A 114,681-nucleotide genomic window follows, 5' to 3' on the forward strand; every position below is an offset into this window, starting at 1 on the left:
TGGAGACAAGGCCTGTCCCAAGAAAGATACCACTTCTAACTCCCATCCAGCTAAAACTGGAATGGCCAGTCTCCAAGTGGGATCAACAGTGTGCCCAGAGCAAATCAGGTGCCACACTGAAGCTACATTAGTCTCTGAGGGTGGGGTGGATTTAGCCACACTGGCTGCCTGGCCCCCTAACATGCAAAAATACAGGCAGCAGCTCTTAATTAATGGGACAAGTGTAGAGGGCCTGAGGGATACAGGTGCCAGTGTCACTATGGTGACAGAGAAACTGGTTTCCCCTGGCCAATACCTGACTGGACAAACCTATCCAGTCACCAATGCTGACAATCAAACTAAAGTGCATCCCATGGCAATGGTAACTTTAGAGTGGGGAGGGGTCAATGGCCTGAAACAGGTGGTGGTCTCCTCGAATATCCCAGTAGACTGTTTGCTTGGAAATGACCTGGAGTCCTCAGCATGGGCTGAGGTAGAACTGAAATCCCATGCAGCCATGCTGGGTATCCCTGAACTGGTGTGTGTCAAGACTAGGGCACAGTGCAAGGCACAGGGTGAAAAAGTAGAGCTGGAGTCTGGAAGAATGGCCCAGCCTACCAAGAGAAAAGGAAAGTCAGCTGGGAAACCAGCTGCAACACAACACCAAAAAGAGAACCTCTCTTCTCAGGAAGAAGTTCTGCCCTCTGAGGGAACTGAGTCTATGGAGCTGGAACCTAATCAGGTTGAGCTCTTGGGCCCAGGGGGACCCTCAAGGGAAGAGTTGTGTAAGGGACAAGAAACCTGTCCTTCTCTTGAAGGCCTTAGGCAGCAAGCTGCTGAAGAGTCCAAAGGCAAGAAAAATGGGACACATAGGGTCTATTGGGAAGATGGACTCCTGTACACTGAGGCCAGAGATCCCAAATCTGGTGCCACTAGAAGAGTGGTAGTGCCTCAGAGTTTCAGAGAGTTTATTCTGATCTTAGCCCATGATATTCCCCTTGCTGGGCATTTGGGACAAACCAAGACGTGGGAGAGGTTAGTCAACCACTTCTACTGGCCCAATATGTCCCAGAAGGTTAAGGAGTTTTGCCTCTCCTGCCCCACCTGTCAAGCCAGTGGTAAGACAGGTGGACACCCAAAGGCCCCCCTCATTCCACTTCCAGTGGTGGGGGTCCCCTTTGAAAGAGTGGGTGTGGACATAGTTGGTCCACTAGAACCTCCCACAGCCTCAGGAAACATGTACATCCTAGTAGTAGTGGATCATGCTACTATGTATCCTGAAGCTATTCCCCTTAGGTCGACTACTGCCCCTGCAGTAGCCAAGGCCCTCATTGGTATCTTTACCAGAGTGGGTTTCCCTAAGGAGGTGGTTTCTGACAGAGGTACCAACTTCATGTCAGCTTACCTAAAACACATGTGGAATGAGTGTGGAGTGACTTATAAATTCACTACACCATATCATCCACAAACTTATGGCCTTGTTGAGAGATTCAACAAAACATTAAAGGGCATGATCATGGGGCTCCCAGAAAAACTCAAAAGGAGATGGGATGTCCTCCTGCCATGTCTGCTTTTCGCCTACAGGGAGGTGCCTCAGAAGGGAGTAGGGTTCTCACCCTTTGAACTTCTGTTTGGTCACCCTGTAAGGGGACCACTTGCTCTTGTTAAAGAAGGCTGGGAGGGACCTCTTCATGAGCCTAAACAAGACATAGTGGACTATGTACTTGGCCTTCGCTCAAGGATGGCAGAGTACATGGAAAAGGCAAGTAAAAACCTTGAGGCCAGCCAACAACTCCAGAAGTTGTGGTATGACCAAAAGGCTGCACTGGTTGAATTCCAACCAGGGCAGAAAGTCTGGGTTCTGGAGCCTGTGGCTCCCAGGGCACTTCAGGACAAATGGAGTGGCCCTTACCCAGTACTGGAGAGGAAGAGTCAGGTCACCTACCTGGTGGACCTGGGCACAAGCAGGAGCCCCAAGAGGGTGATCCATGTGAACCGCCTTAAGCTCTTCCATGACAGGGCTGATGTAAATCTGTTGATGGTAACAGATGAGGACCAGGAAGCTGAGAGTGAACCTCTCCCTGATCTCCTCTCATCAGACCCTAAAGATGGCTCAGTGGATGGAGTGATCTACTCAGACACCCTCTCTAGCCAACAGCAAGCTGACTGTAGGAAAGTCCTGCAACAGTTTGCTGAACTCTTTTCCCTAACCCCTGGTCAGACACACCTGTGTACCCATGATGTGGACACAGGAGACAGCATGCCTGTCAAAAACAAAATATTTAGACAGTCTGATCAAGTTAAGGAGAGCATCAAGGTGGAAGTCCACAAGATGCTGGAATTGGGAGTAATAGAGCACTCTGACAGCCCCTGGGCTAGCCCAGTGGTCTTAGTCCCCAAACCTCACACCAAAGATGGAAAGAGAGAGATGAGGTTTTGTGTGGACTACAGAGGTCTCAACTCTGTCACCAAGACAGATGCCCATCCCATTCCTAGAGCTGATGAGCTCATAGACAAATTAGGGGCTGCCAAATTCTTAAGTACCTTTGACTTAACAGCAGGGTACTGGCAAATCAAAATGGCCCCTGGAGCAAAAGAAAAGACAGCATTCTCCACACCTGATGGGCATTATCAGTTCACTGTTATGCCCTTTGGTTTAAAGAATGCCCCTGCCACCTTCCAAAGGTTGGTGAATCAAGTACTTGCTGGGCTGGAATCCTTTAGTGCAGCTTATCTTGATGATATTGCTGTCTTCAGCTCCACCTGGCAGGATCACCTGGTCCACCTGAAGAAGGTTTTGAAGGCTCTGCAATCTGCAGGCCTCTCTATCAAGGCATCCAAATGCCAGATAGGGCAGGGAACTGTGGTTTACTTGGGACACCTTGTAGGTGGAGGCCAAGTTCAGCCACTTCAACCCAAGATCCAGACTATTCTGGACTGGGAAGCTCCAAAAACCCAGACTCAAGTCAGGGCATTCCTTGGCTTCACTGGGTACTATAGGAGGTTTGTGAAGGGATATGGATCAATAGTGACAGCCCTCACAGAATTGACCTCCAAGAAAATGCCCAAGAAAGTAAACTGGACCATAGAGTGCCAACAGGCCTTTGACACCCTGAAACAAGCTATGTGCACAGCACCAGTTCTAAAAGCTCCACATTACTCCAAGCAATTCATTGTGCAAACAGATGCCTCTGAACATGGGATAGGGGCAGTTTTGTCCCAAACAAATGATGATGGCCTTGACCAGCCTGTTGCTTTCATTAGCAGGAGGTTACTCCCCAGGGAGCAGCGTTGGAGTGCCATTGAGAGGGAGGCCTCTGCTGTGGTTTGGTCCCTGAAGAAGCTGAGACCATACCTATTTGGTACTCACTTCCTAGTTCAGACTGACCACAGACCTCTCAGATGGCTGATGCAAATGAAAGGAGAAAATCCAAAACTGTTGAGGTGGTCCATCTCCCTACAGGGAATGGACTTTGTAGTGGAACACAGACCTGGGACTGCCCATGCCAATGCAGATGGCCTTTCCAGGTTCTTCCACTTAGAAAATGAAGACTCTCTTGGGAAAGGTTAGTCTCATCCTCTTTCGTTTGGGGGGGGGGTTGTGTAAGGAAATGCCTCCTTGGCATGGTTACCCCCTGACTTTTTGCCTATGCTGATGCTATGTTTTGAATTGAAAGTGTGCTGAGACCTGCTAACCAGGCCCCAGCACCAGTGTTCTTTCCCTAACCTGTACTTTTGATTCCACCATTGGCACACCCTGGCATCCAGATAAGTCCCTTGTAACTGGTACCTCTGGTACCAAGGGCCCTGATGCCAGGGAAGGTCTCTAAGGGCTGCAGCATGTATTATGCCACCCTGGAGACCCCTCACTCAGCACAGACACACTGCTTACAAGCTTGTGTGTGCTAGTGAGAACAAAATGAGTAAGTCGACATGGCACTCCCCTCAGGGTGCCATGCCAGCCTCTCACTGCCTATGCAGTATAGGTAAGACACCCCTCTAGCAGGCCTTACAGCCCTAAGGCAGGGTGCACTATACCATAGGTGAGGGTACCAGTGCATGAGCACTATACCCCTACAGTGTCTAAGCAAAACCTTAGACATTGTAAGTGGAGGGTAGCCATAAGAGTATATGGTCTGGGAGTCTGTTTTACACGAACTCCACAGCACCATAATGGCTACACTGAAAACTGGGAAGTTTGGTATCAAACTTCTCAGCACAAAAAATGCACACTGATGCCAGTGTACATTTTATTGTAAAATACACCCCAGAGGGCACCTTAGAGGTGCCCCCTGAAACTTAACCGACTATCTGTGTAGGCTGACTGGTTCCAGCAGCCTGCCACACTAGAGACATGTTGCTGGCTCCATGGGGAGAGTGCCTTTGTCACTCTGAGGCCAGTAACAAAGCCTGCATTGGGTGGAGATGCTAACACCTCCCCCAGGCAGGAGCTGTAACACCTGGCGGTGAGCCTCAAAGGCTCACCCCTTTGTCACAGCCCAGCAGGACACTCCAGCTAGTGGAGTTGCCCGCCCCCTCCGGCCACGGCCCCCACTTTTGGCGGCAAGGCTGGAGGAAACAAAGAAAACAACAAGGAGGAGTCACTGGCCAGTCAGGACAGCCCCTAAGGTGTCCTGAGCTGAAGTGACTCTAACTTTTAGAAATCCTCCATCTTGCAGATGGAGGATTCCCCCAATAGGATTAGGGATGTGACCCCTCCCCTTGGGAGGGGGCACAAAGAGGGTGTACCCACCCTCAGGGCTAGTAGCCATTGGCTACTAACCCCCCAGACCTAAACACACCCTTAAATTGAGTATTTAAGGGCTTTCCCTGAACCTAGAAATCAGATTCCTGCAACTACAAGAAGAAGGACTGCAAAGCTGAAAACCCCTGCAGAGGAAGACCAGAAGACACCAACTGCCTTGGCCCCAGACTCACCGGCCTGTCTCCTGCCTTCCAAAGAACCCTGCTCCAGCAACGCTTTCCAAGGGACCAGCGACCTCTGAATCCTCTGAGGACTACCCCGCTTCGAAGAAGACAAGAAACTCCCGAGGACAGCGGCACTGCTCCAAAAGAACTGCAACTTTGTTACAAGGAGCAGATTTAAAGACCCCTGCAACTCCCCGCAAGAAGCGTGAGACTTGCAACACTGCACCCGGCGACCCCGACTCGACTGGTGGAGAACAAACAGCTCAGGGAGGACCCTCCGGCGACTCTACGACTGTGAGTAACCAAAGTTGTCCCCCCTGAGCCCCCACAGCGACGCCTGCAGAGGGAATCCCCAGGCTCCACCTGACCGCGACTGTCTTAACTCCATTTCCCGACGGCTGGAAAAGACCCTGCACCCGCAGCCCCCAGCGCCTAAAGGAACGGAACTTCTGTGCAGGAGTGACCCCCAGGAGGCACTCTCCCTTGCCCAGGTGGTGGCTACCCCGAGGAGCCCCCCCCTTGCCTGCCTGCATCGTTGAAGAGACCTCTTGGTCTCCCATTGAAAACTGAAGGAAACCCGACGCTTGTTCCCACACTGCACCCGGCCGCCCCCGCGCTGCTGAGGGTGTACTTTCTGTGCTAACTTGTGTCCCCCCCGGTGCCCTACAAAACCCCCCTGGTCTGCTCTCCGAAGACGCGGGTACTTACCTGCAGGCAGACCGGAACCGGGGCACCCCCTTCTCTCAATTGAAGCCTATGTGTTTTGGGCACCTCTTTGACCTTTGCACCTGACCGGCCCTGAGCTGCTGGTGTGATAACTTTGGGGTTGCTCTGAACCCCCAACGGTGGGCTACCTTGGACCAAAAACTGAAACCTGTAAGTGTCTTACTTACCTGTTAAAACTAACAATATCTTACCTCCCCCAGGAACTGTGAAAATTGCACTGTGTCCACTTTTAAAACAGCTTATTGTGTTTTATGTAAAAAGTATACATGCTAAAGTAATGATTCAAAGTTCCTAGAGTACTTACCTGCAATACCTTTCAAATGAGCTATTACATGTAAAATTTGAACCTGTGGTTCTTAAAATAAACTAAGAAAATATATTTTTCTATAACAAAACCTATTGGCTGGATTTGTCTCTGAGTGTGTGTACCTCATTTATTGTCTATGTGTATGTACAACAAATGCTTAACACTACTCCTTGGATAAGCCTACTGCTCGACCACACTACCACAAAATAGAGCATTAGTATTATCTCTTTTTACCACTATTTTACCTCTAAGGGGAACCCTTGGACTCTGTGCATGCTATTCCTTACTTTGAAATAGCACATACAGAGCCAACTTCCTACAATCGTGCACACACGGTGCCTGTTTCGCAGATAAGTTTTAATAAATACACAGAGAATAATATAGAGTCATTGGCCACGAGGAACACCTTCCCTGACCTTTTATTCTCTCCGGTTCCATGTCACCGCGCCTACCATCCAACTCCAAAACTCGGGGGAGACTAACACTCCCTACCTCCCTTGGTGTGCATAATAGGCGTGTCCATGACGAACACAACATTTCTCCTTAACCAATACAAAACAAACATAGCTGCTCAAAAAAAAATACTATACTAATCCAGTATACAAGAATAGTACACAACAAGAAATGCCACATTCAGTCAATCCACCCCGAATCCTTGCAGCCGCGTTGAGCATGGCGGTCGAGGACTCAAACTGTACCGTTCAAGTCCTTGTCTCAGAGGCACTGAGTTGATTGGTATGGAGCCAGGTACCTCCTGATCTGAATCTTGAACTGGCTCCAAATTCTGCATGTCCACACCCCTTGTAGTGGATGATTGAGAATTAGTAGCAGTCACCACCGGCCATTTGCACTGGCTCAAAATTCTGCATGTCCACACCCCATGTAGTCGATGATTGAGAATTAGTAGCAGTCACCACCGGATTCACTGTCAGGATGATCCATCCTCTCTCCTTCATCAGCTTCAGATCCCACTGTTTCCCTGAGCAGGAAGGTCTGGAATTGAAAATACAGAGGACATTAAACAACATTCACTCAGTACATGGCACTCATTTTGGTTTATACGCTCAAAATTGAGCCATGAGTAAGGTGTGACGAGTGTCAGGATGGCCGAGTGGTCTAAGGTGCTGCGTTCAGATCGCAGTCTCCCTTGGAGGCGTGGGTTCAAGTCCCACTTCTGACAAGTGTACTTTGCGAGGTGGATACATTTTTGGACTTTTTTCTCCCAAGCACCTGTATCAAAAACAATGTCAACAGTTTCTGTAAATTATCGATAAGATCTATTTTCCGTTGCTTGCACTAATTGCCTGAAGTTGGCTAAATCGCAGTAAATCGGTAAAGCAGGAAATCACAGCATCTTCAACAAATCGTGATAGAGGGGCCGAGATAAAGATTTCGACCCTACATATCAAAAGCGCAGCTGTCAATAGTTCAGCAGGTTCACAGTGCAGAAGGTTCAGTGGCACCAGGGTCCCCTGCGTCCCAATCACAGCTGGTTTTTAACTTCTGTATTCAGGGGATGGGAGGGGTGGGGGTGTTGCGTCGTGCACACACAGTGCCTGTTTTGCAGAGAAGTTTTAATAAATACACAAAGAATAATATGGAGTCTTTGGCCATGAGGGACACCTTCCCCTACCTTTTATTCTCTCAGATTCCACATCACCGCACCTACCATCCAACTCCAAAACTCGGGGGAGACTAACACTCCCTACTTCCCTTGGTGTGCATCATGGGCGTGCCCATGACGAACACAACTTTTCTCCTTAACCAATACAAAACAAACATAGCTGCTCAAAAAAAAGATACTATACTAATCCAGTATACAAGAATAGTACACAACAATAAATACCACATTCAGTCAATCCACCCCGAATCCTTGCAGCCGCGTTGAGCATGGCGGTCGAGGACTCAAACTGTACCGTTCAAGTCCTTGTCTCAGAGGCACTGAGTTGATTGGTATGGAGCCAGGCACCTCCTGATCTGAATCTTGAACTGGCTCCAAATTCTGCATGTCCACACCCCCTGTAGTAGATGATTGAGAATTAGTAGCAGTCACCACCTGCCATATGCACTGGCTCAAAATTCTGCAAGTCCACACCCCATGTAGTAGATGATTGAGAATTAGTAGCAGTCACCACAGGGTCCACTGTCAGGATGATCCATCCTCTCTCCTTCATCAGCTTCAGATCCCACTGTTTCCCTGAGCAGGAAGGTCTGGAATTGAAAATACAGAGGACATTAAATAACATTCACTCAGTACATGGCACTCATTTTGGTTTATAAGCTGGAAATTGAGCCATCAGTCTGGTGTCAAGAGTGTCAGGATGGCCGGGTGGTCTAAGGTGCTGCATTCAGGTTGCAGTCTCCCTTGGAGACGTGGGTTCAACCCCCACTTCTGTCAAGTGTCTTTTGCGAGGTGGATACATTTTTGGACTTTTTTTTTCCAAGCACCCTTATCAAAAACAATGTCAACAGTTTCTGTAAATTATCGATAAGATCTATTGTCCGTTGCTTGCACTAATTGCCTGAAGTTGGCTAAATCACAGTAAATTGGTAAAGCAGGAAATCACAGCATCTTCAACAAATCGTGATAGAGGGGCCGAGATAAAGGTTTCGACCCTACATATCAAAAGCACAGCTGTCAATAATTCAGCAGGTTCACAGTGCAGAAGGTTCAGTGGCACCAGGGTCCCCTGCGTCCAAATCACAGCTGGTTTTTAACTTCTGTATTCAGGGCATGGGAGGGGTGTGTTGCATCGTGCACACACAGTGCCTGTTTCGCAGATAGGTTTTAATAAATACACAGAGAATAATATAGAGTCATTGGCCATGAGGAACACCTTCCCTGACCTTTTATTCTCTCCGGTTCCACGTCACCGCGCCTACCATCCAACTCCAAAACTCAGGGGAGACTAACACTCCCTACCTCCCTTGGTGTGCATCATAGGGGTGCCCATGACGAACACAACATTTCTCCTTAACCAATACAAAACAAACATAGCTGCTCAAAAAAAAGATACTATACTAAACCAGTATACAAGAATAGTACACAACAAGAAATGCCACATTCAGTCAATCCACCCCAAATCCTTGCAGCCGCGTTGAGCATGGCAGTCGAGGACTCAAACTGTACCGTTGAAGTCCTTGTCTCAGAGGCACTGAGTTGATTGGTATGGAGCCAGGCACCTCCTGATCTGAATCTTGAACTGGCTCCAAATTCTGCATGTCCACACCCCCTGTAGTAGATGATTGAGAATTAGTAGCAGTCACCACCGGCCATGTGCACTGGCTCAAAATTCAGCATGTCCACACCCCATGTAGTAGATGATTGAGAATTAGTAGCAGTCACCACCGGATCCACTGTCAGGATGATCCATCCTCTCTCCTTCATCAGCTTCAGATCCCACTGTTTCCCTGAGCAGTAAGGTCTGGAATTGAAAATACAGAGGACATTAAACAACATTCACTCAGTACATGGCACTCATTTTGGTTTATAAGCTGGAAATTGAGCCATCATTGCAGTGCCAAGAGTGTCAGGATGGCCGAGTGGTGTAAGGCGCTGTGTTCAGTTCACAGTCTCCTTTGGAGGCGTGGGTTCGAATCCCACTTCTGACAAGTGTCTTTTGCGAGGTGGATACATTTTTGGACTTTTTTTTTCCAAGCACCCTTATCAAAAACAATGTCAACAGTTTCTGTAAATTATCGATAAGATCTATTGTCCGTTGCTTGCACTAATTTCCTGAAGTTGGCTAAATCGCAGTAAATCGGTAAAGCGGGAAATCACAGCATCTTCAACAAATCGTGATAGAGGGGCAGAGATAAAGGTTTTGACCCTACATATCAAGAGCGCAGCTGTCAATAGTTCAGCAGGTTCACAGTGCAGAAGGTTCAGTGGCACCAGGGTCCCCTGAGTCCCAATCACAGCTGGTTTTTAACTTCTGTATTCAGGGCATGGGAGGGGTGTGTTGCATCGTGCACACATGGTGCCTGTTTCGCAGATAAGTTTTAATAAATACACAGAGAATAATATAGAGTCATTGGCCATGAGGAACACCTTCCCTGACCTTTTATTCTCTCAGGTTCCACGTCACCGTGTCTACCATCCAACTCCAAAACTCGGGGGAGGCTAACACTCCCTACCAACCTTGGTGTGCATCATAGGCGTGCCCATGACGAACACAACATTTCTCCTTAACCAATACAAAACAAACATAGCTGCTAAAAAAAAAAGATACTATACTAATCCAGTATACAAGAATAGTACACAACAAGAAATGCCACATTCAGTCAATCCACCCCGAATCCTTGCAGCCGCGTTGAGCATGGCGGTCGAGGACTCAAACTGTACCGTTCAAGTCCTTGTCTCAGAGGCACTGAGTTGATTGGTATGGAGCCAGGCACCTCCTGATCTTAATCTTGAACTGGCTCCAAATTCTGCATGTCCACACCCCTTGTAGTAGATGATTGAGAATTAGTAGCAGTCACCACCGGCCATGTGCACTGGCTCAAACTTCTGCATGTCCACACCCCATGTAGTCGATGATTGAGAATTAGTAGCAGTCACCACCGGATTCACTATCAGGATGATCCATCCTCTCTCCTTCATCAGCTTCAGATCCCACTGTTTCCCTGAGCAGGAAGGTTTGAAATTGAAAATACAGAGGACATTAAACAACATTCACTCAGTACATGGCACTCATTTTGGTTTATACGCTCGAAATTGAGCCATGAGCAAGGTGTGAAGCGTGTCAGGATGGCCGAGTGGTCTAAGGCGCTGCGGTCAGATCGCAGTCTCCCTTGGAGGCGTGGGTTCAAATCACACTTCTGACAAGTGTATTTTGCGAGGTGGATACATTTTTGGACGTTTTTTTCCCAAGCACCGTATCAAAAACAATGTCAACAGTTTCTGTAAATTATCGATAAGATCTATTTTCCGTTGCTTGCACTAATTGCCTGAAGTTGGCTAAATCGCAGTAAATCGGTAAAGCAGGAAATCACAGCATCTTCAACAAATCGTGATAGAGGGGCCGAGATAAAGGTTTCGACCCTACATATCAAAAGCGCAGCTGTCAATACTTCATCAGGTTCACAGTGCAGAAGGTTCAGTGGCACCAGGGTCCCCTGCGTCCCAATCACAGCTGGTTTTTAACTTCTGTATTCAGGGGATGGGAGGGGTGGGGGTGTTGCGTCGTGTGCACACACAGTGCCTGTTTTGCAGAGAAGTTTTATTAAATACACAAAGAATAATATGGAGTCTTTGGCCACGAGGGACACCTTCCCCTACCTTTTTTTCTCTCAGATTCCACATCACCGCACCTACCATCCAACTCCAAAACTCGGTGGAGACTAACACTCCCTACTTCCCTTGGTGTGCATCATGGGCGTGCCCATGACGAACACAACATTTCTCCTTAACCAATACAAAACAAACATAGCTGCTCAAAAAAAAGATATTATACTAAACCAGTATACAAGAATAGTACACAACAAGAAATGCCACTTTCAGTCAATCCACCCCAAATCCTTGCAGCCGCGTTGAGCATGGCAGTCGAGGACTCAAACTGTACCGTTCAAGTCCTTGTCTCAGAGGCACTGAGTTGATTGGTATGGAGCCAGGCACCTCCTGATCTGAATCTTGAACTGGCTCCAAATTCTGCATGTCCACACCCCCTGTAGTAGATGATTGAGAATTAGTAGCAGTCACCACCGGCCATGTGCACTGGCTCAAAATTCAGCATGTCCACACCCCATGTAGTAGATGATTGAGAATTAGTAGCAGTCACCACCGGATCCACTGTCAGGATGATCCATCCTCTCTCCTTCATCAGCTTCAGATCCCACTGTTTCCCTGAGCAGTAAGGTATTGAATTGAAAATACAGAGGACATTAAACAACATTCACTCAGTACATGGCACTCATTTTGGTTTATAAGCTGGAAATTGAACCATCACTGCAGTGTCAAGAGTGTCAGGATGGCCGAGTGGTCTAAGGTGCTGCGCTGAGATCGCAGTCTCCTTTGGAGGTGTGGGTTCGAATCCCACTTCTGACAAGTGTCTTTTGCGAGGTGGATACATTTTTGGACTTTTTTTTTCCAAGCACCCGTATCAAAAACAATGTCAACAGTTTCTGTAAATTATCGATAAGATCTATTGTCCGTTGCTTGCACTAATTTCCTGAAGTTGGCTAAATCACAGTAAATCGGTAAAGCGGGAAATCACAGCATCTTCAACAAATCGTGATAGAGGGGCAGAGATAAAGGTTTCGACCCTACATATCAAGAGCGCAGCTGTCAATTGTTCATCAGGTTCACAGTGCAGAAGGTTCAGTGGCACCAGGGTCCCCTGCGTCCCAATCACAGCTGGTTTTTAACTTCTGTATTCAGGGCATGGGAGGGGTGTGTTGCGTCGTGCACACACAGTGCCTGTTTTGCAGATAAGTTTTAATAAATACACAAAGAATAATATGGAGTCTTTGGCCACGAGGAACACCTTCCCCTACCTTTTATTCTCTCCGGTTCCACATCACCGCGCCTACCATCCAACTCCAAAACTCGGGGGAGGCTAACACTCCCTACCTCCCTTGGTGTGCATCATAGGCGTGCCCATGACGAACACAACATTTCTCCTTAACCAATACAAAACAAACATAGCTGCTACAAAAAAAGATACATACTAATCCAGTATACAAGAATGGTACACAAAAAGAAATGCCACATTCAGTCAATCCACCCCGAATCCTTGCAGCCGCGTTGAGCATGGCGGTCGAGGACTCAAACTGTACCGTTCAAGTCCTTGTCTCAGAGGCACTGAGTTGATTAGTATGGAGCCAGGCACCTCCTGATCTGAATCTTGAACTGGCTCCAAATTCTGCATGTCCACACCCCTTGTAGTAGATGATTGAGAATTAGTAGCAGTCACCACCGGCCATGTGCACTGGCTCAAACTTCTGCATGTCCACACCCCATGTAGTCGATGATTGAGAATTAGTAGCAGTCACCATCGGATGCACTGTCAGGATGATCCATCCTCTCTCCTTCATCAGCTTCAGATCCCACTGTTTCCCTGAGCAGGAAGGTCTGGAATTGAAAATATAGAGGACATTAAACAACATTCACTCAGTACATGGCACTCATTTTGGTTTATACGCTCGAAATTGAGCCATGAGCGAGTTGTGAAGAGTGTCAGGATGGCCAAGTGGTCTAAGGCGCTGCGTTCAGGTCGCAGTCTCCCTTGGAGGCGTGGGTTCAAATCCCACTTCTGACAAGTGTATTTTGCGAGGTGGATACATTTTTGGAGTTTTTTTTCCCAAGCACCGTATCAAAAACAATGTCAACAGTTTCTGTAAATTATCGATAAGTTCTATTTTCCGTTGCTTGCACTAATTGCCTGAAGTTGGCTAAATCGCAGTAAATCGGTAAAGCAGGAAATCACAGCATCTTCAACAAATCGTGATAGAGGGGCCGAGATAAAGGTTTCGACCCTACATATCAAAAGCGCAGCTGTCAATAGTTCAGCAGGTTCACAGTGCAGAAGGTTCAGTGGCACCAGGGTCCCCTGCGTCCCAATCACAGCTGGATTTAACTTCTGTATTCAGGGGATGGGAGGGGTGGGGGTGTTGCGTCGTGCACCCACAGTGCCTGTTTTGCAGAGAAGTTTTAATAAATACACAAAGAATAATATGGAGTCTTTGGCCACGAGGAACACCTGCCCCTACCTTTTATTCTCTCCGATTCCACATCACCGCACCTACCATACAACTCCAAAACTCGGGGGAGACTAACACTCCCTACCTCCCTTGGTGTGCATCATAGGCGTGCCCATGACGAACACAACATTTCTCCTTAACCAATACAAAACAAACATAGCTGCTCAAAAAAAAGATACTATACTAAACCAGTATACAAGAATAGTACACAACAAGAAATGCCACATTCAGTCAATCCACCCCGAATCCTTGCAGCCGCGTTGAGCATGGCGGTCGAGGACTCAAACTGTACCGTTCAAGTCCTTGTCTCAGAGGCACTGAGTTGATTGGTATGGAGCCAGGCACCTCCTGATCTGAATCTTGAACTGGCTCCAAATTCTGCATGTCCACGCCCCCTGTAGTAGATGATTGAGAATTAGTAGCAGTCACCACCGGCCATGTGCACTGGCTCAAACTTCTGCATGTCCACACCCCATGTAGTCGATGATTGAGAATTAGTAGCAGTCACCATCGGATTCACTGTAAGGATGATTCATCCTCTCTCCTTCATCAGCTTCAGATCCCACTGTTTCCCTGAGCAGGAAGGTCTGGAATTGAAAATATAGAGGACATTAACCAACATTCACTCAGTACATGGCACTCATTTTGGTTTATAAGCTCGAAATTGAGCCATGCGCGAGTTGTGAAGAGTGTCAGGATGGCCGAGTGGTCTAAGGTGCTGAGTTCAGGTCGCAGTCTCCCTTGGAGGCGTGGGTTCAAATCCCACTTCTGACAAGTGTATTTTGCGAGGTGGATACATTTTTGGAGTTTTTTTTCCCAAGCACCGTATCAAAAACAATGTCAACAGTTTCTGTAAATTATCGATAAGATCTATTTTCCGTTGCTTGCACTAATTGCCTGAAGTTGGCTAAATCGCAGTAAATCGGTAAAGCAGGAAATCACAGCATCTTCAACAAATCGTGATAGAGGGGCCGAGATAAAGGTTTCGACCCTACATATCAAAAGCGCAGCTGTCAATAGTTCAGCAGGTTCACAGTGCAGAAGGTTCAGTGGCACCAGGGTCCCCTGCGTCCCAATCACAGCTGGATTTAACTTCTGTATTCAGGGGATGGGAGGGGTGGGGGTGTTGCGTCCTGCACCCACAGTGCCTGTTTTGCAGAGAAGTTTTAATAAATACACAAAGAATAATATGGAGTCTTTGGCCACGAGGAACACCTTCCCCTACCTTTTATTCTCTCCGATTCCACATCACCGCACCTACCATCCAAATCCAAAACTCGGGGGAGACTAACACTCTCTACCTCCCTTGGTGTGCATCATAGGCGTGCCCATGACGAACACAACATTTCTCCTTAACCAATACAAAACAAACATAGCTGCTCAAAAAAAAGATACTATACTAAACCAGTATACAAGAATAGTACACAACAAGAAATGCCACATTCAGTCAATCCACCCCGAATCCTTGAAGCCACGTTGAGCATGGCGGTCGAGGACTCAAACTGTACCGTTCAAGTCCTTGTCTCAGAGGCACTGAGTTGATTGGTATGGAGCCAGGCACCTCCTGATCTGAATCTTGAACTGGCTCCAAATTCTGGATGTCCACACCCCCTGTAGTAGATGATTGAGAATTAGTAGCAGTCACCACCGGCCATGTGCACTGGCTCAAACTTCTGCATGTCCACATCCCATGTAGTCGATGATTGAGAATTAGTAGCAGTCACCATCGGATTCACTGTAAGGATGATCCATCCTCTCTCCTTCATCAGCTTCAGATCCCACTGTTTCCCTGAGCAGGAAGGTCTGGAATTGAAAATATAGAGGACATTAAACAACATTCACTCAGTACATGGCACTCATTTTGGTTTATAAGCTCGAAATTGAGCCATGAGCGAGGTGTGAAGAGTGTCAGGATGGCCGAGTGGTCTAAGGCGCTGCGTTCAGGTCGCAGTCTCCCTTGGAGGCGTGGGTTCAAATCACACTTCTGACAAGTGTATTTTGCGAGGTGGATACATTTTTGGATTTTTTTTTCCCAAGCACCGTATCAAAAACAATGTCAACAGTTTCTGTAAATTATCGATAATATCTATTTTCCGTTGCTTGCACTAATTGCCTGAAGTTGGCTAAATCGCAGTAAATCGGTAAAGCAGGAAATCACAGCATCTTCAACAAATCGTGATAGAGGGGTCGAGATAAAGGTTTCGACCCTACATATCAAAAGCACAGCTGTCAATAGTTCAGCAGGTTCACAGTGCAGAAGGTTCAGTGGCACTAGTGTCCCCTGCGTCCCAATCACAGCTGGTTTTTAACTTCTGTATTCAGGGCATGGGAGGGGTGTGTTGCATCGTGCACACACAGTGCCTGTTTCGCAGATAAGTTTTAATAAATACACAGAGAATAATATAGAGTCATTGGCCACGAGGAACACCTTCCCTGACCTTTTATTCTCTCAGGTTCCACGTCACCGCGCCTACCATCCAACTCCAAAACTCGGGGGAGAATAACACTTCCTACCTCCCTTGGTGTGCATCATAGGCGTGCCCATGACGAACACAACATTTCTCCTTAACCAATACAAAACTAACATAGCTGCTCAAAAAAAAGATACTATACTAAACCAGTATACAAGAATAGTACACAACAAGAAATGCCACATTCAGTCAATCCACCCCGAATCCTTGCAGCCGCGTTGAGCATGGCGGTCGAGGACTCAAACTGTACCGTTCAAGTCCTTGTCTCAGAGGCACTGAGTTGATTGGTATGGAGCCAGGCATCTCCTGATCTGAATCTTGAACTGGCTCCAAATTCTGCATGTCCACACCCCTTGTAGTAGATGATTGAGAATTAGTAGCAGTCACCACCGGCCATGTGCACTGGCTCAAACTTCTGCATGTCCACACCCCATGTAGTCGATGATTGAGAATTAGTAGCAGTCACCACCGGATTCACTGTCAGGATGATCCATCCTCTCTCCTTCATCAGCTTCAGATCCCACTGTTTCCCTGAGCAGGAAGGTCTGGAATTGAAAATACAGAGGACATTAAATAACATTCACTCAGTACATGGCACTCATTTTGGTTTATAAGCTGGAAATTGAGCCATCCGTCTAGTGTCAAGAGTGTCACGATGGCCAGGGGGTCTAAGGTGCTGGGTTCAGATCGCAGTCTCCCTTGGAGATGTGGGTTCAAACCCCACTCCAGACAAGTGTCTTTTGCGAGGTGGATACATTTTTGGACTTTTTTTTTCCAAGCACCCTTATCAAAAACAATGTCAACAGTTTCTGTAAATTATCGATAAGATCTATTGTCCGTTGCTTGCACTAATTGCCTGAAGTTGGCTAAATCGCAGTAAATCGGTAAAGCAGGAAATCACAGCATCTTCAACAAATCGTGATAGAGGGGCCGAGATAAAGGTTTCGACCCTACATATCAAAAGCGCAGCTGTCAATAGTTCAGCAGGTTCACAGTGCAGAAGGTTCAGTGGCACCAGGGTCCCCTGCGTCACAATCACAGCTGGTTTTTAACTTCTGTATTAAGGGGATGGGAGGGGTGGGGGTGTTGCGTCGTGCACACACAGTGCCTGTTTTGCAGAGAAGTTTTAATAAATACACAAAGAATAATATGGAGTCTTTGGCCACGAGGAACACCTTCCCCTACCTTTTATTCTCTCCGATTCCACATCACCGCACCTACTATCCAACTCCAAAACTCGGGGGAGACTAACACTCCCTACCTCCCTTGGCGTGCATCATGGGCGTGCCCATGACAAACACAACATTTCTCCTTAACCAATACAAAACAAACATAGCTGCTCAAAAAAAAAGATACTATACTAATCCAGTATACAAGAATAGTACACAACAATAAATACCACATTCAGTCAATCCACCCCGAATCCTTGCAGCCGCGTTGAGCATGGCGGTCGAGGGCTCAAACTGTACCGTTCAAGTCCTTGTCTCAGAGGCACTGAGTTGATTGGTATGGAGCCAGGCACCTCCTGATCTGAATCTTGAACTGGCTCCAAATTCTGCATGTCCACACCCCCTGTACTAGATGATTGAGAATTAGTAGCAGTCACCACCGGCCATATACACTGGCTCAAAATTCTGCAAGTCCACACCCCATGTAGTAGATGATTGAGAATTAGTAGCAGTCACCACAGGGTCCACTGTCAGGATGATCAATCCTCTCTCCTTCATCAGCTTCAGATCCCACTGTTTCCCTGAGCAGGAAGGTCTGGAATTGAAAATACAGAGGACATTAAATAACATTCACTCAGTACATGGCACTCATTTTGGTTTATAAGCTGGAAATTGAGCCATCAGTCTGGTGTCAAGAGTGTCAGGATGGCCGGGTGGTCTAAGGTGCTGCATTCAAGTCGCAGTCTCCCTTCGAGACGTGGGTTCAACCCCACTTCTGACAAGTGTCTTTTGCGAGGTGGCATACATTTTTGGACTTTTTTTTCCAAGCACCCTTATCAAAAACAATGTCAATAGTTTCTGTAAATTATCGATAAGATCTATTGTACGTTGCTTGCACTAATTTCCTGAAGTTGGCTAAATCGCAGTAAATCGGTAAAGCGGGAAATCACAGCATCTTCAACAAATCGTGATAGAGGGGCTGAGATAAAGGTTTCGACCCTACATATCAAAAGCACAGCTGTCAATAGTTCAGCAGGTTCAGTGGCACCAGGGTCCCCTGCATCCCAATCACAGCTGGTTTTTAACTTCTGTATTCAGGGCATGGGAGGGGTGTGTTGCATCGTGCACACACAGTGCCTGTTTCGCAGATAAGTTTTAATAAATACACAGAGAATAATATAGAGTCATTGGCCACGAGGAACACCTTCCCTGACCTTTTATTCTCTCCGGTTCCACGTCACCGCGCCTACCATCCAACTCCAAAACTCGGGGGAGATTAACACTCCCTACCTCCCTTGGTGTGCATCATGGGCGTGCCCATGACGAACACAACATTTCTCCTTAACCAATACAAAACAAACATAGCTGCTCAAAAAAAAGATACTATACTAAACCAGTATACAAGAATAGTACACAACAAGAAATGCCACATTCAGTCAATCCACCCCGAATCCTTGCAGCCGCGTTGAGCATGGCGGTCGAGGACTCAAACTGTACAGTTCAAGTCCTTGTCTCAGAGGCACTGAGTTGATTGGTATGGAGCCAGGCACCTCCTGATATGAATCTTGAACTGGCTCCAAATTCTGCATGTCCACACCCCCTGTAGTAGATGATTGAGAATTAGTAGCAGTCACCACCGGCCATGTGCACTGGCTCAAAATTCAGCATGTCCACACCCCATGTAGTAGATGATTGAGAATTAGTAGCAGTCACCACCGGATCCACTGTCAGGATGATCCATCCTCTCTCCTTTATCAGCTTCAGATCCCACTGTTTCCCTGAGCAGTAAGGTCTGGAATTGAAAATACAGAGGACATTAAACGACATTCACTCAGTACATGGCACTCATTTTGGTTTATAAGCTGGAAATTGAGCCATCAGTGCAGTGTCAAGAGTGTCAGGATGGCGAATGGTCTAAGGCGCTACGTTCAGGTCGCAGCCTCCTTTGGAGGCGTGGGTTTGAATCCCACTTCTGACAAGTGTCTTTTGCGAGGTGGATACATTTTTGGAGTTTTTTTTCCCAAGCACCGTATCAAAAACAATGTCAACAGTTTCTGTAAATTATCGATAAGATCTATTTTCCGTTGCTTGCACTAATTGCCTGAAGTTGGCTAAATCGCCGTAAATCGGTAAAGCAGGAAATCACAGCATCTTCAACAAATCGTGATAGAGGGGCCGAGATAAAGGTTTCGACAATACATATCAAAAGCACAGCTGTCAATAGTTCAGGAGGTTCACAGTGCAGAAGGTTCAGTGGCACCAGGGTCCCCTGCATCCCATTCACAGCTGGTTTTTAACTTCTGTATTCAGGGCATGGGAGGGGTGTGTTGCATTGTGCACACACAGTGCCTGTTTCGCAGATAAGTTTTAATAAATACACAGAGAATAATATAGAGTCATTGGCCACGAGGAACACCTTCCCTGACCTTTTATTCTCTCCGGTTCCACGTCACCGCGCCTAACATCCAACTCCAAAACTCGGGGGAGAATAACACTCCCTACCTCCCTTGGTGTGCATCATAGGCGTGCCCATGACAAACACAACATTTCTCTTTAACCAATACAAAACAAACATAGCTGCTCAAAAAAAAGATACTATACTAAACCAGTATACTAGAATAGTACACAACAAGAAAAGCCACATTCAGTCAATCCACCCCGAATCCTTGCAGCAGCATTGAGCATGGCGGTCGAGGACTCAAACTGTACCGTTCAAGTCTTTGTCTCAGAGGCACTGAGTTGATTGGTATGGAGCCAGGCACCTCTTGATCTGAATCTTGAACTGGCTCCAAATTCTGCATGTCCACACCCCCTGTAGTAGATGATTGAGAATTAGTAGCAGTCACCACCGGCCATGTGCACTGGCTCAAATTTCAGCATGTCCACACCCCATGTAGTAGATGATTGAGAATTAGTAGCAGTCACCACCGGATCCACTGTCAGGATGATCCATCTTCTCTCCTTCATCAGCTTCAGATCCCACTGTTTCCCTGAGCAGTAAGGTCTGGAATTGAAAATACAGAGGACATTTAACAACATTCACTCAGTACATGGCACTCATTTTGGTTTATAAGCTGGAAATTGAGCCATCAGTGCAGTGTCAAGAGTGTCAGGATGGCCGAGTGGTCTAAGGTGCTGCGTTCAGGTTGCAGTCAACTTTGGAGGCGCGGGTTCGAATCCCACTTCTGACAAGTGTCTTTTGCGAGGTGGATACATTTTTGGACTTTCTTTTTCCAAGCACCCGTATCAAAAACAATGTCAACAGTTTCTGTAAATTATCAATAAGATCTATTGTCCGTTGCTTGCACTAATTTCCTGAAGTTGGCTAAATCGCAGTAAATCGGTAAAGCGGGAAATCACAGCATCTTTAACAAATCGTGATAGAGGGGCAGAGATAAAGGTTTCGACCCTACATATCAAGAGCGCAGCTGTCTATAGTTCAGCAGGTTCACAGTGCAGAAGGTTCAGTGGCACCAGGGTCCCCTGCGTCCCAATCACAGCTGGTTTTTAACTTCTGTAGTCAGGGCATGGGAGGGGTGTGTTGCATCGTGCAGACACAGTGCCTGTTTCGCAGATAAGTTTTAATAAATACACAGAGAATAATATAGAGTCATTGGCCACGAGGAAACCTTCCCTGACCTTTTATTCTCTCCGGTTCCACGTCACCGCGCCTACCATCCAACTCCAAAACTCGAGGGAGACTAACACTCCCTACCTCCCTTGGTGTGCATCATAGGCGTGCCCATGACGAACACAACATTTCTCCTTAACCAATACAAAACAAGCATAGCTGCTCCAAAAAATGATACTATACTAATCCAGTATACAAGAATAGTACACAACAAGAAATGCCACATTCAGTCAATCCACCCCGAATCCTTGCAGCCACGTTGAGCATGGCGGTCGAGGACTCAAACTGTACCGTTCAAGTCCTTGTCTCAGAGGCACTGAGTTGATTGGTATGGAGCCAGGCACCTCCTGATCTGAATCTTGAACTGGCTCCAAATTCTGCATGTCCACACCCCTTGTAGTAGATGATTGAGAATTAGTAGCAGTCACCAGCGGCCATGTGCACTGGCTCAAACTTCTGCATGTCCACACCCCATGTAGTCGATGATTGAGAATTGGTAGCAGTCACCACCGGATTCACTGTCAGGATGATCCATCCTCTCTCCTTCATCAGCTTCAGATCCCACTGTTTCCCTGAGCAGGAAGGTCTGGAATTGAAAATATAGAGGATATTAAACAACATTCACTCAGTACATGGCACTCATTTTGGTTTACACGCTCGAAATTGAGCCATGAGTGAGGTGTGAAGAGTGTCAGGATGGCTGAGTGGTCTAAGGCGCTGCTTTCAGGTCGCAGTCTCCCTTGGAGGCGTGGGTTCAAATCCCACTTCTGACAAGTGTATTTTTTGCGAGGTGGATACATTTTTGGAGTTTTTTTTCCCAAGCACCGTATCAAAAACAATGTCAACAGTTTCTGTAAATTATCGATAAGATCCATTTTCCGTTGCTTGCACTAATTGCCTGAAGTTGGCTAAATCGCAGTAAATCGGTAAAGCAGGAAATCACAGCATCTTCAACAAATCGTGATAGAGGGGCCGAGATAAGGGTTTCGACCCTACATATCAAAAGCACAGCTGTCAATAGTTCAGCAGGTTCACAGTGCAGAAGGTTCAGTGGCACCAGGGTCCCCTGCGTCCCAATCACAGCTGGTTTTTAACTTCTGTATTCAGGGCATGGGAGGGGTGTGTTGCATCGTGCACACACAGTGCCTGTTTCACAGATAAGTTTTAATAAATACACTGAGAATAATATAGAGTCATTGGCCACGAGGAACACCTTCCCTGACCTTTTATTCTCTCCGGTTCCACGTCACCGCGCCTACCATCCAACTCCAAAACTCGGGGGAGAATAACACTCCCTACCTCCCTTGGTGTGCATCATAGGCGTGCCCATGACGAACACAACATTTCTCTTTAACCAATACAAAACAAACATAGCTGCTCAAAAAAAAGATACTATACTAAACCAGTATACTAGAATAGTACACAACAAGAAATGCCACATTCAGTCAATCCATCCCGAATCCTTGCAGCCGCATTGAGCATGGCGGTCGAGGACTCAAACTGTACCGTTCAAGTCCTTGTCTCAGAGGCACTGAGTTGATTGGTATGGAGCCAGGCACCTCTTGATCTGAATCTTGAACTGGCTCCAAATTCTGCATGTCCACACCCCCTGTAGTAGATGATTGAGAATTAGTAGCAGTCACCACCGGCCATGTGCACTGGCTCAAATTTCAGCATGTCCACACCCCATGTAGTAGATGATTGAGAATTAGTAGCAGTCACCACCGGATCCACTGTCAGGATGATCCATCCTCTCTCCTTCATCAGCTTCAGATCCCACTGTTTCCCTGAGCAGTAAGGTCTGGAATTGAAAATACAGAGGACATTAAACAACATTCACTCAGTACATGGCACTCATTTTGGTTTATAAGCTGGAAATTGAGCCATCAGCGCAGTGTCAAGAGTGTCAGGATGGCCGAGTGGTCTAAGGTGCTGCGTTCAGGTTGCAGTCACCTTTGGAGGCGTGGGTTCGAATCCCACTTCTGACAAGTGTCGTTTGCGAGGTGGATACATTTTTGGACTTTTTTTTTCCAAGCACCCGTATCAAAAACAATGTCAACAGTTTCTGTAAATTATCGATAAGATCTATTGTCCGTTGCTTGCACTAATTTCCTGAAGTTGGCTAAATCGCAGTAAATCGGTAAAGCGGGAAATCACAGCATCTTTAACAAATCGTGATAGAGGGGCAGAGATAAAGGTTTCGACCCTACATATCAAAAGCACAGCTGTCAATAGTTCAGCAGGTTCACAGTGCAGAAGGTTCAGTGGCACCAGGGTCCCCTGCGTCCCAATCACAGCTGGTTTTTAACTTCTGTATTCAGGGCATGGGAGGGGTGTGTTGCATCGTGCACACACAGTGCCTGTTTCGCAGATAAGTTTTAATAAATACACAGAGAATAATATAGAGTCATTGGCCACGAGGAACACCTTCCCTGACCTTTTATTCTCTCCGGTTCCACGTCACCGCGCCTACCATCCAACTCCAAAACTCGGGGGAGACTAACACTCCCTACCTCCCTTGGTATGCATCATAGGCGTGCCCATGACGAACACAACATTTCTCCTTAACCAATACAAAACAAACATAGCTGCTCAAAAAAAAGATACTATACTAATCCAGTATACAAGAATGGTACACAACAAGAAATGCCACATTCAGTCAATCCACCCCGAATCCTTGCAGCCGCGTTGAGCATGGCGGTCGAGGACTCATACTGTACCGTTCAAGTCCTTGTCTCAGAGGCACTGAGTTGATTGGTATGGAGCCAGGCACCTCCTGATCTGAATCGTGAACTGGCTCCAAATTCTGCAAGTCCACACCCCTTGTAGTAGATGATTGAGAATTAGTAGCAGTCACCACCCGCCATGTGCACTGGCTCAAACTTCTGCATGTCCACACCCCATGTAGTCGATGATTGAGAATTAGTAGCAGTCACCACCGGATTCACTGTCAGGATGATCCATCCTCTCTCCTTCATCAGCTTCAGATCCCACTGTTTCCCTGAGCAGGAAGGTCTGGAATTTAAAATACAGAGGACATTAAACAACATTCACTCAGTACATGGCACTCATTTTGGTTTATACGCTCGAAATTGAGCCATGAGCGAGGTGTGAAGAGTGTCAGGATGGCCGAGTGGTCTAAGGTGCTGCGTTCAGGTCGCAGTCTCCCTTGGAGGGGTGGGTTCAAATCCTACTTCTGACAAGTGTATATTGCGAGGTGGATACTTTTTTGTACTTTTTTTTCCCAAGCACCGTATCAAAAACAATGTCAACAGTTTCTGTAAATTATCGATAAGATCTATTTTCCGTTGCTTGCACTAATTGCCTGAAGTTGGCTAAATCGCAGTAAATCGGTAAAGCGGGAAATCACAGCATCTTCAACAAATCGTGATAGAGGGGCCGAGATAAGGGTTTCGACCCTACATATCAAAAGCACAGCTGTCAATAGTTCAGCAGGGTCACAGTGCAGAACGTTCAGTGGCACCAGGGTCCCCTGCGTCCCAATCACAGCTGGTTTTTAACTTCTGTTTTCAGGGCATGGGAGGGGTGTGTTGCATCGTGCACACACAGTGCCTGTTTCGCAGATAAGTTTTAATAAATACACAGAGAATAATATAGAGTCATTGGCCACGAGGAACACCTTCCCTGACCTTTTATTCTCTCCGGTTCCACGTCACCGCGCCTACCATCCAACTCCAAAACTCGGGGGAGACTAACACTCCCTACCTCCCTTGGTGTGCATCATAGGCATGCCCATGACGAACACAACATTTCTCCTTAACCAATACAAAACAAACATACCTGCTCAAAAAAAAGATACTATACTAAACCAGTATACAAGAATAGTACACAACAAGAAATGCCACATTCAGTCAATCCACCCCGAATCCTTGCAGCCGCGTTGAGCATGGCGGTCGAGGACTCAAACTGTACCGTTCAAGTCCTTGTCTCAGAGGCACTGAGTTGATTGGTATGGAGCCAGGCACCTCCTGATATGAATCTTGAACTGGCTCCAAATTCTGCATGTCCACACCCCCTGTAGTAGATGATTGAGAATTAGTAGCAGTCACCACCGGCCATGTGCACTGGCTCAAAATTCAGCATGTCCACACCCCATGTAGTAGATGATTGAGAATTAGTAGCAGTCACCACCGGATCCACTGTCAGGATGATCCATCCTCTCTCCTTTATCAGCTTCAGATCCCACTGTTTCCCTGAGCAGTAAGGTCTGGAATTGAAAATACAGAGGACATTAAACGACATTCACTCAGTACATGGCACTCATTTTGGTTTATAACCTGGAAATTGAGCCATCAGTGCAGTGTCAAGAGTGTCAGGATGGGGAATGGTCTAAGGCGCTACGTTCAGGTCGCAGCCTCATTTGGAGGCGTGGGTTTGAATCCCACTTCTGACAAGTGTCTTTTGCGAGGTGGATACATTTTTTGACTTTTTTTTTCCAAGCACCCGTATCAAAAACAATGTCAACAGTTTCTGTAAATTATCGATAAGATCTATTGTCCGTTGCTTGCACTAATTTCCTGAAGTTGGCTAAATCGCAGTAAATCGGTAAAGCGGGAAATCACAGCATCTTCAACAAATCGTGATAGAGGGGCAGAGATAAAGGTTTCGACCCTACATATCAAGAGCGCAGCTGTCTATAGTTCAGCAGGTTCACAGTGCAGAAGGTTCAGTGGCACCAGGGTCCCCTGCGTCCCAATCACAGCTGGTTTTTAACTTCTGTAGTCAGGGCATGGGAGGGGTGTGTTGCATCGTGCACACACAGTGCCTGTTTCGCAGATAAGTTTTAATAAATACACAGAAAATAATATAGAGTCATTGGCCACGAGGAACACCTTCCCTGACCTTTTATTCTCTCCGATTCCACGTCACCGCGCCTACCATCCAACTCCAAAACTCGGGGGAGACTAACACTCCCTACCTCCCCTGGTGTGCATCATAGGCGTGCCCATGACGAACACAACATTTCTCCTTAACCAATACAAAACAAACATAGCTGCTCAAAAAAAAGATACTATACTAATCCAGTATACAAGAATAGTACACAACAAGAAATGCCACATTCAGTCAATCCACCCCGAATGCTTGCAGCCACGTTGAGCATGGCGGTCGAGGACTCAAACTGTACCGTTCAAGTCCTTGTCTCAGAGGCACTGAGTTGATTGGTATGGAGCCAGGCACCTCCTGATCTGAATCTTGAACTGGCTCCAAATTCTGCATGTCCACACCCCTTGTAGTAGATGATTGAGAATTAGTAGCAGTCACCAGCGGCCATGTGCACTGGCTCAAACTTCTGCATGTCCACACCCCATGTAGTCGATGATTGAGAATTGGTAGCAGTCACCACCGGATTCACTGTCAGGATGATCCATCCTCTCTCCTTCATCAGCTTCAGATCCCACTGTTTCCCTGAGCAGGAAGGTCTGGAATTGAAAATATAGAGGATATTAAACAACATTCACTCAGTACATGGCACTCATTTTGGTTTATACGCTCGAAATTGAGCCATGAGTGAGGTGTGAAGAGTGTCAGGATGGCTGAGTGGTCTAAGGCGCTGCGTTCAAGTCGCAGTCTCCCTTGGAGGCGTGGGTTCAAATCCCACTTCTGACAAGTGTATTTTGCGAGGTGGATACATTTTTGGAGTTTTTTTTCCCAAGCACCGTATCAAAAACAATGTCAACAGTTTCTGTAAATTATCGATAAGATCCATTTTCCGTTGCTTGCACTAATTGCCTGAAGTTGGCTAAATCGCAGTAAATCGGTAAAGCAGGAAATCACAGCATCTTCAACAAATCGTGATAGAGGGGCCGAGATAAGGGTTTCGACCCTACATATCAAAAGCACAGCTGTCAATAGTTCAGCAGGTTCACAGTGCAGAAGGTTCAGTGGCACCAGGGTCCCCTGCGTCCCAATCACAGCTGGTTTTTAACTTCTGTATTCAGGGCATGGGAGGGGTGTGTTGCATCGTGCACACACAGTGCCTGTTTCGCAGATAAGTTTTAATAAATACACTGAGAATAATATAGAGTCATTGGCCACGAGGAACACCTTCCCTGACCTTTTATTCTCTCCGGTTTCACGTCACCGCGCCTACCATCCAACTCCAAAACTCGGGGGAGAATAACACTCCCTACCTCCCTTGGTGTGCATCATAGGCGTGCCCATGACGAACACAACATTTCTCTTTAACCAATACAAAACAAACATAGCTGCTCCAAAAAAAGATACTATACTAAACCAGTATACTAGAATAGTACACAACAAGAAATGCCACATTCAGTCAATCCATCCCGAATCCTTGCAGCCGCATTGAGCATGGCGGTCGAGGACTCAAACTGTACCGTTCAAGTCCTTGTCTCAGAGGCACTGAGTTGATTGGTATGGAGCCAGGCACCTCTTGATCTGAATCTTGAACTGGCTCCAAATTCTGCATGTCCACACCCCCTGTAGTAGATGATTGAGAATTAGTAGCAGTCACCACCGGCCATGTGCACTGGCTCAAATTTCAGCATGTCCACACCCCATGTAGTAGATGATTGAGAATTAGTAGCAGTCACCACCGGATCCACTGTCAGGATGATCCATCCTCTCTCCTTCATCAGCTTCAGATCCCACTGTTTCCCTGAGCAGTAAGGTCTGGAATTGAAAATACAGAGGACATTAAACAACATTCACTCAGTACATGGCACTCATTTTGGTTTATAAGCTGGAAATTGAGCCATCAGTGCAATGTCAAGAGTGTCAGGATGGCCAAGTGGTCTAAGGTGCTGCGTTCAGGTTGCAGTCAACTTTGGAGACGTGGGTTCGAATCCCACTTCTGACAAGTGTCTTTTGCGAGGTGGATACATTTTTGGACTTTTTTTTTCCAAGCACCCGTATCAAAAACAATGTCAACAGTTTCTGTAAATTATCGATAAGATCTATTGTCCGTTGCTTGCACTAATTTCCTGAAGTTGGCTAAATCGCAGTAAATCGGTAAAGCGGGAAATCACAGCATCTTTAACAAATCGTGATAGAGGGGCAGAGATAAAGGTTTCGACCCTACATATCAAAAGCACAGCTGTCAATAGTTCAGCAGGTTCACAGTGCAGAAGGTTCAGTGGCACCAGGGTCCCCTGCGTCCCAATCACAGCTGGTTTTTAACTTCTGTATTCAGGGCATGGGAGGGGTGTGTTGCATCGTGCACACACAGTGCCTGTTTCGCAGATAAGTTTTAATAAATACACAGAGAATAATATAGAGTCATTGGCCACGAGGAACACCTTCCCTGACCTTTTATTCTCTCCGGTTCCACGTCACCGCGCCTACCATCCAACTCCAAAACTCGGGGGAGACTAACACTCCCTTCCTCCCTTGGTATGCATCATAGGCGTGCCCATGACGAACACAACATTTCTCCTTAACCAATACAAAACAAACATAGCTGCTCAAAAAAAAGATACTATACCAATCCAGTATACAAGAATGGTACACAACAAGAAATGCCACATTCAGTCAATCCACCCCGAATCCTTGCAGCCGCGTTGAGCATGGCGGTCGAGGACTCATACTGTACCGTTCAAGTCCTTGTCTCAGAGGCACTGAGTTGATTGGTATGGAGCCAGGCACCTCCTGATCTGAATCGTGAACTGGCTCCAAATTCTGCAAGTCCACACCCCTTGTAGTAGATGATTGAGAATTAGTAGCAGTCACCACCCGCCATGTGCACTGGCTCAAACTTCTGCATGTCCACACCCCATGTAGTCGATGATTGAGAATTAGTAGCAGTCACCACCGGATTCACTGTCAGGATGATCCATCCTCTCTCCTTCATCAGCTTCAGATCCCACTGTTTCCCTGAGCAGGAAGGTCTGGAATTTAAAATACAGAGGACATTAAACAACATTCACTCAGTACATGGCACTCATTTTGGTTTATACGCTCGAAATTGAGCCAGGAGCAAGGTGTGAAGAGTGTCAGGATGGCCGAGTGGTCTAAGGTGCTGCGTTCAGGTCGCAGTCTCCCTTGGAGGGGTGGGTTCAAATCCTACTTCTGACAAGTGTATATTGCGAGGTGGATACTTTTTTGTACTTTTTTTTCCCAAGCACCGTATCAAAAACAATGTCAACAGTTTCTGTAAATTATCGATAAGATCTATTTTCCGTTGCTTGCACTAATTGCCTGAAGTTGGCTAAATCGCAGTAAATCGGTAAAGCGGGAAATCACAGCATCTTCAACAAATCGTGATAGAGGGGCCGAGATAAGGGTTTCGACCCTACATATCAAAAGCACAGCTGTCAATAGTTCAGCAGGGTCACAGTGCAGAACGTTCAGTGGCACCAGGGTCCCCTGAGTCCCAATCACAGCTGGTTTTTAACTTCTGTATTCAGGGCATGGGAGGGGTGTGTTGCATCGTGCACACACAGTGCCTGTTTCGCAGATAAGTTTTAATAAATACACAGAGAATAATATAGAGTCATTGGCCACGAGGAACACCTTCCCTGACCTTTTATTCTCTCCGGTTCCACGTCACTGCGCCTACCATCCAACTCCAAAACTCGGGGGAGACTAACACTCCCTACCTCCCTTGGTGTGCATCATAGGCGTGCCCATGACGAACACAACATTTCTCCTTAACCAATACAAAACAAACATAGCTGCTCAAAAAAAAGATACTATACTAAACCAGTATACAAGAATAGTACACAACAAGAAATGCCACATTCAGTCAATCCACCCCGAATCCTTGCAGCCGCGTTGAGCATGGCGGTCGAGGACTCAAACTGTACCGTTCAAGTCCTTGTCTCAGAGGCACTGAGTTGATTGGTATGGAGCCAGGCACCTCCTGATATGAATCTTGAACTGGCTCCAAATTCTGCATGTCCACACCCCCTGTAGTAGATGATTGAGAATTAGTAGCAGTCACCACCGGCCATGTGCACTGGCTCAAAATTCAGCATGTCCACACCCCATGTAGTAGATGATTGAGAATTAGTAGCAGTCACCACCGGATCCACTGTCAGGATGATCCATCCTCTCTCCTTTTTCAGCTTCAGATCCCACTGTTTCCCTGAGCAGTAAGGTCTGGAATTGAAAATACAGAGGACATTAAACGACATTCACTCAGTACATGGCACTCATTTTGGTTTATAAGCTGGAAATTGAGCCATCAGTGCAGTGTCAAGAGTGTCAGGATGGGGAATGGTCTAAGGCGCTACGTTCAGGTCGCAGCCTCATTTGGAGGCGTGGGTTTGAATCCCACTTCTGACAAGTGTCTTTTGCGAGGTGGATACATTTTTTGACTTTTTTTTTCCAAGCACCCGTATCAAAAACAATGTCAACAGTTTCTGTAAATTATCGATAAGATCTATTGTCCGTTGCTTGCACTAATTTCCTGAAGTTGGCTAAATCGCAGTAAATCGGTAAAGCGGGAAATCACAGCATCGTCAACAAATCGTGATAGAGGGGCAGAGATAAAGGTTTCGACCCTACATATCAAGAGCGCAGCTGTCTATAGTTCAGCAGGTTCACAGTGCAGAAGGTTCAGTGGCACCAGGGTCCCCTGCGTCCCAATCACAGCTGGTTTTTAACTTCTGTAGTCAGGGCATGGGAGGGGTGTGTTGCATCGTGCACACACAGTGTCTGTTTCGCAGATAAGTTTTAATAAATACACTGAGAATAATATAGAGTCATTGGCCACGAGGAACACCTTCCCTGTCCTTTTATTCTCTCCGGTTTCACGTCACCGCGCCTACCATCCAACTCCAAAACTCGGGGGAGAATAACACTCCCTACCTCCCTTGGTGTGCATCATAGGCGTGCCCATGACGAACACAACATTTCTCTTTAACCAATACAAAACAAACATAGCTGCTCAAAAAAAAGATACTATACTAAACCAGTATACTAGAATAGTACACAACAAGAAATGCCACATTCAGTCAATCCATCCCGAATCCTTGCAGCCGCATTGAGCATGGCGGTCGAGGACTCAAACTGTACCGTTCAAGTCCTTGTCTCAGAGGCACTGAGTTGATTGGTATGGAGCCAGGCACCTCTTGATCTGAATCTTGAACTGGCTCCAAATTCTGCATGTCCACACCCCCTGTAGTAGATGATTGAGAATTAGTAGCAGTCACCACCGGCCATGTGCACTGGCTCAAATTTCAGCATGTCCACACCCCATGTAGTAGATGATTGAGAATTAGTAGCAGTCACCACCGGATCCACTGTCAGGATGATCCATCCTCTCTCCTTCATCAGCTTCAGATCCCACTGTTTCCCTGAGCAGTAAGGTCTGGAATTGAAAATACAGAGGACATTAAACAACATTCACTCAGTACATGGCACTCATTTTGGTTTATAAGCTGGAAATTGAGCCATCAGTGCAATGTCAAGAGTGTCAGGATGGCCGAGTGGTCTAAGGTGCTGCGTTCAGGTTGCAGTCACCTTTGGAGGCGTGGGTTCGAATCCCACTTCTGACAAGTGTCTTTTGCGAGGTGGATACATTTTTGGACTTTTTTTTTCCAAGCACCCGTATCAAAAACAATGTCAACAGTTTCTGTAAATTATCGATAAGATCTATTGTCCGTTGCTTGCACTAATTTCCTGAAGTTGGCTAAATCGCAGTAAATCGGTAAAGCGGGAAATCACAGCATCTTTAACAAATCGTGATAGAGGGGCAGAGATAAAGGTTTCGACCCTACATATCAAAAGCACAGCTGTCAATAGTTCAGCAGGTTCACAGTGCAGAAGGTTCAGTGGCACCAGGGTCCCCTGCGTCCCAATCACAGCTGGTTTTTAACTTCTGTATTCAGGGCATGGGAGGGGTGTGTTGCATCGTGCACACACAGTGCCTGTTTCGCAGATAAGTTTTAATAAATACACAGAGAATAATATAGAGTCATTGGCCACGAGGAACACCTTCCCTGACCTTTTATTCTCTCCGGTTCCACGTCACCGCGCCTACCATCCAACTCCAAAACTCGGGGGAGACTAACACTCCCTACCTCCCTTGGTATGCATCATAGGCGTGCCCATGACGAACACAACATTTCTCCTTAACCAATACAAAACAAACATAGCTGCTCAAAAAAAAGATACTATACCAATCCAGTATACAAGAATGGTACACAACAAGAAATGCCACATTCAGTCAATCCACCCCGAATCCTTGCAGCCGCGTTGAGCATGGCGGTCGAGGACTCATACTGTACCGTTCAAGTCCTTGTCTCAGAGGCACTGAGTTGATTGGTATGGAGCCAGGCACCTCCTGATCTGAATCGTGAACTGGCTCCAAATTCTGCAAGTCCACACCCCTTGTAGTAGATGATTGAGAATTAGTAGCAGTCACCACCCGCCATGTGCACTGGCTCAAACTTCTGCATGTCCACACCCCATGTAGTCGATGATTGAGAATTAGTAGCAGTCACCACCGGATTCACTGTCAGGATGATCCATCCTCTCTCCTTCATCAGCTTCAGATCCCACTGTTTCCCTGAGCAGGAAGGTCTGGAATTTAAAATACAGAGGACATTAAACAACATTCACTCAGTACATGGCACTCATTTTGGTTTATACGCTCAAAATTGAGCCAGGAGCAAGGTGTGAAGAGTGTCAGGATGGCCGAGTGGTCTAAGGTGGTGCGTTCAGGTCGCAGTCTCCCTTGGAGGGGTGGGTTCAAATCCTACTTCTGACAAGTGTATATTGCGAGGTGGATACTTTTTTGTACTTTTTTTTCCCAAGCACCGTATCAAAAACAATGTCAACAGTTTCTGTAAATTATCGATAAGATCTATTTTCCGTTGCTTGCACTAATTGCCTGAAGTTGGCTAAATCGCAGTAAATCGGTAAAGCGGGAAATCACAGCATCTTCAACAAATCGTGATAGAGGGGCCGAGATAAGGGTTTCGACCCTACATATCAAAAGCACAGCTATCAATAGTTCAGCAGGGTCACAGTGCAGAACGTTCAGTGGCACCAGGGTCCCCTGAGTCCCAATCACAGCTGGTTTTTAACTTCTGTATTCAGGGCATGGGAGGGGTGTGTTGCATCGTGCACACACAGTGCCTGTTTCGCAGATAAGTTTTAATAAATACACAGAGAATAATATAGAGTCATTGGCCACGAGGAACACCTTCCCTGACCTTTTATTCTCTCCGGTTCCACGTCACCGCGCCTACCATCCAACTCCAAAACTCGGGGGAGACTAACACTCCCTACCTCCCTTGGTGTGCATCATAGGCGTGCCCATGACGAACACAACATTTCTCCTTAACCAATACAAAACAAACATAGCTGCTCAAAAAAAAGATACTATACTAAACCAGTATACAAGAATAGTACACAACAAGAAATGCCACATTCAGTCAATCCACCCCGAATCCTTGCAGCCGCGTTGAGCATGGCGGTCGAGGACTCAAACTGTACCGTTCAAGTCCTTGTCTCAGAGGCACTGAGTTGATTGGTATGGAGCCAGGCACCTCCTGATATGAATCTTGAACTGGCTCCAAATTCTGCATGTCCACACCCCCTGTAGTAGATGATTGAGAATTAGTAGCAGTCACCACCGGCCATGTGCACTGGCTCAAAATTCAGCATGTCCACACCCCATGTAGTAGATGATTGAGAATTAGTAGCAGTCACCACCGGATCCACTGTCAGGATGATCCATCCTCTCTCCTTTTTCAGCTTCAGATCCCACTGTTTCCCTGAGCAGTAAGGTCTGGAATTGAAAATACAGAGGACATTAAACGACATTCACTCAGTACATGGCACTCATTTTGGTTTATAAGCTGGAAATTGAGCCATCAGTGCAGTGTCAAGAGTGTCAGGATGGGGAATGGTCTAAGGCGCTACGTTCAGGTTGCAGCCTCATTTGGAGGCGTGGGTTTGAATCCCACTTCTGACAAGTGTCTTTTGCGAGGTGGATACATTTTTTGACTTTTTTTTTCCAAGCACCCGTATCAAAAACAATGTCAACAGTTTCTGTAAATTATCGATAAGATCTATTGTCCGTTGCTTGCACTAATTTCCTGAAGTTGGCTAAATCGCAGTAAATCGGTAAAGCGGGAAATCACAGCATCGTCAACAAATCGTGATAGAGGGGCAGAGATAAAGCTTTCGACCCTACATATCAAGAGCGCAGCTGTCTATAGTTCAGCAGGTTCACAGTGCAGAAGGTTCAGTGGCACCAGGGTCCCCTGCGTCCCAATCACAGCTGGTTTTTAACTTCTGTAGTCAGGGCATGGGAGGGGTGTGTTGCATCGTGCACACACAGTGTCTGTTTCGCAGATAAGTTTTAATAAATACACAGAAAATAATATAGAGTCATTGGCCACGAGGAACACCTTCCCTGACCTTTTATTCTCTCCGATTCCACTTCACCGCGCCTACCATCCAACTCCAAAACTCGGGGGAGACTAACACTCCCTACCTCCCTTGGTGTGCATCATAGGCGTGCCCATGACGAACACAACATTTCTCCTTAACCAATACAAAACAAACATAGCTGCTCAAAAAAAAGATACTATACTAATCCAGTATACAAGAATAGTACACAACAAGAAATGCCACATTCAGTCAATCCACCCCGAATCCTTGCAGCCGCGTTGAGCATGGCGGTCGAGGACTCAAACTGTACCGTTCAAGTCCTTGTCTCAGAGGCACTGAGTTGATTGGTATGGAGCCAGGCACCTCCTGATCTGAATCTTGAACTGGCTCCAAATTCTGCATGTCCACACCCCTTGTAGTAGATGATTGAGAATTAGTAGCAGTCACCACCGGCCATGTGCACTGGCTCAAACTTCTGCATGTCCACACCCCTTGTAGTAGATGATTGAGAATTAGTAGCAGTCACCACCGGATCCACTGTCAGGATGATCCATCCTCTCTCCTTCATCAGCTTCAGATCCCACTGTTTCCCTGAGCAGTAAGGTCTGGAATTGAAAATACAGAGGACATTAAACGACATTCACTCAGTACATGGCACTCATTTTGGTTTATAAGCTGGAAATTGAGCCATCAGTGCAGTGTCAAGAGTGTCAGGATGGCGAGTGGTCTAAGGCGCTACGTTCAGGTCGCAGTCTCCTTTGGAGGCGTGGGTTTGAATCTCACTTCTGACAAGTGTCTTTTGCGAGGTGGATACATTTTTGGACTTTTTTTTTCCAAGCACCCGTATCAAAAACAATGTCAACAGTTTCTGTAAATTATCGATAAGATCTATTGTCCGTTGCTTGCACTAATTTCCTGAAGTTGGCTAAATCGCAGTAAATCGGTAAAGCAGGAAATCACAGCATCTTTAACAAATCGTGATAGAGGGGCAGAGATAAAGGTTTCGACCCTACATATCAAGAGCGCAGCTGTCTATAGTTCAGCAGGTTCACAGTGCAGAAGGTTCAGTGGCACCAGGGTCCCCTGTGTCCCAATCACAGCTGGTTTTTAACTTCTGTAGTCAGGGCATGGGAGGGGTGTGTTGCATCGTGCACACACAGTGCCTGTTTCGCAGATAAGTTTTAATAAATACACTGAGAATAATATAGAGTCATTGGCCACGAGGAACACCTTCCCTGACCTTTTATTCTCTCCGGTTCCACGTCACCGCGCCTACCATCCAACTCCAAAACTCGAGGGAGACTAACACTCCCTACCTCCCTTGGTGTGCATCATAGGCGTGCCCATGACGAACACAACATTTCTCCTTAACCAATACAAAACAAACATAGCTGCTCAAAAAAAAGATACTATACTAATCCAGTACACAAGAATAGTACACAACAAGAAATGCCACATTCAGTCAATCCACCCCGAATCCTTGCAGCCACGTTGAGCATGGCGGTCGAGGACTCAAACTGTACCGTTCAAGTCCTTGTCTCAGAGGCACTGAGTTGATTGGTATGGAGCCAGGCACCTCCTGATCTGAATCTTGAACTGGCTCCAAATTCTGCATGTCCACACCCCTTGTAGTAGATGATTGAGAATTAGTAGCAGTCACCACCGGCCATGTGCACTGGCTCAAACTTCTGCATGTCCACACCCCATGTAGTCGATGATTGAGAATTAGTAGCAGTCACCACCGGATTCACTGTCAGGATGATCCATCCTCTCTCCTTCATCAGCTTCAGATCCCACTGTTTCCCTGAGCAGGAAGGTCCGGAATTGAAAATATAGAGGATATTAAACAACATTCACTCAGTACATGGCACTCATTTTGGTTTATACGCTCGAAATTGAGCCATGAGCAAGGTGTGAAGAGTGTCAGGATGGCTGAGTGGTCTAAGGTGCTGCGTTCAGGTTGCGGTCTCCCTTGGAGGCGTGGGTTCAAATCCCACTTCTGACAAGTGTATTTTGCGAGGTGGATACATTTTTGGAGTTTTTTTTCCCAAGCACCGTATCAAAAACAATGTCAACAGTTTCTGTAAATTATCGATAAGATCTATTTTCCGTTGCTTGCACTAATTGCCTGCAGTTGGCTAAATCGCAGTAAATCGGTAAAGCAGGAAATCACAGCATCTTCAACAAATCGTGATAGAGGGGCCGAGATAAAGGTTTCGACAATACATATCAAAAGCACAGCTGTCAATAGTTCAGGAGGTTCACAGTGCAGAAGGTTCAGTGGCACCAGGGTCCCCTGCGTCCCAATCACAGCTGGTTTTTAACTTCTGTATTCAGGGCATGGGAGGGGTGTGTTGCATTGTGCACACACAGTGCCTGTTTCGCAGATAAGTTTTAATAAATACACAGAGAATAATATAGAGTCATTGGCCACGAGGAACACCTTCCCTGACCTTTTATTCTCTCCGGTTCCACGTCACCGCGCCTAACATCCAACTCCAAAACTCGGGGGAGAATAACACTCCCTACCTCCCTTGGTGTGCATCATAGGCGTGCCCATGACGAACACAACATTTCTCTTTAACCAATACAAAACAAACATAGCTGCTCCAAAAAATGATACTATACTAATCCAGTATACAAGAATAGTACACAACAAGAAATGCCACATTCAGTCAATCCACCCCGAATCCTTGCAGCCACGTTGAGCATGGCGGTCGAGGACTCAAACTGTACCGTTCAAGTCCTTGTCTCAGAGGCACTGAGTTGATTGGTATGGAGCCAGGCACCTCCTGATCTGAATCTTGAACTGGCTCCAAATTCTGCATGTCCACACCCCTTGTAGTAGATGATTGAGAATTAGTAGCAGTCACCAGCGGCCATGTGCACTGGCTCAAACTTCTGCATGTCCACACCCCATGTAGTCGATGATTGAGAATTGGTAGCAGTCACCACCGGATTCACTGTCAGGATGATCCATCCTCTCTCCTTCATCAGCTTCAGATCCCACTGTTTCCCTGAGCAGGAAGGTCTGGAATTGAAAATATAGAGGATATTAAACAACATTCACTCAGTACATGGCACTCATTTTGGTTTACACGCTCGAAATTGAGCCATGAGTGAGGTGTGAAGAGTGTCAGGATGGCTGAGTGGTCTAAGGCGCTGCTTTCAGGTCGCAGTCTCCCTTGGAGGCGTGGGTTCAAATCCCACTTCTGACAAGTGTATTTTGCGAGGTGGATACATTTTTGGACTTTTTTTTTCCAAGCACCCGTATCAAAAACAATGTCAACAGTTTCTGTAAATTATCGATAAGATCTATTGTCCGTTGCTTGCACTAATTTCCTGAAGTTGGCTAAATCGCAGTAAATCGGTAAAGCGGGAAATCACAGCATCTTTAACAAATCGTGATAGAGGGGCAGAGATAAAGGTTTCGACCCTACATATCAAAAGCACAGCTGTCAATAGTTCAGCAGGTTCACAGTGCAGAAGGTTCAGTGGCACCAGGGTCCCCTGCGTCCCAATCACAGCTGGTTTTTAACTTCTGTATTCAGGGCATGGGAGGGGTGTGTTGCATCGTGCACACACAGTGCCTGTTTCGCAGATAAGTTTTAATAAATACACAGAGAATAATATAGAGTCATTGGCCACGAGGAACACCTTCCCTGACCTTTTATTCTCTCCGGTTCCACGTCACCGCGCCTACCATCCAACTCCAAAACTCGGGGGAGACTAACACTCCCTACCTCCCTTGGTATGCATCATAGGCGTGCCCATGACGAACACAACATTTCTCCTTAACCAATACAAAACAAACATAGCTGCTCAAAAAAAAGATACTATACTAATCCAGTATACAAGAATGGTACACAACAAGAAATGCCACATTCAGTCAATCCACCCCGAATCCTTGCAGCCGCGTTGAGCATGGCGGTCGAGGACTCATACTGTACCGTTCAAGTCCTTGTCTCAGAGGCACTGAGTTGATTGGTATGGAGCCAGGCACCTCCTGATCTGAATCGTGAACTGGCTCCAAATTCTGCAAGTCCACACCCCTTGTAGTAGATGATTGAGAATTAGTAGCAGTCACCACCCGCCATGTGCACTGGCTCAAACTTCTGCATGTCCACACCCCATGTAGTCGATGATTGAGAATTAGTAGCAGTCACCACCGGATTCACTGTCAGGATGATCCATCCTCTCTCCTTCATCAGCTTCAGATCCCACTGTTTCCCTGAGCAGGAAGGTCTGGAATTTAAAATACAGAGGACATTAAACAACATTCACTCAGTACATGGCACTCATTTTGGTTTATACGCTCGAAATTGAGCCATGAGCGAGGTGTGAAGAGTGTCAGGATGGCCGAGTGGTCTAAGGTGCTGCGTTCAGGTCGCAGTCTCCCTTGGAGGGGTGGGTTCAAATCCTACTTCTGACAAGTGTATATTGCGAGGTGGATACTTTTTTGTACTTTTTTTTCCCAAGCACCGTATCAAAAACAATGTCAACAGTTTCTGTAAATTATCGATAAGATCTATTTTCCGTTGCTTGCACTAATTGCCTGAAGTTGGCTAAATCGCAGTAAATCGGTAAAGCGGGAAATCACAGCATCTTCAACAAATCGTGATAGAGGGGCCGAGATAAGGGTTTCGACCCTACATATCAAAAGCACAGCTGTCAATAGTTCAGCAGGGTCACAGTGCAGAACGTTCAGTGGCACCAGGGTCCCCTGCGTCCCAATCACAGCTGGTTTTTAACTTCTGTATTCAGGGCATGGGAGGGGTGTGTTGCATCGTGCACACACAGTGCCTGTTTCGCAGATAAGTTTTAATAAATACACAGAGAATAATATAGAGTCATTGGCCACGAGGAACACCTTCCCTGACCTTTTATTCTCTCCGGTTCCACGTCACCGCGCCTACCATCCAACTCCAAAACTCGGGGGAGACTAACACTCCCTACCTCCCTTGGTGTGCATCATAGGCGTGCCCATGACGAACACAACATTTCTCCTTAACCAATACAAAACAAACATAGCTGCTCAAAAAAAAGATACTATACTAAACCAGTATACAAGAATAGTACACAACAAGAAATGCCACATTCAGTCAATCCACCCCGAATCCTTGCAGCCGCGTTGAGCATGGCGGTCGAGGACTCAAACTGTACTGTTCAAGTCCTTGTCTCAGAGGCACTGAGTTGATTGGTATGGAGCCAGGCACCTCCTGATATGAATCTTGAACTGGCTCCAAATTCTGCATGTCCACACCCCCTGTAGTAGATGATTGAGAATTAGTAGCAGTCACCACCGGCCATGTGCACTGGCTCAAAATTCAGCATGTCCACACCCCATGTAGTAGATGATTGAGAATTAGTAGCAGTCACCACCGGATCCACTGTCAGGATGATCCATCCTCTCTCCTTTATCAGCTTCAGATCCCACTGTTTCCCTGAGCAGTAAGGTCTGGAATTGAAAATACAGAGGACATTAAACGACATTCACTCAGTACATGGCACTCATTTTGGTTTATAAGCTGGAAATTGAGCCATCAGTGCAGTGTCAAGAGTGTCAGGATGGCGAGTGGTCTAAGGCGCTACGTTCAGGTCGCAGTCTCCTTTGGAGGCGTGGGTTTGAATCTCACTTCTGACAAGTGTCTTTTGCGAGGTGGATACATTTTTTGACTTTTTTTTTCCAAGCACCCGTATCAAAAACAATGTCAACAGTTTCTGTAAATTATCGATAAGATCTATTGTCCGTTGCTTGCACTAATTTCCTGAAGTTGGCTAAATCGCAGTAAATCGGTAAAGCGGGAAATCACAGCATCTTCAACAAATCGTGATAGAGGGGCAGAGATAAAGGTTTCGACCCTACATATCAAGAGCGCAGCTGTCTATAGTTCAGCAGGTTCACAGTGCAGAAGGTTCAGTGGCACCAGGGTCCCCTGCGTCCCAATCACAGCTGGTTTTTAACTTCTGTAGTCAGGGCATGGGAGGGGTGTGTTGCATCGTGCACACACAGTGCCTGTTTCGCAGATAAGTTTTAATAAATACACTGAGAATAATATAGAGTCATTGGCCACGAGGAACACCTTCCCTGACCTTTTATATAGTACACAACAAGAAATGCCACATTCAGTCAATCCACCCCGAATCCTTGCAGCAGCATTGAGCATGGCGGTTGAGGACTCAAACTGTACCGTTCAAGTCTTTGTCTCAGAGGCACTGAGTTGATTGGTATGGAGCCAGGCACCTCTTGATCTGAATCTTGAACTGGCTCCAAATTCTGCATGTCCACACCCCCTGTAGTAGATGATTGAGAATTAGTAGCAGTCACCACCGGCCATGTGCACTGGCTCAAATTTCAGCATGTCCACAACCCATGTAGTAGATGATTGAGAATTAGTAGCAGTCACCACCGGATCCACTGTCAGGATGATCCATCCTCTCTCCTTCATCAGCTTCAGATCCCACTGTTTCCCTGAGCAGTAAGGTCTGGAATTGAAAATACAGAGGACATTTAACAACATTCACTCAGTACATGGCACTCATTTTGGTTTATAAGCTGGAAATTGAGCCATCAGTGCAGTGTCAAGAGTGTCAGGATGGCCGAGTGGTCTAAGGTGCTGCGTTCAGGTTGCAGTCACATTTGGAGGCGTGGGTTCGAATCCCACTTCTGACAAGTGTCTTTTGCGAGGTGGATACATTTTTGGACTTTTTTTTTCCAAGCACCCGTATCAAAAACAATGTCAACAGTTTCTGTAAATTATCGATAAGATCTATTGTCCGTTGCTTGCACTAATTTCCTGAAGTTGGCTAAATCGCAGTAAATCGGTAAAGCGGGAAATCACAGCATCTTTAACAAATCGTGATAGAGGGGCAGAGATAAAGGTTTCGACCCTACATATCAAGAGCGCAGCTGTCTATAGTTCAGCAGGTTCACAGTGCAGAAGGTTCAGTGGCACCAGGGTCCCCTGCGTCCCAATCACAGCTGGTTTTTAACTTCTGTAGTCAGGGCATGGGAGGGGTGTGTTGCATCGTGCACACACAGTGCCTGTTTCGCAGATAAGTTTTAATAAATACACAGAGAATAATATAGAGTCATTGGCCACGAGGAACACCTTCCCTGACCTTTTATTCTCTCCGGTTCCACGTCACCGCGCCTACCATCCAACTCCAAAACTCAAGGGAGACTAACACTCCCTACCTCCCTTGGTGTGCATCATAGGCGTGCCCATGACGAACACAACATTTCTCCTTAACCAATACAAAACAAACATAGCTGCTCCAAAAAAAGATACTATACTAATCCAGTATACAAGAATAGTACACAACAAGAAATGCCACATTCAGTCAATCTACCCCGAATCCTTGCAGCCACGTTGAGCATGGCGGTCGAGGACTCAAACTGTACCGTTCAAGTCCTTGTCTCAGTGGCACTGAGTTGATTGGTATGGAGCCAGGCACCTCCTGATCTGAATCTTGAACTGGCTCCAAATTCTGCATGTCCACACCCCTTGTAGTAGATGATTGAGAATTAGTAGCAGTCACCACCGGCCATGTGCACTGGCTCAAACTTCTGCATGTCCACACCCCATGTAGTCGATGATTGAGAATTGGTAGCAGTCACCACCGGATTCACTGTCAGGATGATCCATCCTCTCTCCTTCATCAGCTTCAGATCCCACTGTTTCCCTGAGCAGGAAGGTCTGGAATTGAAAATATAGAGGATATTAAACAACATTCACTCAGTACATGGCACTCATTTTGGTTTATACGCTCGAAATTGAGCCATGAGTGAGGTGTGAAGAGTGTCAGGATGGCTGAGTGGTCTAAGGCGCTGCGTTCAGGCCGCAGTCTCCCTTGGAGGCGTGGGTTCAAATCCCACTTCTGACAAGTCTATTTTGCGAGGTGGATACATTTTTGGAGTTTTTTTTCCCAAGCACCGTATCAAAAACAATGTCAACAGTTTCTGTAAATTATCGATAAGATCCATTTTCCGTTGCTTGCACTAATTGCCTGAAGTTGGCTAAATCGCAGTAAATCGGTAAAGCAGGAAATCACAGCATCTTCAACAAATCGTGATAGAGGGGCCGAGATAAGGGTTTCGACCCTACATATCAAAAGCACAGCTGTCAATAGTTCAGCAAGTTCACAGTGCAGAAGGTTCAGTGGCACCAGGGTCCCCTGCATCCCAATCACAGCTGGTTTTTAACTTCTGTATTCAGGGCATGGGAGGGGTGTGTTGCATCGTGCACACACAGTGCCTGTTTCGCAGATAAGTTTTAATAAATACACAGAGAATAATATAGAGTCATTGGCCACGAGGAACACCTTCCCTGACCTTTTATTCTCTCCGGTTCCACGTCACCGCGCCTACCATCCAACTCCAAAACTCGGGGGAGAATAACACTCCCTACCTCCCTTGGTGTGCATCATAGGCGTGCCCATGACGAACACAACATTTCTCTTTAACCAATACAAAACAAACATAGCTGCTCAAAAAAAAGAAACTATACTAAACCAGTATACTAGAATAGTACACAACAAGAAATGCCACATTCAGTCAATCCATCCCGAATCCTTGCAGCCGCATTGAGCATGGCGGTCGAGGACTCAAACTGTACCGTTCAAGTCCTTGTCTCAGAGGCACTGAGTTGATTGGTATGGAGCCAGGCACCTCTTGATCTGAATCTTGAACTGGCTCCAAATTCTGCATGTCCACACCCCCTGTAGTAGATGATTGAGAATTAGTAGCAGTCACCACCGGCCATGTGCACTGGCTCAAATTTCAGCATGTCCACACCCCATGTAGTAGATGATTGAGAATTAGTAGCAGTCACCACCGGATCCACTGTCAGGATGATCCATCCTCTCTCCTTCATCAGCTTCAGATCCCACTGTTTCCCTGAGCAGTAAGGTCTGGAATTGAAAATACAGAGGACATTAAACAACATTCACTCAGTACATGGCACTCATTTTGGTTTATAAGCTGGAAATTGAGCAATCAGTGCAGTGTCAAGTGTGTCAGGATGGCCGAGTGGTCTAAGGTGCTGCGTTCAGGTTGCAGTCACCTTTGGAGGCGTGGGTTCGAATCCCACTTCTGACAAGTGTCTTTTGCGAGGTGGATAAATTTTTGGACTTTTTTTTCCAAGCACCCGTATCAAAAACAATGTCAACAGTTTCTGTAAATTATCGATAAGATCTATTGTCCGTTGCTTGCACTAATTTCCTGAAGTTGGCTAAATCGCAGTAAATCGGTAAAGCGGGAAATCACAGCATCTTTAACAAATCTTGATAGAGGGGCAGAGATAAAGGTTTCGACCCTACATATCAAGAGCGCAGCTGTCTATAGTTCAGCAGGTTCACAGTGCAGAAGGTTCAGTGGCACCAGGGTCCCCTGCGTCCCAATCACAGCTGGTTTTTAACTTCTGTAGTCAGGGCATGGGAGGGGTGTGTTGCATCGTGCACACACAGTGCCTGTTTCGCAGATAAGTTTTAATAAATACACAGAAAATAATATAGAGTCATTGGCCACGAGGAACACCTTCCCTGACCTTTTATTCTCTCCGGTTCCACGTCACCGCGCCTACCATCCAACTCCAAAACTCGAGGGAGACTAACACTCCCTACCTCCCTTGCTGTGCATCATAGGCGTGCCCATGACGAACACAACATTTCTCCTTAACCAATACAAAACAAACATAGCTGCTCCAAAAAAAGATACTATACTAATCCAGTATACAAGAATAGTACACAACAAGAAATGCCACATTCAGTCAATCCACCCCGAATCCTTGCAGCCACGTTGAGCATGGCGGTCGAGGACTCAAACTGTACCGTTCAAGTCCTTGTCTCAGAGGCACTGAGTTGATTGGTATGGAGCCAGGCACCTCCTGATCTGAATCTTGAACTGGCTCCAAATTCTGCATGTCCACACCCCTTGTAGTAGATGATTGAGAATTAGTAGCAGTCACCACCGGCCATGTGCACTGGCTCAAACTTCTGCATGTCCACACCCCATGTAGTCGATGATTGAGAATTAGTAGCAGTCACCACCGGATTCACTGTCAGGATGATCCATCCTCTCTCCTTCATCAGCTTCAGATCCCACTGTTTCCCTGAGCAGGAAGGTCCGGAATTGAAAATATAGAGGATATTAAACAACATTCACTCAGTACATGGCACTCATTTTGGTTTATACGCTCGAAATTGAGCCATGAGCAAGGTGTGAAGAGTGTCAGGATGGCTGAGTGGTCTAAGGTGCTGAGTTCAGGTTGCAGTCTCCCTTGGAGGCGTGGGTTCAAATCCCACTTCTGACAAGTGTATTTTGCGAGGTGGATACATTTTTGGAGTTTTTTTTCCCAAGCACCGTATCAAAAACAATGTCAACAGTTTCTGTAAATTATCGATAAGATCTATTTTCCGTTGCTTGCACTAATTGCCTGAAGTTGGCTAAATCGCAGTAAATCGGTAAAGCAGGAAATCACAGCATCTTCAACAAATCGTGATAGAGGGGCCGAGATAAAGGTTTCGACAATACATATCAAAAGCACAGCTGTCAATAGTTCAGGAGGTTCACAGTGCAGAAGGCTCAGTGGCACCAGGGTCCCCTGCGTCCCAATCACAGCTGGTTTTTAACTTCTGTATTCAGGGCATGGGAGGGGTGTGTTGCATTGTGCACACACAGTGCCTGTTTCGCAGATAAGTTTTAATAAATACACAGAGAATAATATAGAGTCATTGGCCACGAGGAACACCTTCCCTGACCTTTTATTCTCTCCGGTTCCACGTCACCGCGCCTACCATCCAACTCCAAAACTCGGGGGAGAATAACACTCCCTACCTCCCTTGGTGTGCATCATAGGCGTGCCCATGACGAACACAACATTTCTCTTTAACCAATACAAAACAAACATAGCTGCTCAAAAAAAAGATACTATACTAAACCAGTATACTAGAATAGTACACAACAAGAAATGCCACATTCAGTCAATCCACCCCGAATCCTTGCAGGAGCATTGAGCATGGCGGTCGAGGACTCAAACTGTACCGTTCAAGTCTTTGTCTCAGAGGCACTGAGTTGATTGGTATGGAGCCAGGCACCTCTTGATCTGAATCTTGAACTGGCTCCAAATTCTGCATGTCCACACCCCCTGTAGTAGATGATTGAGAATTAGTAGCAGTCACCACCGGCCATGTGCACTGGCTCAAATTTCAGCATGTCCACACCCCATGTAGTAGATGATTGAGAATTAGTAGCAGTCACCACCGGATCCACTGTCAGGATGATCCATCCTCTCTCCTTCATCAGCTTCAGATCCCACTGTTTCCCTGAGCAGTAAGGTCTGGAATTGAAAATACAGAGGACATTTAACAACATTCACTCAGTACATGGCACTCATTTTGGTTTATAAGCTGGAAATTGAGCCATCAGTGCAGTGTCAAGAGTGTCAGGATGGCCGAGTGGTCTAAGGTGCTGCGTTCAGGTTGCAGTCACCTTTGGAGGCGTGGGTTCGAATCCCACTTCTGACAAGTGTCTTTTGCGAGGTGGATACATTTTTGGACTTTTTTTTTCCAAGCACCCGTATCAAAAACAATGTCAACAGTTTCTGTAAATTATCGATAAGATCTATTGTCCGTTGCTTGCACTAATTTCCTGAAGTTGGCTAAATCGCAGTAAATCGGTAAAGCGGGAAATCACAGCATCTTTAACAAATCGTGATAGAGGGGCAGAGATAAAGGTTTCGACCCTACATATCAAGAGCGCAGCTGTCTATAGTTCAGCAGGTTCACAGTGCAGAAGGTTCAGTGGCACCAGGGTCCCCTGCGTCCCAATCACAGCTGGTTTTTAACTTCTGTAGTCAGGGCATGGGAGGGGTGTGTTGCATCGTGCACACACAGTGCCTGTTTCGCAGATAAGTTTTAATAAATACACAGAGAATAATATAGAGTCATTGGCCACGAGGAACACCTTCCCTGACCTTTTATTCTCTCCGGTTCCACGTCACCGCGCCTACCATCCAACTCCAAAACTCGAGGGAGACTAACACTCCCTACCTCCCTTGGTGTGCATCATAGGCGTGCCCATGACGAACACAACATTTCTCCTTAACCAATACAAAACAAACATAGCTGCTCCAAAAAAAGATACTATACTAATCCAGTATACAAGAATAGTACACAACAAGAAATGCCACATTCAGTCAATCCACCCCGAATCCTTGCAGCCACGTTGAGCATGGCGGTCGAGGACTCAAACTGTACCGTTCAAGTCCTTGTCTCAGTGGCACTGAGTTGATTGGTATGGAGCCAGGCACCTCCTGATCTGAATCTTGAACTGGCTCCAAATTCTGCATGTCCACACCCCTTGTAGTAGATGATTGAGAATTAGTAGCAGTCACCACCGGCCATGTGCACTGGCTCAAACTTCTGCATGTCCACACCCCATGTAGTCGATGATTGAGAATTGGTAGCAGTCACCACCGGATTCACTGTCAGGATGATCCATCCTCTCTCCTTCATCAGCTTCAGATCCCACTGTTTCCCTGAGCAGGAAGGTCTGGAATTGAAAATATAGAGGATATTAAACAACATTCACTCAGTACATGGCACTCATTTTGGTTTATACGCTCGAAATTGAGCCATGAGTGAGGTGTGAAGCGTGTCAGGATGGCTGAGTGGTCTAAGGCGCTGCGTTCAGGTCGCAGTCTCCCTTGGAGGCGTGGGTTCAAATCCCACTTCTGACAAGTGTATTTTGCGAGGTGGATACATTTTTGGAGTTTTTTTTCCCAAGCACCGTATCAAAAACAATGTCAACAGTTTCTGTAAATTATCGATAAGATCCATTTTCCGTTGCTTGCACTAATTGCCTGAAGTTGGCTAAATCGCAGTAAATCGGTAAAGCAGGAAATCACAGCATCTTCAACAAATCGTGATAGAGGGGCCGAGATAAGGGTTTCGACCCTACATATCAAAAGCACAGCTGTCAACAGTTCAGCAGGTTCACAGTGCAGAAGGTTCAGTGGCACCAGGGTCCCCTGCGTCCCAATCACAGCTGGTTTTTAACTTCTGTATTCAGGGCATGGGAGGGGTGTGTTGCATCGTGCACACACAGTGCCTGTTTCGCAGATACGTTTTAATAAATACACAGAGAATAATATAGAGTCATTGGCCACGAGGAACACCTTCCCTGACCTTTTATTCTCTCCGTTTCCACGTCACCGCGCCTACCATCCAACTCCAAAACTCGGGGGAGAATAACACTCCCTACCTCCCTTGGTGTGCATCATAGGCGTGCCCATGACGAACACAACATTTCTCTTTAACCAATACAAAACAAACATAGCTGCTCAAAAAAAAGATACTATACTAAACCAGTATACTAGAATAGTACACAACAAGAAATGCCACATTCAGTCAATCCATCCCGAATCCTTGCAGCCGCATTGAGCATGGCGGTCGAGGACTCAAACTGTACCGTTCAAGTCCTTGTCTCAGAGGCACTGAGTTGATTGGTATGGAGCCAGGCACCTCTTGATCTGAATCTTGAACTGGCTCCAAATTCTGCATGTCCACACCCCCTGTAGTAGATGATTGAGAATTAGTAGCAGTCACCACCGGCCATGTGCACTGGCTCAAATTTCAGCATGTCCACACCCCATGTAGTAGATGATTGAGAATTAGTAGCAGTCACCACCGGATCCACTGTCAGGATGATCCATCCTCTCTCCTTCATCAGCTTCAGATCCCACTGTTTCCCTGAGCAGTAAGGTCTAGAATTGAAAATACAGAGGACATTAAACAACATTCACTCAGTACATGGCACTCATTTTGGTTTATAAGCTGGAAATTGAGCAATCAGTGCAGTGTCAAGAGTGTCAGGATGGCCGAGTGGTCTAAGGTGCTGCGTTCAGGTTGCAGTCACCTTTGGAGGCGTGGGTTCGAATCCCACTTCTGACAAGTGTCTTTTGCGAGGTGGATACATTTTTGGACTTTTTTTTTCCAAGCACCCGTATCAAAAACAATGTCAACAGTTTCTGTAAATTATCGATAAGATCTATTGTCCGTTGCTTGCACTAATTTCCTGAAGTTGGCTAAATCGCAGTAAATCGGTAAAGCGGGAAATCACAGCATCTTTAACAAATCGTGATAGAGGGGCAGAGATAAAGGTTTCGACCCTACATATCAAGAGCGCAGCTGTCTATAGTTCAGCAGGTTCACAGTGCAGAAGGTTCAGTGGCACCAGGGTCCCCTGCGTCCCAATCACAGCTGGTTTTTAACTTCTGTAGTCAGGGCATGGGAGGGGTGTGTTGCATCGTGCACACACAGTGCCTGTTTCGCAGATAAGTTTTAATAAATACACAGAAAATAATATAGAGTCATTGGCCACGAGGAACACCATCCCTGACCTTTTATTCTCTCCGGTTCCACGTCACCGCGCCTACCATCCAACTCCAAAACTCGAGGGAGACTAACACTCCCTACCTCCCTTGCTGTGCATCACAGGCGTGCCCATGACGAACACAACATTTCTCCTTAACCAATACAAAACAAACATAGCTGCTCCAAAAAAAGATACTATACTAATCCAGTATACAAGAATAGTACACAACAAGAAATGCCACATTCAGTCAATCCACCCCGAATCCTTGCAGCCACGTTGAGCATGGCGGTCGAGGACTCAAACTGTACCGTTCAAGTCCTTGTCTCAGAGGCACTGAGTTGATTGGTATGGAGCCAGGCACCTCCTGATCTGAATCTTGAACTGGCTCCAAATTCTGCATGTCCACACCCCTTGTAGTAGATGATTGAGAATTAGTAGCAGTCACCACCGGCCATGTGCACTGGCTCAAACTTCTGCATGTCCACACCCCATGTAGTCGATGATTGAGAATTAGTAGCAGTCACCACCGGATTCACTGTCAGGATGATCCATCCTCTCTCCTTCATCAGCTTCAGATCCCACTGTTTCCCTGAGCAGGAAGGTCCGGAATTGAAAATATAGAGGATATTAAACAACATTCACTCAGTACATGGCACTCATTTTGGTTTATACGCTCGAAATTGAGCCATGAGCAAGGTGTGAAGAGTGTCAGGATGGCTGAGTGGTCTAAGGTGCTGCGTTCAGCTTGCAGTCTCCCTTGGAGGCGTGGGTTCAAATCCCACTTCTGACAAGTGTATTTTGCGAGGTGGATACATTTTTGGAGTTTTTTTTCCCAAGCACCGTATCAAAAACAATGTCAACAGTTTCTGTAAATTATCGATAAGATCTATTTTCCGTTGCTTGCACTAATTGCCTGAAGTTGGCTAAATCGCAGTAAATCGGTAAAGCAGGAAATCACAGCATCTTCAACAAATCGTGATAGAGGGGCCGAGATAAAGGTTTCGACAATACATATCAAAAGCACAGCTGTCAATAGTTCAGGAGGTTCACAGTGCAGAAGGTTCAGTGGCACCAGGGTCCCCTGCGTCCCAATCACAGCTGGTTTTTAACTTCTGTATTCAGGGCATGGGAGGGGTGTGTTGCATTGTGCACACACAGTGCCTGTTTCGCAGATAAGTTTTAATAAATACACAGAGAATAATATAGAGTCATTGGCCACGAGGAACACCTTCCCTGACCTTTTATTCTCTACGGTTCCACGTCACCGCGCCTAACATCCAACTCCAAAACTCGGGGGAGAATAACACTCCCTACCTCCCTTGGTGTGCATCATAGGCGTGCCCATGACGAACACAACATTTCTCTTTAACCAATACAAAACAAACATAGCTGCTCAAAAAAAAGATACTATACTAAACCAGTATACTAGAATAGTACACAACAAGAAATGCCACATTCAGTCAATCCACCCCGAATCCTTGCAGCAGCATTGAGCATGGCGGTCGAGGACTCAAACTGTACCGTTCAAGTCTTTGTCTCAGAGGCACTGAGTTGATTGGTATGGAGCCAGGCACCTCCTGATCTGAATCTTGAACTGGCTCCAAATTCTGCATGTCCACACCCCTTGTAGTAGATGATTGAGAATTAGTAGCAGTCACCACCGGCCATGTGCATTGGCTCAAACTTCTGCATGTCCACACCCCATGTAGTCGATGATTGAGAATTGGTAGCAGTCACCACCGGATTCACTGTCAGGATGATCCATCCTCTCTCCTTCATCAGCTTCAGATCCCACTGTTTCCCTGAGCAGGAAGGTCTGGAATTGAAAATATAGAGGATATTAAACAACATTCACTCAGTACATGGCACTCATTTTGGTTTATATGCTCGAAATTGAGCCATGAGTGAGGTGTGAAGAGTGTCAGGATGGCTGAGTGGTCTAAGGCGCTGCGTTCAGGTCGCAGTCTCCCTTGGAGGCGTGGGTTCAAATCCCACTTCTGACAAGTGTATTTTGCGAGGTGGATACATTTTTGGAGTTTTTTTTCCCAAGCACCGTATCAAAAACAATGTCAACAGTTTCTGTAAATTATCGATAAGATCCATTTTCCGTTGCTTGCACTAATTGCCTGAAGTTGGCTAAATCGCAGTAAATCGGTAAAGCAGGAAATCACAGCATCTTCAACAAATCGTGATAGAGGGGCCGAGATAAGGGTTTCGACCCTACATATCAAAAGCACAGCTGTCAATAGTTCAGCAGGGTCACAGTGCAGAACGTTCAGTGGCACCAGGGTCCCCTGCGTCCCAATCACAGCTGGTTTTTAACTTCTGTATTCAGGGCATGGGAGGGGTGTGTTGCATCGTGCACACACAGTGCCTGTTTCGCAGATAAGTTTTAATAAATACACAGAGAATAATATAGAGTCATTGGCCACGAGGAACACCTTCCCTGACCTTTTATTCTCTCCGGTTCCACGTCACCGCGCCTACCATCCAACTCCAAAACTCGAGGGAGACTAACACTCCCTACCTCCCTTGGTGTGCATCATAGGCGTGCCCATGACAAACACAACATTTCTCCTTAACCAATACAAAACAAACATAGCTGCTCCAAAAAAAGATACTATACTAAACCAGTATACAAGAATAGTACACAACAAGAAATGCCACATTCAGTCAATCCACCCCGAATCCTTGCAGCCGCGTTGAGCATGGCGGTCGAGGACTCAAACTGTACAGTTCAAGTCCTTGTCTCAGAGGCACTGAGTTGATTGGTATGGAGCCAGGCACCTCCTGATCTGAATCTTGAACTGGCTCCAAATTCTGCATGTCCACACCCCTTGTAGTAGATGATTGAGAATTAGTAGCAGTCACCACCGGCCATGTGCACTGGCTCAAAATTCAGCATGTCCACACCCCATGTAGTCGATGATTGAGAATTGGTAGCAGTCACCACCGGATTCACTGTCAGGATGATCCATCCTCTCTCCTTCATCAGCTTCAGATCCCACTGTTTCCCTGAGCAGGAAGGTCTGGAATTGAAAATATAGAGGATATTAAACAACATTCACTCAGTACATGGCACTCATTTTGGTTTATACGCTCGAAATTGAGCCATGAGTGAGGTGTGAAGAGTGTCAGGATGGCTGAGTGGTCTAAGGCGCTGCGTTCAGGTCGCAGTCTCCCTTGGAGGCGTGGGTTCAAATCCCACTTCTGACAAGTGTATTTTGCGAGGTGGATACATTTTTGGAGTTTTTTTTCCCAAGCACCGTATCAAAAACAATGTCAACAGTTTCTGTAAATTATCGATAAGATCCATTTTCCGTTGCTTGCACTAATTGCCTGAAGTTGGCTAAATCGCAGTAAATCGGTAAAGCAGGAAATCACAGCATCTTCAACAAATCGTGATAGAGGGGCCGAGATAAGGGTTTCGACCTTACATATCAAAAGCACAGCTGTCAATAGTTCAGCAGGTTCACAGTGCAGAAGGTTCAGTGGCACCAGGGTCCCCTGCGTCCCAATCACAGCTGTTTTTTAACTTCTGTATTCAGGGCATGGGAGGGGTGTGCTGCATCGTGCACACACAGTGCCTGTTTCGCAGATAAGTTTTAATAAATACACAGAGAATAATATAGAGTCATTGGCCACGAGGAACACCTTCCCTGACCTTTTATTCTCTCCGGTTCCACGTCACCGCGCCTACCATCCAACTCCAAAACTCGGGGGAGAATAACACTCCCTACCTCCCTCGGTGTGCATCATAGGCGTGCCCATGACGAACACAACATTTCTCTTTAACCAATACAAAACAAACATAGCTGCTCAAAAAAAAGATACTATACTAAACCAGTATACTAGAATAGTACACAACAAGAAATGCCACATTCAGTCAATCCATCCCGAATCCTTGCAGCCGCATTGAGCATGGCGGTCGAGGACTCAAACTGTACCGTTCAAGTCCTTGTCTCAGAGGCACTGAGTTGATTGGTATGGAGCCAGGCACCTCTTGATCTGAATCTTGAACTGGCTCCAAATTCTGCATGTCCACACCCCCTGTAGTAGATGATTGAGAATTAGTAGCAGTCACCACCGGCCATGTGCACTGGCTCAAATTTCAGCATGTCCACACCCCATGTAGTAGATGATTGAGAATTAGTAGCAGTCACCACCGGATCCACTGTCAGGATGATCCATCCTCTCTCCTTCATCAGCTTCAGATCCCACTGTTTCCCTGAGCAGTAAGGTCTGGAATTGAAAATACAGAGGACATTAAACAACATTCACTCAGTACATGGCACTCATTTTGGTTTATAAGCTGGAAATTGAGCCATCAGTGCAGTGTCAAGAGTGTCAGGATGGCCGAGTGGTCTAAGGTGCTGCGATCAGATTGCAGTCACCTTTGGAGGCGTGGGTTCGAATCCCACTTCTGACAAGTGTCTTTTGCGAGGTGGATACATTTTTGGACTTTTTTTTTCCAAGCACCCGTATCAAAAACAATGTCAACAGTTTCTGTACATTATCGATAAGATCTATTGTCCGTTGCTTGCACTAATATCCTGAAGTTGGCTAAATCGCAGTAAATCGGTAAAGTGGGAAATCACAGCATCTTTAACAAATCGTGATAGAGGGGCAGAGATAAAGGTTTCGACCCTACATATCAAGAGCGCAGCTGTCTATAGTTCAGCAGGTTCACAGTGCAGAAGGTTCAGTGGCACCAGGGTCCCCTGCGTCCCAATCACAGCTGGTTTTTAACTTCTGTAGTCAGGGCATGGGAGGGGTGTGTTGCATCGTGCACACACAGTGCCTGTTTCACAGATAAGTTTTTATAAATACACAGAAAATAATATAGAGTCATTGGCCACGAGGAACACCTTCCCTGACCTTTTATTCTCTCCGGTTCCACGTCACCGCGCCTACCATCCAACTCCAAAACTCGAGGGAGACTAACACTCCCTACCTCCCTTGGTGTGCATCATAGGCGTGCCCATGACGAACACAACATTTCTCCTTAACCAATACAAAACAAACATAGCTGCTCAAAAAAAAGATACTATACTAATCCAGTATACAAGAATAGTACACAACAAGAAATGCCACATTCAGTCAATCCACCCCGAATCCTTGCAGCCATGTTGAGCATGGCGGTCGAGGACTTAAACTGTACCGTTCAAGTCCTTGTCTCAGAGGCACTGAGTTGATTGGTATGGAGCCAGGCACCTCCTGATCTGAATCTTGAACTGGCTCCAAATTCTGCATGTCCACACCCCTTGTAGTAGATGATTGAGAATTAGTAGCAGTCACCACCGGCCATGTGCACTGGCTCAAAATTCAGCATGTCCACACCCCATGTAGTAGATGATTGAGAATTAGTAGCAGTTACCACCGGATCCACTGTCAGGATGATCCATCCTCTCTCCTTCATCAGCTTCAGATCCCACTGTTTCCCTGAGCAGGAAGGTCTGGAATTGAAAATACAGAGGACATTAAACAACATTCACTCAGTACATGGCACTCATTTTGGTTTATAAGCTGGAAATTGAGCCATCAGTGCAGTGTTAAGAGTGTCAGGATGGCCGAGTGGTCTAAGGCGCTGCGTTCAGGTCACAGTCTCCTTTGGAGGCGTGGGTTCAAATCCCACTTTTGACAAGTGTATTTTGCGAGGTGGATAAATTTTTGGAGTTTTTTTTCCCAAGCACCGTATCAAAAACAATGTCAACAGTTTCTGTAAATTATCGATAAGATCTATTTTCCGTTGCTTGCACTAATTGCCTGAAGTTGGCTGAATCGCAGTAAATCGGTAAAGCAGGAAATCACAGCATCTTCAACAAATCGTGATAGAGGGGCCGAGATAAAGGTTTCGACCCTACATATCAAAAGCACAGCTGTCAACAGTTCAGCAGGTTCACAGTGCAGAAGGTTCAGTGGCACCAGGGTCCCCTGCGTCCCAATCACATCTGGTTTTTAACTTCTGTATTCAGGGCATGGAAGGGGTGTGTTGCATCGTGCACACACAGTGCCTGTTTCGCAGATAAGTTTTAATAAATACACAGAGAATAATATAGAGTCATTGGCCACGAGGAACACCTTCCCTGACCTTTTATTCTCTCCGGTTCCACGTCACCGCGCCTACCATCCAACTCCAAAACTCGGGGGAGACTAACACTCCCTACCTCCCTTGGTGTGCATCATAGCCGTGCCCATGACGAACACAACATTTCTCCTTAACCAACACAAAACAAACATAGCTGCTCAAAAAAAAGATACTATACTAAACCATTATACTAGAATAGTACACAACAAGAAATGCCACATTCAGTCAATCCACCCCGAATCCTTGCAGCCGCGTTGAACATGGCGGTCGAGGACTCAAACTGTACCGTTCAAGTCCTTGTCCCAGAGGCACTGAGTTGATTGGTATGGAGCCAGGCACCTCCTGATCTGAATCTTGAACTGGCTCCAAATTCTGCATGTCCACACCCCCTGTAGTAGATGATTGAGAATTAGTAGCAGTCACCACCGGCCATGTACACTGGCTCAAAATTCAGCATGTCCACACCCCATGTAGTAGATGATTGAGAATTAGTAGCAGTCACCACCGGATCCACTGTCAGGATGATCCATCCTCTCTCCTTCATCAGCTTCAGATCCCACTGTTTCCCTGAGCAGTAAGGTCTGGAATTGAAAATACAGAGGACATTAAACAACATTCACTCAGTACATGGCACTCATTTTGGTTTATACGCTCGAAATTGAGTCATGAGCGAGGTGTGAAGAGTGTCAGGATGGCCGAGTGGTCTAAAGTGCTGTGTTCAGATCACAGTCTCTCTTGGAGGCATGGGTTCCAATCCCACTTCTGACAAGTGTATTTTGCGAGGTGGATACATTTTTGGACTTTTTTTTCCCAAGCACCGTATCAAAAACAATGTCAACAGTTTCTGTAAATTATCGATAAAATATATTTTCCGTTGCTTGCACTAATTGCCTGAAGTATCGGTAAAGCAGGAAATCACAGCATCTTCAACAAATCGTGATAGAGGGGCCGAGATAAAGGTTTCGACCCTGCATATCAAAAGCGCAGCTGTCAATAGGTCAGCAGGTTCACAGTGCAGAAGGTTCAGTGGCACCAGGGTCTCCTGCGTCCCAATCACAGCTGGTTTTTAACTTCTGTATTCAGGGGATGGGAGGGGTGGGGGTGTTGCGTCGGGCACACACAGTGCCTGTTTTGCAGATAAGTTTTAATAAATACACAAAGAATAATATGGAGTCTTTGGCCACGAGGAACACCTTCCCCTACCTTTTATTCTCTCCGATTCCACATCACCGCACCTACCATCCAACTCCAAAACTCGGGGAGACTAACACTCCCTACCTCCCTTGGTGTGCATCATGGGCGTGTCCATGACGAACACACATTTCTCCTTAACCAATACAAAACAAACATAGCTGCTCAAAAAAAAGATACTATACTAATCCAGTATACAAGAATAGTACACAAAAATAAATACCACATTCAGTCAATCCACCCTGAATCCTTGCAGCCGCGTTGAGCATGGCGGTCGAGGACTCAAACTGTACCGTTCAAGTCCTTGTCTCAGAGGCACTGAGTTGATTGGTATGGAGCCAGGCACCTCCTGATCTGAATCTTGAACTGGCTCCAAATTCTGCATGTCCACACCCCCTGTAGTAGATGAGAGAGAATTAGTAGCAGTCACCACCGGCCATATGCACTGGCTCAAAATTCTGCATGTCCACACCCCATGTAGTAGATGATTGAGAATTAGTAGCAGTCACCACCGGATCCACTGTCAGGATGATCCATCCTCTCTCCTTCATCAGCTTCAGATCCCACTGTTTCCCTGAGCAGGAAGGTCTGGAATTGAAAATACAGAGGACATTAAACAACATTCACTCAGTACATGGCACTCATTTTGGTTTATACGCTCGAAATTGAGCCATGAGCAAGGTGTGAAGAGTGTCAGGATGGCCGAGTGGTCTAAGGCGCTGTGTTCAGGTCACAGTCTCCCTTGGAGGCGTGGGTTCAAATCCCACTTCTGACAAGTGTATTTTGCGAGGTGGATACATTTTTGGAGTTTTTTTTCCCAAGCACCGTATCAAAAACAATGTCAACAGTTTCTGTAAATTATCGATAAGATCTATTTTCCGTTGCTTGCACTAATTGCCTGAAGTTGGCTAAATCGCAGTAAATCGGTAAAGCAGGAAATCACAGCATCTTCAACAAATCGTGATAGAGGGGCCGAGATAAAGGTTTCGACCCTACATATCAAAAGCACAGCTGTCAATACTTCAGCAGGTTCACAGTGCAGAAGGTTCAGTGGCACCAGGGTCCCCTGCGTCCCAATCACAGCTGGTTTTTAACTTCTGTATTCAGGGCATGGGAGGGGTGTGTTGCATTGTGCACACACAGTGCCTGTTTCGCAGATAAATTTTAATAAATACACAGAGAATAATATAGAGTCATTGGCCACGAGGAACACCTTCCCTGACCTTTTATTCTCTCCGGTTCCATGTCACCGCGCCTACCATCCAACTCCAAAACTCGGGAGAGACTAACACTCCCTACCTCCCTTGGTGTGCATCATAGGCGTGCCCATGACGAAAACAACATTTCTCCTTAACCAATACAAAACAAACATAGCTGCTCAAAAAAAAGATACTATACTAATCTAGTATACAAGAATAGTACACAACAAGAAATGCCACATTCAGTCAATCCACCCCGAATCCTTGCACCGGCGTTGAGCATGGCGGTCGAGGACTCAAACTGTACCGTTCAAGTCCTTGTCTCAGAGTCACTGAGTTGATTGGTATGGAGCCAGGCACCTCCTGATCTGAATCTTGAACTGGCTCCAAATTCTGCATGTCCACACCCCTTGTAGTAGATGATTGAGAATTAGTAGCAGTCACCACCGGCCATGTTCACTGGCTCAAACTTCTGCATGTCCACACCCCATGTAGTCGATGATTGAGAATTAGTACCAGTCACCACCGGATTCACTGTCAGGATGATCCATCCTCTCTCCTTCATCAGCTTCAGATCCCACTGTTTCCCTGAGCAGGAAGGTCTGGAATTGAAAATACAGAGGACATTAAACAACATTCACTCAGTACATGGCACTCATTTTGGTTTATATGCTCGAAATTGAGCCATGAGCTAGGTGTGAAGAGTGTCAGGATGGCCGAGTGGTCTAAGGCGCTGCGTTCAGGTCGCAGTCTCCCTTGGAGGTGTGGGTTCAAATTCCACTTCTGACAACTGTATTTTGCGAGGTGGATACATTTTTGGAGTTTTTTTTCCCAAGAACCGTATCAAAAACAATGTCAACAATTTCTGTAAATTATCGATAAGATCTATTTTCCATTGCTTGCACTAATTGCCTGAAGTTGGCTAAATCGCAGTAAATCGGTAAAGCAGGAAATGACAACATCTTCAACAAATCGTGATAGAGGGGCCGAGATAAAGGTTTCGACCCTACATATCAAAAGCACAGCTGTCAATAGTTCAGCAGGTTCACAGTGCAGAAGGTTCAGTGGCACCAGGGTCCCCTGCGTGCCAATCACAGCTGGTTTTTAACTTCTGTATTCAGGGCATGGGAGGGGTGTGTTGCATCGTGCACACACAGTGCCTGTTTCGCAGATAAGTTTTAATAAATACACAGAGAATAATATAGAGTCATTGGCCACGAGGAACACCTTCCCTGATCTTTTATTCTCTCCGGTTCCACGTCACCGCGCCTACCATCCAACTCCAAAACTCGGGGGAGACTAACACTCCCTACCTCCCTTGGTGTGCATCATAGGCGTGCCCATGACGAACACAACATTTCTCCTTAACCAATACAAACAAAACATGGCTGCTCAAAAAAAAGATACTATACTAAACCAGTATATTAGAATAGTACACAACAAGAAATGCCACATTCAGTCAATCCACCCCGAATCCTTGCAGCCGCGTTGAGCATGGCGGTCGAGGACTCAAACTGTACCGTTCAAGTCCTTGTCTCAGAGGCACTGAGTTGATTGGTATGGAGCCAGGCACCTCCTGATCTGAATCTTGAACTGGCTCCAAATTCTGCATGTCCACACCCCCTGTAGTAGATGATTGAGAATTAGTAGCAGTCACCACCGGCCATGTGCACTTGCTCAAAATTCAGCATGTCCACACCCCATGTAGTAGATGATTGAGAATTAGTAGCAGTCACCACCGGATCCACTGTCAGGATGATCCATCCTCTCTCCTTCATCAGCTTCAGATCCCACTGTTTCCCTGAGCAGTAAGGTCTGGAATTGAAAATACAGAGGACATTAAACAACATTCACTCAGTACATGGCACTCATTTTGGTTTATAAGCTGGAAATTGAGCCATCAGTGCAGTGTCAAGAGTGTCAGGATGGTGAGTGGTCTAAGGTGCTACGTTCAGGTCGCAGTCTCCTTTGGAGGAGTGGGTTCGAATCCCACTTCTGACAAGTTTCTTTTGCGAGGTGGATACATTTTTGGACTTTTTTTTTCCAAGCACCCGTATCAAAAATAATGTCAACAGTTTCTGTAAATTATCGATAAGATCTATTGTCCGTTGCTTGCACTAATTTCCTGAAGTTGGCTAAATCGCAGTAAATCGGTAAAGTGTGAAATCACAGCATCTACAACAAATCGTGATAGAGGGGCAGAGATAAAGGTTTCGACCCTACATATCAAAAGCACATCTGTCAATAGTTCAGCAGGTTCACAGTGCAGAAGGTTCAGTGGCACCAGGGTCCCCTGCGTCCCAATCACAACTGGTTTTTAACTTCTGTATTGAGGGCATGGAAGGGGTGTGTTGCATCGTGCACACACAGTGCCTGTTTCGCAGATAAGTTTTAATAAATACACAGAGAATAATATAGAGTCATTGGCCACGAGGAACACCTTCCCTGACCTTTTATTCTCTCCGGTTCCACGTCACCGCGCCTACCATCCAACTCCAAATCTCGGGGGAGACTAACACTCCCTATCTCCCGTGGTGTGCATCATAGGCGTGCCCATGACGAACACAACATTTCTCCTTAACCAATACAAAACAAACATAGCTGCTCAAAAAAAAGATACTATACTAAACCATTATACTAGAATAGTACACAACAAGAAATGCCACATTCAGTCAATCCACCCCGAATCCTTGCAGCCGCGTTGAGCATGGCGGTCGAGGACTCAAACTGTACCGTTCAAGTCCTTGTCTCAGAGGCACTGAGTTGATTGGTATGGAGCCAGGCACCTCCTGATCTGAATCTTGAACTGGCTCCAAATTCTGCATGTCCACACCCCCTGTAGTAGATGATTGAGAATTAGTAGCAGTCACCACCGGCCATGTGCACTGGCTCAAAATTCAGCATGTCCACACCCCATGTAGAAGATGATTGAGAATTAGTAGCAGTCACCACCGGATCCACTGTCAGGATGATCCATCCTCTCTCCTTCATCAGCTTCAGATCCCACTGTTTCCCTGAGCAGTAAGGTCTGGAATTGAAAATACAGAGGACATTAAACAACATTCACTCAGTACATGGCACTCATTTTGGTTTATAAGCTGGAAATTGAGCCATCAGTGCAGTGTCAAGAGTGTCAGGATGGCCGAGTGGTCTAAGGCGCTGCGTTCAGGTTGCAGTTTCCTTTGGAGGCGTGGGTTCAAATCCCCCTTCTGACAAGTGTCTTTAGCGAGATGGATACATTTTTGGACTTTTTTTTTCCAAGCACCCGCATCAAAAACAATGTCAACAGTTTCTGTAAATTATCGATAAGATCTATTGTCCGTTGCTTGCACTAATTTCCTGAAGTTGGCTAAATCGCAGTAAATCGGTAAAGCGGGAAATCACAGCATCTTCAACAAATCGTGATAGAGGGGCAGAGATAAAGGTTTCGACCCTACATATCAAGAGCGCAGTTGTCAATAGTTCAGCAGGTTCACAGTGCAGAAGGTTCAGTGGCACCATGGTCCCCTGCGTCCCAATCACAGCTGGTTTTTAACTTCTGTATTCATGGCATGGGAGGGGTGTGTTGCATCGTGCACACACGGTGCCTGTTTCGCAGATAAGTTTTAATAAATACACAGAGAATAATATAGAGTCATTGGCAACGAGGAACACCTTCCCTGACCTTTTATTCTCTCCGGTTCCACGTCACCGCGCCTACCATCCAACTCCAAAACTCGGGGCAGACTAACATTCCCTACCTCCCTTCGTGTGCATCATAGGCGTGCCCATGACGAACACAACATTTCTCCTTAACCAATACAAAACAAACATAGCTGCTCAAAAAAAAGATACTATACTAAACCATTATACTAGAATAGTACACAACAAGAAATGCCACATTCAGTCAATCCACCCCGAATCCTTGCAGCCGCGTTGAGCATGGCGGTCGAGGACTCAAACTGTACCGTTCAAGTCCTTGTCTCAGAGGCACTGAGTTGATTGGTATGGAGCCAGGCACCTCCTCATCTGAATCTTGAACTGGCTCCAAATTCTGCATGTCCACACCCCCTGTAGTAGATGATTGAGAATTAGTAGCAGTCACCACCGGCCATGTGCACTGGCTCAAAATTCAGCATGTCCACACCCCATGTAGTAGATGATTGAGAATTAGTAGCAGTCACCACCGGATCCACTGTCAGGATGATCCATCCTCTCTCCTTCATCAGCTTCAGATCCCACTGTTTCCCTGAGCAGTAAGGTCTGGAATTGAAAATACAGAGGACATTAAACAACATTCACTCAGTACATGGCACTCATTTTGGTTTATAAGCTGGAAATTGAGCCATCAGTGCAGTGTCAAGAGTGTCAGGATGGCCGAGTGGTCTAAGGTGCTGCGTTCAGGTCGCAGTTTCCCTTGGAGGCGTGGGTTCAAATCCCACTTCTGACAAGTGTATTTTGCGAGGTGGATACATTTTTGGAGTTTTTTTTCCCAAGCACCGTATCAAAAACAATGTCAACAGTTTCTGTAAATTATCGATAAGATCTATTTTCCGGTGCTTGCACTAATTGCCTGAAGTTGGCTAAATCGCAGTAAATCGGTAAAGCAGGAAATCACAGCATCTTCAACAAATCGTGATAGAGGGGCCGAGATAAAGATTTCGACCCTACATATCAAAAGCACAGCTGTCAATAGTTCAGCAGGTTCACAGTGCAGAAGGTTCAGTGGCACCAGGGTCCCCTGCGTCCCAATCACAGCTGGTTTTTAACTTCTGTATTCAGGGCATGGAAGGGGTGTGTTGCATCGTGCACACACAGTGCCTGTTTCGCAGATAAGTTTTAATAAATACACAGAGAATAATATAGAGTCATTGGCCACGAGGAACACCTTCCCTGACCTTTTATTCTCTCCGGTTCCACGTCACCGCGCCTACCATCCAACTCCAAATCTCGGGGGAGACTAACACTCCCTATTTCCCGTGGTGTGCATCATAGGCGTGCCCATGACGAACACAACATTTCTCCTTAACCAATACAAAACAAACATAGCTGCTCAAAAAAAAGATACTATACTAAACCATTATACTAGAATAGTACACAACAAGAAATGCCACATTCAGTCAATCCACCCCGAATCCTTGCAGCCGCGTTGAGCATGGCGGTCGAGGACTCAAACTGTACCGTTCAAGTCCTTGTCTCAGAGGCACTGAGTTGATTGGTATGGAGCCAGGCACCTCCTGATCTGAATCTTGAACTGGCTCCAAATTCTGCATGTCCACACCCCCTGTAGTAGATGATTGAGAATTAGTAGCAGTCACCACCGGCCATGTGCACTGGCTCAAAATTCAGCATGTCCACACCCCATGTAGTAGATGATTGAGAATTAGTAGCAGTCACCACCGGATCCACTGTCAGGATGATCCATCCTCTCTCCTTCATGAGCTTCAGATCCCACTGTTTCCCTGAGCAGTAAGGTCTGGAATTGAAAATACAGAGGACATTAAACAACATTCACTCAGTACATGGCACTCATTTTGGTTTATAAGCTGGAAATTGAGCCATCAGTGCAGTGTCAAGAGTGTCAGGATGGCCGAGTGGTCTAAGGCGCTGCTTTCAGGTTGCAGTTTCCTTTGGAGGCGTGGGTTCAAATCCCACTTCTGACAAGTGTCTTTAGCGAGATGGATACATTTTTGGACTTTTTTTTTCCAAGCACCCTCATCAAAAACAATGTCAACAGTTTCTGTAAATTATCGATAAGATCTATTGTCCGTTGCTTGCACTAATTTCCTGAAGTTGGCTAAATCGCAGTAAATCGGTAAAGGGGGAAATCACAGCATCTTCAACAAATCGTGATAGAGGGGCAGAGATAAAGGTTTCGACCCTACATATCAAGAGCGCAGTTGTCAATAGTTCAGCAGGTTCACAGTGCAGAAGGTTCAGTGGCACCAGGGTCCCCTGCGTCCCAATCACAGCTGGTTTTTAACTTCTGTATTCATGGCATGGGAGGGGTGTGTTGCATCGTGCACACACGGTGCCTGTTTCGCAGATAAGTTTTAATAAATACACAGAGAATAATATAGAGTCATTGGCCACGAGGAACACCTTCCCTGACCTTTTATTCTCTCCGGTTCCACGTCACCGCACCTACCATCCAACTCCAAAACTCGGGGCAGACTAACATTCCCTACCTCCCTTGGTGTGCATCATAGGCGTGCCCATGACGAACACAACATTTCTCCTTAACCAATACAAAACAAACATAGCTGCTCAAAAAAAAGATACTATACTAATCCAGTATACAAGAATAGTACACAACAAGAAATGCCACATTCAGTCAATCCACCCCGAATCCTTGCAGCCGCGTTGAGCATGGCGGTCGAGGACTCAAACTGTACCGTTCAAGTCCTTGTCTCAGAGGCACTGAGTTGATTGGTATGGAGCCAGGCACCTCCTGATCTGAATCTTGAACTGCCTCCAAATTCCGCCTGTCCACACCCCTTGTAGTAGATGATTGAGAATTAGTAGCAGTCACCACCGGCCATGTGCACTGGCTCAAACTTCTGCATGTCCACACCCCATGTAGTCGATGATTGAGAATTAGTAGCAGTCACCACCGGATTCACTGTCAGGATGATCCATCCTCTCTCCTTCATCAGCTTCAGATCCCACTGTTTCCCTGAGCAGGAAGGTCTGGAATTGAAAATACAGAGGACATTAAACAACATTCACTCAGTACATGGCACTCATTTTGGTTTATACGCTCGAAATTGAGCCATGAGCGAGGTGTGAAGAGTGTCAGGATGGCCGAGTGGTCTAAGGCGCTGCGTTCAGGTCGCAGTCTCCCTTGGAGGCGTGGGTTCAAATCCCACTTCTGACAAGTGTATTTTGCGAGGTGGATACATTTTTGAAGTTTTTTTTCCCAAGCACCGTATCAAAAACAATGTCAACAGTTTCTGTAAATTATCGATAAGATCTATTTTCCGTTGCTTGCACTAATTGCCTGAAGTTGGCTAAATCGCAGTAAATCGGTAAAGCAGGAAATCACAGCATCTTCAACAAATCGTGATAGAGGGGCCGAGATAAAGGTTTCGACCCTACATATCAAAAGCACAGCTCTCAATAGTTCAGCAGGTTCACAGTGCAGAAGGTTCAGTGGCACCAGGGTCCCCTGCGTCCCAATCACAGCTGGTTTTTAACTTCTGTATTCAGGGCATGGAAGGGGTGTGTTGCATCGTGCACACACAGTGCCTGTTTCGCAGATAAGTTTTAATAAATACACAGAGAATAATATAGAGTCATTGGCCACGAGGAACACCTTCCCTGACCTTTTATTCTCTCCGGTTCGACGTCACCGCGCCTACCATCCAACTCCAAAACTCGGGGGAGACTAACACTCCCTACCTCCCTTGGTGTGCATCATAGGCGTGCCCATGACGAACACAACATTTCTCCTTAACCAATACAAAACAAACGTAGCTGCTCAAAAAAAAGATACTATACTAAACCATTATACTAGAATAGTACACAACAAGAAATGCCACATTCAGTCAATCCACCCCGAATCCTTGCAGCCGCGTTGAGCATGGCGGTCGAGGACTCAAACTGTACCGTTCAAGTCCTTGTCTCAGAGGCACTGAGTTGATTGGTATGGAGCCAGGCACCTCCTGATCTGAATCTTGAACTGGCTCCAAATTCTGCATGTCCACCCCCCCTGTAGTAGATGATTGAGAATTAGTAGCAGTCACCACCGGCCATGTGCACTGGCTCAAAATTCAGCATGTCCACACCCCATGTAGTAGATGATTGAGAATTAGTAGCAGTTACCACCGGATCCACTGTCAGGATGATCCATCCTCTCTCCTTCATCAGCTTCAGATCCCACTGTTTCCCTGAGCAGTAAGGTCTGGAATTGAAAATACAGAGGACATTAAACAACATTCACTCAGTACATGGCACTCATTTTGGTTTATAAGCTGGAAATTGAGCCATCAGTGCAGTGTTAAGAGGGTCAGGATGGCCGAGTGGTCTAAGGCGCTGCGTTCAGGTCACAGTCTCCTTTGGAGGCGTGGGTTCAAATCCCACTTCTGACAAGTGTATTTTGCGAGGTGGATACATTTTTGGAGTTTTTTTTCCCAAGCACCGTATCAAAAACAATGTCAACAGTTTCTGTAAATTATCGATAAGATCTATTTTCCGTTGCTTGCACTAATTGCCTGAAGTTGGCTAAATCGCAGTAAATCGGTAAAGCAGGAAATCACAGCATCTTCAACAAATCGTGATAGAGGGGCCGAGATAAAGGTTTCGACCCTACATATCAAAAGCACAGCTGTCAACAGTTCAGCAGGTTCACAGTGCAGAAGGTTCAGTGGCACCAGGGTCCCCTGCGTCCCAATCACAGCTGGTTTTTAACTTCTGTATTCAGGGCATGGAAGGGGTGTGATGCATCGTGCACACACAGTGCCTGTTTCGCAGATAAGTTTTAATAAATACACAGAGAATAATATAGAGTCATTGGCCATGAGGAACACCTTCCCTGACCTTTTATTCTCTCCGGTTCCACGTCACCGCGCCTACCATCCAACTCCAAAACTCGGGGGAGACTAACACTCCCTACCTCCCTTGGTGTGCATCATAGCCGTGCCGATGACGAACACAACATTTCTCCTTAACCAACACAAAACAAACATAGCTGCTCAAAAAAAAGATACTATACTAAACCATTATACTAGAATAGTACACAACAAGAAATGCCACATTCAGTCAATCCACCCCGAATCCTTGCAGCCGCGTTGAACATGGCGGTCGAGGACTCAAACTGTACCGTTCAAGTCCTTGTCCCAGAGGCACTGAGTTGATTGGTATGGAGCCAGGCACCTCCTGATCTGAATCTTGAACTGGCTCCAAATTCTGCATGTCCACACCCCCTGTAGTAGATGATTGAGAATTAGTAGCAGTCACCACCGGCCATGTGCACTGGCTCAAAATTCAGCATGTCCACACCCCATGTAGTAGATGATTGAGAATTAGTAGCAGTCACCACCGGATCCACTGTCAGGATGATCCATCCTCTCTCCTTCATCAGCTTCAGATCCCACTGTTTCCCTGAGCAGTAAGGTCTGGAATTGAAAATACAGAGGACATTAAACAACATTCACTAAGTACATGGCACTCATTTTGGTTTATAAGCTGGAAATTGAGCCATCAGTGCAGTGTCAAGAGTGTTAGGATGGGGAGTGGTCTAAGGTGCTACGTTCAGGTCGCAGTCTCCTTTGGAGATGTGAGTTCGAATCCCTCTTCTGACAAGTTTCTTTTGCGAGGTGGATACATTTTTGGACTTTTTTTTTCCAAGCACCCGTATCAAAAATAATGTCAACAGTTTCTGTAAATTATCAATAAGATCTATTGTCCGTTGCTTGCACTAATTTCCTGAAGTTGGCTAAATCGCAGTAAATCGGTAAAGTGGGAAATCACAGCATCTTCAACAAATCGTGATAGAGGGGCAGAGATAAAGGTTTCGACCCTACATATCAAGAGCGCAGCTGTCTATAGTTCAGCAGGTTCACAGTGCAGAAGGTTCAGTGGCACCAGGGTCCCCTGCGTCCCAATCACAGCTGGTTTTTAACTTCTGTATTCAGGGCATGGGAGGGGTGTGTTGCATCGTGCACACACGGTGCTTGTTTCGCAGATAAGTTTTAATAAATACACCGAGAATAATATAGAGTCATTGGCCATGAGGAACACCTTCCCTGACCTTTTATTCTCTCCGGTTCCACGTCACCGCGCCTACCATCCAACTCCAAAACTCGGGAGAGACTAACACTCCCTACCTCCCTTGGTTTGCATCATAGGCGTGCCCATGACGAAAACAACGTTTCTCCTTAACCAATACAAAACAAACATAGCTGCTCAAAAAAAAGATACTATACTAATCCAGTATACAAGAATAGTACACAACAAGAAATGCCACATTCAGTCAATCCACCCCGAATCCTTGCACCGGCGTTGAGCATGGCGGTCGAGGACTCAAACTGTACCGTTCAAGTCCTTGTCTCAGAGGCACTGAGTTGATTGGTATGGAGCCAGTCACCTCCTGATCTGAATCTTGAACTGGCTCCAAATTCTGCATGTCCACACCCCTTGTAGTAGATGATTGAGAATTAGTAGCAGTCACCACCGGCCATGTGCACTGTCTCAAACTTCTGCATGTCCACACCCCATGTAGTCGATGATTGGGAATTAGTAGCAGTCACCACCGGATTCACTGTCAGGATGATCCATCCTCTCTCCTTCATCAGCTTCAGATCCCACTGTTTCCCTGAGCAGGAAGGTCTGGAATTGAAAATACAGAGGACATTAAACAACATTCACTCAGTACATGGCACTCATTTTGGTTTATACGCTCGAAATTGAGCCATGAGCGAGGTGTGAAGAGTGTCAGGATGGCCGAGTGGTCTAAGGCACTGTGTTCAGGTCGCAGTCTCCCTTGGAGGCGTGGGTTCAAATCCCACTTCTGACAAGTGTATTTTGCGAGGTGGATACATTTTTGAAGTTTTTTTTCCCAAGCACCGTATCAAAAACAATGTCAACAGTTTCTGTAAATTATCGATAAGATCTATTTTCCGTTGCTTGCACTAATTGCCTGAAGTTGGCTAAATCGCAGTAAATCGGTAAAGCAGGAAATCACAGCATCTTCAACAAATCGTGATAGAGGGGCCGAGATAAAGGTTTCGACCCTACATATCAAAAGCACAGCTGTCAATAGTTCAGCAGGTTCACAGTGCAGAAGGTTCAGTGGCACCAGGGTCCCCTGCGTCCCAATCACAGCTGGTTTTTAACTTCTGTATTCAGGGCATGGAAGGGGTGTGTTGCATCGTGCACACACAGTGCCTGTTTCACAGATAAGTTTTAATAAATACACAGAGAATAATATAGAGTCATTGGCCACGAGGAACACCTTCCCTGACCTTTTATTCTCTCCGGTTCGACGTCACCGCGCCTACCATCCAACTCCAAAACTCGGGGGAGACTAACACTCCCTACCTCCCTTGGTGTGCATCATAGGCGTGCCCATGACGAACACAACATTTCTCCTTAACCAATACAAAACAAACGTAGCTGCTCAAAAAAAAGATACTATACTAAACCATTATACTAGAATAGTACACAACAAGAAATGCCACATTCAGTCAATCCACCCCGAATCCTTGCAGCCGCGTTGAGCATGGCGGTCGAGGACTCAAACTGTACCGTTCAAGTCCTTGTCTCAGAGGCACTGAGTTGATTGGTATGGAGCCAGGCACCTCCTGATCTGAATCTTGAACTGGCTCCAAATTCTGCATGTCCACCCCCCCTGTAGTAGATGATTGAGAATTAGTAGCAGTCACCACCGGCCATGTGCACTGGCTCAAAATTCAGCATGTCCACACCCCATGTAGTAGATGATTGAGAATTAGTAGCAGTTACCACCGGATCCACTGTCAGGATGATCCATCCTCTCTCCTTCATCAGCTTCAGATCCCACTGTTTCCCTGAGCAGTAAGGTCTGGAATTGAAAATACAGAGGACATTAAACAACATTCACTCAGTACATGGCACTCATTTTGGTTTATAAGCTGGAAATTGAGCCATCAGTGCAGTGTTAAGAGGGTCAGGATGGCCGAGTGGTCTAAGGCGCTGCGTTCAGGTCACAGTCTCCTTTGGAGGCGTGGGTTCAAATCCCACTTCTGACAAGTGTATTTTGCGAGGTGGATACATTTTTGGAGTTTTTTTTCCCAAGCACCGTATCAAAAACAATGTCAACAGTTTCTGTAAATTATCGATAAGATCTATTTTCCGTTGCTTGCACTAATTGCCTGAAGTTGGCTAAATCGCAGTAAATCGGTAAAGCAGGAAATCACAGCATCTTCAACAAATCGTGATAGAGGGGCCGAGATAAAGGTTTCGACCCTACATATCAAAAGCACAGCTGTCAACAGTTCAGCAGGTTCACAGTGCAGAAGGTTCAGTGGCACCAGGGTCCCCTGCGTCCCAATCACAGCTGGTTTTTAACTTCTGTATTCAGGGCATGGAAGGGGTGTGTTGCATCGTGCACACACAGTGCCTGTTTCGCAGATAAGTTTTAATAAATACACAGAGAATAATATAGAGTCATTGGCCATGAGGAACACCTTCCCTGACCTTTTATTCTCTCCGGTTCCACGTCACCGCGCCTACCATCCAACTCCAAAACTCGGGGGAGACTAACACTCCCTACCTCCCTTGGTGTGCATCATAGCCGTGCCCATGACGAACACAACATTTCTCCTTAACCAACACAAAACAAACATAGCTGCTCAAAAAAAAGATACTATACTAAACCATTATACTAGAATAGTACACAACAAGAAATGCCACATTCAGTCAATCCACCCCGAATCCTTGCAGCCGCGTTGAACATGGCGGTCGAGGACTCAAACTGTACCGTTCAAGTCCTTGTCCCAGAGGCACTGAGTTGATTGGTATGGAGCCAGGCACCTCCTGATCTGAATCTTGAACTGGCTCCAAATTCTGCATGTCCACACCCCCTGTAGTAGATGATTGAGAATTAGTAGCAGTCACCACCGGCCATGTGCACTGGCTCAAAATTCAGCATGTCCACACCCCATGTAGTAGATGATTGAGAATTAGTAGCAGTCACCACCGGATCCACTGTCAGGATGATCCATCCTCTCTCCTTCATCAGCTTCAGATCCCACTGTTTCCCTGAGCAGTAAGGTCTGGAATTGAAAATACAGAGGACATTAAACAACATTCACTAAGTACATGGCACTCATTTTGGTTTATAAGCTGGAAATTGAGCCATCAGTGCAGTGTCAAGAGTGTTAGGATGGGGAGTGGTCTAAGGTGCTACGTTCAGGTCGCAGTCTCCTTTGGAGATGTGAGTTCGAATCCCTCTTCTGACAAGTTTCTTTTGCGAGGTGGATACATTTTTGGACTTTTTTTTTCCAAGCACCCGTATCAAAAATAATGTCAACAGTTTCTGTAAATTATCAATAAGATCTATTGTCCGTTGCTTGCACTAATTTCCTGAAGTTGGCTAAATCGCAGTAAATCGGTAAAGTGGGAAATCACAGCATCTTCAACAAATCGTGATAGAGGGGCAGAGATAAAGGTTTCGACCCTACATATCAAGAGCGCAGCTGTCTATAGTTCAGCAGGTTCACAGTGCAGAAGGTTCAGTGGCACCAGGGTCCCCTGCGTCCCAATCACAGCTGGTTTTTAACTTCTGTATTCAGGGCATGGGAGGGGTGTGTTGCATCGTGCACACACGGTGCTTGTTTCGCAGATAAGTTTTAATAAATACACCGAGAATAATATAGAGTCATTGGCCATGAGGAACACCTTCCCTGACCTTTTATTCTCTCCGGTTCCACGTCACCGCGCCTACCATCCAACTCCAAAACTCGGGAGAGACTAACACTCCCTACCTCCCTTGGTTTGCATCATAGGCGTGCCCATGACGAAAACAACGTTTCTCCTTAACCAATACAAAACAAACATAGCTGCTCAAAAAAAAGATACTATACTAATCCAGTATACAAGAATAGTACACAACAAGAAATGCCACATTCAGTCAATCCACCCCGAATCCTTGCACCGGCGTTGAGCATGGCGGTCGAGGACTCAAACTGTACCGTTCAAGTCCTTGTCTCAGAGGCACTGAGTTGATTGGTATGGAGCCAGTCACCTCCTGATCTGAATCTTGAACTGGCTCCAAATTCTGCATGTCCACACCCCTTGTAGTAGATGATTGAGAATTAGTAGCAGTCACCACCGGCCATGTGCACTGTCTCAAACTTCTGCATGTCCACACCCCATGTAGTCGATGATTGGGAATTAGTAGCAGTCACCACCGGATTCACTGTCAGGATGATCCATCCTCTCTCCTTCATCAGCTTCAGATCCCACTGTTTCCCTGAGCAGGAAGGTCTGGAATTGAAAATACAGAGGACATTAAACAACATTCACTCAGTACATGGCACTCATTTTGGTTTATACGCTCGAAATTGAGCCATGAGCGAGGTGTGAAGAGTGTCAGGATGGCCGAGTGGTCTAAGGCACTGTGTTCAGGTCGCAGTCTCCCTTGGAGGCGTGGGTTCAAATCCCACTTCTGACAAGTGTATTTTGCGAGGTGGATACATTTTTGAAGTTTTTTTTCCCAAGCACCGTATCAAAAACAATGTCAACAGTTTCTGTAAATTATCGATAAGATCTATTTTCCGTTGCTTGCACTAATTGCCTGAAGTTGGCTAAATCGCAGTAAATCGGTAAAGCAGGAAATCACAGCATCTTCAACAAATCGTGATAGAGGGGCCGAGATAAAGGTTTCGACCCTACATATCAAAAGCACAGCTGTCAATAGTTCAGCAGGTTCACAGTGCAGAAGGTTCAGTGGCACCAGGGTCCCCTGCGTCCCAATCACAGCTGGTTTTTAACTTCTGTATTCAGGGCATGGAAGGGGTGTGTTGCATCGTGCACACACAGTGCCTGTTTCGCAGATAAGTTTTAATAAATACACAGAGAATAATATAGAGTCATTGGCCACGAGGAACACCTTCCCTGACCTTTTATTCTCTCCGTTTCCACGTCACCGCGCCTACCATCCAACTCCAAAACTCAGGGGAGACTAACACTCCCTACCTCCCTTGGTGTGCATCATAGGCGTGCCCATGACGAACACAACATTTCTCCTTAACCAATACAAAACAAACGTAGCTGCTCAAAAAAAAGATACTATACTAAACCATTATACTAGAATAGTACACAACAAGAAATGCCACATTCAGTCAATCCACCCCGAATCCTTGCAGCCGCGTTGAGCATGGCGGTCGAGGACTCAAACTGTACCGTTCAAGTCCTTGTCTCAGAGGCACTGAGTTGATTGGTATGGAGCCAGGCACCTCCTGATCTGAATCTTGAACTGGCTCCAAATTCTGCATGTCCACACCCCCTGTAGTAGATGATTGAGAATTAGTAGCAGTCACCACCGGCCATGTGCACTGGCTCAAAATTCAGCATGTCCACACCCCATGTAGTAGATGATTGAGAATTAGTAGCAGTTACCACCGGATCCACTGTCAGGATGATCCATCCTCTCTCCTTCATCAGCTTCAGATCCCACTGTTTCCCTGAGCAGTAAGGTCTGGAATTGAAAATACAGAGGACATTAAACAACATTCACTCAGTACATGGGACTCATTTTGGTTTATAAGCTGGAAATTGAGCCATCAGTGCAGTGTCAAGAGTGTCAGGATGGCCGAGTGGTCTTAGGCCCTGTGTTCAGGTCACAGTCTCCTTTGGAGGCGTGGGTTCAAATCCCACTTCTGACAAGTGTATTTTGCGAGGTGGATACATTTTTGGAGTTTTTTTTCCCAAGCACCGTATCAAAAACAATGTCAACAGTTTCTGTAAATTATCGATAAGATCTATTTTCCGTTGCTTGCACTAATTGCCTGAAGTTGGCTAAATCGCAGTAAATCGGTAAAGTGGGAAATCACAGCATCTTCAACAAATCGTGATAGAGGGGAGGAGATAAAGGTTTCGACCCTACATATCAAGAGCGCAGCTGTCTACAATTCAGCAGGTTCACAGTGAAGAAGGTTCAGTGGCACCAGGGTCCCCTGCGTCCCAATCACAGCTGGTTTTTAACTTCTGTATTCAGGGCATGGGAGGGGTGTGTTGCATCGTGCACACACGGTGTCTGTTTCGCAGATAAGTTTTATTAAATACACAGAGAATAATATAGAGTCATTGGCCACGAGGAACACCTTCCCTGACCTTTTATTCTCTCCGGTTCCACGTCACCGCGCCTACCATCCAACTCCAAAACTCGGGAGAGACTAACACTCCCTACCTCCCTTGGTGTGCATCATAGGCGTGCCCATGACGAAAACAACATTTCTCCTTAACCAATACAAAACAAACATAGCTGCTAAAAAAAAAGATACTATACTAATCCAGTATACAAGAATAGTACACAACAAGAAATGCCACATTCAGTCAATCCACCCCGAATCCTTGCAGCCGCTTTGAGCATGGCGGTCGAGGACTCAAACTGTACCGTTCAAGTCCTTGTCTCAGAGGCACTGAGTTGATTGGTATGGAGCCAGGCACCTCCTGATCTGAATCTTGAACTGGCTCCAAATTCTGCATGTCCACACCCCTTGTAGTAGATGATTGAGAATTAGTAGCAGTCACCACCGGCCATGTGCACTGGCTCAAACTTCTGCATGTCCACACCCCATGTAGTCGATGATTGAGAATTAGTAGCAGTCACCACCGGATTCACTGTCAGGATGATCCATCCTCTCTCCTTCATCAGCTTCAGATCCCACTGTTTCCCTGAGCAGGAAGGTCTGGAATTGAAAATACAGAGGACATTAAACAACATTCACTCAGTACATGGCACTCATTTTGGTTTATACGCTCGAAATTGAGCCATGAGAGAGGTGTGAAGAGTGTCAGGATGCCCGAGTGGTCTAAGGCACTGCGTTCAGGTCGCAGTTTCCCTTGGAGGCGTGGGTTCAAATCCCACTTCTGACAAGTGTATTCTGCGAGGTGGATACATTTTTGAAGTTTTTTTTCCCAAGCACCGTATCAAAAACAATGTCAACAGTTTCAGTAAATTATCGATAAGATCTATTTTCCGTTGCTTGGACTAATTGCCTGAAGTTGGCTAAATCGCAGTAAATCGGTAAAGCAGGAAATCACAGCATCTTCAACAAATCGTGATAGAGGGGCCGAGATAAAGGTTTCGAGCGTACATATCAAAAGCACAGCTGTCAATAGTTCAGCAGGTTCACAGTGCAGAAGGTTCAGTGGCACCAGGGTCCCCTGCGTCCCAATCACAGCTAGTTTTTAACTTCTGTATTCAGGGCATGGGAGTTGTGTGTTGCATCGTGCACACACAGTGCCTGTTTCGCAGATAAGTTTTAATAAATACACAGAGAATAATATAGAGTCATTGGCCACGAGGAACACCTTCCCTGACCTTTTATTCTCTCCGGTTCCACGTCACCGCGCCTACCATCCAACTCCAAAACTCGGGGGAGACTAACACTCCCTACCTCCCTTGGTGTGCATCATAGGCGTGCCCATGACGAACACAACATTTCTCCTTAACCAATACAAAACAAACATAGCTGCTCAAAAAAAAGATACTATACTAAACCAGTATACTAGAATAGTACACAACAAGAAATGCCACATTCAGTCAATCCACCCCGAATCCTTGCAGCCGCGTTGAGCATGGCGGTCGAGGACTCAAACTGTACCGTTCAAGTCCTTGTCTCAGAGGCACTGAGTTGATTAGTATGGAGCCAGGCACCTCCTGATCTGAATCTTGAACTGGCTCCAAATTCTGCATGTCCACACCCCCTGTAGTAGATGATTGAGAATTAGTAGCAGTCACCAACGGCCATGTGCACTGGCTCAAAATTCAGCATGTCCACACCCCATGTAGTAGATGATTGAGAATTAGTAGCAGTCACCACTGGATCCACTGTCAGGATGATCCATCCTCTCTCCTTCATCAGCTTCAGATCCAACTGTTTCCCTGAGCAGTAAGGTCTGGAATTGAAAATACAGAGGACATTAAACAACATTCACTCAGTACATGGCACTCATTTTGGTTTATAAGCTGGAAATTGAGCCATCAGTGCAGTGTCAAAAGTGTCAGGATGGCCGAGTGGTCTAAGGCGCTGCGTTCAGGTCACAGTCTCCATTGGAGGCGTGGGTTCAAATCCCACTTCTGACAAGTGTATTTTGAGAGGTGGATACATTTTTGGAGTTTTTTTTCCCAAGCACCGTATCAAAAACAATGTCAACAGTTTCTGTAAATTATCGATAAGATCTATTTTCCGTTGCTTGCACTAATTGCCTGAAGTTGGCTAAATCGCAGTAAATCGGTAAAGCAGGAAATCACAGCATCTTCAACAAATCGTGATAGAGGGGCCGAGATAAAGGTTTCGACCCTACATATCAAAAGCACAGCTGTCAACAGTTCAGCAGGTTCACAGTGCAGAAGGTTCAGTGGCACCAGGGTCCCCTGCGTCCCAATCACAGCTGGTTTTTAACTTCTGTATTCAGGGCATGGAAGGTGTGTGTTGCATCGTGCACACACAGTGCCTGTTTCGCAGATCAGTTTTAATAAATACACAGAGAATAATATAGAGTCATTGGCCACGAGGAACACCTTCCCTGACCTTTTATTCTCTCCGGTTCCACGTCACCGCGCCTACCATCCAACTCCAAAACTCTGGGGAGACTAACACTCCCTACCTCCCTTGGTGTGCATCATAGCCGTGCCCATGACGAACACAACATTTCTCCTTAACCAACACAAAACAAACATAGCTGCTCAAAAAAAAGATACTATACTAAACCATTATACTAGAATAGTACACAACAAGAAATGCCACATTCAGTCAATCCACCCCGAATCCTTGCAGCCGCGTTGAACATGGCGGTCGAGGACTCAAACTGTACCGTTCAAGTCCTTGTCTCAGAGGCACTGAGTTGATTGGTATGGAGCCAGGCACCTCCTGATCTGAATCTTGAACTGGCTCCAAATTCTGCATGTCCACACCCCCTGTAGTAGATGATTGAGAATTAGTAGCAGTCACCACCGGCCATGTGCACTGGCTCAAAATTCAGCATGTCCACACCCCATGTAGTAGATGATTGAGAATTAGTAGCAGTCACCACCGGATCCACTGTCAGGATGATCCATCCTCTCTCCTTCATCAGCTTCAGATCCCACTGTTTCCCTGAGCAGTAAGGTCTGGAATTGAAAATACAGAGGACATTAAACAACATTCACTCAGTACATGGCACTCATTTTGGTTTATACGCTCGAAATTGAGCCATGAGCGAGGTGTGAAGAGTGTCAGGATGGCCTAGTGGTCTAAAGTTCTGTGTTCAGATCACAGTCTCTCTTGGAGGGATGGGTTCCAATCACACTTCTGACAAGTGTATTTTGCGAGGTGGTACATTTTTGGACTTTTTTTTCCCAAGCACCGTATCAAAAACAATGTCAACAGTTTCTGTAAATTATCGATAAAATCTATTTTCCGTTGCTTGCACTAATTGCCTGAAGTTGGCTAAATCGCAGTAAATCGGTAAAGCAGGAAATCACAGCATCTTCAACAAATCGTGATAGAGGGGCCGAGATAAAGGTTTCGACCCTGCATATCAAAAGCGCAGCTGTCAATAGGTCAGCAGGTTCACAGTGCAGAAGGTTCAGTGGCACCAGGGTCTCCTGCGTCCCAATCACAGCTGGTTTTTAACTTCTGTATTCAGGGGATGGGAGGGGTGGGGGTGTTGCGTCGTGCACATACAGTGCCTGTTTTGCAGATAAGTTTTAATAAATACACAAAGAATAATATGGAGTCTTTGGCCACGAGGAACACCTTCCCCTACCTTTTATTCTCTCCGATTCCACATCACCGCACCTACCATCCAACTCCAAAACTCGGGGGAGACTAACACTCCCTACCTCCCTTGGTGTGCATCATGGGCGTGTCCATGACGAACACACATTTCTCCTTAACCAATACAAAACAAACATAGCTGCTCAAAAAAAAGATACTATACTAATCCAGTATACAAGAATAGTACACAACAATAAATACCACATTCAGTCAATCCACCCTGAATCCTTGCAGCCGCGTTGAGCATGGCGGTCAAGGACTCAAACTGTACCGTTCAAGTCCTTGTCTCAGAGGCACTGAGTTGATTGGTATGGAGCCAGGCACCTCCTGATCTGAATCTTGAACTGGCTCCAAATTCTGCATGTCCACACCCCCTGTAGTAGATGAGTGAGAATTAGTAGCAGTCACCACCGGCCATATGCACTGGCTCAAAATTCTGCATGTCCACACCCCATGTAGTAGATGATTGAGAATTAGTAGCAGTCAGCACAGGGTCCACTGTCAGGATGATCCATCCTCTCTCCTTCATCAGCTTCAGATCCCACTGTTTCCCTGAGCAGGAAGGTCTTGAATTGAAAATACAGAGGACATTAAATAACATTCACTCAGTACATGGCACTCATTTTGGTTTATAAGCTGGAAATTGAGCCATCAGTCTGGTGTCAAGAGTGTCAGGATGGCCAGGTGGTCGAAGGTGCTGCGTTCAGGCCACAGTCTCCCTTGGAGATGTGGGTTCAAACCCCACTTCTGACAAGTGTCTTTTGCGAGGTGGATACATTTTTTGACTTTTTTTTTCCAAGCACCCTTATCAAAAACAATGTCAACAGTTTCTGTAAATTATCGATAAGATCTATTGTCCGTTGCTTGCACTAATTGCCTGAAGTTGGCTAAATCACATTAAATCGGTAAAGCAGGAAATCACAGCATCTTCAACAAATCGTGATAGAGGGGCCGAGATAAAGGTTTCGACCCTACATATCAAAAGCACAGCTCTCAATAGTTCAGCAGGTTCACAGTGCAGAAGGTTCAGTGGCACCAGGGTCCCCTGCGTCCCAATCACAGCTGGTTTTTAACTTCTGTATTCAGGGCATGGAAGGGGTGTTGCATCGTGCACACACAGTGCCTGTTTCGCAGATAAGTTTTAATAAATACACAGAGAATAATATAGAGTCATTGGCCACGAGGAACACCTTCCCTGACCTTTTATTCTCTCCGGTTCGACGTCACCGCGCCTACCATCCAACTCCAAAACTCGGGGGAGACTAACACTCCCTACCTCCCTTGGTGTGCATCATAGGCGTGCCCATGACGAACACAACATTTCTCCTTAACCAATACAAAACAAACGTAGCTGCTCAAAAAAAAGATACTATACTAAACCATTATACTAGAATAGTACACAACAAGAAATGCCACATTCAGTCAATCCACCCCGAATCCTTGCAGCCGCGTTGAGCATGGCGGTCGAGGACTCAAACTGTACCGTTCAAGTCCTTGTCTCAGAGGCACTGAGTTGATTGGTATGGAGCCAGGCACCTCCTGATCTGAATCTTGAACTGGCTCCAAATTCTGCATGTCCACCCCCCCTGTAGTAGATGATTGAGAATTAGTAGCAGTCACCACCGGCCATGTGCACTGGCTCAAAATTCAGCATGTCCACACCCCATGTAGTAGATGATTGAGAATTAGTAGCAGTTACCACCGGATCCACTGTCAGGATGATCCATCCTCTCTCCTTCATCAGCTTCAGATCCCACTGTTTCCCTGAGCAGTAAGGTCTGGAATTGAAAATACAGAGGACATTAAACAACATTCACTCAGTACATGGCACTCATTTTGGTTTATAAGCTGGAAATTGAGCCATCAGTGCAGTGTTAAGAGGGTCAGGATGGCCGAGTGGTCTAAGGCGCTGCGTTCAGGTCACAGTCTCCTTTGGAGGCGTGGGTTCAAATCCCACTTCTGACAAGTGTATTTTGCGAGGTGGATACATTTTTGGAGTTTTTTTTCCCAAGCACCGTATCAAAAACAATGTCAACAGTTTCTGTAAATTATCGATAAGATCTATTTTCCGTTGCTTGCACTAATTGCCTGAAGTTGGCTAAATCGCAGTAAATCGGTAAAGCAGGAAATCACAGCATCTTCAACAAATCGTGATAGAGGGGCCGAGATAAAGGTTTCGACCCTACATATCAAAAGCACAGCTGTCAACAGTTCAGCAGGTTCACAGTGCAGAAGGTTCAGTGGCACCAGGGTCCCCTGCGTCCCAATCACAGCTGGTTTTTAACTTCTGTATTCAGGGCATGGAAGGGGTGTGTTGCATCGTGCACACACAGTGCCTGTTTCGCAGATAAGTTTTAATAAATACACAGAGAATAATATAGAGTCATTGGCCATGAGGAACACCTTCCCTGACCTTTTATTCTCTCCGGTTCCACGTCACCGCGCCTACCATCCAACTCCAAAACTCGGGGGAGACTAACACTCCCTACCTCCCTTGGTGTGCATCATAGCCGTGCCCATGACGAACACAACATTTCTCCTTAACCAACACAAAACAAACATAGCTGCTCAAAAAAAAGATACTATACTAAACCATTATACTAGAATAGTACACAACAAGAAATGCCACATTCAGTCAATCCACCCCGAATCCTTGCAGCCGCGTTGAACATGGCGGTCGAGGACTCAAACTGTACCGTTCAAGTCCTTGTCCCAGAGGCACTGAGTTGATTGGTATGGAGCCAGGCACCTCCTGATCTGAATCTTGAACTGGCTCCAAATTCTGCATGTCCACACCCCCTGTAGTAGATGATTGAGAATTAGTAGCAGTCACCACCGGCCATGTGCACTGGCTCAAAATTCAGCATGTCCACACCCCATGTAGTAGATGATTGAGAATTAGTAGCAGTCACCACCGGATCCACTGTCAGGATGATCCATCCTCTCTCCTTCATCAGCTTCAGATCCCACTGTTTCCCTGAGCAGTAAGGTCTGGAATTGAAAATACAGAGGACATTAAACAACATTCACTCAGTACATGGCACTCATTTTGGTTTATACTCTCGAAATTGAGCCATGAGCGAGGTGTGAAGAGTGTCAGGATGGCCGAGTGGTCTAAAGTGCTATGTTCAGATCACAGTCTCTCTTGGAGGCATGGGTTCCAATCCCACTTCTGACAAGTGTATTTTGCGAGGTGGATACATTTTTGGACTTTTTTTTCCCAAGCACCGTATCAAAAACAATGTCAACAGTTTCTGTAAATTATCGATAAAATATATTTGCCGTTGCTTGCACTAATTGCCTGAAGTTGGCTAAATCGCAGTAAATCGGTAAAGCAGGAAATCACAGCATCTTCAACAAATCGTGATAGAGGGGCCGAGATAAAGGTTTCGACCCTGAATATCAAAAGCGCAGCTGTCAATAGGTCAGCAGGTTCACAGTGCAGAAGGTTCAGTGGCACCAGGGTCTCCTGCGTCCCAATCACAGCTGGTTTTTAACTTCTGTATTCAGGGGATGGGAGGGGTGGGGGTGTTGCGTTGTGCACACACAGTGCCTGTTTTGCAGATAAGTTTTAATAAATACACAAAGAATAATATGGAGTCTTTGGCCACGAGGAACACCTTCCCCTACCTTTTATTCTCTCCGATTCCACATCACCGCACCTACCATCCAACTCCAAAACTCAGGGGAGACTAACACTCCCTACCTCCCTTGGTGTGCATCATGGGCGTGTCCATGACGAACACACATTTCTCCTTAACCAATACAAAACAAACATAGCTGCTCAAAAAAAAGATACTATACTAATCCAGTATACAAGAATAGTACACAAAAATAAATACCACATTCAGTCAATCCACCCTGAATCCTTGCAGCCGCGTTGAGCATGGCGGTCGAGGACTCAAACTGTACCGTTCAAGTCCTTGTCTCAGAGGCACTGAGTTGATTGGTATGGAGCCAGGCACCTCCTGATCTGAATCTTGAACTGGCTCCAAATTCTGCATGTCCACACCCCTTGTAGTAGATGATTGAGAATTAGTAGCAGTCACCACCGCCCATGTGCACTGGCCCAAACTTCTGCATGTCCACACCCCATGTAGTCGATGATTGGGAATTAGTAGCAGTCACCACCGGATTCACTGTCAGGATGATCCATCCTCTCTCCTTCATCAGCTTCAGATCCCACTGTTTCCCTGAGCAGGAAGGTCTGGAATTGAAAATACAGAGGACATTAAACAACATTCACTCAGTACATGGCACTCATTTTGGTTTATACGCTCGAAATTGAGCCATGAGCGAGGTGTGAAGAGTGTCAGGATGGCCGAGTGGTCTAAGGAACTGTGTTCAAGTCGCAGTCTCCCCTGGAGGCGTGGGTTCAAATCCCACTTCTGACAAGTGTATTTTGCGAGGTGGATACATTTTTGAAGTTTTTTTTCCCAAGCACCGTATCAAAAACAATGTCAACAGTTTCTGTAAATTATCGATAAGATCTATTTTCCGTTGCTTGCACTAATTGCCTGAAGTTGGCTAAATCGCAGTAAATCGGTAAAGCAGGAAATCACAGCATCTTCAACAAATCGTGATAGAGGGGCCGAGATAAAGGTTTCGACCCTACATATCAAAAGCACAGCTGTCAATAGTTCAGCAGGTTCACAGTGCAGAAGGTTCAGTGGCACCAGGGTCCCCTGCGTCCCAATCACAGCTGGTTTTTAACTTCTGTATTCAGGGCATGGAAGGGGTGTGTTGCATCGTGCACACACAGTGCCTGTTTCGCAGATAAGTTTTAATAAATACACAGAGAATAATATAGAGTCATTGGCCACGAGGAACACCTTCCCTGACCTTTTATTCTCTCCGTTTCCACGTCACCGCGCCTACCATCCAACTCCAAAACTCAGGGGAGACTAACACTCCCTACCTCCCTTGGTGTGCATCATAGGCGTGCCCATGACGAACACAACATTTCTCCTTAACCAATACAAAACAAACGTAGCTGCTCAAAAAAAAGATACTATACTAAACCATTATACTAGAATAGTACACAACAAGAAATGCCACATTCAGTCAATCCACCCCGAATCCTTGCAGCCGCGTTGAGCATGGCGGTCGAGGACTCAAACTGTACCGTTCAAGTCCTTGTCTCAGAGGCACTGAGTTGATTGGTATGGAGCCAGGCACCTCCTGATCTGAATCTTGAACTGGCTCCAAATTCTGCATGTCCACACCCCCTGTAGTAGATGATTGAGAATTAGTAGCAGTCACCACCGGCCATGTGCACTGGCTCAAAATTCAGCATGTCCACACCCCATGTAGTAGATGATTGAGAATTAGTAGCAGTTACCACCGGATCCACTGTCAGGATGATCCATCCTCTCTCCTTCATCAGCTTCAGATCCCACTGTTTCCCTGAGCAGTAAGGTCTGGAATTGAAAATACAGAGGACATTAAACAACATTCACTCAGTACATGGGACTCATTTTGGTTTATAAGCTGGAAATTGAGCCATCAGTGCAGTGTCAAGAGTGTCAGGATGGCCGAGTGGTCTTAGGCCCTGTGTTCAGGTCACAGTCTCCTTTGGAGGCGTGGGTTCAAATCCCACTTCTGACAAGTGTATTTTGCGAGGTGGATACATTTTTGGAGTTTTTTTTCCCAAGCACCGTATCAAAAACAATGTCAACAGTTTCTGTAAATTATCGATAAGATCTATTTTCCGTTGCTTGCACTAATTGCCTGAAGTTGGCTAAATCGCAGTAAATCGGTAAAGTGGGAAATCACAGCATCTTCAACAAATCGTGATAGAGGGGAGGAGATAAAGGTTTCGACCCTACATATCAAGAGCGCAGCTGTCTACAATTCAGCAGGTTCACAGTGAAGAAGGTTCAGTGGCACCAGGGTCCCCTGCGTCCCAATCACAGCTGGTTTTTAACTTCTGTATTCAGGGCATGGGAGGGGTGTGTTGCATCGTGCACACACGGTGTCTGTTTCGCAGATAAGTTTTATTAAATACACAGAGAATAATATAGAGGCATTGGCCACGAGGAACACCTTCCCTGACCTTTTATTCTCTCCGGTTCCACGTCACCGCGCCTACCATCCAACTCCAAAACTCGGGAGAGACTAACACTCCCTACCTCCCTTGGTGTGCATCATAGGCGTGCCCATGACGAAAACAACATTTCTCCTTAACCAATACAAAACAAACATAGCTGCTAAAAAAAAAGATACTATACTAATCCAGTATACAAGAATAGTACACAACAAGAAATGCCACATTCAGTCAATCCACCCCGAATCCTTGCAGCCGCTTTGAGCATGGCGGTCGAGGACTCAAACTGTACCGTTCAAGTCCTTGTCTCAGAGGCACTGAGTTGATTGGTATGGAGCCAGGCACCTCCTGATCTGAATCTTGAACTGGCTCCAAATTCTGCATGTCCACACCCCTTGTAGTAGATGATTGAGAATTAGTAGCAGTCACCACCGGCCATGTGCACTGGCTCAAACTTCTGCATGTCCACACCCCATGTAGTCGATGATTGAGAATTAGTAGCAGTCACCACCGGATTCACTGTCAGGATGATCCATCCTCTCTCCTTCATCAGCTTCAGATCCCACTGTTTCCCTGAGCAGGAAGGTCTGGAATTGAAAATACAGAGGACATTAAACAACATTCACTCAGTACATGGCACTCATTTTGGTTTATACGCTCGAAATTGAGCCATGAGCGAACTGTCAAGAGTGTCAGGATGGCCGAGTGGTCTAAGGTGCTGCGTTCAGGTCGCAGTCTCCCTTGGAGGTGTGGGTTCAAATCCCACTTCTGACAAGTGTATTTTGCGAGGTCGATACATTTTTGGAGGTTTTTTTCCCAAGCACTGTATCAAAAACAATGTCAACAGTTTCTGTAAATTATCGATAAGATCTTTTTTCCGTTGCTTGCACTAATTGCCTGAAGTTGGCTAAATCGCAGTAAATCGGTAAAGCAGGAAATCACAGCATCTTCAACAAATCGTGATAGAGGGGCCGAGATAAAGGTTTCGAGCGTACATATCAAAAGCACAGCTGTCAATAGTTCAGCAGGTTCACAGTGCAGAAGGTTCAGTGGCACCAGGGTCCCCTGCGTCCCAATCACAGCTAGTTTTTAACTTCTGTATTCAGGGCATGGGAGTTGTGTGTTGCATCGTGCACACACAGTGCCTGTTTCGCAGATAAGTTTTAATAAATACACAGAGAATAATATAGAGTCATTGGCCACGAGGAACACCTTCCCTGACCTTTTATTCTCTCTGGTTCCACGTCACCGCGCCTACCATCCAACTCCAAAACTCGGGGGAGACTAACACTCCCTACCTCCCTTGGTGTGCATCATAGGCGTGCCCATGACGAACACAACATTTCTCCTTAACCAATACAAAACAAACATAGCTGCTCAAAAAAAAGATACTATACTAAACCAGTATACTAGAATAGTACACAACAAGAAATGCCACATTCAGTCAATCCACCCCGAATCCTTGCAGCCGCGTTGAGCATGGCGGTCGAGGACTCAAACTGTACCGTTCAAGTCCTTGTCTCAGAGGCACTGAGTTGATTAGTATGGAGCCAGGCACCTCCTGATCTGAATCTTGAACTGGCTCCAAATTCTGCATGTCCACACCCCCTGTAGTAGATGATTGAGAATTAGTAGCAGTCACCAACGGCCATGTGCACTGGCTCAAAATTCAGCATGTCCACACCCCATGTAGTAGATGATTGAGAATTAGTAGCAGTCACCACTGGATCCACTGTCAGGATGATCCATCCTCTCTCCTTCATCAGCTTCAGATCCAACTGTTTCCCTGAGCAGTAAGGTCTGGAATTGAAAATACAGAGGACATTAAACAACATTCACTCAGTACATGGCACTCATTTTGGTTTAAAAGCTGGAAATTGAGCCATCAGTGCAGTGTCAAGAGTGTCAGAATGGCGAGTGGTCTAAGGTGCTACGTTCAGGTCGCAGTCTCCTTTGGAGCTGTGGGTTCGAATCCCACTTCTGACAAGTTTCTTTTGCGAGGTGGATACATTTTTGGACTTTTTTTTTCCAAGCACCCGTATCAAAAATAATGTCAACAGTTTCTGTAAATTATCGATAAGATCTATTGTCCGTTGCTTGCACTAATTTCCTGAAGTTGGGTAAATCGCAGTAAATCGGTAAAGTGGGAAATCACAGCATCTTCAACAAATCGTGATAGAGGGGTAGAGATAAAGGTTTCGACCCTACATATCAAGAGCGCAGCTGTCTATAGTTCAGCAGGTTCACAGTGCGGAAGGTTCAGTGGCACCAGGGTCCCCTGCATCCCAATCACAGCTGGTTTTTAACTTCTGTATTCAGGGCATGGGAGGGGTGTGTTGCATCGTGCACACACGGTGCCTGTTTCGCAGATACGTTTTAATAAATACACAGAGAATAATATAGAGTCATTGGCCACGAGGAACACCTTCCCTGACCTTTTATTCTCTCCGGTTCCACGTCACCGCACCTACCATCCAACTCCAAAACTCGGGAGAGACTAACACTCCCTACCTCCCTTGGTGTGCATCATAGGCGTGCCCATGACGAAAACAACATTTCTCCTTAACCAATACAAAACAAACATAGCTGCTCAAAAAAAAGATACTATACTAATCCAGTATACAAGAATAGTACACAACAAGAAATGCCACATTCAGTCAATCCACCCCGAATCCTTGCAGCCGCTTTGAGCATGGCGGTCGAGGACTCAAACTGTACCGTTCAAGTCCTTGTCTCAGAGGCACTGAGTTGATTGGTATGGAGCCAGGCACCTCCTGATCTGAATCTTGAACTGGCTCCAAATTCTGCATGTCCACACCCCTTGTAGTAGATGATTGAGAATTAGTAGCAGTCACCACCGGCCATGTGCACTGGCTCAAACTTCTGCATGTCCACACCCCATGTAGTCGATGATTGAGAATTAGTAGCAGTCACCACCGGATTCACTGTCAGGATGATCCATCCTCTCTCCTTCATCAGCTTCAGATCCCACTGTTTCCCTGAGCAGGAAGGTCTGGAATTGAAAATACAGAGGACATTAAACAACATTCACTCAGTACATGGCACTCATTTTGGTTTATACGCTCGAAATTGAGCCATGAGCAAAGTGTCAAGAGTGTCAGGATGGCCGAGTGGTCTAAGGTGCTGCGTTCAGGTCGCAGTCTCCCTTGGAGGTGTGGGTTCAAATCCCACTTCTGACAAGTGTATTTTGCGAGGTGGATACATTTTTGGAGTTTTTTTTCCCAAGCACCGTATCAAAAACAATGTCAACAATTTCTGTAAATTGTCGATAAGATCTATTTTCCATTGCTTGCACTAATTGCCTGAAGTTGGCTAAATCGCAGTAAATCGGTAAAGCAGGAAATCACAGCATCTTCAACAAATCGTGATAGAGGGGCCGAGATAAAGGTTTCGACCCTACATATCAAAAGCACATCTGTCAATAGTTCAGCAGGTTCACAGTGCAGAAGGTTCAGTGGCACCAGGGTCCCCTGCTTCCCAATCACAGCTGGTTTTTAACTTCTGTATTCAGGGCATGGGAGGGGTGTGTTGCATCGTGCACACACAGTGCCTGTTTCGCAGATAAGTTTTAATAAATACACAGAGAATAATATAGAGTCATTGGCCACGAGGAACACCTTCCCTGACCTTTTATTCTCTCCGGTTCCACGTCACCGCGCCTACCATCCAACTCCAAAACTCGGGGGAGACTAACACTCCCTACCTCCCTTGGTGTGCATCATAGGCGTGCCCATGACGAACACAACATTTCTCCTTAACCAATACAAAACAAACGTAGCTGCTCAAAAAAAAGATACTATACTAAACCATTATACTAGAATAGTACACAACAAGAAATGCCACATTCAGTCAATCCACCCCGAATCCTTGCAGCCGCGTTGAGCATGGCGGTCGAGGACTCAAACTGTACCGTTCAAGTCCTTGTCTCAGAGGCACTGAGTTGATTGGTATGGAGCCAGGCACCTCCTGATCTGAATCTTGAACTGGCTCCAAATTCACAGTCTCCTTTGGAGGCGTGGGTTCAAATCCCACTTCTGACAAGTGTATTTTGCGAGGTGGATACATTTTTGGAGTTTTTTTTCCCAAGCACCGTATCAAAAACAATGTCAACAGTTTCTGTAAATTATCGATAAGATCTATTTTCCGTTGCTTGCACTAATTGCCTGAAGTTGGCTAAATCGCAGTAAATCGGTAAAGCAGGAAATCACAGCATCTTCAACAAATCGTGATAGAGGGGCCGAGATAAAGGTTTCGACCCTACATATCAAAAGCACAGCTGTCAACAGTTCAGCAGGTTCACAGTGCAGAAGGTTCAGTGGCACCAGGGTCCCCTGCGTCCCAATCACAGCTGGTTTTTAACTTCTGTATTCAGGGCATGGAAGGGGTGTGTTGCATCGTGCACACACAGTGCCTGTTTCGCAGATAAGTTTTAATAAATACACCGAGAATAATATAGAGTCATTGGCCATGAGGAACACCTTCCCTGACCTTTTATTCTCTCCGGTTCCACGTCACCGCGCCTACCATCCAACTCCAAAACTCGGGAGAGACTAACACTCCCTACCTCCCTTGGTTTGCATCATAGGCGTGCCCATGACGAAAACAACGTTTCTCCTTAACCAATACAAAACAAACATAGCTGCTCAAAAAAAAGATACTATACTAATCCAGTATACAAGAATAGTACACAACAAGAAATGCCACATTCAGTCAATCCACCCCGAATCCTTGCACCGGCGTTGAGCATGGCGGTCGAGGACTCAAACTGTACCGTTCAAGTCCTTGTCTCAGAGGCACTGAGTTGATTGGTATGGAGCCAGTCACCTCCTGATCTGAATCTTGAACTGGCTCCAAATTCTGCATGTCCACACCCCTTGTAGTAGATGATTGAGAATTAGTAGCAGTCACCACCGGCCATGTGCACTGTCTCAAACTTCTGCATGTCCACACCCCATGTAGTCGATGATTGAGAATTAGTAGCAGTCACCACCGGATTCACTGTCAGGATGATCCATCCTCTCTCCTTCATCAGCTTCAGATCCCACTGTTTCCCTGAGCAGGAAGGTCTGGAATTGAAAATACAGAGGACATTAAACAACATTCACTCAGTACATGGCACTCATTTTGGTTTATACGCTCGAAATTGAGCCATGAGAGAGGTGTGAAGAGTGTCAGGATGCCCGAGTGGTCTAAGGCGCTGCGTTCAGGTCGCAGTTTCCCTTGGAGGCGTGGGTTCAAATCCCACTTCTGACAAGTGTATTTTGCGAGGTGGATACATTTTTGAAGTTTTTTTTCCCAAGCACCGTATCAAAAACAATGTCAACAGTTTCAGTAAATTATCGATAAGATCTATTTTCCGTTGCTTGGACTAATTGCCTGAAGTTGGCTAAATCGCAGTAAATCGGTAAAGCAGGAAATCACAGCATCTTCAACAAATCGTGATAGAGGGGCCGAGATAAAGGTTTCGACCCTACATATCAAAAGCACAGCTGTCAATAGTTCAGCAGGTTCACAGTGCAGAAGGTTCAGTGGCACCAGGGTCCCCTGCGTCCCAATCACAGCTGGTTTTTAACTTCTGTATTGAGGGCATGGAAGGGGTGTGTTGCATCGTGCACACACAGTGCCTGTTTCGCAGATAAGTTTTAATAAATACACAGAGAATAATATAGAGTCATTGGCCACGAGGAACACCTTCCCTGACCTTTTATTCTCTCCGGTTCCACGTCACCGCGCCTACCATCCAACTCCAAAACTCGGGGGAGACTAACACTCCCTACCTCCCTTGGTGTGCATCATAGGCGTGCCCATGACGAACACAACATTTCTCCTTAACCAATACAAAACAAACATAGCTGCTCAAAAAAAAGATACTATACTAAACCATTATACTAGAATAGTACACAACAAGAAATGCCACATTCAGTCAATCCACCCCGAATCCTTGCAGCTGCGTTGAGCATGGCAGTCGAGGACTCAAACTGTACCGTTCAAGTCCTTGTCTCAGAGGCACTGAGTTGATTGGTATGGAGCCAGGCACCTCCTGATCTGAATCTTGAACTGGCTCCAAATTCTGCATGTCCACACCCCCTGTAGTAGATGATTGAGAATTAGTAGCAGTCACCACCGGCCATGTGCACTGGCTCAAAATTCAGCATGTCCACACCCCATTTAGTAGATGATTGAGAATTAGTAGCAGTCACCACCGGTTCCACTGTCAGGATGATCCATCCTCTCTCCTTCATCAGCTTCAGATCCCACTGTTTCCCTGAGCAGTAAGGTCTGGAATTGAAAATACAGAGGACATTAAACAACATTCACTCAGTACATGGCACTCATTTTGGTTTATAAGCTGGAAATTGAGCCATCAGTGCAGTGTCAAGAGTGTCAGGATGGCCGAGTGGTCTAAGGCGCTGCGTTCAGGTTGCAGTCTCCTTTGGAGGCGTGGGTTCGAATCCCACTTCTGACAAGTGTCTTTTGCGAGGTGGATACATTTTTGGACTTTTTTTCCCAAGCACCGTATCAAAAACAATGTCAACAGTTTCTGTAAATTATCGATAAGATCTATTTTCCGTTGCTTGCACTAATTGCCTGAAGTTGGCTAAATCGCAGTAAATCGGTAAAGCAGGAAATCACAGCATCTTCAACAAATCGTGATAGAGGGGCAGAGATAAAGGTTTCGACCCTACATATCAAGAGCGCAGCTGTCAATAGTTCAGCAGGTTCACAGTGCAGAAGGTTCAGTGGCACCAGGGTCCCCTGCGTCCCAATCACAGCTGGTTTTTAACTTCTGTATTCATGGCATGGGAGGGGTGTGTTGCATCGTCCACACACGTTGCCTGTTTCGCAGATAAGTTTTAATAAATACACATAGAATAATATAGAGTCATTGGCCACGAGGAACACCTTCCCTGACCTTTTATTCTCTCCAGTTCCACGTCACCTCGCCTACCATCCAACTCCAAAACTCGGGGCAGACTAACATTCCTTACCTCCCTTGGTGTGCATCATAGGCGTGCCCATGACGAACACAACATTTCTCCTTAACCAATACAAAACAAACATAGCTGCTCAAAAAAAAGATACTATACTAATCCAGTATACAAGAATAGTACACAACAAGAAATGCCACATTCAGTCAATCCACCCCGAATCCTTGCAGCCGCGTTGAGCATGGCGGTCGAGGACTCAAACTGTACCGTTCAAGTCCTTGTCTCAGAGGCACTGAGTTGATTGGTATGGAGCCAGGCACCTCCTGATCTGAATCTTGAACTGGCTCCAAATTCTGCATGTCCACACCCCTTGTAGTAGATGATTGAGAATTAGTAGCAGTCACCACCGGCCATGTGCACTGTCTCAAACTTCTGCATGTCCACACCCCATGTAGTCGATGATTGAGAATTAGTAGCAGTCACCACCGGATTCACTGTCAGGATGATCCATCCTCTCTCCTTCATCAGCTTCAGATCCCACTGTTTCCCTGAGCAGGAAGGTCTGGAATTGAAAATACAGAGGACATTAAACAACATTCACTCAGTACATGGCACTCATTTTGGTTTATACGCTCGAAATTGAGCCATGAGAGAGGTGTGAAGAGTGTCAGGATGCCCGAGTGGTCTAAGGCACTGCGTTCAGGTCGCAGTTTCCCTTGGAGGCGTGGGTTCAAATCCCACTTCTGACAAGTGTATTCTGCGAGGTGGATACATTTTTGAAGTTTTTTTTCCCAAGCACCGTATCAAAAACAATGTCAACAGTTTCAGTAAATTATCGATAAGATCTATTTTCCGTTGCTTGGACTAATTGCCTGAAGTTGGCTAAATCGCAGTAAATCGGTAAAGCAGGAAATCACAGCATCTTCAACAAATCGTGATAGAGGGGCCGAGATAAAGGTTTCGACCCTACATATCAAAAGCACAGCTGTCAATAGTTCAGCAGGTTCACAGTGCAGAAGGTTCAGTGGCACCAGGGTCCCCTGCGTCCCAATCACAGCTGGTTTTTAACTTCTGTATTCAGGGCATGGAAGGGGTGTGTTGCATCGTGCACACACAGTGCCTGTTTCGCAGATAAGTTTTAATAAATACACAGAGAATAATATAGAGTCATTGGCCACGAGGAACACCTTCCCTGACCTTTTATTCTCTCCGGTTCCACGTCACCGCGCCTACCATTCAACTCCAAAACCCAGGGGAGACTAACACTCCCTACCTCCCTTGGTGTGCATCATAGGCGTGCCCATGACGAACACAACATTTCTCCTTAACCAATACAAAACAAACGTAGCTGCTCAAAAAAAAGATACTATACTAAACCATTATACTAGAATAGTACACAACAAGAAATGCCACATTCAGTCAATCCACCCCGAATCCTTGCAGCCGCGTTGAACATGGCGGTCGAGGACTCAAACTGTACCGTTCAAGTCCTTGTCTCAGAGGCACTGAGTTGATTGGTATGGAGCCAGGCACCTCCTGATCTGAATCTTGAACTGGCTCCAAATTCTGCATGTCCACACCCCCTGTAGTAGATGATTGAGAACTAGTAGCAGTCACCACCGGCCATGTGCACTGGCTCAAAATTCAGCATGTCCACACCCCATGTAGTAGATGATTGAGAATTAGTAGCAGTTACCACCGGATCCAATGTCAGGATGATCCATCCTCTCTCCTTCATCAGCTTCAGATCCCACTGTTTCCCTGAGCAGTAAGGTCTGGAATTGAAAATACAGAGGACATTAAACAACATTCACTCAGTACATGGCACTCATTTTGGTTTATAAGCTGGAAATTGAGCCATCAGTGCAGTGTCAAAAGTGTCAGGATGGCCGAGTGGTCTAAGGCGCTGCGTTCAGGTCACAGTCTCCTTTGGAGGCGTGGGTTCAAATCCCACTTCTGACAAGTGTATTTTGAGAGGTGGATAAATTTTTGGAGTTTTTTTCCCCAAGCACCGTATCAAAAACAATGTCAACAGTTTCTGTAAATTATCGATAAGATCTATTTTCCGTTGCTTGCACTAATTGCCTGAAGTTGGCTAAATCGCAGTAAATCGGTAAAGCAGGAAATCACAGCATCTTCAACAAATCGTGATAGAGGGGCCGAGATAAAGGTTTCGACCCTACATATCAAAAGCACAGCTGTCAACAGTTCAGCAGGTTCACAGTGCAGAAGGTTCAGTGGCACCAGGGTCCCCTGCGTCCCAATCACAGCTGGTTTTTAACTTCTGTATTCAGGGCATGGAAGGTGTGTGTTGCATCGTGCACACACAGTGCCTGTTTCGCAGATCAGTTTTAATAAATACACAGAGAATAATATAGAGTCATTGGCCACGAGGAACACCTTCCCTGACCTTTTATTCTCTCCGGTTCCACGTCACCGCGCCTACCATCCAACTCCAAAACTCTGGGGAGACTAACACTCCCTACCTCCCTTGGTGTGCATCATAGCCGTGCCCATGACGAACACAACATTTCTCCTTAACCAACACAAAACAAACATAGCTGCTCAAAAAAAAGATACTATACTAAACCATTATACTAGAATAGTACACAACAAGAAATGCCACATTCAGTCAATCCACCCCGAATCCTTGCAGCCGCGTTGAACATGGCGGTCGAGGACTCAAACTGTACCGTTCAAGTCCTTGTCTCAGAGGCACTGAGTTGATTGGTATGGAGCCAGGCACCTCCTGATCTGAATCTTGAACTGGCTCCAAATTCTGCATGTCCACACCCCCTGTAGTAGATGATTGAGAATTAGTAGCAGTCACCACCGGCCATGTGCACTGGCTCAAAATTCAGCATGTCCACACCCCATGTAGTAGATGATTGAGAATTAGTAGCAGTCACCACCGGATCCACTGTCAGGATGATCCATCCTCTCTCCTTCATCAGCTTCAGATCCCACTGTTTCCCTGAGCAGTAAGGTCTGGAATTGAAAATACAGAGGACATTAAACAACATTCACTCAGTACATGGCACTCATTTTGGTTTATACGCTCGAAATTGAGCCATGAGCGAGGTGTGAAGAGTGTCAGGATGGCCTAGTGGTCTAAAGTTCTGTGTTCAGATCACAGTCTCTCTTGGAGGGATGGGTTCCAATCACACTTCTGACAAGTGTATTTTGCGAGGTGGTACATTTTTGGACTTTTTTTTCCCAAGCACCGTATCAAAAACAATGTCAACAGTTTCTGTAAATTATCGATAAAATCTATTTTCCGTTGCTTGCACTAATTGCCTGAAGTTGGCTAAATCGCAGTAAATCGGTAAAGCAGGAAATCACAGCATCTTCAACAAATCGTGATAGAGGGGCCGAGATAAAGGTTTCGACCCTCCATATCAAAAGCGCAGCTGTCAATAGGTCAGCAGGTTCACAGTGCAGAAGGTTCAGTGGCACCAGGGTCTCCTGCGTCCCAATCACAGCTGGTTTTTAACTTCTGTATTCAGGGGATGGGAGGGGTGGGGGTGTTGCGTCGTGCACATACAGTGCCTGTTTTGCAGATAAGTTTTAATAAATACACAAAGAATAATATGGAGTCTTTGGCCACGAGGAACACCTTCCCCTACCTTTTATTCTCTCCGATTCCACATCACCGCACCTACCATCCAACTCCAAAACTCGGGGGAGACTAACACTCCCTACCTCCCTTGGTGTGCATCATGGGCGTGTCCATGACGAACACACATTTCTCCTTAACCAATACAAAACAAACATAGCTGCTCAAAAAAAAGATACTATACTAATCCAGTATACAAGAATAGTACACAACAATAAATACCACATTCAGTCAATCCACCCTGAATCCTTGCAGCCGCGTTGAGCATGGCGGTCAAGGACTCAAACTGTACCGTTCAAGTCCTTGTCTCAGAGGCACTGAGTTGATTGGTATGGAGCCAGGCACCTCCTGATCTGAATCTTGAACTGGCTCCAAATTCTGCATGTCCACACCCCCTGTAGTAGATGAGTGAGAATTAGTAGCAGTCACCACCGGCCATATGCACTGGCTCAAAATTCTGCATGTCCACACCCCATGTAGTAGATGATTGAGAATTAGTAGCAGTCAGCACAGGGTCCACTGTCAGGATGATCCATCCTCTCTCCTTCATCAGCTTCAGATCCCACTGTTTCACTGAGCAGGAAGGTCTTGAATTGAAAATACAGAGGACATTAAATAACATTCACTCAGTACATGGCACTCATTTTGGTTTATAAGCTGGAAATTGAGCCATCAGTCTGGTGTCAAGAGTGTCAGGATGGCCAGGTGGTCGAAGGTGCTGCATTCAGGCCACAGTCTCCCTTGGAGATGTGGGTTCAAACCCCACTTCTGACAAGTGTCTTTTGCGAGGTGGATACATTTTTTGACTTTTTTTTTCCAAGCACCCTTATCAAAAACAATGTCAACAGTTTCTGTAAATTATCGATAAGATCTATTGTCCGTTGCTTGCACTAATTGCCTGAAGTTGGCTAAATCACATTAAATCGGTAAAGCAGGAAATCACAGCATCTTCAACAAATCGTGATAGAGGGGCCGAGATAAAGGTTTCGACCCTACATATCAAAAGCACAGCTGTCAATAGTTCAGCAGGATCACAGTGCAGAAGGTTCAGTGGCACCAGGGTCCCCTGCGTCCCAATCACAGCTGGTTTTTAACTTCTGTATTCAGGGGAAGGGAGGGGTGGGGGTGTTGCGTCGTGCACACACAGTGCCTGTTTTGCAGATAAGTTTTAATAAATACACAAAGAATAATATGGAGTCTTTGGCCACGAGGAACACCTTCCCCTACCTTTTATTCTCTCCGATTCCACATCACCGCACCTACCATCCAACTCCAAAACTCGGGGGAGACTAACACTCCCTACCTCCCTTGGTGTACATCATGGGCGTGCCCATGACGAACACAACATTTCTCCTTAACCAATACAAAACAAACATAGCTGCTCAAAAAAAAGATACTATACTAATCCAGTATACAAGAATAGTACACAACAATAAATACCACATTCAGTCAATCCACTCTGAATCCTTGCAGCCGCGTTGAGCATGGCGGTCGAGGACTCAAACTGTACCGTTCAAGTCCTTGTCTCAGAGGCACTGAGTTGATTGGTATGGAGCCAGGCACCTCCTGATCTGAATCTTGAACTGGCTCCAAATTCTACATGTCCACACCCCCTGTAGTAGATGAGTGAGAATTAGTAGCAGTCACCACCGGCCATATGCACTGGCTCAAAATTCTGCATGTCCACACCCCATGTAGTAGATGATTGAGAATTAGTAGCAGTCACCACAGGGTCCACTGTCAGGATGATCCATCCTCTCTCCTTCATCAGCTTCAGATCCCACTGTTTCCCTGAGCAGGAAGGTCTTGAATTGAAAATACAGAGGACATTAAATAACATTCACTCAGTACATGGCACTCATTTTGGTTTATAAGCTGGAAATTGAGCCATGAGTCGGGTGTCAAGAGTGTCAGGATGGCCAGGTGGTCTAAGGTGCTGCGTTCAGGCCACAGTCTCCCTTGGAGATGTGGGTTCAAACCCCACTTCTGACAAGTGTCTTTTGCGAGGTGGATACATTTTTTGACTTTTTTTTTCCAAGCACCCTTATCAAAAACAATGTCAACAGTTTCTGTAAATTATCGATAAGATCTATTGTCCGTTGCTTGCACTAATTGCCTGAAGTTGGCTAAATCGCATTAAATCGGTAAAGCAGGAAATCACAGCATCTTCAACAAATCGTGATAGAGGGGCCGAGATAAAGGTTTCGACCCTACATATCAAAAGCACAGCTGTCAATAGTTTAGCAGGATCACAGTGCAGAAGGTTCAGTGGCACCAGGGTCCCCTGCGTCCCAATCACAGCTGGTTTTTAACTTCTGTATTCAGGGGAAGGGAGGGGTGGGGGTGTTGCGTCGTGCACACACAGTGCCTGTTTTGCAGATAAGTTTTAATAAATACACAAAGAATAATATGGAGTCTTTGGCCACGAGGAACACCTTCCCCTACCTTTTATTCTCTCCGATTCCACATCACCGCACCTACCATCCAACTCCAAAACTCGGGGGAGACTAACACTCCCTACCTCCCTTGGTGTGCATCATGGGCGTGCCCATGACGAACACAACATTTCTCCTTAACCAATACAAAACAAACATAGCTGCTCAAAAAAAAGATACTATACTAATCCAGTATACAAGAATAGTACACAACAATAAATACCACATTCAGTCAATCCACTCCGAATCCTTGCAGCCGCGTTGAGCATGGCGGTCGAGGACTCAAACTGTACCGTTCAAGTCCTTGTCTCAGAGGCACTGAGTTGATTGGTATGGAGCCAGGCACCTCCTGATCTGAATCTTGAACTGGCTCCAAATTCTGCATGTCCACACCCCCTGTAGTAGATGATTGAGAATTAGTAGCAGTCACCACCGGCCATGTGCACTGGCTCAAAATTCAGCATGTCCACACCCCATGTAGTAGATGATTGAGAATTAGTAGCAGTCACCACCGGATCCACTGTCAGGATGATCCATCCTCTCTCCTTCATCAGCTTCAGATCCCACTGTTTCCCTGAGCAGGAAGGTCTGGAATTGAAAATACAGAGGACATTAAACAACATTCACTCAGTACATGGCACTCATTTTGGTTTATAAGCTGGAAATTGAGCCATCAGGGAAGTGTCAAGAGTGTCAGGATGGCTGAGTGGTCTAAGACGCTGCGTTCAGATTGCAGTCTCCTTTGGAGGCGTGGGTTCGAATCCCACTACTGACAAGTGTCTTTTGCGAGGTGGATACATTTTTGGACTTTTTTTTTCCAAGCACCCGTATCAAAAACAATGTCAACAGTTTTTGTAAATTATCGATAAGATCTATTGTCCGTTGCTTGACCTATTGCCTGAAGTTGGCTAAATCGCAGTAAATCGGTAAAGCGGGAAATCACAGCATCTTCAACAAATCGTGATAGAGGGGCAGAGATAAAGGTTTCGACCCTACATATCAAGAGCGCAGCTGTCAATAGTTCAGCAGGTTCACAGTGCAGAAGGTTCAGTGGCACCAGGGTCCCCTGCGTCCCAATCACAGCTGGTTTTTAACTTCTGTATTCAGGGCATGGGAGGGGTGTGTTGCATCGTGCACACACGGTGCCTGTTTCGCAGATAAGTTTTAATAAATACATAGAGAATAATATAGAGTCATTGGCCACGAGGAACACCTTCCCTGACCTTTTATTCTCTCCGGTTCCACGTCACCGCGCCTACCATCCAACTCCAAAACTCGGGGGAGACTAACACTCCCTACCTCCCTTGGTGTGCATCAGAGGCGTGCCCATGACAAACACAATATTTCTCCTTAACCAATACAAAACAAACATAGCTGCTAAAAAAAAAGATACTATACTAATCCAGTATACAAGAATAGTACACAACAAGAAATGCCACATTCAGTCAATCCACCCCGAATCCTTGCAGCCGCGTTGAGCATGGCGGTCGAGGACTCAAACTGTACCGTTCAAGTCCTTGTCTCAGAGGCACTGAGTTGATTGGTATGCAGCCAGGCACCTCCTGATCTGAATCTTGAACTGGCTCCAAATTCTGCATGTCCACACCCCTTGTAGTAGATGATTGAGAATTAGTAGCAGTCACCACCGGCCATGTGCACTGGCTCAAACTTCTGCATGTCCACACCCCATGTAGTCGATGATTGAGAATTAGTAGCAGTCACCACCTGATTCACTGTCAGGATGATCCATCCTCTCTCCTTCATCAGCTTCAGATCCCACTGTTTCCCTGAGCAGGAAGGTCTGGAATTGAAAATACAGAGGACATTAAACAACATTCACTCAGTACATGGCACTCATTTTGGTTTATACGCTCGAAATTGAGCCATGAGCGAGGTGTGACGAGTATCAGGATGGCCGAGTGGTTTAAGGTGCTGCGTTCAGTTTGCAGTCTCCCTTGGAAGCGTGGGTTCAAATCCCCCTTCTGACAAGTGTATTTTGCGAGGTGGATACATTTTTGGACTTTTTTTTCCCAAGCACCGTATCAAAAACAATGTCATCAGTTTCTGTAAATTATCGATAAGATCTATTTTCCGTTGCTTGCACTAATTGCCTGAAGTTGGCTAAATCACATTAAATCGGTAAAGCAGGAAATCACAGCATCTTCAACAAATCGTGATAGAGGGGCCGAGATAAAGGTTTCGACCCTACATATCAAAAGCACAGCTGTCAATAGTTCAGCAGGATCACAGTGCAGAAGGTTCAGTGGCACCAGGGTCCCCTGCGTCCCAATCACAGCTGGTTTTTAACTTCTGTATTCAGGGGAAGGGAGGGGTGGGGGTGTTGCGTCGTGCACACACAGTGCCTGTTTTGCAGATAAGTTTTAATAAATACACAAAGAATAATATGGAGTCTTTGGCCACGAGGAACACCTTCCCCTACCTTTTATTCTCTCCGATTCCACATCACCGCACCTACCATCCAACTCCAAAACTCGGGGGAGACTAACACTCCCTACCTCCCTTGGTGTACATCATGGGCGTGCCCATGACGAACACAACATTTCTCCTTAACCAATACAAAACAAACATAGCTGCTCAAAAAAAAGATACTATACTAATCCAGTATACAAGAATAGTACACAACAATAAATACCACATTCAGTCAATCCACTCTGAATCCTTGCAGCCGCGTTGAGCATGGCGGTCGAGGACTCAAACTGTACCGTTCAAGTCCTTGTCTCAGAGGCACTGAGTTGATTGGTATGGAGCCAGGCACCTCCTGATCTGAATCTTGAACTGGCTCCAAATTCTACATGTCCACACCCCCTGTAGTAGATGAGTGAGAATTAGTAGCAGTCACCACCGGCCATATGCACTGGCTCAAAATTCTGCATGTCCACACCCCATGTAGTAGATGATTGAGAATTAGTAGCAGTCACCACAGGGTCCACTGTCAGGATGATCCATCCTCTCTCCTTCATCAGCTTCAGATCCCACTGTTTCCCTGAGCAGGAAGGTCTTGAATTGAAAATACAGAGGACATTAAATAACATTCACTCAGTACATGGCACTCATTTTGGTTTATAAGCTGGAAATTGAGCCATGAGTCGGGTGTCAAGAGTGTCAGGATGGCCAGGTGGTCTAAGGTGCTGCGTTCAGGCCACAGTCTCCCTTGGAGATGTGGGTTCAAACCCCACTTCTGACAAGTGTCTTTTGCGAGGTGGATACATTTTTTGACTTTTTTTTTCCAAGCACCCTTATCAAAAACAATGTCAACAGTTTCTGTAAATTATCGATAAGATCTATTGTCCGTTGCTTGCACTAATTGCCTGAAGTTGGCTAAATCGCATTAAATCGGTAAAGCAGGAAATCACAGCATCTTCAACAAATCGTGATAGAGGGGCCGAGATAAAGGTTTCGACCCTACATATCAAAAGCACAGCTGTCAATAGTTTAGCAGGATCACAGTGCAGAAGGTTCAGTGGCACCAGGGTCCCCTGCGTCCCAATCACAGCTGGTTTTTAACTTCTGTATTCAGGGGAAGGGAGGGGTGGGGGTGTTGCGTCGTGCACACACAGTGCCTGTTTTGCAGATAAGTTTTAATAAATACACAAAGAATAATATGGAGTCTTTGGCCACGAGGAACACCTTCCCCTACCTTTTATTCTCTCCGATTCCACATCACCGCACCTACCATCCAACTCCAAAACTCGGGGGAGACTAACACTCCCTACCTCCCTTGGTGTGCATCATGGGCGTGCCCATGACGAACACAACATTTCTCCTTAACCAATACAAAACAAACATAGCTGCTCAAAAAAAAGATACTATACTAATCCAGTATACAAGAATAGTACACAACAATAAATACCACATTCAGTCAATCCACTCCGAATCCTTGCAGCCGCGTTGAGCATGGCGGTCGAGGACTCAAACTGTACCGTTCAAGTCCTTGTCTCAGAGGCACTGAGTTGATTGGTATGGAGCCAGGCACCTCCTGATCTGAATCTTGAACTGGCTCCAAATTCTGCATGTCCACACCCCCTGTAGTAGATGATTGAGAATTAGTAGCAGTCACCACCGGCCATGTGCACTGGCTCAAAATTCAGCATGTCCACACCCCATGTAGTAGATGATTGAGAATTAGTAGCAGTCACCACCGGATCCACTGTCAGGATGATCCATCCTCTCTCCTTCATCAGCTTCAGATCCCACTGTTTCCCTGAGCAGGAAGGTCTGGAATTGAAAATACAGAGGACATTAAACAACATTCACTCAGTACATGGCACTCATTTTGGTTTATAAGCTGGAAATTGAGCCATCAGGGAAGTGTCAAGAGTGTCAGGATGGCTGAGTGGTCTAAGACGCTGCGTTCAGATTGCAGTCTCCTTTGGAGGCGTGGGTTCGAATCCCACTACTGACAAGTGTCTTTTGCGAGGTGGATACATTTTTGGACTTTTTTTTTCCAAGCACCCGTATCAAAAACAATGTCAACAGTTTTTGTAAATTATCGATAAGATCTATTGTCCGTTGCTTGACCTATTGCCTGAAGTTGGCTAAATCGCAGTAAATCGGTAAAGCGGGAAATCACAGCATCTTCAACAAATCGTGATAGAGGGGCAGAGATAAAGGTTTCGACCCTACATATCAAGAGCGCAGCTGTCAATAGTTCAGCAGGTTCACAGTGCAGAAGGTTCAGTGGCACCAGGGTCCCCTGCGTCCCAATCACAGCTGGTTTTTAACTTCTGTATTCAGGGCATGGGAGGGGTGTGTTGCATCGTGCACACACGGTGCCTGTTTCGCAGATAAGTTTTAATAAATACATAGAGAATAATATAGAGTCATTGGCCACGAGGAACACCTTCCCTGACCTTTTATTCTCTCCGGTTCCACGTCACCGCGCCTACCATCCAACTCCAAAACTCGGGGGAGACTAACACTCCCTACCTCCCTTGGTGTGCATCAGAGGCGTGCCCATGACAAACACAATATTTCTCCTTAACCAATACAAAACAAACATAGCTGCTAAAAAAAAAGATACTATACTAATCCAGTATACAAGAATAGTACACAACAAGAAATGCCACATTCAGTCAATCCACCCCGAATCCTTGCAGCCGCGTTGAGCATGGCGGTCGAGGACTCAAACTGTACCGTTCAAGTCCTTGTCTCAGAGGCACTGAGTTGATTGGTATGCAGCCAGGCACCTCCTGATCTGAATCTTGAACTGGCTCCAAATTCTGCATGTCCACACCCCTTGTAGTAGATGATTGAGAATTAGTAGCAGTCACCACCGGCCATGTGCACTGGCTCAAACTTCTGCATGTCCACACCCCATGTAGTCGATGATTGAGAATTAGTAGCAGTCACCACCTGATTCACTGTCAGGATGATCCATCCTCTCTCCTTCATCAGCTTCAGATCCCACTGTTTCCCTGAGCAGGAAGGTCTGGAATTGAAAATACAGAGGACATTAAACAACATTCACTCAGTACATGGCACTCATTTTGGTTTATACGCTCGAAATTGAGCCATGAGCGAGGTGTGACGAGTATCAGGATGGCCGAGTGGTTTAAGGTGCTGCGTTCAGTTTGCAGTCTCCCTTGGAAGCGTGGGTTCAAATCCCCCTTCTGACAAGTGTATTTTGCGAGGTGGATACATTTTTGGACTTTTTTTTCCCAAGCACCGTATCAAAAACAATGTCATCAGTTTCTGTAAATTATCAATAAGATCTATTTTCCGTTGCTTGCACTAATTGCCTGAAGTTGGCTAAATCGCAGTAAATCGGTAAAGCAGGAAATCACAGCATCTTCAACAAATCGTGATAGAGGGGCCGAGATAAAGGTTTCGACCCTACATATCAAAAGCGCAGCTGTCAATAGTTCAGCAGGTTCACAGTGCAGAAGGTTCAGTGGCACCAGGGTCCCCTGCGTCCCAATCACAGCTGTTTTTTAACTTCTGTATTCAGGGGATGGGAGGGGTGGGGGTGTTGCGTCGTGCACACACAGTGCCTGTTTTGCAGATAAGTTTTAATAAATACACAAAGAATAACATGGAGTCTTTGGCCACGAGGAACACCTTCCCCTACCTTTTATTCTCTCCGATTCCACATCACCGCACCTACCATCCAACTCCAAAACTCGGGGGAGACTCACACTCCCTACCTCCCTTGGTGTGCATCATGGACTTGCCCATGACGAACACAACATTTCTCCATAACCAATACAAAACAACCATAGCTGCTCAAAAAAAAGATACTATACTAATCCAGTATACAAGAATAGTACACAACAATAAATACCACATTCAGTCAATCCACCCCGAATCCTTGCAGCCGCGTTGAGCATGGCGGTCGAGGACTCAAACTGTACCGTTCAAGTCCTTGTCTCAGAGGCACTGAGTTGATTGGTATGGAGCCAGGCACCTCCTGATCTGAATCTTGAACTGGCTCCAAATTCTGCATGTCCACACCCCCTGTAGTAGATGATTGAGAATTAGTAGCAGTCACCACCGGCCATGTGCACTGGCTCAAAATTCAGCATGTCCACACCCCATGTAGTAGATGATTGAGAATTAGTAGCAGTCACCACCGGATCCACTGTCAGGATGATCGATCCTCTCTCCTTCATCAGCTTCAGATCCCACTGTTTCCCTGAGCAGGAAGGTCTGGAATTGAAAATCCAGAGGACATTAAACAACATTCACTCAGTACATGGCACTCATTTTGGTTTATAAGCTGGAAATTGAGCCATCAGTGAAGTGTTAAGAGTGTCAGGATGGCTGAGTGGTCTAAGGCGCTGCGTTCAGGTCGCAGTCTCCTTTGGAGGCGTGGGTTCGAATCCCACTGCTGACAAGTGTCTTTTGCGAGGTGGATACATTTTTGGACTTTTTTTTTCCAAGCACCCGTATCAAAAACAATGTCAACAGTTTTTGTAAATTATCGATAAGATCTATTGTCCGTTGCTTGCACTAATTGCCTGAAGTTGGCTAAATCGCAGTAAATCGGTAAAGCGGGAAATCACAGCATCTTCAACAAATCGTGATAGAGGGGCAGAGATAAAGGTTTCAACCCTACATATCAAGAGCGCAGCTGTCCATAGTTCAGCAGGTTCACAGTGCAGAAGGTTCAGTGGCACCAGGGTCCCCTGCGTCCCAATCACAGCTGGTTTTTAACTTCTGTATTCAGGGCATGGGAGGGGTGTGTTGCATCGTGCACACACAGTGCCTGTTTCGCAAATAAGTTTTAATAAATACACAGAGAATAATATAGAGTCATTGGCCACGAGGGACACCTTCCCTGACCTTTTATTCTCTCCGGTTCCACGTCACCGCGCCTACCATCCAACTCCAAAACTCGGGGGAGACTAACACTCCCTACCTCCCTTGGTGTGCATCATAGGCGTGCCATTGACGAACACAACATTTCTCCTTAACCAATACAAAACAAACATAGCTGCTTAAAAAAAAGATACTATACTAATCCAGTATACAAGAATAATACACAACAAGAAATGCCACATTCAGTCAATCCACCCCGAATCCTTGCAGCCGCGTTGAGCATGGCGGTCGAGGACTCAAACTGTACCGTTCAAGTCCTTGTCTCAGAGGCACTGAGTTGATTGGTATGGAGCCAGGCACCTCCTGATCTGAATCTTGAACTGACTCCAAATTCTGCATGTCCACACCCCTTGTAGTAGATGATTGAGAATTAGTAGCAGTCACCACCGGCCATGTGCACTGGCTCAAACTTCTGCATGTCCACACCCTATGTAGTCGATGATTGAGAATTAGTAGCAGTCACCACCGGATTCACTGTCAGGATGATCCATCCTCTCTCCTTCATCAGCTTCTGATCCCACTATTTCCCTGAGCAGGAAGGTCTGGAATTGAAAATACAGAGGACATTAAACAACATTCACTCAGTACATGGCACTCATTTTGGTTTATACGCTCGAAATTGAGCCATGAGCAAGGTGTGACAAGTGTCAGGATGGCCGAGTGGTTTAAGGCGCTGCGTTGAGGTTGCAGTATCCCTTGGAGGCGTGGGTTCAAATCCTACTTCTGACAAGTGTATTTTGCGAGGTGGATACATTTTTGGACTTTTTTTTCCCAAGCACCGCATCAAAAACAATGTCAACAGTTTCTGTAAATTATCGATAAGATCTATTTTCCGTTGCTTGCACTAATTGCCTGAAGTTGGCTAAATCGCAGTAAATCGGTAAAGCAGGAAATCACAGCATCTTCAACAAATCGTGATAGAGGGGCCAAGATAAAGGTTTCGACCCTCCATATCAAAAGCGCAGCTGTCAATAGTTCAGCAGGTTCACAGTGCAGAAGGTTCAGTGGCACCAGGGTCCCCTGCGTCCCAATCACAGCTGGTTTTTAACTTCTGTATTCAGGGCATGGGAGGGGTGTGTTGCATCGTGCACACACGGTGACTGTTTCGCAGATAAGTTTTAATAAATACATAGAGAATAATATAGAGTCATTGGCCACGAGGAACACCTTCCCTGACCTTTTATTCTCTCCGGTTCCACGTCACCGCACCTACCATCCAACTCCCAAACGCGGGGGAGACTAACACTCCCTACCTCCCTTGGTGTGCATCATAGGCGTGCCATTGACGAACACAACATTTCTCCTTAACCAATACAAAACAAACATAGCTGCTTAAAAAAAAGATACTATACTAATCCAGTATACAAGAATAATACACAACAAGAAATGCCACATTCAGTCAATCCACCCCGAATCCTTGCAGCCGCGTTGAGCATGGCGGTCGAGGACTCAAACTGTACCGTTCAAGTCCTTGTTTCAGAGGCACTGAGTTGATTGGTATGGAGCCAGGCACCTCCTGATCTGAATCTTGAACTGGCTCCAAATTCTGCATGTCCACACCCCTTGTAGTAGATGATTGAGAATTAGTAGCAGTCACCACCGGCCATGTGCACTGGCTCAAACTTCTGCATGTCCACACCCCATGTAGTCGATGATTGAGAATTAGCAGCAGTCACCACCGGATTCACTGTCAGGATGATCCATCCTCTCTCCTTCATCAGCTTCAGATCCCACTGTTTCCCTGAGCAGGAAGGTCTGGAATTGAAAATACAGAGGACATTAAACAACATTCACTCAGTACATGGCACTCATTTTGGTTTATACGCTCGAAATTGAGCCATGAGAGAGGTGTGAAGAGTGTCAGGATGCCCGAGTGGTCTAAGGCACTGCGTTCAGGTCGCAATTTCCCTTGGAGGCGTGGGTTCAAATCCCACTTCTGACAAGTGTATTTTGCGAGGTGGATACATTTTTGAAGTTTTTTTTCCCAAGCACCGTATCAAAAACAATGTCAACAGTTTCAGTAAATTATCGATAAGATCTATTTTCCGTTGCTTGGACTAATTGCCTGAAGTTGGCTAAATCGCAGTAAATCGGTAAAGCAGGAAATCACAGCATCTTCAACAAATCGTGATAGAGGGGCCGAGATAAAGGTTTCGACCCTACATATCAAAAGCACAGCTGTCAATAGTTCAGCAGGTTCACAGTGCAGAAGGTTCAGTGGCACCAGGGTCCCCTGCGTCCCAATCACAGCTGGTTTTTAACTTCTGTATTCAGGGCATGGAAGGGGTGTGTTGCATCGTGCACACACAGTGCCTGTTTCGCAGATAAGTTTTAATAAATACACAGAGAATAATATAGAGTCATTGGCCACGAGGAACACCTTCCCTGACCTTTTATTCTCTCCGGTTCCACGTCACCGCGCCTACCATCCAACTCCAAAACCCAGGGGAGACTAACACTCCCTACCTCCCTTGGTGTGCATCATAGGCGTGCCCATGACGAACACAACATTTCTCCTTAACCAATACAAAACAAACGTAGCTGCTCAAAAAAAAGATACTATACTAAACCATTATACTAGAATAGTACACAACAAGAAATGCCACATTCAGTCAATCCACCCCGAATCCTTGCAGCCGCGTTGAACATGGCGGTCGAGGACTCAAACTGTACCGTTCAAGTCCTTGTCTCAGAGGCACTGAGTTGATTGGTATGGAGCCAGGCACCTCCTGATCTGAATCTTGAACTGGCTCCAAATTCTGCATGTCCACACCCCCTGTAGTAGATGATTGAGAACTAGTAGCAGTCACCACCGGCCATGTGCACTGGCTCAAAATTCAGCATGTCCACACCCCATGTAGTAGATGATTGAGAATTAGTAGCAGTTACCACCGGATCCAATGTCAGGATGATCCATCCTCTCTCCTTCATCAGCTTCAGATCCCACTGTTTCCCTGAGCAGTAAGGTCTGGAATTGAAAATACAGAGGACATTAAACAACATTCACTCAGTACATGGCACTCATTTTGGTTTATAAGCTGGAAATTGAGCCATCAGTGCAGTGTCAAAAGTGTCAGGATGGCCGAGTGGTCTAAGGCGCTGCGTTCAGGTCACAGTCTCCTTTGGAGGCGTGGGTTCAAATCCCACTTCTGACAAGGGTATTTAGAGAGGTGGATACATTTTTGGAGTTTTTTTTCCCAAGCACCGTATCAAAAACAATGTCAACAGTTTCTGTAAATTATTGATAAGATCTATTGTCCGTTGCTTGCACTAATTGCCTGAAGTTGGCTAAATCGCATTAAATCGTTAAACAGGAAATCACAGCATCTTCAACAAATCGTGATAGAGGGGCCGAGATAAAGGTTTCGACCCTACATATCAAAAGCACAGCTGTCAATAGTTCAGCAGGTTCACAGTGCAGAAGGTTCAGTGGCACCAGGGTCCCCTGCGTCCCAATCACAGCTGGTTTTTAACTTCTGTATTCAGGGGAAGAGAGGGGTGGGGGTGTTGTGTCGTGCACACACAGTGTCTGTTTTGCAGATAAGTTTTAATAAATACACAAAGAATAATATGGAGTCTTCGGCCACGAGGAACACCTTCCCCTACCTTTTATTCTCTCCGATTCCACATCACCGCACCTACCATCCAACTCCAAAACTCGGGGGAGACTAACACTCCCTACCTCCCTTGGTGTGCATCATGGGCGTGCCCATGACGAACACAACATTTCTCCTTAACCAATACAAAACAAACATAGCTGCTCAAAAAAAAGATACTATACTAATCAAGTATACAAGAATAGTACACAACAATAAATACCACATTCAGTCAATCCACTCCGAATCCTTGCAGCCGCGTTGAGCATGGCGGTCGAGGACTCAAACTGTACCGTTCAAGTCCTTGTCTCAGAGGCACTGAGTTGATTGGTATGGAGCCAGGCACCTCCTGATCTGAATCTTGAACTGGCTCCAAATTCTGCATGTCCACACCCCCTGTAGTAGATGATTGAGAATTAGTAGCAGTCACCACCGGCCATGTGCACTGGCTCAAAATTCAGCATGTTCACACCCCATGTAGTAGATGATTGAGAATTAGTAGCAGTCACCACCGGATCCACTGTCAGGATGATCGATCCTCTCTCCTTCATCAGCTTCAGATCCCACTGTTTCCCTGAGCAGGAAGGTCTGGAATTGAAAATCCAGAGGACATTTAACAACATTCACTCAGTACATGGCACTCATTTTGGTTTATAAGCTGGAAATTGAGCCATCAGTGCAGTGTCAAGAGTGTCAGGATGGGCGAGTGGTCTAAGGTGCTGTGTTCAGATTGCAGTCTCCTTTGAAGACGTGGGTTCGAATCCCACTTCTGACAAGTGTCTTTTGCGAGGTGGATAAATTTTTTGACTTTTTTTTTCCAAGCACCCGTATCAAAAACAATGTCAACAGTTTTTGTAAATTATCGATAAGGTCTATTGTCCGTTGCCTGCACTAATTGCCTGAAGTTGGCTAAATCGCAGTAAATCGGTAAAGCGGGAAATCACAGCATCTTCAACAAATCGTGATAGAGGGGCAGAGATAAAGGTTTCGACCCTACATATCAAGAGCGCAGCTGTCAATAGTTCAGCAGGTTCACAGTGCAGAAGGTTCAGTGGCACCAGGGTCCCCTGCGTCCCAATCACAGCTGGTTTTTAACTTCTGTATTCAGGGCATGGGAGGGGTGTGTTGCATCGTCCACACACGGTGCCTGTTTCGCAGATAAGTTTTAATAAATACATAGAGAATAATATAGAGTCATTGGCCACGAGGAACACCTTCCCTGACCTTTTATTCTCTCCGGTTCCACGTCACCGCGCCTACCATCCAACTCCCAAACGCGGGGAAGACTAACACTCCCTACCTCCCTTGGTGTGCATCATAGGCGTGCCATTGACGAACACAACATTTCTCCTTAACCAATACAAAACAAACATAGCTGCTTAAAAAAAAGATACTATACTAATCCAGTATACAAGAATAATACACAACAAGAAATGCCACATTCAGTCAATCCACCCCGAATCCTTGCAGCCCAGTTGAGCATGGCGGTCGAGGACTCAAACTGTACCATTCAAGTCCTTGTCTCAGAGGCACTGAGTTGATTGGTATGGAGCCAGGCACCTCCTGATCTGAATCTTGAACTGGCTCCAAATTCTGCATGTCCACACCCCTTGTGGTAGATGATTGAGAATTAGTAGCAGTCACCACCGGCCATGTGCACTGGCTCAAACTTCTGCATGTCCACACCCCATGTAGTAGATGATTGAGAATTAGTAGCAGTCACCACCGGATTCACTGTCAGGATGATCCATCCTCTCTCCTTCATCAGCTTCAGATCCCACTGTTTCCCTGAGCAGGAAGGTCTGGAATTGAAAATACATAGGACATTAAACAACATTCACTCAGTACATGGCACTCATTTTGGTTTATACGCTCGAAATTGAGCCATGAGCGAGGTGTGAAGAGTGTCAGGATGGCCGAGTGGTCTAAAGTGCTGTGTTCAGATCACAGTCTCTCTGGGAGGCATGGGTTCAAATCCCACTTCTGACAAGTGTATTTTGCGAGGTGGATACATTTTTGGACTTTTTTTTCCCAAGCACCGTATCAAAAACAATGTCAACAGTTTCTGTAAATTATCGATAAAATCAATTTTCCGTTGCTTGCACTAATTGCCTGAAGTTGGCTAAATCGCAGTAAATCGGTAAAGCAGGAAATCACAGCATCTTCAACAAATCGTGATAGAGGGGCCGAGATAAAGGTTTCGACCCTACTTATCAAAAGCGCAGCTGTCAATAGTTCATCAGGTTCACAGTGCAGAAGGTTCAGTGGCACCAGAGTCCCCTGCGTCCCTATCACAGCTGGTTTTTAACTTCTGTATTCAGGGGATGGGAGGGGTGGGGGTGTTGCGTCGTGCACACACAGTGCCTGTTTTGCAGATAAGTTTTAATAAATACACAAGGAATAATATGGAGTCTTTGGCCACGAGGAACACCTTCCCCTACCTTTTATTCTCTCCGATTCCACATCACCGCACCTACCATCCAACTTCAAAACTCGGGGGAGACTAACACTCCCTACCTCCCTTGGTGTGCATCATGGGCGTGCCCATGACGAACACAACATTTCTCCATAACCAATACAAAACAAACATAGCTGCTCAAAAAAAAGATACTATACTAATCCAGTATACAAGAATAGTACACAACAATAAATACCACATTCAGTCAATCCACCCCGAATCCTTGCAGCCGCGTTGAGCATGGCGGTCGAGGACTCAAACTGTACCGTTCAAGTCCTTGTCTGAGAGGCACTGAGTTGATTGGTATGGAGCCAGGCACCTCCTGATCTGAATCTTGAACTGGCTCCAAATTCTGCATGTCCACACCCCCTGTAGTAGATGATTGAGAATTAGTAGCAGTCACCACCGGCCATATGCACTGGCTCAAAATTCTGCATGTCCATACCCCATGTAGTAGATGATTGAGAATTAGTAGCAGTCACCACAGGGTCCACTGTCAGGATGATCCATCCTCTCTCCTTCATCAGCTTCAGATCCCACTGTTTCCCTGAGCAGGAAGGTCTGGAATTGAAAATACAGAGGACATTAAATAACATTCACTCAGTACATGGCACTCATTTTGGTTTATAAGCTGGAAATTGAGCCATCAGTCTGTTGTCAAGAGTGTCAGGATGGACGGGTGGTCTAAGGTGCTGTAGTCAGGTCACAGTCTCCCTTGGAGTCGTGGGTTCAAACCCCACTTCTTACAAGTGTCTTTTGCGAGGTGAATACATTTTTGGACTTTTTTTTTCCAAGCACCCTTATCAAAAACAATGTCAACAGTTTCTGTAAATTATCGATAAGATCTATTGTCCGTTGCTTGCACTAATTGCCTGAAGTTGGCTAAATCGCAGTAAATCGGTAAAGCAGGAAATCACAGCATCTTCAACAAATCGTGATAGAGGGGCCGAGATAAAGGTTTCGACCCTACATATCAAAAGCACAGCTGTCAATAGTTCAGCAGGTTCACAGTGCAGAAGGTTCAGTGGCACCAGGGTCCCCTGCGTCCCAATCACAGCTGGTCTTTAACTTCTGTATTCAGGGCATGGGAGGGGTGTGTTGCATCGTGCACACACAGTGCCTGTTTCGCAGATAAGTTTTAATAAATACACAGAGAATAATATAGAGTCATTGGCAACGAGGAACACCTTCCCTGACCTTTTATTCTCTCCGGTTCCACGTCACCGCACCTACCATCCAACTCCAAAACTCGGGGGAGACTAAGACTCCCTACATCCCTTGGTGTGCATCATAGGCGTGCCCATGACGAACACAACATTTCTCCTTAACCAATACAAAACAAACATAGCTGCTCAAAAAAAAGATACTATACTAAACCAGTATACAAGAATAGTACACAACAAGAAATGCCACATTCAGTCAATCCACCCCAAATCCTTGCAGCCGCGTTGAGCATGGCAGTCGAGGACTCAAACTGTACCGTTCAAGTCCTTGTCTCAGAGGCACTGAGTTGATTGGTATGGAGCCAGGCACCTCCTGATCTGAATCTTGAACTGGCTCCAAATTCTGCATGTCCACACCCCCTGTAGTAGATGATTGAGAATTAGTAGCAGTCACCACCGGCCATGTGCACTGGCTCAAAATTCAGCATGTCCACACCCCATGTAGTAGATGATTGAGAATTAGTAGCAGTCACCACCGGATCCACTGTCAGGATGATCCATCCTCTCTCCTTCATCAGCTTCAGATCCCACTATTTCCCTGAGCAGGAAGGTCTGGAATTGAAAATACAGAGGACATTAAACAACATTCACTCAGTACATGGCACTCATTTTGGTTTATAAGCTGGAAATTTAGCCATCAGTGCAGTGTCAAGAGTGTCAGGATGGGCGAGTGGTCTAAGGCGCTGCATTCAGGTCGCAGTCTCCTTTGGAGACGTGGGTTCGAATCCCACTTCTGACAAATGTCTTTTGCGAGGTGGATACATTTTTGGACTTTTTTTTTCCAAGCACCCGTATCAAAAACAATGTCCACAGTTTCTGTAAATTATCGATAAGATCTATTGTCCGTTGCTTGCACTAATTTCCTGAAGTTGGCTAAATCGCAGTAAATCGGTAAAGCGGGAAATCACAGCATCTTCAACAAATCGTGATAGAGGGGCAGAGATAAAGGTTTCGACCCTACATATCAAGAGCGCAGCTGTCAATAGTTCAGCAGGTTCACAGTGCAGAAGGTTCAGTGGCACCAGGGTCCCCTGCGTCCCAATCACAGCTGGTTTTTAACTTCTGTATTCAGGGCATGGGAGGGGTGTGTTGCATCGTGCACACACGGTGCCTGTTTCGCAGATAAGTTTTAATAAATACATAGAGAATAATATAGAGTCATTGGCCACGAGGAACACCTTCCCTGACCTTTTATTCTCTCCGGTTCCACGTCACCGCGCCTACCATCCAACTCCCAAACGCGGGGGAGACTAACACTCCCTACCTCCCTTGGTGTGCATCATAGGCGTGCCATTGACGAACACAACATTTCTCCTTAACCAATACAAAACAAACATAGCTGCTTAAAAAAAAAGATACTATACTAATCCAGTATACAAGAATAGCACACAACAAGAAATGCCACATTCAGTCAATCCACCCCGAATCCTTGCAGCCGCGTTGAGCATGGCGGTCGAGGACTCAAACTGTACCATTCAAGTCCTTGTCTCAGAGGCACTGAGTTGATTGGTATGGAGCCAGGCACCTCCTGATCTGAATCTTGAACTGGCTCCAAATTCTGCATGTCCACACCCCTTGTAGTAGATGATTGAGAATTAGTAGCAGTCACCACCGGCCATGTGCACTGGCTCAAACTTCTGCATGTCCACACCCCATGTAGTCGATGATTGAGAATTAGTAGCAGTCACCACCGGATTCACTGTCAGGATGATCCATCCTCTCTCCTTCATCAGCTTCAGATCCCACTGTTTCCCTGAGCAGGAAGGTCTGGAATTGAAAATACAGAGGACATTAAACAACATTCACTCAGTACATGGCACTCATTTTGGTTTATACGCTCGAAATTGAGCCATGAGCGAGGTGTGAAGAGTGTCAGGATGGCCGAGTGGTCTAAGGCGCTGCGTTCAAGTCGCAGTCTCCCTTGGAGGTGTGGGTTCAAATCCCACTTCTGACAAGTGTATGTTGTGAGGTGGATACATTTTTCGACTTTTTTTTTCCAAGCACCCTTATCAAAAACAATGTCAACAGATTCAGTAAATTATCGATAAGATATATTGTCCGTTGCTTGCACTAATTGCCTGAAGTTGGCTAAATCGCAGTAAATCGGTAAAGCAGGAAATCACAGCATCTTCAACAAGTCATGATAGAGGGGCCGAGATAAAGGTTTCGACCCTACATATCAAAAGCACAGCTGTCAAAAGTTCAGCAGGTTCACAGTGCAGAAGGTTCAGTGGCACCAGGGTCCCCTGCGTCCCAATCACAGGTGGTTTTTAACTGCTGTATTCAGGGCATGGGAGGGGTGTGTTGCATCGTGCACACACAGTGCCTGTTTCGCAGATAAGGTTTAATAAATACACAGAGAATAACATAGAGTCATTGGCCACGAGGAACACCTTCACTGACCTTTTATTCTCTCCGGTTCCATGTCACTGCGCCTACTATCCAACTCCAAAACTCGGGGGAGACTAACACTCCCTACCTCCCTTGGTGTGCATCATAGGCGTACCCATGACGAACACAACATTTCTCCTTAACCAATACAAAACAAACATAGCTGCTCAAAAAAAAGATACTATACTTAACCAGTATACAAGAATAGTACACAACAAGAAATGCCACATTCAGTCAATCCACCCCGAATCCTTGCAGCCGCGTTGAGCATGGCGGTCGAGGACTCAAACTGTACCGTTCAAGTCCTTGTCTCAGAGGCACTGAGTTGATTGGTATGGAGCCAGGCACCTCCTGATCTGAATCTTGAACTGGCTCCAAATTCTGCATGTCCACACCCCCTGTAGTAGATGATTGAGAATTAGTAGCAGTCACCACCGGCCATGTGCACTGGCTCAAAATTCAGCATGTCCACACCCCATGTAGTAGATGATTGAGAATTAGTAGCACTCACCACCGGATCCACTATCAGGATGATCCATCCTCTCTCCTTCATCAGCTTCAGATCCCACTGTTTCCCTGAGCAGGAAGGTCTGGAATTGAAAATACAGAGGACATTAAACAACATTCACTCAGTACATGGCACTCATTTTGGTTTATAAGCTGGAAATTGAGTCATCAGTGGAGTGTTGAGAGTTTCAAGATGGCCGAGTGGTCTAAGGCGCTGCATTCAGGTTGCAGTCTCCTTTGGAGGTGTGGGTTCGAATCCCACTTCTGACATGTGTGTTTTGCGAGGTGGATACATTTTTGGACTTTTTTTTTCCAACCACCCGTATCAAAAACAATGTCAACAGTTTCTGTAAATTATCGATAAGATCTATTGTCCGTTGCTTGCACTAATTTCCTGAAGTTGGCTAAATCGCAGTAAATCGGTAAAGCGGGAAATCACAGCATCTTCAACAAATCGTGATAGAGGGGCAGAGATAAAGGTTTTGACCCTACATATCAAGAGCGCAGCTGTCAATAGTTCAGCAGGTTCACAGTGCAGAAGGTTCAGTGGCACCAGGGTCCCCTGCGTCCCAATCACAGCTGCTTTTTAAATTCTGTATTCAGGGCATGGGAGGGGTGTGTTGCATAGTGCACACACGGTGCCTCTTTCGCAGATAAGTTTTAATAAATACACAGAGAATAATATAGAGTCATTGGCCACGAGGATCACCTTCGCTGACCTTTTATTCTCTCCGGTTCCACGTCACCGCGCCTACCATCCAACTCCAAAACTCGGGGGAGACTAACACTCCCTACCTCCCTTAGTGTGCATCATAGGCGTGCCCATGACAAACACAACATTTCTCCTTAACCAATACAAAACAAACATAGCTTCTCAAAAAAAAGATACTATACTAATCCAGTATACAAGAATAGTACACAACAAGAAATGCCACATTCAGTCAATCCACCCCGAATCCTTGCAGCCGCGTTGAGCATGGCGGTCGAGGACTCAAACTGTACCGTTCAAGTCCTTGTCTCACAGTCACTGAGTTGATTGGTATGGAGCCAGGCACCTCCTGATCTGAATCTTGAACTGGCTCCAAATTCTGCATGTCCACACCCCTTGTAGTAGATGATTGAGAATTAGTAGCAGTCACCACCGGCCATGTGCACTGGCTCAAACGTCTGCATGTCCACACCCCATGTAGTCGATGATTGAGAATTAGTAGCAGTCACCACCGGATTCACTGTCAGGATGATCCATCCTCTCTCCTTCATCAGCTTCAGATCCCACTGTTTCCCTGAGCAGGAAGATCTGGAATTGAAAATACAGAGGACATTAAACAACATTCACTCAGTACATGGCACTGACTTTGGTTTATACGCTCGAAATTGAGCCATGAGCAAGGTGTGAAGAGTGTCAGGATGGCCGAGTGGTATAAGGCACTGCGTTCAGGTCGCAGTCTCCCTTGGATGTGTGGGTTCAAATCCCACTTCTGACAAGTGTATCTTGCGAGGTGTATACATTTTTGGACTTTTTTTTCCCAAGCACCGTATCAAAAACAATGTCAACAGTTTCTGTAAATTATCGATA

At 46.0% G+C, this 114,681-nt stretch overlaps 34 non-coding genes across 34 annotated transcripts; all 34 read left to right on the plus strand.

The window, feature by feature from the left end:
- Positions 1–7,038: 7,038 nt before the first annotated feature.
- TRNAL-CAG (transfer RNA leucine (anticodon CAG)) lies at positions 7,039–7,121 on the plus strand. The gene has a single exon. It is a non-coding gene; the product is annotated as a tRNA-Leu (tRNA).
- Positions 7,122–9,470: 2,349 nt separating this feature from the next.
- On the plus strand, positions 9,471–9,553 carry TRNAL-CAG (transfer RNA leucine (anticodon CAG)). The gene has a single exon. It is a non-coding gene; the product is annotated as a tRNA-Leu (tRNA).
- Positions 9,554–11,904: 2,351 nt separating this feature from the next.
- On the plus strand, positions 11,905–11,987 carry TRNAL-GAG (transfer RNA leucine (anticodon GAG)). Its single transcript has one exon. It is a non-coding gene; the product is annotated as a tRNA-Leu (tRNA).
- Positions 11,988–13,117: 1,130 nt separating this feature from the next.
- Positions 13,118–13,200, plus strand: TRNAL-CAG (transfer RNA leucine (anticodon CAG)). The gene has a single exon. It is a non-coding gene; the product is annotated as a tRNA-Leu (tRNA).
- Positions 13,201–15,549: 2,349 nt separating this feature from the next.
- Positions 15,550–15,632, plus strand: TRNAL-CAG (transfer RNA leucine (anticodon CAG)). The gene has a single exon. It is a non-coding gene; the product is annotated as a tRNA-Leu (tRNA).
- A 7,186-nt stretch (positions 15,633–22,818) lies between these two features.
- Positions 22,819–22,901, plus strand: TRNAL-CAG (transfer RNA leucine (anticodon CAG)). The gene has a single exon. It is a non-coding gene; the product is annotated as a tRNA-Leu (tRNA).
- Positions 22,902–26,458: 3,557 nt separating this feature from the next.
- Positions 26,459–26,541, plus strand: TRNAL-CAA (transfer RNA leucine (anticodon CAA)). The gene has a single exon. It is a non-coding gene; the product is annotated as a tRNA-Leu (tRNA).
- Positions 26,542–31,311: 4,770 nt separating this feature from the next.
- Positions 31,312–31,394, plus strand: TRNAL-CAG (transfer RNA leucine (anticodon CAG)). Its single transcript has one exon. It is a non-coding gene; the product is annotated as a tRNA-Leu (tRNA).
- Positions 31,395–42,046: 10,652 nt separating this feature from the next.
- TRNAL-CAG (transfer RNA leucine (anticodon CAG)) lies at positions 42,047–42,129 on the plus strand. Its single transcript has one exon. It is a non-coding gene; the product is annotated as a tRNA-Leu (tRNA).
- Positions 42,130–43,259: 1,130 nt separating this feature from the next.
- TRNAL-CAG (transfer RNA leucine (anticodon CAG)) lies at positions 43,260–43,342 on the plus strand. Its single transcript has one exon. It is a non-coding gene; the product is annotated as a tRNA-Leu (tRNA).
- A 2,343-nt stretch (positions 43,343–45,685) lies between these two features.
- TRNAL-CAG (transfer RNA leucine (anticodon CAG)) lies at positions 45,686–45,768 on the plus strand. The gene has a single exon. It is a non-coding gene; the product is annotated as a tRNA-Leu (tRNA).
- A 1,131-nt stretch (positions 45,769–46,899) lies between these two features.
- On the plus strand, positions 46,900–46,982 carry TRNAL-CAG (transfer RNA leucine (anticodon CAG)). Its single transcript has one exon. It is a non-coding gene; the product is annotated as a tRNA-Leu (tRNA).
- Positions 46,983–48,112: 1,130 nt separating this feature from the next.
- Positions 48,113–48,195, plus strand: TRNAL-CAG (transfer RNA leucine (anticodon CAG)). The gene has a single exon. It is a non-coding gene; the product is annotated as a tRNA-Leu (tRNA).
- A 2,344-nt stretch (positions 48,196–50,539) lies between these two features.
- On the plus strand, positions 50,540–50,622 carry TRNAL-CAG (transfer RNA leucine (anticodon CAG)). Its single transcript has one exon. It is a non-coding gene; the product is annotated as a tRNA-Leu (tRNA).
- A 1,130-nt stretch (positions 50,623–51,752) lies between these two features.
- Positions 51,753–51,835, plus strand: TRNAL-CAG (transfer RNA leucine (anticodon CAG)). Its single transcript has one exon. It is a non-coding gene; the product is annotated as a tRNA-Leu (tRNA).
- A 2,344-nt stretch (positions 51,836–54,179) lies between these two features.
- TRNAL-CAG (transfer RNA leucine (anticodon CAG)) lies at positions 54,180–54,262 on the plus strand. Its single transcript has one exon. It is a non-coding gene; the product is annotated as a tRNA-Leu (tRNA).
- Positions 54,263–56,590: 2,328 nt separating this feature from the next.
- On the plus strand, positions 56,591–56,673 carry TRNAL-CAG (transfer RNA leucine (anticodon CAG)). The gene has a single exon. It is a non-coding gene; the product is annotated as a tRNA-Leu (tRNA).
- Positions 56,674–61,443: 4,770 nt separating this feature from the next.
- Positions 61,444–61,526, plus strand: TRNAL-CAG (transfer RNA leucine (anticodon CAG)). Its single transcript has one exon. It is a non-coding gene; the product is annotated as a tRNA-Leu (tRNA).
- Positions 61,527–62,656: 1,130 nt separating this feature from the next.
- On the plus strand, positions 62,657–62,739 carry TRNAL-CAG (transfer RNA leucine (anticodon CAG)). The gene has a single exon. It is a non-coding gene; the product is annotated as a tRNA-Leu (tRNA).
- A 1,131-nt stretch (positions 62,740–63,870) lies between these two features.
- TRNAL-CAG (transfer RNA leucine (anticodon CAG)) lies at positions 63,871–63,953 on the plus strand. Its single transcript has one exon. It is a non-coding gene; the product is annotated as a tRNA-Leu (tRNA).
- Positions 63,954–65,083: 1,130 nt separating this feature from the next.
- On the plus strand, positions 65,084–65,166 carry TRNAL-CAG (transfer RNA leucine (anticodon CAG)). Its single transcript has one exon. It is a non-coding gene; the product is annotated as a tRNA-Leu (tRNA).
- A 2,343-nt stretch (positions 65,167–67,509) lies between these two features.
- Positions 67,510–67,592, plus strand: TRNAL-CAG (transfer RNA leucine (anticodon CAG)). Its single transcript has one exon. It is a non-coding gene; the product is annotated as a tRNA-Leu (tRNA).
- A 1,130-nt stretch (positions 67,593–68,722) lies between these two features.
- Positions 68,723–68,805, plus strand: TRNAL-CAG (transfer RNA leucine (anticodon CAG)). The gene has a single exon. It is a non-coding gene; the product is annotated as a tRNA-Leu (tRNA).
- A 2,343-nt stretch (positions 68,806–71,148) lies between these two features.
- Positions 71,149–71,231, plus strand: TRNAL-CAG (transfer RNA leucine (anticodon CAG)). The gene has a single exon. It is a non-coding gene; the product is annotated as a tRNA-Leu (tRNA).
- Positions 71,232–74,787: 3,556 nt separating this feature from the next.
- On the plus strand, positions 74,788–74,870 carry TRNAL-CAG (transfer RNA leucine (anticodon CAG)). Its single transcript has one exon. It is a non-coding gene; the product is annotated as a tRNA-Leu (tRNA).
- Positions 74,871–78,427: 3,557 nt separating this feature from the next.
- Positions 78,428–78,510, plus strand: TRNAL-CAG (transfer RNA leucine (anticodon CAG)). The gene has a single exon. It is a non-coding gene; the product is annotated as a tRNA-Leu (tRNA).
- Positions 78,511–83,282: 4,772 nt separating this feature from the next.
- Positions 83,283–83,365, plus strand: TRNAL-CAG (transfer RNA leucine (anticodon CAG)). The gene has a single exon. It is a non-coding gene; the product is annotated as a tRNA-Leu (tRNA).
- A 2,343-nt stretch (positions 83,366–85,708) lies between these two features.
- TRNAL-CAG (transfer RNA leucine (anticodon CAG)) lies at positions 85,709–85,791 on the plus strand. The gene has a single exon. It is a non-coding gene; the product is annotated as a tRNA-Leu (tRNA).
- Positions 85,792–88,995: 3,204 nt separating this feature from the next.
- TRNAL-CAG (transfer RNA leucine (anticodon CAG)) lies at positions 88,996–89,078 on the plus strand. Its single transcript has one exon. It is a non-coding gene; the product is annotated as a tRNA-Leu (tRNA).
- Positions 89,079–91,420: 2,342 nt separating this feature from the next.
- On the plus strand, positions 91,421–91,503 carry TRNAL-CAG (transfer RNA leucine (anticodon CAG)). The gene has a single exon. It is a non-coding gene; the product is annotated as a tRNA-Leu (tRNA).
- A 10,859-nt stretch (positions 91,504–102,362) lies between these two features.
- Positions 102,363–102,445, plus strand: TRNAL-CAG (transfer RNA leucine (anticodon CAG)). The gene has a single exon. It is a non-coding gene; the product is annotated as a tRNA-Leu (tRNA).
- Positions 102,446–103,576: 1,131 nt separating this feature from the next.
- Positions 103,577–103,659, plus strand: TRNAL-GAG (transfer RNA leucine (anticodon GAG)). Its single transcript has one exon. It is a non-coding gene; the product is annotated as a tRNA-Leu (tRNA).
- Positions 103,660–106,002: 2,343 nt separating this feature from the next.
- On the plus strand, positions 106,003–106,085 carry TRNAL-CAG (transfer RNA leucine (anticodon CAG)). The gene has a single exon. It is a non-coding gene; the product is annotated as a tRNA-Leu (tRNA).
- Positions 106,086–112,078: 5,993 nt separating this feature from the next.
- Positions 112,079–112,161, plus strand: TRNAL-CAA (transfer RNA leucine (anticodon CAA)). Its single transcript has one exon. It is a non-coding gene; the product is annotated as a tRNA-Leu (tRNA).
- Positions 112,162–114,681: the final 2,520 nt, after the last annotated feature.

The sequence above is a fragment of the Pleurodeles waltl genome, unplaced genomic scaffold (assembly GCF_031143425.1).
Source record: "Pleurodeles waltl isolate 20211129_DDA unplaced genomic scaffold, aPleWal1.hap1.20221129 scaffold_39, whole genome shotgun sequence".
Lineage (NCBI taxonomy): Eukaryota > Metazoa > Chordata > Amphibia > Caudata > Salamandridae > Pleurodeles > Pleurodeles waltl.